The sequence below is a fragment of the Halichoerus grypus genome, chromosome 6, assembly GCF_964656455.1.
Source record: "Halichoerus grypus chromosome 6, mHalGry1.hap1.1, whole genome shotgun sequence".
Lineage (NCBI taxonomy): Eukaryota > Metazoa > Chordata > Mammalia > Carnivora > Phocidae > Halichoerus > Halichoerus grypus.
This window is the reverse complement of record NC_135717.1, coordinates 118,219,394-118,352,898: the sequence shown is the minus strand read 5'-3', so window position 1 is coordinate 118,352,898 and position 133,505 is coordinate 118,219,394. Positions and strand designations below refer to the sequence as shown.

General features: G+C 52.0%; 9 protein-coding genes and 2 long non-coding RNA genes across 16 annotated transcripts; 5 read left to right on the top strand and 6 right to left on the bottom strand.

Moving 5' to 3' along the window:
• Window positions 1–2,308: 2,308 nt before the first annotated feature.
• On the bottom strand, window positions 2,309–25,761 carry LOC118538441 (keratin, type II cuticular Hb5-like). Of its 5 annotated transcripts, none has more exons than XM_036096400.2 (12): window positions 25,648–25,761; window positions 20,544–20,700; window positions 19,586–19,721; window positions 16,673–17,206; window positions 13,564–13,772; window positions 12,097–12,157; window positions 11,401–11,496; window positions 10,562–10,726; window positions 10,197–10,322; window positions 6,743–6,963; window positions 3,952–3,983; window positions 2,309–3,242 (listed from the first exon to the last, which is right to left on the bottom strand). In XM_036096400.2, exons 4-12 carry the CDS (start codon window positions 17,093–17,095, stop codon window positions 3,091–3,093), a joined length of 1,485 nt encoding a protein of 494 aa, XP_035952293.1. In that variant the 5' UTR covers window positions 17,096–17,206; window positions 19,586–19,721; window positions 20,544–20,700; window positions 25,648–25,761; the 3' UTR covers window positions 2,309–3,090. The 5 variants fall into 5 exon arrangements, with proteins under 5 accessions (XP_035952293.1, XP_035952292.1, XP_077932120.1 ...); XM_036096399.2 differs by having other exon boundaries at window positions 20,557–20,700; XM_078075994.1 differs by lacking the exon at window positions 10,197–10,322 and having other exon boundaries at window positions 19,586–20,700.
• A 5,461-nt stretch (window positions 25,762–31,222) lies between these two features.
• On the top strand, window positions 31,223–37,613 carry LOC118538446 (keratin, type II microfibrillar, component 7C). Its single transcript, XM_036096409.2, has 9 exons — window positions 31,223–31,606; window positions 33,229–33,437; window positions 34,148–34,208; window positions 34,339–34,434; window positions 35,031–35,195; window positions 35,459–35,584; window positions 35,824–36,044; window positions 36,735–36,766; window positions 37,235–37,613. Exons 1-9 carry the CDS (start codon window positions 31,223–31,225, stop codon window positions 37,420–37,422), a joined length of 1,482 nt encoding a protein of 493 aa, XP_035952302.1. The 3' UTR covers window positions 37,423–37,613.
• Window positions 37,614–45,837: 8,224 nt separating this feature from the next.
• LOC118538444 (keratin, type II cuticular Hb6) lies at window positions 45,838–53,320 on the bottom strand. The gene is made up of 9 exons (XM_036096406.2): window positions 52,501–53,320; window positions 51,582–51,790; window positions 50,764–50,824; window positions 49,909–50,004; window positions 49,514–49,678; window positions 49,125–49,250; window positions 48,649–48,869; window positions 46,722–46,753; window positions 45,838–46,587 (listed from the first exon to the last, which is right to left on the bottom strand). Exons 1-9 carry the CDS (start codon window positions 52,867–52,869, stop codon window positions 46,424–46,426), a joined length of 1,443 nt encoding a protein of 480 aa, XP_035952299.2. The 5' UTR covers window positions 52,870–53,320; the 3' UTR covers window positions 45,838–46,423.
• An 8,827-nt stretch (window positions 53,321–62,147) lies between these two features.
• LOC118538439 (keratin, type II cuticular Hb1) lies at window positions 62,148–67,276 on the top strand. Its single transcript, XM_036096397.2, has 9 exons — window positions 62,148–62,516; window positions 63,227–63,435; window positions 64,193–64,253; window positions 65,013–65,108; window positions 65,339–65,503; window positions 65,767–65,892; window positions 66,146–66,366; window positions 66,637–66,668; window positions 66,953–67,276. Exons 1-9 carry the CDS (start codon window positions 62,148–62,150, stop codon window positions 67,192–67,194), a joined length of 1,521 nt encoding a protein of 506 aa, XP_035952290.1. The 3' UTR covers window positions 67,195–67,276.
• A 3,795-nt stretch (window positions 67,277–71,071) lies between these two features.
• On the top strand, window positions 71,072–74,390 carry LOC144382133 (uncharacterized). Its single transcript, XR_013448556.1, has 4 exons — window positions 71,072–71,196; window positions 71,666–71,775; window positions 73,358–73,411; window positions 74,148–74,390. It is a non-coding gene; the product is annotated as an uncharacterized LOC144382133 (long non-coding RNA).
• Window positions 72,280–74,637, bottom strand: LOC118538427 (keratin, type II cytoskeletal cochleal-like). The gene is made up of 3 exons (XM_036096370.2): window positions 74,384–74,637; window positions 73,356–73,387; window positions 72,280–72,878 (listed from the first exon to the last, which is right to left on the bottom strand). Exons 1-3 carry the CDS (start codon window positions 74,635–74,637, stop codon window positions 72,703–72,705), a joined length of 462 nt encoding a protein of 153 aa, XP_035952263.2. The 3' UTR covers window positions 72,280–72,702.
• Window positions 74,638–74,891: 254 nt separating this feature from the next.
• LOC118538426 (putative keratin-87 protein) lies at window positions 74,892–91,894 on the bottom strand. Its single transcript, XM_078074175.1, is given in 11 exon segments — window positions 74,892–75,047; window positions 75,141–75,216; window positions 75,290–75,297; window positions 76,168–76,293; window positions 86,512–86,521; window positions 86,709–86,929; window positions 87,184–87,291; window positions 87,294–87,317; window positions 87,604–87,768; window positions 87,981–88,076; window positions 91,775–91,894. Coding segments are annotated over 11 exon segments (1,110 nt in total).
• LOC118538443 (keratin, type II cuticular Hb1-like) lies at window positions 91,458–98,135 on the top strand. The gene is made up of 9 exons (XM_036096405.2): window positions 91,458–92,276; window positions 93,561–93,769; window positions 94,377–94,437; window positions 95,364–95,459; window positions 95,688–95,852; window positions 96,070–96,195; window positions 96,450–96,670; window positions 96,845–96,876; window positions 97,395–98,135. Exons 1-9 carry the CDS (start codon window positions 91,893–91,895, stop codon window positions 97,568–97,570), a joined length of 1,470 nt encoding a protein of 489 aa, XP_035952298.2. The 5' UTR covers window positions 91,458–91,892; the 3' UTR covers window positions 97,571–98,135.
• A 433-nt stretch (window positions 98,136–98,568) lies between these two features.
• On the bottom strand, window positions 98,569–115,512 carry KRT7 (keratin 7). Its single transcript, XM_036096407.2, has 10 exons — window positions 115,224–115,512; window positions 113,239–113,924; window positions 111,522–111,733; window positions 109,345–109,405; window positions 108,082–108,177; window positions 106,453–106,617; window positions 105,340–105,465; window positions 101,924–102,144; window positions 99,268–99,302; window positions 98,569–98,851 (listed from the first exon to the last, which is right to left on the bottom strand). Exons 2-10 carry the CDS (start codon window positions 113,560–113,562, stop codon window positions 98,697–98,699), a joined length of 1,395 nt encoding a protein of 464 aa, XP_035952300.2. The 5' UTR covers window positions 113,563–113,924; window positions 115,224–115,512; the 3' UTR covers window positions 98,569–98,696.
• A 718-nt stretch (window positions 115,513–116,230) lies between these two features.
• Window positions 116,231–118,458, bottom strand: LOC118538447 (uncharacterized). 2 transcript variants are annotated; one of them, XR_004918610.2, is made up of 3 exons: window positions 118,284–118,458; window positions 116,835–116,927; window positions 116,231–116,566 (listed from the first exon to the last, which is right to left on the bottom strand). It is a non-coding gene; the product is annotated as an uncharacterized LOC118538447 (long non-coding RNA). The 2 variants fall into 2 exon arrangements; XR_013449202.1 differs by lacking the exon at window positions 118,284–118,458 and adding an exon at window positions 117,924–118,060.
• Window positions 118,459–119,530: 1,072 nt separating this feature from the next.
• On the top strand, window positions 119,531–120,466 carry LOC118538423 (thiol S-methyltransferase TMT1A-like). The gene is made up of 2 exons (XM_036096367.2): window positions 119,531–119,976; window positions 120,455–120,466. Exons 1-2 carry the CDS (start codon window positions 119,533–119,535, stop codon window positions 120,464–120,466), a joined length of 456 nt encoding a protein of 151 aa, XP_035952260.2. The 5' UTR covers window positions 119,531–119,532.
• Window positions 120,467–133,505: the final 13,039 nt, after the last annotated feature.

Below are 133,505 nucleotides of genomic sequence, written 5' to 3'. Positions count from 1 at the left end.
TCTCAAATACCCTCCCCTTGGACCATCCTCACAAACACCCACTCCCAGGTGGGCTCCTTCAACCAGCCCAGCGTCTCCAATGTCCCTGCTTCAGTCTTTGGGATCTCAAGAAACACAGATCGCTGCCATCACTCACCTGAACCAAGCATAGTGAGAAATGTAAACTAACCACATGAGCAAGGAAATCACAAAGCATATCACTCTTTGGAATGGACATGGACACTGGAAATGGCTATCTGGGATTACCCTCTGTCCACATATGCAAGCCACTGACACTCTCTGGGAATGTGGATATTAAGAAGAGGCTGTATTTATTGAGTGTTTCGTTCATTGAAAAGTAGAGCAGTGAGGACACATGAACAAGATTCTGCTCTTTTTTTGGGGGGGGGGACTTGCACTGGGGAGTGGCTGAGTTCACAGATGCCTCACACCACTCTCCTGCCCCTCCCCCGACCCTTACCAGACCCCCTTTGTGCCCCCTGGAAATCCTGCCCACTTCCACTTTGTTCAAAAACAAAGGGTCCTCCAAAGTGCCCACCCTTATTCTCTTGGTGCTATTGGACAAGAGGTGATGAGAGGTGGGTAGCCAGGGAATGAGTGGGGTGGAGGTAGCGCACAGAGGATGAGCTTTTTTTTGAGAGAGAGAGAAAGAGCAAATGGCAGGAGGCAGGGAGGGGCAGAGGGAGAGAGAGAATCCCAAGCAGGCTCCATGCTCAGCACGGAGCCCAATGCGGGCCTTGATCTCATGACCCTGAGATCATGACCTAAGCCGAAATCAAGAGTTGGATGCTCAACCGACCGAGCGCCCCAAGGATGAGGTTTTGCATTAAAAAAAAACACCAGAGACACAAAAATGTGTATACACACCTTCCACCATCACCACCAGAAAGGAAAGGCAGGCCCTCCTCCATTCCATCCCGTTCTGCTCCAGGGCAGGAGGTGCCCAGTGGGACTCCCTTTCCTCCTCGGAGCAGATCTGGTGGCCCTTGGACCTGATTTTACCTCCACTCAAACTTGGTGGGATCCAGACCGTGGTGTGCCCAGCATGTAGCCCCTGCGGGACCCTCCAAGGCCAGGAGGCAGAGACTAGGGGAGTAATACACTAAGAAAGATCTTGGTCCTCCCAGGGTTGCAGGGGAACAATGTGCCCCCTGAGGACACATTCTGAAAGCATCAGAAGGACTGCATTGCCCAAAGAACTGCTCATAGGTTTTTCTATGTCTTGAGATCAAGTATGAATTCTCATGGCAAAATATCTTCTACCCAGTCAAGTTGTTTTTGAATCTTTTTTTTTAATCCCAAATAAAATAAAGTGGAAGGTGCGGAATTCTTCCTATAAATCAAATGAAAGAAACTTGTCCATCAGAAACCCCTCTCTCCACCTCAGCAGGGGGACACCACTTGCCTCAACAGGGACTCCAAACAGACTTCCCCAGTGGGACTTCTTGGGGACTGTCAGTTCAGGAATAGGCCAGAGGCAGATTTCCCCAATCAATTGCCCCATCCAGGCCGTCGGGGAAAATGTCCTCCAACCAGAAGTCTGGGTTTTACTTCTGGGTTCTCACATAATGGGCCTCTATTAACTGTCCCATAAGAAGATCTGCCCAAGATTCTTGGAGAGCAGAGACTATGGGAGTTGTTTCTACCACAGTTCAAGGAGTTTCCTTTGTGTCATCTTCTGTGTCTTATTTCTGAAGTGTCTGACTAGCAAAGCAGAGTCAGTTAGAAACCCTCGTCCAGAAGCAGTCTGATGAGCCAGGATGTTTAGTCTGAAGGTACAACTGGGGTAAGACAATGGAAAGTATATGAACTTCGGCATTCCCTAAACCTCAGTCTGAACGCTGGCCTAGCTGTGTGACCTCAGGAAAGGTACTTAACTTCCTTGGGCCTGGACTTCCTTATCTATAAAATCAAGATAATAATGCTGCTGCTGTGAGCAATGAATGAAATACACATATGATGTGCCTGACACTTAGCAGGTGCTTGTGGACACAGGCTCCTGTCTCCTCCTTTCTCCCTTCGCCTCCACCCCACCCAGGCGTGGTGGCCCCAGATTGGCTCTGCTTTCAGCAAAGTCAAAGGAGAAATGCAAAGAGATGAAGCTGATCCTGTGAGAGTCAGAGAGGAAGTCAGCTCCACGGTCAGAATCACCTGACCCTCCTATCCCCTCTGCCCACATAAACCAATGGTTGTCTGCTTTAGTTCCTCTAGGAATCACCTGGGAGCTTGTTTAAACTCAGATCCCCGAGCTCATCCATGGAACTTCTGCTTCAGTGGTTCTGGATAGAGTCCAGGATCTGTTAATTGAAGAAGTCCCCTCCACCTCCCATCTCTGGGGACCCTGACTTGGTGGTGGTGGTCCGTGGACCACACTTGCGGAAGCACTGAGATGGGTCGGGGATTGAGGGAGGAGGGGGGGCGCTGGGGAAAACCACAAAGGAGGCAGGCATTCATTTATACTAGGAGAAAATTTTTACCATCAATATTTAATCACACACACTCAAAGAGAGAAGGAGCCATAACAGGAATTGTCCAAATACAAAAAAAAAAAAAAAAAAAAATCCCAACCAATCACCAACCTAAACACCTCAGCCATTAGCTTCAGTCAACCTTTCCATCCTGACACGTGAAGAGTTGGGGGACACCCTGGGAATGCACAGTCTCTCAGATCAGTGAGGGGCCTCCCAGACCCCCAGTCCACTTGCCCCGCCACCCCCTCAGTGCTGAGGTGACACACCCCGCCGCTCCTCTGAGGGCAAAGCAGAGGTGTGCCCCCCATCGCAGTTCCCCGACCTGGCTCCCTTCCCAGAGGGTCTGGCACGCAGTCGGTACTTAGTAAATGTCTGCTAACCTGAAGGTAGTTGGGGAAGAAAGTGGCTGAGCAGCTTCTATCAAAAAGGGAGGGAGGGGAGACTCAATGGAGGTGGCAGTCATGCGCTCGAAGGGTAAGTCCTAACTGCAGTAAGAAGGAAACTGGAGAGTCAGTCTGGGTTCCCAGCCAGGGGAAATTCCTACACTGACCCTAGGGTCTCAGAGAGCAATGATTTTCCCTCCTGCTCCCCACCCCTGCCCCCATCAGACCCACACCCTCTACGCAAACCGCACCGATCTGACACTGGAGCAGGTACCCATTACAGAGGGGGAGCAGAGGATGTCACTGCTGGTGGCCACGCCCCCCGGGCCACGGGGGACAGTGGCACTGAAGTCCCCACAGACCATGCCGCCCTGGGAACGGCTCACACCTGTGGAAGGAGACACTGAGTCAGAATTCTCTTCCATCCCCGACATGACATGACCCAGAATTTTTTGGAACCAATGATTTGCTTTCTTCACATTCGGCACGACCAGCAGCATGAATCTTTACAACTCCAGGCAAATCCAAACCCATTGCCAACTGTTTCTGGAAGGAGTGTGTTTAGCCAACGGGATACCTAACTCTACTTGAACCAGACTAATGTTGAGATGTGTTTATACAATCTTTGAGCAAAAACTGATGGTCACAGTGGAGGAATCATCTAGAAATACGGTTGCTGCAAGGATGAGAAGAACGGATAGACACTTAGCCTAGGGACTGCGTACATGTTGGATTATTAAAGATAAAGATTTAAGAGTTGCCTGCAGTGGCCCAAATGATCAGAATAAACATCTCATGTTTCTTATCAAAACATTGTGCCATTTGAGGAGTATTCTTTGCGTAACTGAAAGACTTGGGCTATTTTTGCAGAACCAATTAGGGGGGCAGAACTTGCCACCATCACTAGCTTAGGTTTCACACATGTTCCAGGTGGACCCGCGTAGGGGCCAAATATTTTGGACCATCCATTTGTGCAGATCCCAGAGACTTCAGCCCCTTTATCCCCCACCCAGTGCCCCATAGACAGAGTCACCCATTAGATGCAACCCAGTATTAACACTCAAAAGAACGATGCCCATGATATACACCCAACTTACAGATATTGACGGAGCACACGCCTTCACACAAGCTGCAGGGGAGAGAGAGAGAGCAAACATTCAGAACAGAGTTCCTCTGCTCCTGCTCGACCGGGCCTATTCTGCTCCATCCTGAGTGAGGGGAGCAGAGCTGAGGGGCTGGCGGCATGCTGCCTACCCACTGCAGAGAACATCAGTGCTGCCCCTGCTCCCAGGGATCCCAAAAGGACAGGGGAATGTTAGATTGCAGGACCCAAAGGGCCACTTTGTGCCTTGTTTGCTTCTCGGCCAGGGAAGGTTGGTGTACTGAAAGGTGGACATGGGTTACAGTGGGGGTTATCCTCCTTGTCCCCTGGCTGGAAATTCCAGCACAGCCCAATAGAGGATGGGATCAGCCACCGCCTAACTGGGCACCTCTAGGTAGGAAAATGCTTGCCTCTCATTCTAATCGATCCATTTTTATCCCATGAGTTTACATGCTACCCCAGATATCCACCTGACTTGATAATGCAGAGGGAGGCAGGAGGGTATGGTGGTTAAGAGTCTGGACTCTGGAGCCAAGCCTCCTAGGCACAAATCTGGCTGAGGCACTTACTAGCTGGGTGACCTTGGACAAGTCACCTAGGCTTTCCGTGCCTCAGTCTCCTCATTTCTGAAACGGGGATGATCATACCCACCTTCCAGGAATGTGGTAAGCTCTACATTGCCAAGTGCCTACAAATAGAGCCCGGCACACAGTAAATGCACTGTGTTTGCTATTAACATTAGAAACATTTTGTTGATGGTGGGATATTTATATCGCTGCAGTGGGCCCCCTCCTCCCTCACACCCACCTGAACTTTCAGTTCTATGTCTCCCTCTTTGTTAACCCCCAGCTTCAAACCTGACCCTCCAGGAAAGCTCTAGTCTGATTCCTTCTGCCCGATGCAGAGCACCTCTATGCACTACAGCTTTTCCGTGAGGATCTATGCTTTGGGCTCACTTTCCTGCCACGTGAATCTGACTCTACCACAGCCTTGGAACTGTGCCCTTCCAGAAGATTCTAGCCATCATCCTGCCTGTGGAGTCACAATGCTAGCAGCAGCTGTCTCCAAGTTGAGTGATGATGGCTGCTTTTATTTTCTTATTTTCTGCAATGAGAATTACTTGCGCAGTCCAATTGAACTTATTAAGTGCCAAGAAGGGAAGATCTGTTAGAAGGTCAATGGCCACAATATGCAAGATGCCATACACTAAACCATCTTTTAAAATCTCATGTGTTGGGGCGCCTGGATGGCTCAGTCGTTAAACGTCTGCCTTCTGCTCAGGTCATGATCCCGGGGTCCTGGGATCGAGCCCCGCATCGGGCTCCCTGCTCCGTGGGAAACCTGCTTCTCCCTCTCCCACTCCCCCTGCTTGTGTTCCCTCTCTCGCTGTGTCTCTGTCAAATAAATAAATTAAATCTTTAAAAAATAAAATAAAATCTCATGTGTTGGAGACAGTGCCTCATTCATCATATGGTGGAGTTATTAATACGCTAATGATGATGATGATTACAATGAAAGTAAGTTCCATGGCGCAAATGCCCAGTGCCTCACTGAATGTAGATGAGCGGGTTGAGGCTAAGTGTACAAAGCAGGAGGTAGACTCTGGTGGCCTGAGGACATGGACAGAAAAGTTTACCTGCTTTGGTCAAGCACAGCACAAATCCAGCAGCATGGCCGGCTGCCTTGGGTGCCACAAATGTCAGATTTCTAAAGCTAACCTGGTTAATAAGGAGCCTCTCCACAGTACAGCCCTGCCTGGCCACCCTGGATAGACAGATTCTTACTCTGAGTGTAACCTGCTCCTACTTGTGCTTACTATGCACATTAACTCACTTAATCCTTGCAATAGCCTAAAGTGGTGGGTTTTATGATTACCTGTTTTACAGATTAGGAGGCTGAGGCATAAGGTTTCAGAGTTGGAAGTGGTAGAGCTGGGATTTGAGCCCAGGTGGTTTGGCTCCCAGCCTGTGATCTTAACCTTTATATTCTACTCCCCCCAGTCTAGCCTGCTCTTCCGTGACGGAACCCAGCTAGGAGGCAGTAATGATGCGGCCACCTCTAGGCTAGGGGCCCTGCCACTACCCTAAGTGTAAATCCACATTGCTCCTTCCCTTGCTGACTTCACTGCCCCGATTCTTGGCTCAAACTGTCAGCACAGCCTGATGTCTCCTGTCCCTTTCCCACCCCCTCAGCTCTTCTACCTCCTCCTCTGAGAAGCCCCCAACAGCCTCCCTGGGACACTAACCCTGGTCACCTGGAGGATGGATTTATGTCCAGCCCTGTCTTTCCCTGCTAAGCAAGGACGCTGAGCTGCTCATCTCCATTTGCTGGTCCTGAACATGGAACTACGGGGCTCCTTGTCTGTGCACTCCAAATCAAATGGCCTTTAACGAATCTTCTGAATGATTCCAGCTTTTGCAACCCATTGAGATGTGATTGCAGAAACATCCTTTCAGCCAACAGGGTAAAGCAGTTGTCTTGGAACAAGCTTGAGGTGCCGCCAGAGGGGCAGTGTAGGAGGGCAAAGATCACTGGAACCCTAACCAGGAGATTGGTGTAATGTAAGCATAGCCACTACCTAGCTGTGACCTTGAACAAGTTCCTTCCCCTCTCTAGGCCTCAGTTTCCCTGTCTGAAAATGGGGAAATGGTTGGACTCCATGATTTCTAGAGTCTTTCTGGAGTCTTTCCTGGTTTGAATGCTCTCTGCCTGGAGGATTATAGTCGAGCGAGGCAGTCTTCAAGCCCTGAGTGGGGATGTGAAGTGACCCTGAGCCCCGTCCTCACCGGCTCTCCTCGCCCTCCAGCAGCTTGCGGTAAGTGGCGATCTCCACGTCCAGGCCCAGCTTGGAGTTCATCACCTCCTGGTACTCCTTGAGCAGGCAGGCCATGTCCTGCTTGGCCTTCTGCAGGGCGGCCTCCAGCCCCGCCAGCTTGCACTTGGCATCACTGAGGGCCGCCTCGCCCTGCTGTTCCGCCTCTGCCACGGCACTCTCCAGCTTGTAGCGCTGTCAGGGAGGAGAGGAAGAAAGGAGTTTGAGGGGGCTGCAGGCTGTGGGAACGCTGGTGGGTCCCCCATGGCCTCGGTCAACCCCATTCAAAATGGTCAACTTGCAAATACACTAAGCAGGGATATAATGGCCCTTTGGAGCTTTCTTCCTCCATTTTTGTACCACTTTATTGTAAATCCCAAGTCCCTGGTGAGCCGTTAGAGGGAGGGAATGTTAGCACTGGGACAGAGCTGGTAATAAGTAGTGATATTATCTTACGTTTGTTTAGTGTTGTTAGTTTACAAGGCACTTTCACAGATGCTACCTTATCCGCCTCCGGTTACTCTGTGAGCTTGTGAGAACAGGCATGGTTATTCCCATTATGCAGATGAAGAAAATGAGACTCAGAGAAGCTGTGACTTGCCCTAAGCTACCAGTAATTAGTGCCAAGCCCAGGTTTTCATAGGCCACTGTAAGGGGTTGCATTCTCTGACCCACTGAGATCAGCATACTGGAAGATTCCCCACGTAAACACCCAACATACTAACTGTAGCTCCTCCCTTCTGCCCCACTTAAAGCAGAAGGAACTCCTACAACTCAATAGCAAAACCAAAACCCTTAATAATCTGATTTTCAAAATGGGCTAAGAACTTAAAGAGACATTTCTCCGAAGAAGACATATAAATGGCCCACAGGTACCTGCGAAGATACTCAGCATCACTCATCTCCAAGGAAATGAAAATCAACACCACAATGAGAATCACCTGACACCTGCCTGGTTGGCTATTATCAAAAAAAACAAGCTAAGTGTTAGCGAGGATGTAGAAAATTGAACCGCTTGCAAACTGTTGGTGGGAATACAAAATGGTGCAGCTGCTATGGAAAACAGTGTGGAGGGTCCTCAAAAAATTAAAAATAGAACTACCCTATGATCTGGCAATCCCACTTCTGAGTATTTACCCAAAAAAATTAAAATCAGGATCTCAAAGAGATATTAACACTCCCATGTTCATTGTAGCACTATTCACCACGGCCAAGACATGGAAACAACCTAAGTGTCTATCTACAGATGAACAGATAAAGAAAACGTGGTATAAACATACAATGGAATGCTATTCAGACTTTAAAAAAAAAAAAAGGAAATTCTGCAATATACCACAACATGGATGAATCTTGAATACATTATGCTAAGTGTAATAAGCCAGATACAGAAAGACAAACTACCTGAGTCCACTTATATGAAATACCTAAAATAGTCAAATTTTAAAAAATTTTAAATTAAAATAAAAGAGTCAAATTTATAGAATTAAACAGTGGGACAGTGGCTGCCAGGGGCGGAAGGAGGGAAAATACGGAGTTACTAATCAATGGTCATAAAGTCTCAGTTAAGTAAGATGAATAAGCTCTAGAGACCCACTGTACCACACTGTCAACAATCATGTATTGTACCCTTAAAAAATGCATTATGAGGGTAGATCTCATATTAACAGTTCTTACCACAATGAAATAAATATTTTTAAAAGCGTATTAGCATGCAAGCGAGGATAACTTCCAATCTTCTCTAATTTCACTTCCAGGACCATTCCCATATTTTATCACCTCAGCTATGAATAGCAATAAATTAATTGTGATACATCTTACACAGTGTTTGAGAACCACGACACAGAAGGGAGAGGATAGAAATTGAGCCACAGGTATGTGAGAACTCAGGATTAGGACAGAGGTCGTATCACAAACCAGTGGGTAAGGAATGGATTACATGATATATTTTCTTACTATCTGTAGAAACAAATTAGCTTAAACCTTACTCTTTGTATATACAAAAAATAAAGTTTAGACAGGTTAAAGACCTAAATGTGAGAGGTAAAACTATAAAACTAGTCGAAGACAAGAATGCAAAAGGATACCTCTATGACCTCAAACCTTCATAAGTATAAACCATTAAGGGAAGAGCTGATGGGTGTGGCCACATCCAGGTTAAAGATTTCTGTTCAGGAAAGCAAACAGACCAGTGACAGCCTGAGAGGAGATGAACTACAACATGCAGAACTGACAAAGGATTACGATCTAGACAGAATGGACAAAGAACTGCTGCAAATAGTCAAGAAAAAAGACAGGAATCACAATACAAAAATGGGCAGATAGGAATAGGCAGTGCTTAGAATGGGAAATGCAAATGAGTAAGTATGCCTATGAGGAGGCATTCGACATCACTAGTTAACCAGAGAAATGAAAATTTTAAAAACAGCTTGTTCTAGTTCACACCTACTAAAGCCACAAGTATCGGAGTCTGATAATAGTGAGTTTAAGCAGAAGCCCCCACCTGCCTATGCTGGGGCTGTGTGCTGGCACAGAGTTCTGAGGGTTCTTACGGGAAGTAATTCAGTGAATATCCTACAACTCAACATTTCCATTTCTTGCTTTATACCTTCAAGACATCTCTCATGTAGATGTACATGGAAACATGTATACATGTATAAAAATATATAAAAAATGTTCATGATACAACTGGTTGTAGTAGCAAAGACTTGGAGGCAAACGGAGTGGCCATCCATAGGGGAATGGACAGGAAACTCTGGTTTATGAATATTAATGCATTTGATAGCACAGAAAAGATGAAACAGATCATTTAGAGCAACATGCATGGATTTCAAAGACTTTGAACTGGCTATGGGAAGAATCAGATGAGACTTATGGCGTAATGTCATTATGTAAATTTAAAACACTAAGAAGTTTATATAAATTTATTTTAAAGGATACATATGTATGTATGTGTGTATGTAAATATATGTATGGAAGAGGGACGTATATTAGCTGCATGAGAATGAGTCTGGGATGGAGGAGAACGGAATAAAGATGAAGGAAAGAACACGCTGAATTGCAGAGATGCGCAGACGGTGGTCGTGTGCACTTTGAATAGAGTGGCATGGGATCAGTTCAGGTCTGTGCACCTCAAGTCCAACCAGAGAGGCGGGGAGAGAGACAGCAGGACATAACCTGCCCTAGACCACGTTATCTAAGGTATGTTAGAAGGAGAGAAGCAGTGAAGGGATAGGAAGGGAAATAACAGCAGAATTCAGAGAAGGTAGACAGACCTATCCTCCCCCTAAAATGTTTTGTGCAAACTTCAGGTGCAGGTGGTTAAAATCTAAGCCTCTCCAAAGATAGCAGCTGCCCGTCCAGGTAGGAGGAGAGCAGAGAGCAGATCAGAAGCAGCAGGTACGCTGGGTGAGGTCTCAGCGCCCCCTGACCTGCTGCTTGGCATTCTCCATTTCCGCTGTCAGCCTCTGGATCAGGCGGTTCAGCTCGTTGAGCTCATCCTTGGTTCTGCGGAGGTTCTCACCCTGCTGGCTCACTGTGGCTTTCGTCTCCTCGCACTGTGGGTTGGGGGACCAACATTGAGAAACAGCCAGTGGTTGTGACATTGTTGGAGGGGGTGCTGGGTTGTCACTGTGGAGAGCCAGCCCACTGTTCTTTGGCCACGGTCCCACTTCCTACACCTGCTCTGCTTGGGCCTATGCTGTAGCCCCTCTCAGTGCATGGGCACCTGTCCCAGGGAAGCTCCGGGTTCCGGCTATCCTCCCTGCCCAATGGGCAGCCCGGCCCTCCAGTTCACCTTGGTTTGGTACCAGGACTCAGCCTCGGCCCGGCTGCGGCTGGCAACATCATCATACTGAGCCTTGATCTCGGCCACAACCGAGTCCATGTTGAGTTCCCGGCTATTGTCCATCTTGACCACCACCGAGGTGTCCGAGATTTGTGACTGGAGAAGGTAGATTTCCTGTAGGAGACAGCAACCAGTGCCCTCAGCTCCAAATCCCTCTCTGATTCCCATCGCTATAGGTAAAGAACAGTCCCCACCTGTAGCTTCAGGAAATAAACTGCAAAATTTCAGAGGGGAATTTTAAGAGAAAAGGGCTGGAATTTGGACCATGGCCTCAAGGCAGTGAGTAAGGTGGAATTCCAGTAAAGCCTGGATCAACAGAGGCAGATTTCTAGGGATAGAGACAAAGGGGATCACTCCACCTGGGGCCCCAACAATCCAGATCCGCTCTAGCTATCTGTATAAATGTAATCAACCAGATAATGGACAGATTCAGATTCCTGGCTTTTCTAATTAAGTTTTCACACTACCGGAATTAATAAGATATTATTATCTCTATATATCCATACCTATATTCTCAAATCTCCACTTCATGTTGTCCTGTGTAGACAGGCAATGAATCCTAGTCTTTCAAATCATTTTAAAGGAAGGACATCACCCATTTCCATTTTGCAAGGAGGCCTGAGCAAGAGAAAATCTCCTCTGGTCACAGAAGGAGAGGTGTTTAGGCCCTAGAAGAGTTAGGGATGGACAACCCTCTCTAGAGCCAAGGGCCCAAGACAAGCCACAACCCAAAAAGCCTCCACCCTCTCCTCCCTCACTTGCTCTTCTGGAGATGGGAAGAAACTCACCTCCTCGTAGAGGGCCTGCAGGAAACCCATCTCCTCCCTCAGCGCCTCCACATTCGCCTCCAAGTCAGCCTTGCGCAGGTAGGCACAGTCTATGTCCTGGTGAACACACACGAGGAAAGGATAACAGGGTCACTCAGTGCCCCTGGACCTCTGCACTCTATAGGGGGCCCCAAGGCCATGTTCTGGCCCACTCTTCTCTATCACAGAAACATCCGTGGGACCACCTAGGAATAGGGAGTGAAGAGAAGTCTGACCCCTTACAGACTTTTTTCTGATTCCTCCAGAATTGGAGATCTTTCTGAAGTGGGTGGCCTAAAATCACAGCCTGAAATGGCAGACTGCTACCCCTGAGCCAGACTGGCCCATGGAGCGTGACCATGTGGTGGCCACAGAGCCATGCGTGCACGCCCCAGCAGGTCGTCCTTGGCACACAGGTCAGGCACCACACAAGTAGCTGACTCTCAGGCGTGAGACCTCATGGTGCTGCTGTCTGGCTCACTGTAGACTCCCTGCTTAACTCCCGTGGCCACTTGTAAATCAATGTCACTCTCATAGGGACATTGCTGACCAACTGGCCCCCATCTGTCAGTGGACTCGAGTGCCTGGCCACCACGACTAGACTGACACATCTTGGCGAGTCTCAGAGGCCCCCAGCATCCAAGATTTCATTCCTCCCATGTGGGAAGAGTCACTCACCTTCTTCAGCACCACAAACTCATTCTCAGCTGTGGTCCTGAGGGCCACCTCCTCTTCATACCTGAGGAGAGACACACAGATGGAGAGGCCCTTGAGAAGGAGGGCTTTGGACCAGCCAGAGAGCCCTAGGTTTTCAAGACTCCTTGGTTCTATCCTTCACTTGCTGCGTGCCTTGGGAGAAGAGGCTTGGCCTCTTTGGACTTCTATTTTTCAGTCCCAAAGAACCCACCAAAAGGACACTGGTCATGGAGCTCAAATCCCTGGTTTCTGATCTAAGCTTGGACTAAAGTTGCTGCAAAACTCAGGCAAGTCATTGAATCTCTCTGCATCTTGGGTTAAATTGCCTGGTGTGCAGGAAGTTTCTCTGGGCATATTTGTGGGATGAATGAAAGACAGACGCTCCGCGGGGCGGGGGGGGGGGGGGGGGGGCGGGTTTCAACCCGAAAATTGTACAAAACATAAAGCTCCATGAAGCCATCCCCGTGACGTTCTCTTCCCCTCCCCCAACATCCAAGGACTTGACATCCTGGAAGCACCCCACTGTGCCCAGACTGCTGGGGAACATTTCCACCCCCTTCCTCAACAACCCTGCACATTCTCTTACTCCCGCGCATGAGGTCATTCCTGCAGCGGCCCTGCCCATCCGGCGGGAGAACCAGAGTTCTCACAGCACACTTTCCACAACTTTTTAATGACAGAGTAATTTGGGCTGCTATAAACCCTGAGCTGTGTAATTACTGGCCCTCACACCTCCTACACTGGGAGACAGACCTTGCCACCTGCAAACAGAATTGTGTCGGCATTTGCATCCCCTCAAGGAAAGCGTAAGCCCATCGCTGGGCCCATCTGGATGGGAAAACCTGATCTTCCAAGATCAGAACTCCAGTTACTTCCAGTTAGTATTACCAGGACTGGTTATGTCAGAATCGCCCTTCTCTCTGTCCATATCTACCAGGTAAAGAGGAGCAAATTAGCAGTGACCTGGTGAGTTTAAACTAGGTAATGGCCAAACCAAACAAGTCAGGTTAAAATCAAAGATTTACATGGGCCTTTGAATTGCAGAGCCTTGCAGAACAAGAGCCTGGCGATTTATCTACAGAGTAAATAAAAGAATTACCCGAACTCATCAGATACCTTGAATGGCATCAGCCGGATCATCTTCGAGATATCTCTCCAGGGACCTTTCCTTTCCGCCCATCCTAGCGCTGACTGCTCCCAAGTTCTTCCCTCCAGCCCAGTGATGTCTACCCTCCTGTTTCATCATTCCTCTCTCTCGATCTCCCCAGGATATGGCGCACAAGAGCTGGGAGCCGAGACCAGATGGAGCAGGCTGAGAAAACAGAACCATCTGAGCAGTAGCCTGGAATGACCCTGACCTTCAGTGATCTCTGCCTCCTGGAGAGTTGGATGGACCCAGCCAAGACCTGCCCCACACCCATAACTACCCCCTGGCCAGGCCACACTCACTTCTTCTTGTAGCCCTCCATCACTTCCTGCATGTGGTTGAGCTCCGAGGCCAGCCTCCCACTGTCGGCCTCCACGCACTTGGCCTCCCGCCTCAGCGTCTCAAGGTAGCCTTGGAATAGGGGCTCCAGGTTGCTCTCACAGCACTTGCGGTTCTGGTAGAACTGCCACTTGGTCTCCAGCAGCTTGTTCTGCTGCTCCAGGAAGCGCACCTGCCACCCAGGGGGGAGGAAAAAGACTCAGGAGGAGCCCAGAGAGGTGCACAGGATCCCAGAGCCTTCTCTGCCCTTGGGGAGGGCCCCTGGCCTGCAGCAGCTTGACCTCCCCCCAAAGGCCAAATCATTTGGCAAAGCCTGAAAGTGCAGGTCACAAATGTTCCCCCAGTCGTGTTCCCTCACCCTATCCCCACCTCCCCGTAGAGCACACTATTTGTGATGTGTTTATTCTGCAAGAATGAAATAACATCTATCCTACAAAAACACCCCAGGCCATGGGGGGGTGCAAAAGTGGCCCCCCAAAGATGGTCACATCCTAATCCTTGGAACCTGGGAATAGGTTACGTTACATGGCAAAAGGGACCCTGCAGGTGGAATTTAGCTCATGGTGCTGAAGACCAGGAGATCTGGAATTATCCAGATGGCCCCAAGGGATCAAATGGGCCCTTTAAAGTGGATGAGGAAGGCAGAAGAGTGGAGAGGGGCACAGAAGGAGGAGGTGGAGGAGAGACTCAGAACCTGACATGGTCTCTACCACGATCACTGGCTTTGGAGGTGGAGGGAGAAAGGGCCTGAGTCTAGGAATGCCAGTGGCCTCTAGAAACTGAGAACAAGCTCCGGCAGCAAGCCAGCAAGGGAAGAGGGACCTCAGTCCTACAATCCCACGGAACTCAATTCTGCCAAAAGCCTGCATGTCCCTGAAAACAGGCCTCCCCTAGGGCGGACACCTTGATGTTGGCCTCATGAGATAATAAATTTGTGTTGTTTTAAGCCACTCAGCTTTGGGCATTTTTATGGCAGTGATTTAAAAATGCACCCACCATACTCTCCCTCCCTCTGATCCTGGGGCGTGAGAGCCCAGCTCGGGGGCCCTGAACCGGGAGTTAGGAGACCTCCCACTGCCTGACCCTGCCACTAACCAGGCCCCAGTGCCTCCTTCTCTCTGAGCCTCACGATAAACTGACGCAGCGGCAGAACCTCAGCAAGTGTACACGGGCAGGCCCCAGGCTCTTTCTACCCAGCGGGCAGGTTTTATTTGGCCAGCAAACTGTTTTACAGAAATCAAATTCATTGCCAACATTTAGTAATTGAGTAATTTCAGGCAAGAATCTGGATCTCCGTGACCTTGACAAACCAGAGGCTCAGGCAATGCCGGGCCTGGGGCTGGTGGTGAATCACAGCAGCTGCCCCTCCAGCAGGCATGCGTCTCAGCTTGGCTTCATTCGGGTCCTGCCAGGCCCCATGCCCTTGTCAGCCCTGCACTAGGTGATCTCCTCCCAAGCCCTAACCTTCTGGGAGCACAAGCCTGGTAGAAAGCAGCCCTCAACTGCCCACCATTGTGGGAAAAGAAACCAAACCCTAATTAACCAAAGGCATCTGCCCTGGGTGGCCCCATGCAGGCCCACTCTCGGGCTTGCCCACTATGCCGGCTTAAACCCATCTGGGCAATACACTTTGCACACCCAGAGTGTGATTCCGAGGAGGTGGGGGTGCTCCCGGCCACCCCAGGGGAGAGAAAGCCAGCCTGGGGCGGCAGTCTGAGTCTCTCTCCTCAGACCGGAACTGACTGCTCACAACAGAGACTGCATAGCTGCGTGCTGCCCAGAAGGCTGCGTGCAAAGGTCCTTGCACGCTCAGGGCCCTCACTGTGCTTTCGAGCAAATTAGACAAAGGGACCACTCCAGGCAGACGCAGGCTCCTGCTGGGGCGCACAGCCGGGTGAACAGAGCATGGGCTGGGTTTCAAACACCTCCCACCCCAACTTGGTGCATGTCCTTGTGAAATTAACAGCTTGCACGATGTGCTGATGGCAGGGAAGAGCCAGCAGCATGTTAAGAATAGATGTATGTAATTCTCACAACAACCAAATAAGGTCGTTACCAAGTGAGGTAGCATTTATTAGGCAGATGAGGATAGAGTAATCACCTAAAAGTGTATGTCCTTCACCCTGAGGAATCTTGAAACTCACTTTGACTTTTAAAACTCTATGGGAAGTTAAAACATTTTATCTTATTTTTTAAAATAAATTATTTACTAAGCACAAAAAAAAAAAAAAAGAATAGATGTATGGCACCGTCGCTTGCAAAGATGCCTATTCCTGATGGTGGCATTTGTCTGAGAGCAAAGCTCCCACACACCGTCACCCTGTGTGCATCCAAAGTCCCTGGGTGTAGATATGCACACCATTCTGCCCTGGAGATGAGCCTTTCCTCCCCTGGACTTCAGAGGCTGTCCTCCCTCAGAGAGGCTCTCAGGGGGCACCACTGAGTCAGAGAAAACCAGAGCTCTGCATCCAACCAGAAGATGGGCTCAGAGACTGCAACATCAGCAAAGTACAATTCAACAGCCCCTCTTGGGCCTTCCCCTGGAGTTTCTTGAGTCACTGTCTTTAATCTGTGTCAGTATTGGGTGGGGAGGGCGCCCCCAGCGGAAGTCCTGGGAACTCACAGTCTGTCCCCAGCGGAAGGAGCAGGAGAGGAGCTTCTGGCCCCTCCTCATCCTGGTTCCCCTCTCCACCCTGGGGATGGTGGCATCTCCTCTAGGAGTGGGGTCAGACACCAGCCTAGCAGACATGCCCATTCCCCTGCCCCTGCCACTGTGTGGTGGCTGAGATCCAGAAGATGGGGCCATGGACATGCTCTCAGCTCTTGCTGGGCAGGGAAGAAGCAGCAATCAATGCCCTGTTCTGTCTGGTGGCTTCACACCCATTACTGATTGCATTTGATTCTGCTGGTAACACCTGAAAACCAAGAGCCCAATTCAGTCATGTTCTCAAGGCCACGTGCTGATGAGTAGCAGGCCTGGGACTCAGAGAACATGAACCCAGCTCGTCACTGGTTTCCAAGTCCCTTGCCCGTTCCTGTGCCACGGCCCCAGGGAGCAGCCCGCAGACCCACCTTGTCGATGAAGGCAGCGAACTTATTGTTCAGGCACTTGATCTGCTCCTTCTCCTTGTGCTTCACGCACTGCGCATTGGGGTCGATCTCCAGGTTGAGGGGCGTGAGGAGGCTCTCGTTGACCGACACACTGGTGATGCAGGGCGGGCTGGGCCCGCAGAGGCCCCCTACCCGGTAGCCGAAGCTGCGGCCGCTGCGCAGGGGCCATCCACAACTCACCGCCGTGCGTGGGGACCCCACGGCATACAGGCTCTGGCTGCCGAAGCCCCCAAGGCACCTGTAGCCAGGCCCCCCAGGAGTGCCCCCACGGGAGCTCAGGGCACCGGCGCAGCTGCGGGCTGAGGGCTTGGGCAGGACCGCAGAGCAGGAGCTGAAGTTCCTGACCCCGACGCCGGAGCCGAAGCGGTAGGAACGGCTCGCCATGTCTTGGCCGTGCAGGGCAGCGCAGGCAAGGTGGAGAGGCCCAAAGCGTGCAGGTCTCAAGCTGGAGACCTGTAAGTGCCCCTGCCTTTTATGGGGCGGATGATAGGCCTCCTAACAACATAAAAGGCAGGAGAAAGTTATTAATGCCATTTATGAGCGTGGGAATCTCCCACTAGGCAGACCGAGAAGCAAAGCTGAAACTTGTCTCCTTTAATAAGCATGTGGAAGAGACCCCGTGTCACAATAAACCTGTCCCCTAGTGCCTTTTTGGTCCCACAGGCCTAGACAAGGCTCTTCAGCCCCTAATTCACCTCCCACCCTGTGAGTCCACCTGCCATCATTATCCCACACGGGCAAGTGGGGGCTTGGGCCGGCCCATCCCTGAGATGCCAAGGGTCCCATGTCCCATAAGGTCGACGGGCCCGTCCTCCCAGGCAGATTACACGTTTCCCTCCGTGAGGCCGCAAGGATGCCTGGCTCATCTTTCCAGGGTGGGCACATGCAGAGTGAACTCTTCCAGCCTCCCCTGTTACTGCGTTTCCTACATTGTCTCAGAGTCGAGTCACTGGGGATGGTAGAGACCCCTTGGTGCAGAAAGCACGCCTTATCTACTTTCGTAGCCTTCACGGCAACCAACACATATTAGGTCTGCAGGAAGCATTGCTGGAATTGAACAGACTGGGCACAGGAAGGAAGGGTCAGTATCTGGAGAGCGTCTTCATCTAGGCCACAAATACTGATTGACCCCTCCACTGTGCACCAGGCCCAGGAGCTGTTCCCCCGAGGAGGTGCCTTCATTCACAGGCAAGTGCTGAGGTCCCACTGGAACAAGGCCCTAATCTAGATGCCGAGGGAAACAGAGCTGGACAGAGCTTGCCCTTGAAGAACCTGGGTCTCCTGGGGACACCAGACAGGGGCAGGAAAGATCCATGGCAAGAGAGAGAAAGACAACTGATCAGGTAAAGGGGATGTTCTTGGCTTTCCCAGGAGGGCCACTCATGGCAGGTGGAATGTCACAAAGGAGGTGAGACCTGAGGCAGGGCCTAGAAGATGACGGGACATGGCAGAGAGAATAGAAGCGGGGGTACCAGGAGAGCCAGTGAGCAGGCCTGGAAGCCAGAGAGATTGCCTGGTTCCTGAGATCCTCTGCCAAACCAAGCTCTCGGCCAGGGCGCCTCACCCTCAGCCTCCCACCCTGATGTCACACCCCGGAAGGGCAGGATGGAGATGGGCCCCGGGGGGGAAAACCACTGCCTGCAGCCCTGACTATAATGATGCCTAAGCCTCCAGCAATCCAGGCTTCTGAGTAGAGCTGTCATTACAGAGAATCTCTGCCTATGAAGACAAGAACCAGGAATGGTCTTCCAGAAGTCCCTCCTGGGGGAACAGGCTTGGGGAGGGGGCATAAGAAAGAGCCACACAGAACAAGAGAGAATGGGGAGGGTCTTTCTGCTCGCTCTCTCTCTCTCTCATGCACGCACGCACACCTCACAGCAGGAGGACACAGAGGACAGAATCACACTCTATGTGGGGAGCGCAAAGATGGATGCAGAGGGAGCAGGACCCGCCCCAGGAGCACCGGTCTGAGAAGAGGCCCCTGTTCCCACACCTGGAGGACAGAGCTCCGAGGCTGAACCAAGTCACAGGATGGGCTGGGGAGACACCCCATCAACTGACTTCCTGCAGAACCAACTTGCCCCAGCCTTTTGCTCCTGTGGCCACAGAAGCACAAATCCCACACTAACCCTAACTGGCAGGAAGGGGAGCTGGGTGAAGCTGAGAGAGCCCCCCCATGGTGGGCAGGCAGAAAAAGAGAAGCAAAACAGAAACCGAAACTCAAAACCGATGCTCTGGAAGGGCCTGCCTCACGCTGGGCTCTATTTTTTTCTTTTTCTTCATTCAACAAGTACTTACTGAGTACTTACTATGTGCAGGGCGCCCTTCCATGAGCTTGGGGTACATCAGGAAATAAAACACACAGAGGTGGAATGGGCTCCCATTCCAGTGGGCGAGATCGACAATAAACTTAGGAAATGAGTCGATTATATATTTGATGGTGATACGTGTGTTAAGAAGAAGAAATAGAACAAGAAAGGGGGACTCAGGAGAAGTGGGAGGAAGATGGGGTCCAATTTTAAACAGGGTGGTCTGCATCGGCTGCCCCAAGAAGGGGACGTGGAGCAAAGGTTTTGAGGAGGTAAGGGAATGAGTCAGTGCACAAGCCTGAGGTGGGGACAGGTCGGGTGTGAGTGAGGAGGCCCGTGTGGTTTGAGCAGAGAGAGTGAGAGGGGGCCCCAAGTATGGTGAGTTCAGGGGGATACAGAGAGGGAGGGGAGAGCACCAGTGGTCCCTGTGGGACCCAGCCTGTTCCTCACTGTGCCCTATTGCTTACCTGTGTGTGCCTGAGCTGCTTCCGGTCCCAAGCATTGCATGGGGAAAATAAAAGCAAACCTACTTCAGTGCCTTTGGAATTGAAATTATGTGACCCACCTTCACACCGGGTCACTCCAGAGCCTGCAGGAACTCATGGCAGAAGGCTTCCCACTGTCCAGGACGGGCAGCATCTCTGGTGACCCAGGCATGGTGTCACCTCTGGAGCGGTTCCTGCTGCCTTCTCTAAGGGGGTCTCACATGGATATTCCCCAAGACGGAGAACTGGGTTAGCCTCGTTCATCAGTACCCCATTCGGAGCACCCCTGTTGGGCAGGTTCTCATCAAGGCTGCCTCGCTCCCCAATATCCGGACTGGCCCTGGGTACCTTTGGCTCAAATATAAATGTCTGGCCTAATCTCGCTAATCTTGTGGCCAGGGTCACAGGGCACAAAGACAAGCACCTGGGACCTCTTACCCCGGAAGGGCCTACGTTCTGGGCAGGCAGAACTTCCAGGCTTACTAACTGCATCCCTGTATTCTGGTATCGTAAAGAACGCTAATGGTGTGAAAAGAAAACAATGTAATGGCTCTAGGCAGATGGGGGGCATCGAGCGGGCTGGGGGAGCTGATGGGGAAGAGGACTTTATCACTGACATTGTTTAGAACTGCTCCTGCTAGGTGATCATAAAAACAAGCTGATTTTTAGTCAGTTTTATTGTTGTTTTTAAATTCTCTACCAAAAAAATGCGCCCCTATGGCCTCCACCCAGGGCGGACCCGTCCCACTGTACCCCCACCCCTTCCCATACATCAATGAATGGCTCAAATACAGCCGAAGGTTATTCCCTGCTCATGGAACACTGCTGAGGGTGCAGATTAGTTATTCAGGGACCAAGGTTCCGATAAATGCTCTGATCCCCTACCCCACTTAGCATACGTAGAGCTAGCCTCTAGGATGCTAGATGAGTCACCAAAGGAAAACTGGGGATCTCTTGTTATGGGTCCTGGAGAGTGGGGGGGTGTACTACATGGTCTTTCTGGTTTGCCTCCAGCTTAAGGACACTCGTTTTTCTTACTGATATCACCAACATTATGAGGGTGTCCAAAAAAAATCCAGAAGGGAGGATCTCAGCTTGAATCTTCTGCTATGCCCAGTTCCTGAAGGAGAGTTGGCAGTTCCTGGTCAGATTCTTCAGCTGGAAAACCACCAGTGCTGGGTGTGTAGGGAGACCCCTGGAAACAGAGAACACAGCTATAGAGGGAACGCTGCTCACAGCCAGCCCAGGCTGCCCTGCCTCCATCCGTCTTTGGCCGCAAGCCTTTCCCGAGCACCTGCATGCATCTGGCAAGGGTATCATAACCACGCTAACTGATGCTCTAGGGACTAGGGGGTGGGGGAGCAAGGTAGCCACTGAATACCCATCTCTCCCTCCCCCACCCCGCCCCATCTGTGAGTCCCTGGCCCAGCACATCTGCTCATCCATTAGTTCAGCAATTGCTTATCAAGCGCCTGAGGGTCATGCATTGCACTAGATGCTGGCGACACCGAGCTGGGCAAAAGCCAGGCCCTGCCCTCCAGTGGCTCACAGCCTACTGGTCACAGTGGGAAACCCAACATCTATGGAAGTGTGGTGACAGACATGTGCAAAGATGCCAAACTCCTTTTAAAGGAAATGGCCCCTGAACCGAGTCTGGAGGTGCCCAAAACCAGGGGACAGTGTGTGCAAAGGTATGGAGGGACACCCAGCTGGCTGAGTATGGCTGGAGGGCAGGGCCTCCCCTGCGGAGTGATGAGGAGGGAGGCAGAAAGGAGCACGGGCAGGGCCCAGGAGTTTCCCCTCGTCCTGTCAGCAGCAGAGAGTTTCATCTGTCTTAGAGGGGCAGGCGGGTAGGGTTACTTGGTGATGGATGGATGGGTGGGTGGATGGGTGGGTGGGAGGAAGTTGACTGGATGTACAATTGGATCGACTAAGAAGCAGGGCGAAGAACAGATTGTGAGAACATGATAAAAGGCAGCAAATCCAGCTGGCAAACTATCACGTGAAACAAGATGAGAAATAACACGGCCTGAGCTAAGACCGTGTTGGAGGGGATGGAGAAGAAATGGAAGGACCACGAGGTGTCAGCAGGGCTTGGCAGTTGGTTGGATGTGGGATAAGCAAAACAAGACGGAATAGCCAAGAGCAAGGCAACTGCCCTTCCTTGAGCCCTACCACCCCCCACTCAGCCCTGTATCAAGACGCCCGATCACAGACCTGCCTGAGCGTGCGGAGAAAATTAACTGAGACAGTCGCACAGAGCACTTAGCACACTGAACACTCAGCCAGTGGTCACTCTTGCTCTTCATCCCCCTTGGGGTCCCAAGCCAGTGTGTACTAGAAAATAGCACAGCCCACGGGGCCCGTCAGCGTGGGGATAGACTGTCCCGCATATCACACTGCGTCCGCTGGGCAGCACAAACTTGGAGTCGTTGTGCAGGTCACATTAAATATGGGTGTGAATCCACATCGCGCTCCGTGAAGCGTTACCTCAAGGGCGCAGTCGCTATCCAGCAGGCGGCTGTGAACCTGAGACAGGGACATATCAAGGACAGAGGGCCAGCCTCACGGCCAGGAGGGGGCTTCCCCTTGAGCTGGCCGTGGGGCACAAGGATAGGAGGGGCTGTTCCTATAACCCTGAGCCCCTGAGTCAGCTTCACATCACGTTTGATGCACTTTTACTGCAGCAGGAATGTCAGTAACAGACTCGAGAAATATTTCCGTACACGCAGAAGTTTGGGGTCAAACTTCAAGTATTTAAAAATTTTTTTAAAGATTTTATTTATTTATTTATTTGAGAGAGAGAGACAGCGAGAGAGGGAACACAAGCAGGGGAAGTGGGAGAGGGAGAAGCAGGCTTCCCGCGGAGCAGGGAGCCCGATGTGGGGCTTGATCCCAGGACCCCAGGATCATGACCTGAGCCAAAGGCAGACGCTTAATGACTGAGCCACCCAGGCGCCCCTCAAGTATTTAAAATTTTACTAAGAGTAACACCTCTTTCCCTCCTGATTCCAGATCAGCAGAAGTTTCCTGCCCCTGGATTAGATCCCTGCTTCTAAGATGCTCTCAGGCTAAGTGAGGGAAGAGGACAGACAGCCCAGCGTAGAATAAGAACCTGGAACAGGACAAGAAGGGCAGGGATGTGGTTATACCCAGGCGGGGGGGAGGCAGGAGCAGGATTTCTGGGGCATGAGGTCATCAGAAGAGCATGTGCATCATCAAAGAAGATGGGAGGGGGATTTGGGGAGAACAGCTTCGGGTCTCCTGCACCTAACAGGGGAGGGAGACACCAGCTCTTCTGATTTCCAGGGTGAAGTAGCCTCTAAAAAGCTATGAGGCAGATGTACAATAAACTAAGATATTCATTGTGGTGAATGGAAATCCAGCGGATTTTTTCCGGTGGTCCCAGAATGGCAGCCAAGTCCCAAAGCTAAGCACAAAAGGGCATCAGTCCTCCAAGTTCGAAGAAGTTACACACTGGACCCGGCCACCACCTCGCATGGTCACCAGCTTTGGTGGGAGGAGCGCTGAGATGGAAGGGTCTACCTTGCCAGCATCCAGCAGCAGGGAAGACAACATGTGGCCAAACGTCACAAGACAGCACCATGTGGGGGGACATTGCGGGAACCAACCCTTGAACAAACGGGCACGCCAAGCCACCACCCCCATGGTGGCCATGGAGCTCCCCGCCCCCACCAGCTGTCACCTAGGCAGAGCCCTGCTTGATGGTGCCCCCTCTGACACAACACATGTTGGAAATCTCCAAAAAGAAGGAGGTGATGAAAAGACCATGCCCCACGAACCAAGCCATGAGAGCCATATACACGCAAGCCAGGGCTGGGGGCAGGTGGTTTAGGGGCGGAGAGAGAGAGAAGAGGTTTGAGCAAACTTTAAAACTGAAATTGTATCATGAATTCAGAATGTCTTCACTTCTGGAATAAGATGATTCTAATAATCAGAAGTGGTTGTAAACTATGAAAAATGTAGCCAAGATGTCCATTCCAGTAACTGCAGCTGGGTCGTAAACCACCCTGAAACTTAGCAGCTTTAAAAATGCAAGAATCTGCAGTCTGGGCAGTGCTCCGCAGGGACGGCTCATTTTTCTGTCCCAAGGAGCTCCTGAACTGTCAGGCGTCACCTATAGACACACGTTGTCCAGAGCAGTGGCCGCTCCAGCCCTCTGCAGCTCAGACCGCCTAAGCGGGAGACGGAGCAGTCTGAGCACCCTCACCGCTTCCAGAGCCCCCTCACAGTGCTGGCCAAGACACACCCGGGGCTGTTAGGGCTGCCGGGGTTCTGAGACCCAGCCCTGTGAGGGGTCTTGAAGGAGAGGAGGTGGTCTGTCTTGGAGTGGTGGGAAGAGCGAAGGGCATGTGTGAAGCAGCTGTACCCACAGGCAACAAGTAAGGCTGCCAGGGGACAGGGCTGATGTCACAGGGTGCCCAAAGACGGCAGTCAGTGGGCTGCAGTGACGGGGGACTCAGCTTTGGGCTCTATTTAAGGGCCATTTCCAGGGCTTCCCAAGGCGGTCCACGGGACAGGGAGGCAGCTACCTGCCTGGAGGGTGCGGTGGGACAGAGTGCCCTCCAGAATCCTCCAACTCAGGCAGCTCAGAAGCCTTGCCAGAGAGGGACTTTCAGGAGACAGACAGGAAGAAAACTTGGCCCACAAACACTTATAATTACCCCTTTCCTGTCTTCTTCCAGGGGATCACCCAGCAGCATCACACCTGCATGATGTGCAACCCGCTTCACAAACCGAAGCCCTGAGCTCTGAGGCTCAGGGAAGCCCGTGGGGCTGTGTGAGTCACCCCTCCGCTGCAGAGGCGCCTCAGAAAAGACACCCCCGGACTGCTAGAACTGCCACGCTGTTCCACTGGAGGGCACCCTAGCCTGGCTGCAGAAAGCACCTCAAGCCACCATGTGGAAAGCCCTTTTCCTCCAGGAAGCCTTCCCAGGTTGATTGACACAAAGTGTGGCTTCGCTGACTCTTCCCTGCCTGGATTTTTCACTCTCCCAGCAGCTTCCCTGCGAGTGCTCAGCTCACCATGCTCTACCCTCCCTGGGCGGCCAGCAGCCACCACCCACCGCGTGTTAGCTTCCTAACAGATCTGGGTACCAGGCTTCCCTCCTGCAATTTATCATATGCCTTGACAGTCTTAGCTCCCTAAATATCTGCTTCCAAGACACATCTACCCGGTCACCAAGCATCTGAAGGCTCCTCAGCCCAGCCCCAGCGGGCCCAGCGAAGCCCCTATAGCTCATCTCCTAGGCCCTTCCCACTTTGTTTATTGTATCTTCCGTTTTTCTTTTCCACCTCTTGGGCAGAGAGGTGAGTCTGTCACATGCTCCAGTTCTTGGCACAGTGTCCTCAGGAGCCCATAGAAGCTACTCTCTGTTTTGCTCCTCTGTTCCCTTCGTTTCGTACCCCTCCCCCAGCACAGGCAATGCGTGTGATGTCCTCACGTATGCGCTCACGCCTGGAAAGGACAGTGTTTGGGGAGTGTGTCTGTTTTATCTCCCGACACGGTATGGTGTCCACAGGTTCTCACTCAACACTATGTCGTCTATAAGTACGACATCGGCTCTGTGACTTCTAACTGCCTTGATTTACGTTCACCCTCTTCTCCCTGTCTCCGTCCAGTCTGTCACCTGGCTTGCCCCAGCTTCCTCCTGCTGCACACAATGCCACCAGGAATTGTCTCCTCCTTGCGGGAGAACGGCTTTCAGGAGGGGGGCTGGGGCTTACAGGGTTTCCACCCGCCTAAATACACTGCATAACGCTGTGCTGCATTCCAGAACACCTTCCCACCCCCCACCCCCCATGAACAGGACCCCACCCTCCCACCCCACCCCCCCTTGCACGGGACCCCACCTTCCCTCCCACCCCCCGTGTACAGGACCCCACCTTTCCTCCCACCCCCCATGCATGGGACCCCACCTTCCCTCCCACCCCCCCGTGCACGGGACCCCACCTTCCCACCCCCCCATGCATGAGACCCAACCTTCCCACCCCCCCATGCACAGGACCCCACCTTCCCACCCCCCATGCATGGGACCCCACCTTCCCTCCCACCCCCTGTGCATGGGACCCCACCTTCCCACCTCCCGTGGAAGGGGTCCCCATCCCCCCAGCTGCTCACCCACAGTCGGTAGCACCCACAGTCTGGTCTTCGCCATTCCGATGATAGAAAGACACCTCACGGTTCTAGTCTGCAGCTTCTACGAACTGGTGGGACTCATCCCCACCTCACGTGCTGGTCGGCCACTTGGTCTTTCCGTTGGCAGAGCTGGCCGTGCAGACTTCAGCTAGCCTTCCACTGGGGCTCCTGCAATCCTCTTGCTGTGCTATAGGAGGTCCTCGCATACGGTAGACGCTGCGCTTTTCCCAGACTGTCGACTGTCTGTTCCTGTTTTCTCTTTCAGTGAACTGGAATTCTTCATTTTGATGTGTTCGTGTCAATCCATCTTCTTTTTTACCTTGTGGTTTTGGCTTGTAGCATTTGCTTGAGAATTCTTTCCCCGGCCCTAAGTTACAAGGAAGTTCTCTCACACGTTCTTCTGTTTGCGTTATAGTTTTATGGTTCCTGTCCAGGCCTTCCGTTCGTCGGGGGATCTCCCATGGGATATGGTACAGACTGGACTCCAGCTCTCCACTTTTCATGCAGTGAGTCTGCTTTTACCAATCTCGCCAACTGAATAAATGGCCCTTTGCTTGTTGTCACGACCTTTATCAAATACCAAATTTACCTTTTATTAAAGGGGCTGTTTTGAGCTCTCTATCCTGTTCCAGGGGCCCATTTACTCGTTCCTGTGTAAGTACTACACTTTTTTATTACTGTGGCTCTCTGATCCTCAGATATTCTCTTCGATTACCTTTCTCACAACGGACTTTATGATAAGTGGATTTTATTTTTTCATATAAATTTTAGACTGACTTTATCAAGTCCCTCAAAAGAAACCCAGCTCAAATTTTTATTGGGTTTGCCTTGTACTTATAAATTAACTTAGAGGGAATTTGTATCTTTGGAAGATCAGGTCAAATTATTTCTGAATATGATATAATTCCACTTAATCAGATGTTCTTGTATGTTTTTCTCATAATAGAGTCTTACATTGCTCTCCACAAGGATCTTGTGAATACTTTGTTGTTATACCGTAAATACTTCATTGTTTTTATCACTCTTGGGAATGGTATCTTCATTTTTCTGTTTCTTTTCTAAGTGATTGTCACCGATCCAGAAAAACACTTGGGATTGCTGTAGGTTGACCTTGTAACCGGCTGCTCATCTCATCTTGTTATTTCGATAGCATATCAGTTGATTTTGTTTGGTCTTCTATGTAGCTGTGCAAACAATAGTTCTTGTCTCATACTTATGCATATTTATCTTCTGAGCCAGGAATTCTAGTATGTTAAGCACGGCATTGACAATAGGCATCCTTGTCCTTCTCCCGGCTTTATGAGAGTGTACCCGAAGCTCATCCTTTAGGTGGGACACCCCCCAAGCTCCCTCGGTGCTCATCCTCTGCCCTTTGAATATTCCTGGGTTCTTCTGCCGTCCTCGGCCTGGCGCTGCCTCCACCTTTCTGACTTCCCCCAAGCCCTTTCCGTCTTTCAAAGCCCAGCTCAAGGCTGGCCTTTCCCACAGTCCCCCAGGTTGCACCGGCTCACAGAGAGCTCCTGCTGAGCCCCCAAGACAAGACACACTCTGTCCATTGACAGTTCTTCATGAACTGCCCTGAAAAACTACTCTACTATCCATTGGACTCGTGCCTATTTACTGATCTACCTGACTAAGCAGTCAGCTCCCTGAGGACAGGGATGTCTATTAAACTCTTCTTTATACCCGGAGGTACAGAGTACTTGTGTAGTAAATGGTTCTGGAGCCCACGAAGCTGCCACATTTCATCAGCTCCAGCTCACAGGCTTGTGTGCTGTGAGTTCAAGGCCAGAAGGCACAGCTAGAGGCAAGAAGGTTGGAGAACAAAGGCAAGCAAAGGCCCAGGGGATGCCCCACCCCGGGGAGGAGGCCGGCGCGCACTCAGCCTCAACCTCCCCTGTGCTTTCACATCCCCCACCTCGCTGCATCTTCATGGGGCCCCAGGAGGCTGATATTTCAATGCTCGCTTTGCAGATGACAAGACAAGTTGAGCAGAAATGAACTAACTTGTCACACAGCTAGTGGATGTCATTTGCGTCCACACTTCCTGACTCCCAAGTCCTACTAGTTCACGGAAGCAGCCTCCCCACAGAAATAATACTTCCACAGCCAGGCAAGCAACAGGCAGGCACAACCCAGGCCAGGATAGTCCCCCTGGACCCACGAATCCCACCTCCAGGAATTTGTTAAAGAAATTAGTGGAGATGTGCGTCAAGATATATCTTACAAACTTTCATCACAGAGTTGTTTATCAAAACTCCATTAAGAAGGGACAGGGGCACCCAAGTGGCTCAGTCCATTGAGCATCCAACTCTTGACTCTGGGTGTCGGCTCAGGTCATGATCTCAGGGTCCTGGGATCAAGCCCCACGTCGGATTCCACGCTCAGTGGGGAGTCTGCCTGAGGATTCTCTCTCTCCATCTCCCTCCTCTCGTGCTCGCTCTCTCTATATATAAAATAAATAAATCTTTTTAAAAATCCATTAAGAAGGGACAAAAATTAAAAGGCCCATCAATATGAAGGCAAAAAGAAATGGCAAGAGCATCAGTGGGTCAGCAGCACGGTGGACAGGCAGGTGCCCACCAGAAAACCACCATTATGAATAAGGCCAAGTGGTGCTTGCAACCCCAGGGAGGTAGGCAGGAAGCTAAGGACCAGAACGATAGGGCAAGCAGTCACTCCAGGCAACAGGGATGAGGCATCCCCCAGACCGACCCAGAGCAGCTGTGTGAAGGGCAGGCTCAGGGCATAGGCCTAGGCGACCGAACCAGCCTGGGGCTCAACCAGAGTCTTTACAGCCCACGGTTGGGGTGGAAACCAATCCAGCTTGGAGCCCGGGTGGAGGGAAGCAGCCTATTGGGCTGCAGTCCCTTTGTCAGCTTCCTGTCTAAGTCAATTTTCAAGGGCTCACCCAGTTTGCCATTCTCTTTGTTCTCAGCCACTTACAAATAGGTGCTCTAATTAAGGCTTTCTGATGTGGCCATGATTGCCTTGTAAAGCTGCTGGGCTGTTTTCTGCTTACCAAGAATGGCACTGCCCAACTCGTGCACACCGTCCCTTTGCAAGGCCCTGAGGACCCAAGACCAGTCACCTTGTTAGTATGGGGTGAAGGTGGGGGTGGCACCTGCCCCTCTAGGCACCCACTGAATCCTCCCAACAGCCCAGCAGGGCATGGATGGCCATGCATATTGTACAGCTAAGGAGACTGAGGAAACAGGACTTGCTCGGGGTGACAAAGCTAGTCAGTGTCAGAGCTGGGCTTCAAGCCACACCTTTCTATCTCTGGAGTCCACACTACCATCATCTCCCAATCAGGATGGGGCCTGGGCATGCTCATGGTGCCCCCAACCCAGGGAAGTGGCTATGTTTACACAGAGACCCTCAGTGAAGCGTGCAACTCGATACTGAGCCCACTGGGTTATGACAGATGAGCAGGGTCAGAGGACAGAGGTGCAATGACCAGCAGGGTAACAGAGAAATGTTTCCTGGAAGATTCACCACCTTGCATCCCTCAGCATTTTACCAAGAAATAAATCCCACATAATCCTTGGACACGCATTGAGAACCTTCCAGGTGCTCAGCAGTCCCAGCTGAGACAAAAGGAGAGAAAGAACTGGTGCTTTCTTGGATGTCTGGCAGATGTGTGACCCAGCAAACACTCAGCCATGCCTCCCGCAGAAGTGCTCCAAAATCCCACCGGCCACTCAGCAGGAATCAGCCCCTCCCTCACCCCCTGGCCTTGCATTCTTGGGTGTCTCCCACCCCGGAAGTCCCTATCCCACAGCCCATACCCACAGAGCTCCCACTCCACACATAAGAATCTGTGAAAATTTATTCATAGGGCCCAAGTGGAGGGGCTGAAAGTATCCCTTGCCCTCGCAGAAAGGACAGACCCTCCCTCACCCTGGGACATAAGTGGCTCACTCACCCTGAGAGGAGTAAAGAGGGCAAAAGGTGAAGCCCAGGGAGGGTGTATGGAGGGCTATTTTTAGCCCAGACTGGGTCAGCATCTGCTTGTGCCTGGTTAGTAAACAGGTCCGTCGAAGGAGTCATCCTTAAGTACAAAGGCAGTCAAGAGACTTGCTCTTGGAAGGGTTTACTGGCTTAGATCCGTGGGTTCGAGACACCTCCTGGGACTAGGTCCCATTGTCCACCCACCAAAGCCATCACTGGTCCTAAACCAAAGGGATGAGGGGGAAAATCATGGGAGCTTGGCTGTCAGGACAACCACACGAGCTCCCCACCTGCTCTTGCAGCATGGATCCTCAGAGGGGAGGAAGCAATGTCATTTCAAACACTGGTGACCTCCTTCCCCTCATCTCCAGCACCTCTCATCCTTCCTGGTGGGTGCGTACACACCAGTATTCTTCATTCAGCTTCTAAGGGACCCACACATCCCCATATCAGATCCCGACTCAACCTAGGCATCTTGAGACCTTCTCTCCACCTGTGGCTTCTCCCCCTTGCCCACTGGCCAAATGTTGGTGCCCCTATGTGCATGCCACCCTCTCCTACCTCCAAACACCTCAGGTCTTGGCTGGATTCCCAGAACCCAGCCGTGCACAGTTGGCACACGGTAAGAATTTTCTGAATGAATGAGAGAATGCATGATTACATAGTCTAGCCTCCAAATCAGAGCCAGACTCCTTTCTCATCTGCTCCCAACCCTATCCCCACCCCACCCCAGTCCTGCTTCAACCCACCTCCAAGTAGTGTTCCCTGATTCATCTCTGTAGCTCTGGGTTATTCCACACTCCCGATCCTGCCCCCCCCCCCCCAGTCTCCCAGCAACGAGGCCCAGAACTCTGGAGAATAGCCCTGGTTCTCTCGTGAACTCTCTGACTCAGTTTCTCCCATGTCCCATCTAGCATCCCATGACTAGTCTTCCTAGGAATACCCAAAGAGACTATGCTCCCTCCCAAATCTCTACCCCCACTGGCATCCCTGACTAGGCTCTGGGTAGGAACAGGCCAGGAGAAGCTGACATTGACAGTGGGGAAAGGGACATGCTTTAGAGAGACAGAGGAAGACAGAGAAGCCTCCTAGAACAACAGGTTTTTGGGGACATAGCCCGCTGGTTGGGACCGGCTAGACATCCACCCTGAGGCCAGGCCACGGGTCTGGGGCCCATAGCTCGGTGATGCCCCTTCCAGAAAAGGATTCCGAGAGCAGGCTCCACCCCAGGTCACTACATCCATTCACAGTAGTCGGAACGTGGAGGCCAACTGATGCTTCCAGGACCCCTTCCCTTTCTCTGCTTCCAGCAGCAATGGGAGGGGGAGAGGCAATGAGGAAGCTTGTTAATAGCTTTGAAGATGAAACAGGCCTGTGGCTGCGGATTGTTGACACAGCTACCCTGAAGAGGCAAGCTGGGTTGGCTCTTAAGAGGCCGGGATGATGCCAAGCCAATAAAATGCATCTGTTGCCACTCTGCTGCGCCTTTTAATGCCGGCCGCCCCTGCTGCATAAAAGGGCCTGCCACAGCCCAGGGAGCACAAGCCTCGGACCCCGTCCTCAGCCAGCTTCGCCACTGTCCAGACACCTTCCTACCTCCAACATGACCTGTGGCTTCAGCTCCGTGGGCTGTGGATTCGGCCCCAGGAACTTCAGCTGCATGTCGGCCTGCGGGCCCCGGCCCGGCCGCTGCTGCATCACGGCCGCCCCCTACCGCGGCGTCTCCTGCTACCGCGGCCTCACCGGGGGCTTCGGCAGCCGCAGCGTCTGCGGCAGCTTCCGCGCCGGCTCCTGCGGCCGCAGCTTCGGCTACCGCTCCGGCGGCGTGTGCGGGCCAAGCCCGCCCTGCATCACCAGCGTGTCGGTCAACGAGAGCCTCCTCACGCCCCTCAACCTGGAGATCGACCCCAATGCGCAGTGCGTGAAGCACGAGGAGAAGGAGCAGATCAAGTGCCTCAACAGCAGGTTCGCTGCCTTCATCGACAAGGTGGGTGTCCTTGATCACACCCTTCCTGAATCCTTCCATGCTTAGGACTCAGGCTGGGCTCGGAGGAGGGAGTCAGAGGCCGGCATTTATTTGCCCATAGAAGCCCCCAGTCCAGTCCAAAGGGAGAAGCATTCATACCTCTAGGACCACAGACAGACAAGAATATGATCAGGACCTGCCAATCTGATGGGGAAGACAAACTGAAAACCCATTAAGCATGAAGTAGAGGCAGAAACTTTGGTGCTGAGAGCTAACATCTGTTCATGAGCACAGGGCTGCCATGTGGGTAGTCAATGCATTTGAAGTCAAATAGCTGTTGCCATGGGAAGGTGGTGCTCTCTGTGTCGAGGACAGGCCTGTGGGTGTAATACTGGAAGACTGCTTGGAATGCCATAGATCACACAAAGCTGTTTCTCTGCCAGATGGTTCCTTGGCTTCTGAGCAGGGGCCAGAGCGCTTGGTCCAAGTCTGAGGCTCGGGATCCAGGGATGAACAATAGCTACAGTCCCCACTCTCTGGGCCTTGCGAGGAGGCAGGCAGCATATGGTCTAGACACAGTGTAAGCCATCTGCCCTTGTCAGGGTCCGGTTCAACTCTGCAGCCATTTCCCCACTGAATTCAGTGGCAGTGGCACGAGGGGACCAGGGAGAAGACTTCAACTAGGAAGCGGTTCGGGGGCTGGCAAGGGCTCTCTCTCTCTCCAGAGCCAACCTTGAAAGAAGTTACACTAGAGAGATACCCATGAGGAAGGACCAAAAAAGTCTGGAACTCTTAACAACATGAAACACCAAGGATGGTCTAGGAAAGGATTTACCAGGGTTGAGGCAAAGTTTCTAGACAAGGGGATCTGAATGAGGACATGGGCCAGCCTTGTGGCAGGGAGATGGACATGCAATTTTCCTGGGACCCACTAGTCTATCATTATTACAGTGAGAGAAGAGCCCCTGTGGAGCAGAAGGTCAGAGTTTGAGTCTTTGCTCTGTCACTGTGAGCTCTCAGGCAGTCAGGTTAACATCCCTGCGCCTTCAGTTCCACACCCATAAAATGAAAGGGCTGGAGCATAAAGCATGCCTGCACTAATATCCCAGGTGACTATTATTCTAATTGCTTTGTTGTTGTAAGGTTTATTAATTGGCACAGACTTCATTTTTCACCTTTTGCAGTCTGCCTTTCTAAAAAGGTCGGCCCACTCATCTGCACGCTGACAATCACACCTGACTTGGTATAGTAGCTGTCCAGCACACAGGCGCCCTTTCATGCCAGGGCTCATTAAACCTTCTTAGTGAGACGAGCATTAACCTCCCACTTCACAAGGGGGTGACACACTGTGCCCAAGGACATGTTACTAACAAGCAGCAGCAGAATCTGGACTCAGCGTAGTTTAGCCCTTTCTGTGGCACCAGATAATTGCCTAGACAAGACTGTAGTGAGCTCTCAGGAAGGACTTCCAGATGACCCGATTAAGCCGTGGTGTGGTTTTGACAGAACACCTGCCAGGGAGGACTCTGGGTCTGAGAGTTGGGGACCTGCAGGTCCTGGTGCAGGGACGCCCCCACCCTCCCCCCACCTCTTGCCCCTGATCCTGTAAGAAGGGATTCTCAGGCTCTGCCTCTGGGCGGCAGGTGCGCTTCCTGGAGCAGCAGAACAAGCTGCTGGAGACCAAGTGGCAGTTCTACCAGAACCGCAAGTGCTGCGAGAGCAACCTGGAGCCCCTGTTTGAGGGCTACATCGAGACGCTGAGGAGGGAGGCCGAGTGCGTGGAGGCCGACAGCGGGAGGCTGGCCTCGGAGCTCAACCACGTGCAGGAAGTGATGGAGGGCTACAAGAAGAAGTGAGTGCTAGAAGGCGCTGGCTCAGGAAAGGGCTTGAAGGAAGCTCCCAGCACAGGAGCATGTCTGGGTCTGTGGCTGGGACTCTGCCTGAGGATGGGGAAGAACCTGCACTCTCTTACCTTCCTCAAGGCCCACAGCCCCCCAGGTGGCCAGCTTCTTTCAATAACACTCTCAGCCATGAACTTCCCAGGCCACCATACTCCCTGCCTCTGGCTCTGAGCTGGCCTGCCCACAGAGCAAGGGGAAGTGGCAGGCTTGACTCCTGTTGGCTGAGCCCAGGAAGGGAATGACAGACAGGGGACCCCACTACCTATAGCAAAGTCAGGGGCAAGGGGCAGGGGTCAGAAGAAAGGAAAATGCAGACCTGGGTGAGAAAAACAGGCACCTCTCCCTCCCCCACCCTCTGCACACGTGCGCGCGCACACACACACACACACACACGCATGCACGCATGCGCACGCTAAACTTCCAGATCCTTCCTTCCCATCCGCACTGAGAAGCTCAGGGGTGATGTGAGAGTGGGTATTTCAGCTCTCCGGGGTATCTCAGTAGGCCTGGACAGGCAGCCTGATTTGGTCCTGCCCCACTTCTTTTGGAGGCAAGGGGACGAGCAGGGAGAGGGTCTAGGGATCAAGCTCATTTGCATGCACGCTTCGTGGCCAAGTTGAGAGCTGCTCAGGCAAGGTCCTGTCCTTCCTGCCCACTTCAGGTATGAAGAAGAAGTCGCACTTCGGGCCACAGCAGAGAACGAGTTTGTGGCTCTAAAGAAGGTGAGTGCCCGAGGCCCAGCCCCACCCTGTGTCCCTGGCCACCCCATCCTCACTGCCCCACCACACTACAGCCAAGCCCTCACAGTGCCCTGAGGACAGCTGGCCTCATAGCCCCTTGAACCCCACACAGGAGGTGGACTGCGCCTACCTCCGAAAGTCAGACCTGGAGGCCAACGCCGAGGCCCTGACCGAGGAGATCGACTTCCTGCGGCGCCTGTATGAGGAGGTGAGGGGGCTCTCAGCCACGGTGGGCATCCCCAACCCCCTGCCCAGGCCCCCGGAGGCCTGCTGACATGGGGCCCCGGGCTCGAGGCTGGAGGGTTACAGGGGAGCAAGGAGAGAGAAGAAGGGAGGCAGAGGAGCAGAGAACCGAAAGGGGCAAGAGAGTGCAATCCCCGGGACAGCTGTGCCTTGGGAAAGCAAAGCAAAGCCCACACAAAGCATCACACAGCCTCAAACCGCTTTCTCTGGCAGCCAATAGACTTCCTTCCTGGGGTTGGGCCAGGAGAATGTGAACCGGGCCTGATGCAGGGTCTGGGCCCCTGGGAAGCACCCACAGCATGCTGGTAGGGGGACGCAGCCTAGGCTCCCCTGGGCCTAAATATCCCAGAAGCAAGCATTTGAAAAGTGGTTGTGTCTCCCTCTAAAAGGAATTAAACTTATCTGTACATAAAGTCATACAATTTCATCAGAGAATTATCTGCTCCACACATGAGACTTCGGCTCCAAATAGGCTAAAGAGATTATAGGCATCAGCATCTGCACGTGAAGAAAAGCCCAGATAATGTGCTGCTTCTTCTTCCCCTACTCCCACCCCCACAGGAGATCCGTGTTCTCCATGCCCACATCTCAGACACCTCGGTCATTGTCAAGATGGACAACAGCCGGGACCTGAACATGGACTGCATTGTGGCCGAGATCAAGGCTCAGTATGACGACATCGCCAGCCGCAGCCGGGCTGAGGCCGAGTCTTGGTACCGCAGCAAGGTGAGGGGCATAGGACACCTGCCTCCTAGACATGGCAGTGGCAGGGAATCCAGGTATATAATAACAATCCCTCTTTTGTCTGGGGATTCTGACCCCTAAGATGGTAACAGAAGGGCAGACAGCTCTCAGGTTATAGTGGCTGGGCAGGGCTGACACGTATGGTTGCACAGGCTGAGCACTGTACAACCTACCAATCATCTGTGGTGTCTGAGTGGGTGGGAAACTGCAATCTGAGCCTCAGGGGCATCTCTGCTTCCCCCCAGTGTGAGGAGATGAAGGCCACGGTGATCCGGCACGGGGAGACCCTGCGCCGCACCAAGGAGGAGATCAATGAGCTCAACCGCATGATCCAGAGGCTGACGGCCGAGGTTGAGAATGCCAAGTGCCAGGTAAGTGTTGCCTGGGGCCTCTCCAGGGTCACACAGGCAGTATGTGTCCCCAGTGGATCTCACCATTCATACTCCAGCCCATTTGCATGACTAAAGTCCTTGGTTGTAGTCCCTTGGGGGTACCTGGCTGATGACGGGGAGAGGCCTGTTCTTGGGGGAGGGGAGAGACTGGACACATCCAGGAAATGGACAGAGAGACCCAGGACCATAACACACCTTGTTCTCCTCTGGGCCCCCAGAACTCCAAGCTGGAGGCCGCAGTGACCCAGTCGGAGCAGCAGGGCGAGGTGGCTCTGAGCGATGCCCGCTGCAAGCTGGCTGAGCTGGAGGCCGCCCTGCAGAAGGCCAAGCAGGACATGGCTTGCCTGGTGAAGGAGTACCAGGAGGTGATGAACTCCAAGCTGGGCCTGGACATCGAGATCGCCACCTACAGGCGGCTGCTGGAGGGCGAAGAACAGAGGTGGGGCCCAACCCAGCTGCCCCAGGAATTATACTTGCATAGATCTGCCCACCTTTGATTCCTCCATATCCTAGTCAGTCCTTAGAACTGACCCCCAGCTAGACTCTGGGGTCTTGAAATCCCAGATCTCAAAAGACTGGAACTTGGACATAGCATACAGAGAAAAAAATGAAGGCCAGTGTCACTGTGAGGTCTAGAGTCACAGAGACCCAGGTCCTTGCTAGGATAGAACCTGGACACCCACTCTCTCAGTTAGAACACCCTCAAGTTATTCCATCCCCAAATCTTGCAAGATAAACTCCCTGCCTGGTTTCTAGGAGGTCACCTTGCCCAAGGGTAGAATTGCTGGCCAAACTGTGACCCTAGCCTCATGTGACTGCCCAAGAGGACTTTCCTCTTCCTAAAGCTGAACCTATCCAAGTATGCCACATATGGTTGTTCAGGCTGTGCACTGCACAAAGACAGCCAGCTGAGGAGCAAATCAGAGCTGAAATCCAGCCCATAGTCTGCTTGCCAAAGAGTGTGGCCTGGCATTGCAGCAACTGCCAGAAAGATACTTTTTACAAGTTATACAAAGGCATAAATATAGGCCAGAAATACACCTGAGATGATCCATTCCAGCACAGAGGAAATTTGAGGATCTCATTCTGACTTCTTTCTCTTCCCCTTTCTTACCTTTTCCCCACTCAGGCTGTGTGAAGGTGTTGGAGCTGTGAATGTCTGTAAGTATCCTGAGCCCTGAAAAGGAAAATTTTATGTTGGGCCACAAGAATTTTCTGGCTATGAGTGTATAGAAACACTGGGGGGAGCGTTTATAATAATTCCCCCAGTAAATGGGAGTAGGTTGGTCACGCAGCAGGAGAGACTGAGTTTAGCTCACAGGAAGAACTGGACAGCATAAAGGGGGTTGGGGAGGGGAAAGAATAACAGGTCACTGCAGGAAGGAACCTAAGCTGTCAAGCTGATGCCCGGAAAGAGGAAGGGACTTGCCCAAGGTCACAAACAGAACTAGTCTCAGAACCCGGGGCTCCTGGCTCTCAGGCTAAGGTTCCTTCCATGCCTTCAGAACTACAGCTGAAGGCCCTTTGTGTCCTTCCCGGGAGGCTTAGGCAGAGCAGGGAGGCCAAAGGAAGGGGCCCGGATGGGGTGGCCACCAGTCGGACCTCCTGACTCTGCCCTTGTTTCTACAGGTGTCAGCAGCTCCCGGGGCGGGGTGGTCTGCGGGGACCTCTGCGTGTCCGGCTCACGGCCGGTGACCGGCAGCGTCTGCAGCGCCCCCTGCAGCGGGAACGTGGCGGTGAGCACGGGCATGTGCGCGCCCTGCGGCCAGCTCAACACCACCTGTGGAGGGGGCTCCTGCAGCCTGGGGCGATGTTAGGCAGCCCCAAGAGAGAGCCAGAGACGCCCCTTCTGCCTGCCAGACGCGCCACCGTCCCCACCTCCAGCTGAGAAGCGCGGTGCCTCGGTAGCTCTTGCCCTCGTGCTTCGAGAGTACACCACGCGCCTCCTTCCCACCAGCCACGCCTCTGCTCACCTTGTCCTACCAGAAGCGGCCCCTGCCTGGGCCTGGACCCTCCCCTTCCGCTGTGTTAGCCTCTGGCCCCTCCCACAGAGAAGGGCTCGCCCTCCCTGGAAGGGGGCCCAGCTGGGTGCCGCCCTGCCTCTCTGGTCTCTTGTCCCCTGTTTTCCCAATAAACTGGGGGACCCACTTTCTGTGCTGTGATGCCTTGTCTTCTTGGAGTGAGCCCCTGTCCACCGACCGCTGAGCACCACGGCCCAGCGAGAAGGCCCGAGGGCTGGGGCGGTGCTGGCCGGTCCCAGCCTGGACACCTGCAGGGCCCGTCCCCAAATAGTGCCATCCTCCCCTGGCCAGGCAGTGCTGACCATGCTGTCAGCACCTTGCACCTGAGCCACGCCTGGCAGTCTGGGGTCGTCTGGGACTTATTCCTCTGACTGGTTCTGAAGGGAACCAAAGGAGGTAGTGGGGTCTTCTGGAAGGCTGTGTGTGTGTGTGTGTGTGTGTGTGTGTGTGTGTGTGTGTGTGTGTGTGTGGTTTTAGCCTCCTTCCCCCACACATACGCCCCATTTTCTCCCTCCCCTTCCCACCACCTTCCCTCCCTCCCCTCCCCACCACCACACACATGCCCTACAGTGGAAACTGCCAAAAGCACCACAGCCACCTCAGGTGACCACCCTGTGTCAATCCGGACTCCACCCCATCCCATGCCCACTGCTGCCCACCAAACCAGGGGAGATGAGACCCTTGACACTCACCTCTTGCCCACTCTTCCCGCCCCCCATCAGCACACCTGGGACAGCCTCCCTGAAAGCCCCGTAGCTGGTAAGAGAATACCATCTACTGACTTTCTCAGCTACCCAACACACTGCTCTCAGCCTCAGACACCTCAGAGCTTCCAGCCCAAAGCTGAAAGGGCTCCTCTGCCCCCTGTATGGCCTGAGCTCTCCTGTGCAGTCGACTCCCTTCTCACTGACCCTCTTCTTTTCTACCTCTGCCCCAGCCCTACCCAGCCCCCATGCTGACCACCATCCTCCAGGCCCTGCTCCTTCCCACCCATCTCCCCAAGCTGTCGTAGGAGGACCTGCTACCTTCCCTCACTCCCTTCTAGAATCTCTAGGGCCTCTCGGCTCCTTCCCCTCACCCAAGCCCCCTCGGCTCCCTGTGGCCCTCTCTCCCTCCCCATTCCTGCGCCCTGAGTCTCTGCTTTCCACTGCCTTGTTCTGTCTAGTTCTGCCTTGTTCCAGGTTCTCGGCAGCTCCCCGGCTGTCCTGCTCCCTGGCTCACATCCCTCACCCAGACAACCTTGCTCTTGAATGTTCGAGTGCCATGGGGCGCTTGTCTCACCTCTCTGCCAGGGCAATGACATCAGTCTCTGGCCTTCGGTTATCACCACAGTTAATGGCCTTCCTGGTTAAAATCCTCCAACCACACTTTTGAGTCCTAATGACTCTCTGCTGCCTCACTTCACTCCCGAGCTTCAGACCCGCTTGCCCCAGTTCCTACAAGTATCTCCACTTGACTGTCCTAGAGATATCATCTAACCCAACAGACCTTCCAGCTGAATTCACCATCCCACACTCTCTCCACCGGAACCTCCTCTTTGTCCCCTGGTAAGATCATCAACGCAGTTGCCCAGATCCATGATCTCCCCATGCCTGCACCCTCACCCTCAACACAAGCTAACCCCCAAGTGCTTTCCTTTCCTACCTTCTAAGTACCCCCCTAATCCGACTCTTCTTCTCTCTCTCCGCGGCCACCACCCACATTCCAGCCACCACCATCTTGGCTGGAGCTCTGCTCTTCTCCCCTTCCAACCCACACAACATGGCAGCCAGAGGTCTTTATAAGACACAAATCTGACCTTTCAGCGGGTCGCTACTGCCCTCAGGATGAAGCCCAGACTCTTGAATGTAGCGTACCAGTCCCATATATCTGGCTCTGACTGGTCTCTGCCTCTCCCCACTCCCCACCACCTCCGCCATCCCCCCCACCTCTGGCTCAAAGTGCCCTGAACTCATATCCAATGAGGGCTGGCCTTGGGGCTCTGCAAGGGCCTTTCCATCCTGACCTTCTTGGGCAGTGACTCTGAACCCTGCTCTGGAATCATCACGCTCCCTGCCAGCCTTGGGAGGTCATCCAGGTGCCACCGGGGGATCCCAGGGAGACCCCATGCCTCTGCACGTGATGTACCTTCCTTCCACCCTACCAGCTTGAGGCACTAGGCAGGACTGATGCTGCATACTCTCCAACTATTAGAGCCTCCTTTTCTGAGTCCCTGAGCCTCTGCCACCATGGCCACCTCTCCATCAAAGAGAGGTGCAGCCACGAAGAGGTCTGGGACTCGGTACTAGGAGTAAAGGAGAAGCATGGTTGGAGGATTCTTAACCAGGGCAAACTGGTTACCTCCTGAATGAAGTAATATTGAAACTGAAGCCTAAAGGAAGAGCAGGAGTTGATTTATTCAATCAACAAATAATTATGGAGCATCTGACATGTACCAAGTACTGGTATACAAGCCTGGGTACATATAAGTGATGGAAATAATCGCAGATGCCTGTCCTCTGGGACGTTTATATTTTATAGCAAAAAAAGTAAGCATAAGTAAGGAGTGAACCAGGAGGAAGAGATGTGCTCCAGACAAGGGGAAGAGTATATGAAGAAGTGGGTTGGAAAAAGAGCATGGAAACATCCAGGAATTCTCTTAAGTCCTAAGGCTGGTGGGGAGGAGGGGGACTGCTCTCTGGTGCCCTCTTAAAGCTTAAGATGAGCCTTTCCTGCCTATACTCTCCTACCTCCAACCCCAACTCCACCCCAGAAAAGCTTTCTTCACCCATGGCCAGGCATCCCTCATTCCTACTTCCTTCCAGGCACTTTTTGCAGCATCTTGCAGAGGTAGATGGTCTGGGCCAATTCCAGGCTCCACGGAGAGCCACGTGCCTCTTCTCTGGGAGGTTCCCATTGACTTCGAGGAATATGAGCTATCTGGATGTCAGATCCCCATGGGCCAACAAGCCTGAGGCACGGCCAGTATGGGTAGTGACCATACCCAGAGTATCAGTCCCTCAGCATCTGCCCAGCCTTGCCCGGTAGCTGATTCAGTTATCACCCCAAAACATGGAGAAATTGAGGTTCCCAAAGCTGAAAAGCTTTTGATGGCCAAACTAGGACAAGAACCCAAAATTCCAGACTTTCAACACCCAGTCTTCTACCCACCCCCCACCCCCGCTATTTAGACGCTTGGAATGCTAGGCTGTTAGGATACCACAGTCATAGTAATAACAATAATAATAGCAGTTTTTGAGTATCAATTATGGGCCACACTATAAACTTTTATCTGTATGGCTTCATTTAATGCTCCTGTGGTAGCTGTCTTCAGAAGCGGCCCCCAGATATCCCTCTCTGTGCATGCCACTCCTCTTCTCAGAGATGGAGCCTCTTTCCCCTGCCCTGGATCTGGGCTGGCCCTGTGACTGCTTTGGCCAATAGAATGTGGTAGAAGTGACATTGTGGGGCTTCTGCGCCCGGCCTTAAGAGGATTGGTAGCACATGGAGGAGAACAGAGGCTCCTGGCCATCAGCCCCAGGTGAGCTCTCAGCCCATGGTCAACACCAAATGTCCACCACGTGAGCGAAGCCATTCTGAACATACAGGAGCCCCAGCCAATAATATGAAGCAGAAGAATCATCCAGTCAAGCTACACGATCGTGAAAAATAGTGTTGTATTAAGCCGCTAAGTTGTGGGTTAATGTTTGTACAGCAACAGGTAAGTGAAGAAATCAGTACCTGGAAGTAGGCGCAACCATAAGCAAACCTAAAACCTGCGACATTGTGAAACCGTGCCCCCCAGATTTCACGAGATGAAACGCACTGGAAATGTAAAGCTTGTTTTTCAGAGAACTGTTTCTCCCTAATCAGCTACTGTGTCTTTGCAGACCTTACTGAAAATCCACTAGCTGTCTCTGCAGAAGCTCCAAGTCAACTGATATGGTTCCAGCCTGGGAACAATGCAGGGCCCTGCCTTCCTTACTGGAGACAAGGAGCCCATCCAGTATGTACCAGCTCTCAGAGCAAGCCCATAGACCCTCCTCCTTGTCCCGAGATAACCACTTAATGCTTAATGGCAGGGGCAGAATTTTGTGTTCTTCAGATATTAAGTGCCTGCCCCAAAGTGAACATGGTATGTTTGTTACATTTATGTTTGCTCAGTGCGCATGTGCCACCTGTTTTCGTGAATACTTGTTAAGTTTCCCAGCTCTTTCCATTAAGTTGTATATAATCTCAACTCCTATGATTGTAAACAAACTTGTTCTCTCCCCCTTCAAAGAGGTGGATTGGAGGCTTGCCATCCTGTCCACTCATTTGGCTGCCTCTCTAATAAACCTTTTCCTTGCTGCATACTCGATGTCTCAATGATCAGCTTTGCTGCAGGGCGGGCAAATGAACTTGGGTTTGGATACAGCTGGTTTGGGGACCAGGCATCAGGCAGTCTGAATGTCCTCAAGGAAGCCATTAGTGGAGGCGGGAAGGACAATGAGGAAGTTATTAGTAGATGCTATAAAAGGTGACCCATATTATGTAGTGGTGACAAGTTTGGCAGGACTATTGCCTGTAGCGAGCAGAAAGACAAAAAAGGACATCTAATGGATTTGTGGACCTGGCTAAGGTTTCCAGGTAGAAGGATGAAAATGCCGCTGGCTTCTCACAGCCACCTACGATAAAATACAAGAGGAGAGAAATGCAATAGGGAAGGAAATGTTCAGCTTTTTAGCACAGTCCAGAAGAGACAAGGACAGTCTTTCCAATCAGCAAAAGGTTCTCCAAGTAAGAAAGGACCTCAGAGCAAAGATCAAACACAAAGCACTGCTAGTAAATCATACCCTCCAGTAAAAGTCAGATGAAGACTGTGACTGTTAGACCCTCTGCTGAAATCTCAGATTTAATTCAGAGTCTCCTAGACTCACTCAGCTGACCAAAAGTTTTTTAAGAATCTTAAAGGCAACTTCATAGATCCTCCCAGCTAAGCAGCAGGGCTTCAAAGAATCTTCGGTGTTGTCCCCAAGCATGATGACTCACAGCTCAAGGGTGGGAGGAGCCTACCTCAAAGATATTTATGGGGATAACTTTTGTCTAACAAAGCCCATTATCATTTGATACACCAGAAACAACATTTTAAAAAGAATCATAGCAGTTCTCACTAAAAGGAATAGTGATGGTTCAGAATGAAAATGGGCCTCTGGGCCCCTAACCTCCAGCAGGCTAAGAAAACATGGGTTATTTATCATGGAAAAGAAAGAACAACCCAGAAAACGGAGCCAAGATCCCAAAGGATAGAGCCAAGAACAGAGAGGAACCACTTCTAGGGAGCAAAAGTAGGCCCTAATGAAACACACTCCCTGCCTCTGCAATGTGAGGGGTGAGCCGTGCCTGCCTGACTGTACTTGGAATGGCTTTGAATCAGTGACTTCTAAATGCCCCCAGTTTTTCCTCCCCCTAATGGGAGTCCCTACTGTGGCTATCCTGTCCCTATCTCGCCATTGCATGACAGGTGTGTGGTGGACATAAAAACACAGGTCTTCAGGTTGAGGTAAACGACAATGGGAACCATGTCCCAAGAGCCTTGTGCATACTTGGATCTGATCCAAATCTTGAGATCTTGAACTTCAAGCTGATGTCATAACGCGATGAAACTCTGAGGGATTTGGGGAGGAGTGAGCACTCATTCTTCAGCAGGGAAGACATGAATTGTTGTGGCCAGCAAGGGCACCGTGGGACCAACAATTCTTTCCTCTCTGTATGTGAAATCATCAAGAGATGGAGCCCGATTCCCCTTCCCCTGAATCAGAGCTGGCCCTGTGACAGGTTTGGTCAATAGAATATGGTGGAAGTGACCTTCTGAGGTCAGGCCTAAAGGGGACTGGCAGCTTCTGCCTCCTCCCTTCATTCTTCCTGGAATGCCCTGAAAAACCAGCCACCGGGCTGTGAGGAAGTCCAAGCAGCCACATAAGAGAGGCTCATATGGAGGAGAACCAAGTCCCTGTATGCCACTTATCAATTTATTGTCTCTCAGCTCCAGCTTTAGATCCATCATCGCCTGCTCTGTGAAAATTTAGAGGGGCCCTTTAAATATTTTTTTGTCTGCTGACCCAATACTGAGTTTTGCCAGTAGAGGGCGCGGGAGAGATCTTGCAGGAGGAAGGGGTTTTCCTTTCCGGTTCCCGCTCCCTCCTCCTGGCAGGTTCCTGTTGCACCACGGTTCCCCAGCACTCGGCTCTTGCGGCGTGGTAGCTTCCCTACCACAGTGCATAGTGATCAGCCCCATCCTGTAGCCAGCAGCCTCCAGTATCCTCCTTGGGTGGCTTTGAAGTGGAGACGTGTCTTCACGAGCAGCTTTCCCTAGCAACATAGAGGACAGAATTCCAGCAAGTTCAAAAGGGTGGATTTCCAGCCAGTTCTGCCAGTATAGCCCCGCTATGTACTATGAGTCTTCAACAGGATCTGGACCTCGGCCACAGGGCGTCCTCTTCCATGGATGTGCTCTCTCAGGCTTAAGGGTAGGGGCTGCCCCTTCTATCTGCAGCTCCTGTATGCTTTAGATTTCTCGCTTTTTCCTAGTCAATCTCTCATTACTCTAATCCCCTGTTATAGTTAATAATTCTTTATATTAAACTTTATCTGTTCACATTATTGTCTCCTGATTAGACCCTGACTGGTACGCCCTGATCAGCCACTCTAGCTGGGTTCCCAGCCATGTGAAACGAGACTGTTTTGGACCTCACAGATATCCTAGCGCCCCAAACAACATCACATAAAGTAGAGGAACTTCCCCTTAGCCCACAGAATCATAAGGAATGGGAAAACAGGTTTCCCTGCTATCTGAACACAGGGCGTTCCTATGAAACATTTCATAAGCTGATATGACATTAAGGAAGAAGTGTTTACCATTAATTTATATGGAAAATTTTTGTGAGCATCCCAGACTCAAAAATATAGCCCCTCTTAGGCTTTTCTGCTACCTTAGGACACATCTTGCTAAGAGCGCACAAAATAAATCAAGATAAAGCACAGATGCTCACAGACACAGTTCAAAAAGCCGTGGCAGCTTGATGTTGAGGTGCTGAGTGTAGTTCCCAGGGAAGAAGCTTGGGGGCGCCACTCTCACTGCTGGGCTGTGCGCTGCCTCTCTAACAGCTGGCTGCAAAACAGATGCTGAATGCTATATTTGCTTTTCACTTCTTTTTGTAAAAGGGAAAATCCTCTTTGGATTTCTTTCAATCAGTGAAAACAGGTAATACGGTCTATGTCTTTTGTAAAAGTGAAGAGTTGGAACGACAGTTTCAAAAAGCAGAGGATACCTGTATTGTTTTAAGCCTCTAAATTTTGGAGTGGTTTGTTACAATCAATAAATATCTCACTACAAACCAGTAGGTGTTGTTATTCCATTTACAGATGAAAAAGCTAAAGCTGAGTGAGGATTAGTGACTTGCCCCATTACAGAGGAAGTAAATGGCTGAACCAGCATTCAAACATAGGTTTGTATTGACAACACCCTTTTAAATACATAATCTCACTTAGGGAGCCAGAAGGGACCTTAGGAATATTATCCAACCTCCTTCACTCTATAGCCGAAGAAACTGAAGCTCAGACCGTGGAAGGAGTTTGCCCTAAGTCACACATCTGGGAAATGGCAGGTCAGGACTCTGAATTAGAAGCCTACTCCCAACTTTAAGCCCAATGCCCTTCCTCTCCCCACAATTGCTTGTCTCACACTCCTTCCTTCCATTCTCATCTTCATACGTTTCCTCATGCTCCTTCCTCTCCAGGAATGCCCTTGGGGGACAAAATCATCCTGGTCCAGAATGCCTACAGCATATTTGGTCTTTTCTAGAGATATGTTTTGTTGTCACAATTGGGGGGGGCAGTGCCCTTGGCATCTGGTGGGCAGAGGCCCGTGATGCAGCTAAGCATCCTGCAACGCACAGGACAGCCCCCAACAAAGAATGCTCCAGCCCAAAATGTCAATACAGTTGAAGCTGAGACACCTTGGTCTAGAGAAATCCATGACCCCACAAGATCCCCTGAGTCCATAGGTTCTTTTTTATTTTCTCAAGGCTGAGGTTGCTCAAGGCCAGAGGGGCAGCACCCACTGAAGTGGTCGTAACTCAGTGCATGGGGAGGTTCCTGAGGAAATCTCTGGCAGGGAGCTCCTGTCACAGGACAACCCCGGCATTTTCAAGACTCTGAGTCACCAGGTTTGATAAGCTACAATTAGTTTATTGGAAACACAGAGTGAAACAAAGGCAAAGAAACAGACTGGCAGTGGAGACATGGGCTTTGTCGAAGCCTCTGCCCGCAGCCCTGGAAAGAGGTGCTCTTCCCTCCCACGGCTCATGGCCCTCACAGAGTTTCAGGAAAGCCACCATCAGCGTTCCCCACCTCCATTCCACAGGTTCAGGCACACTGGCGGGTTCCCAGGAAGTGCAGACAGCGGGATTCTGGGGCCCGCCCTGTCCCTGCAAGCCTGGGTGAAGGGGTCAGGCAGGACGCGTGAATCCAGCGGAAAAAAACAGAAGGCAGAAGAAAGGATGAATCCTGAAGACAGCAAAGCCACTACTAGGAAAGGCTACGGAGAGAGGCCAAGGTGCCGCCCCAACCTCTCCAGGGCTCAGGGCGCCCGGGGGGGATGGCACACGGAGGGAGCGGGTAGGGAGGCCGCGCAGAGTGCGCACATCTGGCCACCGGCTCTCGGGGTGGGGGGGGCCGGCGGCTGGCGGTCGTGGGGCGGCGTTGGCGGGGCGCTCGGGATGCGGGAGGTCCTGGCCGGAGGGTGACGGGGATGCGCGCTGGCAGCGGCGGCGGCCCCCTAGCACTTCTGACAGCTCCCGCTGCTGGCCGGGGCGCACGAGCCGGTGCCCACCACCATGTTGCCGCTACAGGGGGCGCTGCAGACTCTGCTGGTGACAGCAGGGGCAGCACCGGAGGCGCAGAGATCGCCACAGACGACGCCACCGCGGGAGCTGCTGACGCCTGAATGGGGGACAGAACACATCAGGCGCGGCCACAGCGGGCGGCTGGGGGGGCGGGGGCTCAGCGAAACCGGCCCTCCCCCAGGACGTGCCCCCCGCCCCCAGCTGGAGAAGGGGGAGGCTCGCACTACTTACACACATTCACGGCGCCGACGCCCTCACACAGCCTGTTGGGAAAGGAAAAGAGACAGAGGTCGGTGCCGCAGGCCAGCCTCCGGGCCCCCGCGGCCAAGGCGAAAGCGAGGACTGTGCCCTCCTCCTGGACACTCGCTGAGGGGAAGGGGCGGGAAACGGGCCCATCTGGAAGCCGTAGCCCAGCCCCCACGTGGGCTCTGGAGACAAGGCATCATGTGTCTGGTAGCCCTCCGTAGCCCTGGAATCTCAGATTTGCCCTGCCTCCCTGGGCCTCCCTCCTCCTGGGAATATCTTAACTAGATCCCCTGTGAGCGTGGAATCCATGGCCCATGTAGGTGCTTAGTGCCTGCCACATGGCTCACAGTTCACACATGCTGGTTTCGATCTACTTGTAAACACATTTCAGGGGCCGCAGATTTGACTTCCTAAATCTGGCCCGATTGGTGGTCTCTGGAACCTGGGCTTCAGGAAGGCAGACGTTTCCGTCTTGTCTTTTCCCCACTGCGGAGTGGACAGTGCCTACAACAATGTTTGGCTCCATAAATTACTGTTGGCAAAATTGAATGGGATTTTAGAACCCATTTAGAACAGGTTCAGAGACTGTCTACACAAGTTCCCTCATTTGACAAATGGAGACACTGAGGCCCAGAGAGAGGAAATAACCAGTGATAGAGGCAGGGCTACGATTCAGGGCCCCTAACTCCACGCAGCCCTCATCTCCTTCCCACACAACACATTTCCTTAAGGGAAACAAATGGGAGTCCCTCTGATAGCACCGTGGCAAAGGGTTGACAACATCAGCTTCAGACATGAGGAGAATCCACAGCCCACCACGTACTCAGCCCATGCCCAGGGTTCACAGGGAACCCACACCAAAGCTTCTGAGCTCACCCCAGGGGCCCAGTGCGGCAGAGGGATGGGCCGCTCAGTTTCCAGTGCTATCTCCAGGCTTTCTTGAACTTCCAAACTCAGTCTTGAAAGATTCTTCGTTCTGGAAGTCTCCACTAATGAAACTCCCCAGGCCCAGTGAGCCACGGGGCCTCTGAGCTCTCCAAACCAATTACTTGAGATTGTGGCAAGTCTCACCATGGGACCACTTTGATTCCAGCTATCAAACCTGTGTCCCCGTCTCCCCACTGCACAGCATGCTCCCAGGGGCTCCCTCTGCCTCCTCACACTGCACTCGCTTCTGCTTGAGAGCGGGGACCTGGCTATACACAAGAAGAGGGAGGCTCGGGGAGTGAACACCTGACCAACCCAGGGGCAACATTCTGGGAGTGATGTCCTCATAGGAGATGAGCAGCTGCCCTCCAGCCATAGGAAGGCTGAATGGTGAATGGGTCTTCCCTGCCATGTCCAAAACTAGCAATAAGCAAAAATGCTAGAACAGGACACAGCTGCCTCAAGGGACAAGTCCCTGCTATCTGTCCACCCTCGGTCCTACCTGCTGCGATGGAAGACCACTTAGGGGGACCCACTGTAGTTGGAATATATAACAGTGAGTTGATAAAATCCCCTGTGGAGGTGGTCATTATGGGATAAATATAAACTGCCAGGGTGGGGCCCAGGGCCAGGCTTGAGAGGAGAGCTAGAGCCTGGGTTATGTGCAACAAGGGCCAGGAAGGGAAAAGCACTTCCAAGGGAAGGTGGCTACAAGCCCAGGCTAGGGTTCTCAGGAACAACAATCCCTATGGCCTGAGTCCTGGCTCTTGTGGGAGCAGATTAGCAAAAGGTTCCAATCCCATTTTAGCACATAGGTGGGCATGACTGACTCATAGAGGCCCAGAAACATACCAAAAGGACTTACTCATTACCTGTAAATGGAGGATGGGGAGATTTGGAAATGGGAGTCCAGTGATGCCAGGAGGCACATGGCACGCTGGGAACCCAGGCAAGGCTGGGAGAGAAAATAGGCTACAGTACCCACCTCTGCTCCTCGCCCTCCAGCAGCCGCCTGTAGGTGGCGATCTCGATGTCCAGGCCCAGCTTGGAGTTCATCACCTCCTGGTACTCCTTGACCAGGCAAGCCATGTCCTGCTTGGCCTTCTGCAGGGCGGCCTCCAGCTCAGCCAGCTTGCTGCGAGCATCGCTCAGAGCCGCTTCGCCCTGCTGCTCAGCCTGGGTCACTGCGGCCTCCAGCTTGGAGTTCTGGGGGCCCAGAGGAGAACAAGGTATGTTATGGTCCTGGGTCTCTCTGTCCATTTCCTGGATGTGTCCAGTCTCTCCCCTCCCCCAGCTGGGAACACCCCAAGAACAGACCTCTCCCCTTCATCAGCTGAGTCTCCTCCAAGGGACCATAGCTAAGGGCTCTAGTCATGCAGATGGGCTAAAGCATGAATGGTGAGATCCACTGGGGACACACACTGCCTGTGTGACCCTGGAGAGGCCCCAGGCAACACTTACCTGGCACTTGGCATTCTCGACCTCGGCCGTCAGCCTCTGGATCATGCGGTTGAGCTCATTGATCTCCTCCTTGGTGCGGCGCAGGGTCTCCCCGTGCCGGATCACCGTGGCCTTCATCTCCTCACACTGGGGGGAAGCAGACATGCCCCTGAGGCTCAAGAGGCAGTGTCCCACCCACTCAGACACCACAGATGATTGGTAGGTTGTACAGTGCTCAGCCTGTGCAACCATACGTGGCAGCCCTGCCCAGCCACTATAACCTGAGAGCTGTCTGCCCTTCTGTTACCATCCAAGGGATCGGAATCCCCAGACAAAAGAAACCTTGTTATTATATACCTGGATTCCCTGCCACTGCCATGTCTAGGAGGCAGGTGTCCTCCGCCCCTCACCTTGCTGCGGTACCAGGACTCGGCCTCAGCCCGGCTGCGGCTGGCGATGTCGTCGTACTGAGCCTTGATCTCGGCCACAATGCAGTCCATGTTCAGGTCCCGGCTGTTGTCCATCTTGACGATGACCGAGGTGTCTGAGATGTGGGCATTGAGAACACGGATCTCCTGCAGACGGTGGGGGGTGGGAGGATGGAAGGATCTTGTTTACACCCCAGCCTCATCCACCACAGCGTGGACCCAATATTCTCAGCCCTTCCCTGGTCTCCAGGCTCTGCTCACATGACAGCCTCATGGATTGCAGCCCCAGCCCAAATCCCTGGCCAACTCCAGTCCTAGGCCAAAGCCCCCTCTTCCAGGCTGGCTGCCAGTTTTCTGCCTGGACCACGGCCCCTCACCTCCTCATACAGGCGCCGCAGGAAGTCGATCTCCTCAGTCAGGGCCTCCGCGTTGGCCTCCAGGTCTGACTTGCGGAGGTAGGCGCAGTCCACATCCTGGAAAAGTGAGGTGTCTTTGAGCGAAGAGGACCCGTGGTGGTCATCACCCCAAGCTCCTCTCCCTTCTCCCCCATCCTTGGAGGCCAGGGGAAAGGATTCCCAGTGTTCCTATTCCCATCCCATCTCCATCTCTTCTGGCCTGCCCAGGATGGGCTTCACAACCTCCTGCTCTTCTGGGAAAAAACCCCTTTGTGCCTGGAGATGGGCCACCAGCCTCGCACTCCTCTTATGATTCCAGCTCTCCTTTGTAGCCTCCTTAATCCAAGAAGCCCATCAGACAGACTCCCTGCTTGGCCACCTCGACCCCTCCCCGGTCCCCCCGGCAGTCCTCCCAGACTCCACCTGGCCACTCCCGATTCTGCTCCATCCTCCCCACACCCTGTGGCTGCACCCCTCCTTTTTGTCAGACTTCGCACAACGTTAGACAGGATACTGTCCCTCCATAGAGAGCCTGCAGTTGCTCTGCCTCCCTGGGACCCCTGCCGGAGACCACCACTTCCGAAGCAGAGCAGGACATCCAGAGGTCAGCCCAGCCATCCACCTGCCCCAGGGCAGGGTGTTAGTGGACACTGCAAGGTTATCACCCTTCATCAGCGACCTGAATGAGCCTTTCATGACCTGATTTCTGGGATTTCCCATCTCAATGTGGCCAGGTCATGTACCCCACACTGAGGTTGAGACCCTCTGGGTCTCCCCAGGAAGAGTCTGTCATTCCAGGATCCCTGATGTCTGTGCTTCCAATCCCACATTACTCACCTTCTTCAGAGCCACAAATTCATTCTCAGCTGTTGCTCTCAGAGAAACTTCCTCCTCATACCTGAGGCAGAAGAGGGCAGAGAGGGAGGTCAGGGAAGGGCAGGTCTCTCCAGAGGCCGCTGCCACTTCATATCAGTGAAGGGGGCAATATTAGGAACCTCCCAGCAGCCGGGACCCCGGCAGCTCTGCTGGATCCTTTCTTTCTGGCTGGATCTGGAACGTGTCTGGGATTCTCTCCCCACTTTGAATTGAGGGGTCCGGAGAGCCTACGTTCTGGGACCTCACAGCCCCATTCCCAAAGCTGCTGTGAGGTCCCCTCAGGAAGAAAATAAGGACACAGCACGCAGCCCTGGGCTAGGATTGCAGAGCAACCCCCCCTCCCCTGGGTGTCCGTCCTAGCTCAGGCTGGGGGCCTATGCCACCCATCAACAATCAGCACTCAGCACCCTGGGCAGTGGGTCACCCAGAGCCCCAGAACCCATCACCCCAAGGTGCTACGGGTGGGAACTGAGAGGTCAGCGGGAGAAGGCCTGAAGTCAGCAGAAGTCCCCTCTCCCCGCCCACCGGGCCCAGGGGACAGCCTCCGAGAAGAGAAGGCCAAAGTAGGAGAGATATGTGTGCTGGGGGAGTCCCAGGCTTGTGCTCAGGCAGGCCACTGGGCACCAGTGGCACAGATGAGAAGATCCTACTGCACACGGCACCCCCGCCCCGGCCTGCATGGCCTCTTGCCCTTCTGGGAAATTCCTCTCAAGTCTAATCCAATGGGCTCCAAGTCAAGTCCATGTCCTGTGCCCAGCGTCACTCCCGGCCGCACTCACTTCTTCTTGTAGCCCTCCAGCACCTCCTGCACGTGGTTGAGCTCCGAGGCCAGCCTCCCGCTGTCGGCCTCCGCGCACTCGGCCTCCCTCCTCAGGGTCTCGATGTAGCCCTCGAACAGGGGCTCCAGGTTGCTCTCGCAGCACTTGCGGTTCTGGTAGAACTGCCACTTGGTCTCCAGCAGCTTGTTCTGCTGCTCCAGGAAGCGCACCTGCGTTCAGGGTATGAGGAGGGTGTCAGATGGCTCCTGGTGTCCCCAAACCAGTTTGGGGTGGGGCTGATGGCTTTAGGGTAACCTCCCAAGCCTGTAGCTCAGCAGAGATTTGGCAGAGAGGGGCAGTGGGACACAAGGTGACTTCTGGCTTTCCTGACTGTCATCTGTGTCTGGAGTTTCCAATTTAGGGATGGGAGCCAGGGTTGGGAAAGGTCAGTCCCTGCTCTCAGGGACATTGACTTATCCAGACCTGGTGAGTCCAGGCGGCATGTGGTTTGGGGCCAGCTAGAGGTCTCTATTTTGCCTCTGACCTGGTGCCCAGCCTAGGTCCTGAGCGTGGGCGGGGTACAGGAAGGCTGTGGTCTAGGACACCCACCCATAGGATGGCCCTGTGGTCCTCTTCTTATTTCTTATGTGCATCCTTGTGTCTGCGTGCATGGACTGCCCTCTTGCTCTGGCATGCCAGTTCCGAGCCTGTCCTTGTCTCTCTGTGGGGACCTGCCTGCCTGGACGGAGGTTGCCTGTGATAGCGACACTATCAAATCAGGAGCCTCTGCTCTCTATGCTCATGTCTTTGGTCCACGAGTGCCCTGGGTGTGTGTCCACGTCCTGCATCAGACTGGGAGCTCCCCTGGACCACATCTCCTCTCTTCAGTGCCTAGCCCAGGAACCGAAGGCTCAGGAAGTGTGTGATCAAGGACACCCACCTTGTCGATGAAGGCAGCGAACCTGCTGTTGAGGTACTTGATCTGCTCCTTCTCCTCGTGCTTCACGCACTGCGCATTGGGGTCGATCTCCAGGTTGAGGGGCGTGAGGAGGCTCTCGTTGACCGACACGCTGGTGATGCAGGGCGGGCTTGGCCCGCACACGCCGCCGGAGCGGTAGCCGAAGCTGCGGCCGCAGGAGCCGGCGCGGAAGCCGCCGCAGACGCTGTGGCTGCCGAAGCCCCCGGTGAGGCCGCGGTAGCAGGAGACGCCGCGGTAGGGGGCGGCCGTGATGCAGCAGCGGCCGGGCCGGGGCCCGCAGGCCGACATGCAGCTGAAGGAAGGGCCAGCACAGTAAGATCCACAAGTCATGGTCCTTCTTGGGGGCAAGGGAAGCTCTGAGGAGGGAGACGTACTAATGGAGGGCACAGTGGTTGAAGTGTTTGTGTCTTGGACATCTTTGGGCCTTTTATATATGCGGGGAGCCTAATGCGTCCATGGGTTAGGAGCAATTAGATGTCTTTATTGGCTTGGGTTGTTTAGCTGCCTTGGCTCCTCCCTTAATGTGCTTAATTGGGGGCCAGATGTGGCCAAATGTTTATGGCCTTTTACCCCAAACTGCACAATTGTTTATCTTCAGAAGGCCAGCTCACCTCCCCCACACGCTCCCCATACCTCCCCATACACATTTGGTGGAACTCAGGGATTGGAGGATGGGGAGCAATGACTCAAATTAGAATGGAGGGAGGAGAAAGGCGGGGCTACGACTCCCGTACTGCCCCATTTGAAGAAGTCTATGCTGCTGTCCGTGGTGCTGATCGAACCGGCCTTGGGATACTGGGAGAATATGAGATCAACAGAAAATTATTTAAAACGGGGTGCGCTTGGTGGTTTCCCTCACATCATTAGCCCATTTCTCCACCGCCAAAGCCCCAACACCCCCACACCTGCCCAAAACCCTCACCCACACCTATCAACATATTCCGTCTCTATGACTCTCTCTCTCTCCCTCCCCCCCACCCCCCACCCCCGTCTCACACAGACACACACAGTGCATTCACATACTGGCCTTCCCACCCACAATCTCACACACACACACACACTCACCTTCTCATGTGCATTCTCACCTACCTCGATTTGCACACAGACCAGTCTGTAAGCCAACTTACATCATCCTGGCCAGCGTATGCTGAGAAGAGGCATTCCCTTCCTCAGACTCTTCGGGCCTAAGGGGGCACACAGTGGCTCACTGGCTTCAGGAATGCCCAACTATTTCCAACAAGGCCCCAAGAAAAGATAGCATGTCTGGATTTCACCTCAAACTTCCATTTTCCTCCAGGGCCCAGAAAGCCTGGAGTAGACACTACTGCTATGAGTCTGTATAGCATTTGGCTCAGAATATAATAGAATAAATCTATATAGAGCCATGAGGAGGACATCCAGCCCCCTCCCACCACCTCCCCCTGCTTCAGATCTGTGCTGCTTCCTTTGCTATACCAACTCTACAACGCCCTTCCCTTTACAGCAGTTTATCAGTAATGTTGGCAGATGTCAAAACAGATCCATATTGGTGTGTTCCACCTGTAGTGTGTATAGTGTGGACCTTGAACTCAGAAAGGCTGGATGGGAACCAAGGCTCTGCCATGAATAGCTCTGTGTGATCTGAGGGCAAGGCACTTCATTCCTCTGGGAAGTATGTTAAGTCTTTCCTTCCAGTGCTGCCTGGGAAATTTACAGAGATGTCCACATGCTCAGTAAACTCAGTGCAGCACAGTGCAGATGTGCTTTATTAAAATCATTAAGAAGCTGGAGGCTCTGGGGCAGCATTTTTTCAGAGTTCACATTGTAGCCCACTAATAGAGGCAAACAGAATTTTTTAAAGATTTTATTTATTTATTTGAGAGAGAGAGCATGTGAGAGAGAGCACAAGCAAGGGGGAGAGGTAGAGGGAGAAGCAGACTCCCCACTGAGCAGGGAGCCTAAATGCTGGACTTGATCCCAGGACCCTGGGATCATGACCTGAACTGAAGGCAGATGCTTAACCGACTGAGCCACCCAGGTGCCCAGAAGAAAACAGAATTTTAATGAAATAGATTAGAACAAAATCAAGTAGAGTAGAATAGAAAATATCAGAGTGCATTAGATGTAGTAAAAATAACATTTCATCTCCTTTTTGCTTCAATTGTATGTGGTGTGTGTATGTGTGTACTTTGTCACCACACAAAATTATTTCTTAGTATGATTGGAAATAAAAAAATTTTAAATACTTAAAAAAGTTAAGTTTAACTTAAAAAAGTTAAATACACAGCATATCAGTTAAGAACACAGACCCAGATTCCAAACTGCCTAGTTTCAAAGTCCAGCCCTGCCACTTTCTAGCTATGTAATCTCAGATAATTACTTAACCTCTCTGTACCTCATGTCATGATTTATAAAATGAGGATAATAGTATATCCACCTCATAAAGTTGTTGTAAGGATTAAAAGAATTAATCTGCGTAAAGCACTTAGAACAGAGCCTGACACACTCTAATTATGTAATCATATTAGTAGTTGTTATTGCTGCTAATGCTGCTGCTGTAGATATACCAGTAGGTTTGATGGAACATACCTACCCACATTCTTAAACCACCTATGTAAAATTCCCATTAATGGTGTCTATCTTAAAGGACTAGTAAAAGGATTAAATTAAATAATACCATGGATAATGCTTAACACAGCACCTGGCACATAGCAAGTGCTCAGTAAATGTTATGTACTGTTATTCTACCACGGGGTCAGTCCAAGGAACAGGGAGGACCTGAGACCTTTGGCCATGGTTACTTCTTTTATCCTGGAAAAGAACCCAAAATCAAATGCCACTCCTTCAATCCCTACTCTAGCCCAACTGCCCCCAGGAAGCCCCAATGATAATTTCTCCTCTTAGGCAAAGGGAAAATGTCACCAGTCCTTGAGCAACTACACTACTGGATGAAAAGAGAAGCTTGGACAGTCCAAAAAGTCTGTTATCTGTTAATAATTCATAAATTTGGGGTGCCTGGGTGGCTCAGTCGTTAAGCGTCTGCCTTGTGCTCAGGTCATGATCCCAAGGTCCTGGGATCGAGCCCCGCGTCAGGCTCCCTGCTCCTCAGGAAGCCTGCTTCTCCCTCTTCCACTCCCCCTGCTTGTGTTCCCTCTCTCGCTGTGTCTCTCTCTGTCAAATAAATAAATAAAATCTTTAAAAAAATAATTTATAAATTTGTATGTCTTCTTTGGCCTTAACAGACCACCAGAAATCCTCAACTACAAATCAATGACGTACTCACTTTTCTTGCTTTTTGCCTGATCCTAAAACCTCCTGATTCGTCAGTAGCCCAAGGATACCATGAAGTTGAAGGTGGGGGATATGACATCCATCCAGGTACAATGGAACTCCAAAGAGAGCAAGAAAAGTCAGATTTTCACTACAGCTGGACAGATGGAAGTTGGAGTTGAGGAAAACTTCCCAGGAGAGCAGGTAGTCATTGTTTCTTAAAGGAACTTGCATTATGTCTCCCATTTAGGGAAGCTTTATATAAAAGAGAAAAATTATTCTGGAGTGACCACCATGTTTATAGAAACAGGGTGAACAAAAAACCTTCAGATCTGGGGTTACAACCTCTTCTATTAGCCTAAGTAGACCTTGGTTCAAGGGACACCTGGAAAGAAGGGGCAAATCTGGTGGTTTTAACATTTGGAAGCTCTTGTTCAAGCCTCCTTTCAGTTCATCCTTCTCCTGTGAAGAATGTTATAAGGCAGATTTCCCCAAATGGATGGTGGGTTAGATGAAATAACATCTTGTTGGAGAATTCAGTGATTCTGTGATGGCTATGTCCCCGCCATATGCTGAAGCCTGTCTTCATTTTAGAAAAAGGGAGGAAGACACTAAGGGGAGGAAGGAGACATGGATTCTGGAACCTCTAGTCTGACAGGGAAAACAGACCCACATTCATGACAAAGACCAGAAGTCTGAGAGGGCTGCTTTTCAGCTATATCATCAGATGCTCAGGAATGCAGTGCCTACTGACAGTGCCCATTCTGGGGCAATGTAGAATGCAACTAATCTGATGGGAAAGGTAAGAAAGACTCCCTGGAAAGGGTGAGAACAGACATCAGTAAGGAGTTAGGCGGGCAGTATTGGTGAAAAGTGTGCATGGAGGTATTTCATAAAGTGGACAGTAGGGAAACCTGAGCACCCTTACAGGAGAGGCCGGGATTGTGAGACGCTGTGATAGTGGAGAACCATTTGAGGCAGAGACCTCAGAAGCAGGGAGTACCATCTCTGGGATTCTGCTTCAATGCTAAAGGGTGGGAGGCAGCCTGTGGGCTCTACATCTGAGGGTACCCAAACATCTGCACACCGGGCTTGCAGGTATCCAAAGGGCTGTGCCCTTTCTAACCTTGTAGCTCATGCCTTCTGTTCACAGAAAGCAGATGCAGGCCAGGTTTCAGTGAGGGGAATTGAGGGGTGAAGGAGTGGCTATTTACGTAACACTCAGGCTGTTGATGAGGGAGCTGACCCTAGGCCAGCCAACAAGCAGGACGGCTAGATTCATGAGTTGAGAGGCCCAAGTCAGAGTCCTGCCTCCTCAGCCTAGATGGCCTGGGACAGTGGCCAATTATCCATGAGAATTCACCAGAGGAAGGAGGAGCCAAAGGCCTTTGTGGGTAGCCTGGGGGAATGTGATGAAGACTGACTCAGAAGCTCTGCCCTTGGTGAGGTCCATTCCATTAACCAGGCTGAACGCCTGCACCTCCTCCAGCCTGTGAGGGTTCATTGCTCTAAAGCTGAAGCCAAGGTCGCCCACCTCTTCAGATATGTCCATACCTTGCCCTCAGTGCTGCATTCCCTCCCCCATCAACTTCCTCCTCCTCTGCTCTTCCACCCCTGCAGTGTCCCCCCACCATTCTCCCATGGGTCTTCTCGTTTTTCCTCCACTGTCCTCCACTTCCCTCCCATTCCCTCCATCTCCCCCAATCTCCCCTCCCTCCCATTCTCTTTGCCCCTCCCCCAGATGGTCTTTGTCCTTCAAAAAGTAGCTCTAGAGAGTAATAGTCTAAGACCAAGCATCTTCTCCCCTCTTTTCCCTAGAAATCTACCTCCCATCCACTTCTTTTTTTCCTTCCCCAATCCTAGCCTCAGTTTCTGCTTTCCCCATGGCCTTCGAGATTCTTGCCCTTGTTGGCTGGCTTTCCCTACCACTCCCATCATCATTCAGGTCAATGACTACACTTTGGTCAAGGACACATCAACTCACTTCATCCCTTCTTCAGGCCCCAGCCAGGAATGTCTCCCTACCCAGGCCCCACTCCCAGGAATGGCTCCCCTCTGGTCTGCTTCATCTGATCCCCACCCTATCTTACCAGAAAGCTTTGCACAATTAACTACCAACCTTTGATGGCTCCATTACTCAGCACTTAATATATAGTTGGTATTCATTTCATTCATTCAACAAATATTTATTGAGCACCTACTATGTGCCAAGCCCTTGGAATATATCCATGAACCAAACATTTGAACCAAACATTTGTGTTCATTGGTGTGTTGTGAGGTTTGCATTTTTGTTCACGATCTAGGTGTGTGTGTCCAGCTTTTCTCTTAGAACTAGATGCTTACCACAAACAAGGGTGAGCTCTCCTCCATCTTCTGGTCCTGAACCCTGACAGCACTGTAAAGGGCCATGAAGAGGATGGTTGGGGGGCAGGGAGGGGAAGCCAGCTTTGCCACTAACTACACAACCTAGGCAAAACTCTTAACCCTCTAGGTCTCAGTGTCCTCATCTGACACCTGCCTCAGAGGATAATTGTAAAAATTAAATTCATTAATGCATGGTGGGCAATTAGCATAGTGTCTAGTATGAAGTAAGATGAACATCAAGAGATGTTATGTTTTTTAAATTTGGAAGAATACTCATAAAATGGTTTTCTACACTGAGCATATACTACTTGCATAATTTTTTTAAATAACCACACACCCTAGAAAAACTCTTGCACAAATACACCTGAAGACACAGAAAAGAATGTTCATGGCAGCTCTGTTCATAATACAAACTCTAGAAACAACCATGAGACCATCAGGGTGGAGAGATAAATAAATTGTGGCACATTCACACAATGAGTACAATTCACTGTGAAAATGAACATTAATGCAGCTACAGGAAGCAACATTGAACAAAATAGACTAGACACAAAAGAATACACACAATATAATTCCATTTACATGAACTTCAAAAACTGGAAAACTAGGGGCACATGGGTAGCTCAGTCAGTTAAGCATCTGCTTTCCCCTCAGATCATGATTCCGGGGTCCTGGGATGGACTCCTCATTGGGCTCCCTGCTCAGCAGGGAGCCTGCTTCTCTCTCTCTCCCTCTGCTATTCCCCCTGCTTGTGCTCTCTCATTCCTTCTGTCAAATAAGTAAATAAAATCTTTTTTAAAAAACTGGAAAACTAATAATTTATGTTTTAGGGATGCATACATTGGTTCTAAAACTGCAAAGAAAAGCAAGGGAATGAGTCAACACAAAATCCCAGAGAGGGGCTGTCCCTAGGCCAGAAAGGGGGTACAATCAGAATGAGGCTCATAGTAAGCTCCTAAGTTACACTATGTGTTCTTTCTTCTTATAGGTGGTAGGTACACCACCTATAAATTCGTTTGTGTGGGAACATATCTCACAATTTTACCTTCTATAAAATTCGTATTGCCAGAGCAAAGACTACAGTGGGGATATGGCCAGCCTTCTTCCCTCCTCTCTTCCCCCTCCCCCCACCACAAGTCTTTTTACTCCAAGAAAACATACAGATTAAATGTCCTTTTCGGTCTTCAAAAATTATCAGCGATTAATAAGGCCTGACGTTTAACGAAATGGTGTCACATTTGAATTTTTTTATATCTTGTTTCTTTAAATTGCTTCTTGTTTCTTTAAAATTGCTGAGGAAGGGCCAGCCATTAGTAATTAGCTCATGTTTATGCATGTCATTTTTATAAGGAGTTACACTGGTGGAGAAGGTAACCCATGTGTGAGATGTACCTTGACTCACAGCGCTTCTCCTCAGGACACCAGCCAGCTGGCTTGCTGGGAGCACTGGGGCTCAATTGTGGGCAGTGCCCAGAACTGTGATGAGGGTATAAAGGGTCTCGGAAGTGCTGGCCCAGCTCCCCAAACACATAAAGTGACAGCAGGTGCCACACCCCCCTCTGGATAGCCAGATGGCTGACACAGTCCATGAGCCCATGTTTGCCCTGTCACAAGGCCTCACCCCTGAATGTTTTGCACAGACAGGCCTACCCTGAGCCCTGGTCTGCTCTCCTACCTTCTCTTTTCCCATCCACCGCACCCCCTTCCTCCCTCCCTAAGCCACCCTACCTGCCTTTGCCCCTAAGACACAGCAGTCACAGGAGACTGCCAGGAGCATCATTTCACACTTCTCTTTTCTTCTCTTTCATTTAATGCAAATCTCTGTACTTCATGAGCTAATTTTTCTAGACCTGTTCTATTGGAGTGGGGTGCTTCATGGGTAAGAAGAACACAGTACCATCTGTCAAGACACTTACAGTACATCAGAGATGTACAAATAACTAAAATTGCTCTTTTCTGGGGATGCCTGGGTGGCTCAGTTGGTTAAGCATTTGCTTTTGGCTCAGGTCGTGGTCTCGGGGTCCTAGGATTGAGCCCCGCATCAGACTCCTAGCTCATCACGGAGTCTGCTTCTCCCTCTCCCTCTCCCCCTCCCCCAGCTCATTCTTTCTCTCTCTTTCAAATAAATAAATAAATAATCTTTAAAAAAAATTTTTTTAACTGCTTTTTTCTGTCCCTCCCTTCAATTCTCAGCCACAGCATCTTTTACAGATCTCCAGCCCCAGCCTCATACTCCCCCTGGGCTACACTCCCACCCCCATCGGCCCCTCCCAGTTCTAACCATCCCAACTCCCTGTGACTCTGTCCAGCTTCCTTAGACTGATTTCCCCAGCCAGAAATCCACAGCTACCCCTCCTAAACAACTTTCTCTACCCTCTTGAAATTTTCCAGAGATTGGGAAATCCAGGTGTTTTCATAGCTTGCAGGTGAGAAAGCATTGCATCTCCTGGGGTCCATTACTTACTAGCTAGGAGACATTGGGCAAGTTACTTAACCTCACTGAACCTCAGTTTCCTTATCTGTAAAATGGGGATGATGATACATACTTCATATGGTTGATGGAAGAATTACAGATTGTTCATGGCATGTATGATATCATATAGTAGGTGGCAAAAAAAAAGAAAAGAAAATATCTTCTTATCAAAATAGGACCTATGTTTTACTACAGTATTCTTTCTAATTATAAAAGGGAAATGTGTGCAAGTGATCTGATTTAGCATCACAGATGATAGAACAAGCTGATAATTTTGCTTCTTGGGGTGATACAATAAGAGTTATATAGCACTGTTTATGAACTATTCTGTCCAAAAAAGTTTCAGTTGAACCCAGTCAAGCCTCCAGACCAGCCCAATTCAGTAGATGCTGCTGTGATGGTGGAAATGTTCTATATCTGCTCTGTCCACTAAGTTAGTCAGTTGTTGTGTGGCCATGTGGCTCGTGCAACTGGGGAACTCCAGTTTGCATTTATTTAATTTTAACCAATTTAAATTAAATAGCCACACATGTCTATAGGCTACCATATGAACAGCCCAACTCTAGAGTTAACTTCCAGTTTAAAATACAAGGGACAGAGCCACAAGTTAAGTCACATAAAACCGGTTTTTTAAAAAAATCTTAAAACTATTAGGAAAATTGAAAATGGAATGGCTAGTAAATGATTCTTTGGAAATATTAGTTTTCATGAATGTGCAGTGGTATGGTCCCAATTTCTGTACGTGTCATACTTTCTGTAACTGTCAAACAGGCAGGCAGGGATGGCACCGTGTTAACCACTGTTGAATCCAAGTAACTAAGGGGAACATCTCAGGGTGTTTGTTATGCTATGCTTTCAGCTTTTCTATATGTATGGAAATGCTCATAATGAAAGTTGAAAAAGACAAAAAACACAGATATTTAATAATCTGCTGGCTGCTGGCTTGATAGAAGAAACAGGATATATTTCAGCAGCCCACTGGACAGATGGAGATGGGGAAATGCAGATTTGTGTTATATTAACACCTCAGCCACTACTGAGATGGAAACTTCTAGACGTTATTTGTTACCACCTCAGTCTTTCCTGGGTCCCCTCCCAGCTACCCCTGACACACACACAGGTCCCCTGCTTCTCCGGTCTTCCGTCGCCTCTCCTCCCCTGGACCCCTTCCTAACTCCCCTGCCCTGCCCTTCTCTCCCCAATCTCCTCAGATGACTGCATGCCTTGCTAGGAGGGCACTTTGAAGATGAAACATGCTGAGTCCCCCTACAGCCCAGAGGTTGGCATCCTATACACAGAGGAGGGTGCGGGCCACTCCACCATTATTAAAGCACATTCTAAAGAGGTGCTGGACTCAACTAACCGCCCAAGCCCATAAAGCACAAATTGACCCAACTGCACAGCCAAGCCCTTCAGATCTGAGCATAAATAGGACTGGGGCACCTTGCAGAGCACATTGGAGTTTCCACAAGACTCCAGACCTCATCCCTGTACTCCACAACCCGGAACCTCCGGAAGCACCATGACCTGCGGATCAGGATTCTGCGGACGCGCCTTCAGCTGCATGTCGGCCTGCGGGCCCCGGCCCGGCCGCTGCTGCATCACGGCCGCCCCCTACCGCGGCGTCTCCTGCTACCGCGGCCTCACCGGGGGCTTCGGCAGCCACAGCGTCTGCGGCGGCTTCCGCGCCGGCTCCTGCGGCCGCAGCTTCGGCTACCGCTCCGGCGGCGTGTGCGGGCCAAGCCCGCCCTGCATCACCAGCGTGTCGGTCAACGAGAGCCTCCTCACGCCCCTCAACCTGGAGATCGACCCCAATGCGCAGTGCGTGAAGCACGAGGAGAAGGAGCAGATCAAGTGCCTCAACAGCAGGTTCGCTGCCTTCATCGACAAGGTGGGTGTCCTTGATCACACACTTCCTGAGCCTTCGGTTCCTGGGCTAGGCACTGAAGAGAGGAGATGTGGTCCAGGGGAGCTCCCAGTCTGATGCAGGACGTGGACACACACCCAGGGCACTCGTGGACCAAAGACATGAGCATAGAGAGCAGAGGCTCCTGATTTGATAGTGTCGCTATCACAGGCAACCTCCGTCCAGGCAGGCAGGTCCCCACAGAGAGACAAGGACAGGCTCGGAACTGGCATGCCAGAGCAAGAGGGCAGTCCATGCACGCAGACACAAGGATGCACATAAGAAATAGGAAGAGGACCACAGGGCCATCCTATGGGTGGGTGTCCTAGACCACAGCCTTCCTGTACCCCGCCCACGCTCAGGACCTAGGCTGGGCACCAGGTCAGAGGCAAAATAGAGACCTCTAGCTGGCCCCAAACCACATGCCGCCTGGACTCACCAGGTCTGGATAAGTCAATGTCCCTGAGAGCAGGGACTGACCTTTCCCAACCCTGGCTCCCATCCCTAAATTGGAAACTCCAGACACAGATGACAGTCAGGAAAGCCAGAAGTCACCTTGTGTCCCACTGCCCCTCTCTGCCAAATCTCTGCTGAGCTACAGGCTTGGGAGGTTACCCTAAAGCCATCAGCCCCACCCCAAACTGGTTTGGGGACACCAGGAGCCATCTGACACCCTCCTCATACCCTGAACGCAGGTGCGCTTCCTGGAGCAGCAGAACAAGCTGCTGGAGACCAAGTGGCAGTTCTACCAGAACCGCAAGTGCTGCGAGAGCAACCTGGAGCCCCTGTTCGAGGGCTACATCGAGACCCTGAGGCGGGAGGCTGAGTGCGTGGAGGCCGACAGCGGGAGGCTGGCCTCGGAGCTCAACCACGTGCAGGAGGTGCTGGAGGGCTACAAGAAGAAGTGAGTGCGGCCGGGAGTGACGCTGGGCACAGGACATGGACTTGACTTGGAGCCCATTGGATTAGACTTGAGAGGAATTTCCCAGAAGGGCAAGAGGCCATGCAGGCCGGGGCGGGGGTGCCGTGTGCAGTAGGATCTTCTCATCTGTGCCACTGGTGCCCAGTGGCCTGCCTGAGCACAAGCCTGGGACTCCCCCAGCACACATATCTCTCCTACTTTGGCCTTCTCTTCTCGGAGGCTGTCCCCTGGGCCCGGTGGGCGGGGAGAGGGGACTTCTGCTGACTTCAGGCCTTCTCCCGCTGACCTCTCAGTTCCCACCCGTAGCACCTTGGGGTGATGGGTTCTGGGGCTCTGGGTGACCCACTGCCCAGGGTGCTGAGTGCTGATTGTTGATGGGTGGCATAGGCCCCCAGCCTGAGCTAGGACGGACACCCAAGGGAGGGGGGGTTGCTCTGCAATCCTAGCCCGGGGCTGCGTGCTGTGTCCTTATTTTCTTCCTGAGGGGACCTCACAGCAGCTTTGGGAATGGGGCTGTGAGGTCCCAGAACGTAGGCTCTCCGGACCCCTCAATTCAAAGTGGGGAGAGAATCCCAGACACGTTCCAGATCCAGCCAGAAAGAAAGGATCCAGCAGAGCTGCCGGGGTCCCGGCTGCTGGGAGGTTCCTAATATTGCCCCCTTCACTGATATGAAGTGGCAGCGGCCTCTGGAGAGACCTGCCCTTCCCTGACCTCCCTCTCTGCCCTCTTCTGCCTCAGGTATGAGGAGGAAGTTTCTCTGAGAGCAACAGCTGAGAATGAATTTGTGGCTCTGAAGAAGGTGAGTAATGTGGGATTGGAAGCACAGACATCAGGGATCCTGGAATGACAGACTCTTCCTGGGGAGACCCAGAGGGTCTCAACCTCAGTGTGGGGTACATGACCTGGCCACATCGAGATGGGAAATCCCAGAAATCAGGTCATGAAAGGCTCATTCAGGTCGCTGATGAAGGGTGATAACCTTGCAGTGTCCACTAACACCCTGCCCTGGGGCAGGTGGATGGCTGGGCTGACCTCTGGATGTCCTGCTCTGCTTTGGAAGTGGTGGTCTCCAGCGGGGGTCCCAGGGAGGCAGAGCAACTGCAGGCTCTCTATGGAGGGACAGTATCCTGTCTAACGTTGTGCGAAGTCTGACAAAAAGGAGGGGTGCAGCCACAGGGTGTGGGGAGGATGGAGCAGAATCGGGAGTGGCCAGGTGGAGTCTGGGAGGACTGCCGGGGGGACCGGGGAGGGGTCGAGGTGGCCAAGCAGGGAGTCTGTCTGATGGGCTTCTTGGATTAAGGAGGCTACAAAGGAGAGCTGGAATCATAAGAGGAGTGCGAGGCTGGTGGCCCATCTCCAGGCACAAAGGGGTTTTTTCCCAGAAGAGCAGGAGGTTGTGAAGCCCATCCTGGGCAGGCCAGAAGAGATGGAGATGGGATGGGAATAGGAACACTGGGAATCCTTTCCCCTGGCCTCCAAGGATGGGGGAGAAGGGAGAGGAGCTTGGGGTGATGACCACCACGGGTCCTCTTCGCTCAAAGACACCTCACTTTTCCAGGATGTGGACTGCGCCTACCTCCGCAAGTCAGACCTGGAGGCCAACGCGGAGGCCCTGACTGAGGAGATCGACTTCCTGCGGCGCCTGTATGAGGAGGTGAGGGGCCGTGGTCCAGGCAGAAAACTGGCAGCCAGCCTGGAAGAGGGGGCTTTGGCCTAGGACTGGAGTTGGCCAGGGATTTGGGCTGGGGCTGCAATCCATGAGGCTGTCATGTGAGCAGAGCCTGGAGACCAGGGAAGGGCTGAGAAGATTGGGTCCACGCTGTGGTGGATGAGGCTGGGGTGTAAACAAGATCCTTCCATCCTCCCACCCCCCACCGTCTGCAGGAGATCCGTGTTCTCAATGCCCACATCTCAGACACCTCGGTCATCGTCAAGATGGACAACAGCCGGGACCTGAACATGGACTGCATTGTGGCCGAGATCAAGGCTCAGTACGACGACATCGCCAGCCGCAGCCGGGCTGAGGCCGAGTCCTGGTACCGCAGCAAGGTGAGGGGCGGAGGACACCTGCCTCCTAGACATGGCAGTGGCAGGGAATCCAGGTATATAATAACAAGGTTTCTTTTGTCTGGGGATTCCGATCCCTTGGATGGTAACAGAAGGGCAGACAGCTCTCAGGTTATAGTGGCTGGGCAGGGCTGCCACGTATGGTTGCACAGGCTGAGCACTGTACAACCTACCAATCATCTGTGGTGTCTGAGTGGGTGGGACACTGCCTCTTGAGCCTCAGGGGCATGTCTGCTTCCCCCCAGTGTGAGGAGATGAAGGCCACGGTGATCCGGCACGGGGAGACCCTGCGCCGCACCAAGGAGGAGATCAATGAGCTCAACCGCATGATCCAGAGGCTGACGGCCGAGGTCGAGAATGCCAAGTGCCAGGTAAGTGTTGCCTGGGGCCTCTCCAGGGTCACACAGGCAGTGTGTGTCCTCAGTGGATCTCACCATTCATGCTCCAGCCCATTTGCATGACTAAAGTCCTTGGTTGTGGACCCTCGAGGGCACCTGGCTCATGATGGGAGAGGGCTGTTCTTGGGGTGTTCCCAGCTGGGGGAGGGGAGAGACTGGACACATCCAGGGAATGGACAGAGAGACCCAGGACCATAACACACCTTGTTCTCCTCTGGGCCCCCAGAACTCCAAGCTGGAGGCCGCAGTGACCCAGTCGGAGCAGCAGGGCGAGGCGGCTCTGAGCGATGCCCGCTGCAAGCTGGCTGAGCTGGAGGCCGCCCTGCAGAAGGCCAAGCAGGACATGGCTTGCCTGGTCAAGGAGTACCAGGAGGTGATGAACTCCAAGCTGGGCCTGGACATCGAGATCGCCACCTACAGGCGGCTGCTGGAAGGCGAAGAACAGAGGTGGGGCCCAACCCAGCCTGGCTCTGAGCTGCTCATTCCTGCCCCTTGAATAAACGGCACCCTTTCTCCTGGGTCAGGAAGGAGGACCAGGGATCTAGGACAGCCTCTCATTCATCACTTTGGGGGGGGGGGGTAGCTTGGGAGGGCTGTTCTCTCAGACCCTCTGCTCTTACCCTGACCACTTGTGGACCCCACCCCCAGGGATTTGGGGAGCTCTATCTGCAACTCTAGCCGAATCACTCCTGTTGCCTTTTTCTTTTTCCCCCTCAGACTATGTGAAGGCGTTGGTGCAGTGAATGTCTGTGAGTAACACAGCCCCCGTGTGCATTTATTCCCTTCTAGAAGGAATGGCAGAGTTTGGAGGGGGGGCTTCCCCTGAAAGCTAAATGGGGCTGGCATCAGAGCCGGAGGGATTTGGGGTCAGAGAGCAGGAAAGACAGCAGCTTTGGAACTAGATGGACCTAGTGTTTTAAGTAAAGATTCTCTGGACTTTGAATACACAGAGCTCAGGGCCTGGGGAGGGGCGTCCTCGGGGAAGCTGATGATCCACCCCCCAGAATTTTGACTGAGCCTTTGGGGTTCGCAGGTGTCAGCAGCTCCCGGGGCGGGGTCGTCTGCGGGGACCTCTGCGTGTCCGGCTCGCGGCCAGTGACCGGCAGCGTGTGCAGCGCCCCCTGCAGCGGGAACCTGGCGGTGAGCACGGGCATGTGCGCGCCCTGCGCCCCCAGCGCGCCCTCCGCCCCCTGCGCCCCCTGCAACTCCGTCACGTCTTGCGGCCTGGGCACCAGCGGCGTGGGCTCCTGCGCCAGCAGCTGCCGCAGATGCTAGACCCCCGAGCTCAAGCCGCGGGCCTGGTGGCTCTCCCACCCAGCCTCCAGGTGGAGCAAGCTCTCAACTACTTCTCTGGCACTTTGAAAGGTCTGTCCCACTCCCAGCCTCTCACATCTGTGTGTGATCCCTTCCTCCTCAGTTCTGCTGCCCGCACTGGGAAAGGCTACCCCTAAAAAGAAGTCCCCTTGATGCCCATAGGAAGGGGGCTCAGGGGCCGGAGGGCCAGGATAAGGGCCCAACCTGCGCTGCCCTGGGTGATGGCCGTACCCCATCCCCCCAATATTCCCCTTCCATCTCTGCCGTGTTCATCTCTGTCTTGATCTGTGTTTCCAATAAATCAATGTAGCCAACTCTGAGCCTTGTCTGCACCTCTGTAATCCACAAGGGTCCGGATATGGGAAGGTCCCCAGAGTTACATGGAGCAGAAAAAGGTCTAGTCTGGGGTCTCCAGCACAGTCCTCTGTCCCTGGGCTCACAGCAGTTTCAGATTGAGCCAAGGGTTGTGCCAGGCCTCTACACGATGTAATTTTATGCACACAACTGTAATGATCTTATCCACCATGATACATCTTGAAGATGAAGAATCCAGAGATGCTCAGTAACTGGGCCAGTGCCCCACAAGTTTCAGTATCTGGCTGGTGTTTGAACCCTGTATGCACCACTCGTGGTCATTTCACTAACCCACAATTGCCTCCCCGAAAACATCCTGCGCATATCTGTAAACTGATGGATAGCGAAAATTAGATTCACCAGCCACTCAAAGCTTAAGGAAACACCACTCATTGCTTTGCTGTGGAAGACTCATGCCTGAGCAATTTATGAGAATTCCTTAAAGGGTAAATACATGAACACGATTTAAACTTTCAAAAAACCTTTGATGTGGCTACTTTTTTTTCTTTTAATGGAGTCCTTTTGGGGTTTGGAGACCTGCCATAGCTGATAAATTACCTCCAAAATAGGAAACAGCACGTAGCAAGAAGATGATGTGGCACAGAGGTGAGCACATAGACTCTGGAGCCAGATTACCTGGGTCTGAAACTGGGCTCTGTTCCTTCCTGGCTGAGTGACCTTGGGCAATTTACTTGTCCTCTCTGTGCCTCCATTTCCACATCTCTAAAGTGAGAATGATAAAAGAGCCCCTACCTCCTAGGGCAGATAGGAGGACTAGGAATTTCATACACGTAACATGCTTAGACAATTCTACAAAATAACCACGATATGCACTTGCCATTAGCAGTGTACTTTTGCAGAATATAAAGTGGAAATCCCTCTAAGGAGCAAGGCCATGGCCAGCCTCCATGAACATCTGTAAACTGATTACATTTACACATTTATATCATATTATACTTATATCTGTGATCAGAGATAGCAAACAGAGAAATCTCCACATCTTCTAGAGCCATTGAGCTCCTTCATGCAGAGAACTGTTTCCCCCTTGACACTGATGAGGCTCTTATAAGGAGCAAAGAAAGTGGGGAGATGGCCCCTCAGCTTCACTATGGGCAAAGACAAGTCCCTGAATATACATTTGTACAGCAGGGTCAATTTCTAAACTTCCAGGCCCAGACCCAGAAAATGGTAACAGAAATCTAAGTCCCCATCCCTCAGGCCAGTAGAAATAAACAAGAATATCGAGAGACCAGAAGCGAGTGGTCTGAAAAGAACTCACTCTTTTAAGGGAGAAGATCAATCCAAGGCCTCCCATCCACCAATATGGCCCCTCTCCCCTCCTGATGGAATTCTGAGCAGGGCAGAATTCTAGAAGAGTTCCAGAGTGTGCAATTTTTCCAACGAGCCCTCTGTGCTGTGACACCACACAGCTCAGAAGCAGGCCATCAGGAGTCTAGACCTGAGGCCCAAACCCCAGCTCTGTCACTCTATCCCTCAGTTCAGAAGCCACCCGCAACTCCAGTCCCAATGAAATTCTCAACTCTGCCAGCTGACCCCTCCCTTCCTCTCCCACGGGTCTCATCAGCCCAGCTGGGCCCTAATGACCTGCCAAACTTACTCTCAGCCTCCCTCCAGCTCTAACTTTCAGCTTTGTCCTACTCCAAGAGCACAGTCCTCACCTCCCTCTAGTTCCCACTCCTGGACAGGCTCAGGAAGAGAAGCAAGAGTGAATGAATCAAGCACATAATACTCATGATGCCGAATGGTGAAAAAAAATGGAACACCTCACTGTGTGACCTTTAACAAGTCACCTCCCCTCTCTGGGCTTCCACGCATTCACTAGTGAAATAAAATGTTTAGATAAGATGGCTGCTAAGGTCCTTTGCCAATTTAAAGCTCTGTTAGTCTTCAGAAGAGGTAGGACAGGACTAGGAGCTAGAGGAAAGTGGGGCGTCCATGCAGCTGAGCTGGGCGCATGCTGTCTATACCTTGATTCCGCATAGCTCACAGCTGTGAGTAGAACAGTATGATTGCCTCCAGGTACACGCACAACTCTGGGCATCTGTGTGGCAGCACGCGCGCGCGCGTGTGTGTGTGTGTGTGTGTGACTGTGAGCCTTTCTAGATGTGTCTTTGTGTGTGTGAATGTGCGTATGCCTGTATGTATGGGCCGAAGAGGTGAGTTTTATGGGTGCATGTGGATAGGACTGCAGTGGGAGCGCACAGGCGGACTCGTGCTGGTGGGGGAGGAGGGGGTGATCCCAGATGGAGGACTAGACTAAGGCGGAGTGGTAAGGGAGGTGCCGCCAGTTATCACACTGCGGAGGTGCCCCGGAGGTGCCAGATCGAGCCAGTGGGTTCCCCTAGCTCCCCTCCTGCCCTGTAGACACCCTAGTTCCACCTGGGGCAGCAAGAGACCAGCCGGCTTTAGACTTGTACTGCCTTCTGTAAAGGGGCCCAAAGCCCAGTACATGAGATACTAACTACGTTTAAGTAATTCCTACTATGTTTTAAGCACTTTACATATAGCAATATATTTTTCCACACAACCCTGTGACAGGTACATTTGTATTTTACAGGTAGATCATGGTGCAGAGAGGTCAAGTAGGGAGGAAAACTAAAAGGGATAAATGAATCTTCACCAGTTAGATTTGGGGAGGGCAGGACTGAGGTTCAGAAACAGGCAGCGTGTGGCCGGGATAACAGCAAGACTGGGAACAGAATCCAGACCCTTCTTTCCTTCCTCCAGGCTGGCCTGGCTGATACACTGCAGCTGGAATTACATCAGGTAGGATTGCAGTTAGATTCATCAAGAGACTCCTGAGGGGTTTCCGTGAGGTGAGACACGTTAATGGTGGAAGAACGACAAAGTGCATCCAAAGACAGAGTGGACCAAACATAGAGCCTTGCTCAACCTGTTCATAACTACCGCGTGGCAGGCCCTGGCGATGAGTGACCGAGACAGTCACCGGCCTTGAGGGGTTCATATGGAGATGCCCACACAGCTAAGTTACATCTGTCATGCTTCTGGGCTATTAAGTGTGAGGCAGGCACGAGGAGCCAACAGAAGACTGACCCCTAGTGGTCCCCCTTCTCCTGAGATGTGATGACTCAACGGTTGACAATCCGCCTCCCTTGAGAAGTCACCTCCACTAACAAAGCTTCTAAATAGGCTGGTAAACGACTCTATAAATGCACCAGACAGTTCTTTCCCGCCCCAGCATGGAATGTGGCCCATGGCCAAGGGAGCCACTCAGAGAATCGGTCCCCAAACCACAAACATGCAACGCAAGACACGCAAGCCTGACCTGGCAGCCCTTGGGATCCGAAGGGACATCAGGCTTGGGATTTGAGACGGGAAAACGTGAGCAGCCAGTCGTCGGTGATGTAGGCTGCAGAATGCTTACTATAAATCCTGCCAACAGCTGCTGGTGATATTTCCTTCAGCACTTCCCTTGACCTGATCAGCACAGCAGCTGGGAAAACCTGACCTTGAAAAGCATGGACTGTCATTACGTCTTGGCGAAATGCAGGGAACATGGAGCCCAACTGAGAAATCTCGCAGAGGGGTGGATCTGCTTTCAGGCGGTGACTTCGCACCGCGAGTGTGGTAAGAATGTTGACCGTGGGTGTCGGTCCGTGTTGACCAAATGGGACTCGAGTGGGTCCACATCCCCTACCCCTCAGGTTGGGAGGCAGCCTTCCAGCCAAGTTTCGGTCTCATTCCTCTTGCATGAGACTGCTCTGTTTACCCAGGAAGGGGGCCCTTTGGAGACCTGTTTTCTGGGCAAGGACCCAGGAGAACAGAGCAGACACCCTGGCCCTACTGTACCTTAAAAGGTAAAGCCAGGGCCTCTGGCCAGTGACGCACCTTAACCCCACCCAGGGACAGAGAAAGCAGAAACCATTGTTCCCAGATGTGCTGATGATGTAACCCTTTGTGCAACAGAAAAGAATGTGAGCTCACCGAATGGAAGCTTCTCGTGGGCCTATGGGGCAAAGAAAGAGCCCAGAAACCCAGCCCTTCTCTGGTCACCCCACCCCCCAAACTGGCCTATCTTCTGCCCCCCCCCCCCCAGAGTCCAGTTGCCTTGTGAAAACTCAGAGCAAACTACACCTTAGACCTAGAAGTAAGAGGCAGAGCTGGAACCCTCCATCTGATTCCAAAGACACGCCCTCCTTCACCAAGGTAATGTTGTTCCCAGCCCGCCATCAGGTCACTGGTTAGACTAGAACCCGGGCCTGGGCCACCCAATATTCATATCCCCCAGCCCCAATCTGCGAGGGCCATCTTCCCCAGGGCCCGTGCTCAAGTGCCCTTGCCAGGGCAGTAGAGAACGGTTCGCCCTCATCCCCATCTCACACCATTCTCTTTTGGGCTGCTTTCCCGGTTTCTGGCCTGCCTCCCTTCCAGAACCAGGGTGCCTTGCTCACTCGGCACTACACCTGACCCTCAGAGGCCATTCTGTAAGTGTCCATAGAGCCAGTGTGTGGATGAATGAAGGCAGTGCTCCACAGAGGGGCCCTGAGGCTGGGAATAGAATTAACCCCTTCTTTCACTTTCCCCAGGGGCCCACAGTTGCCCACCCCTACCACCACCAACCCTTAGGATCTTGGTTCTGGGATATCACTGCCAACTGAAGTCTCGTGGACCCACACGCCACAAGGGGAGGGTTGCTTCCTGGTAGTGTCCCCTCCTTTTCTCCCCTCCCTGCAAACCCCCTCCAGCTTCGTCTGTGCTCTGGACACAGCTTGAGGAATCCAGGCACAAACAGCCCCAGGGGGCTCAGTCCACTGAAGAACTTTTTATTGCAAAGGAGGAGTCTCAGGGAAAGAGGAGTGGGGGGCAGGTCAGAAGAGCAGGGTACTGTGTCCAGGTAAGCCACCAGGCCTCCCCCAGTGGCACAGCGTCCCGGCTACCTTTACCCAGGGGACAGGGCAGTCACCACCCAGTAAGCGAGATTCCAAACTTTACGCTCCGGGGTGGGGGGGGGGGAGCAAGAAGGAAAGATGAAGTGAGGGCCAGCTCCGTGGGAGGAGGCGTCTGAGGTACAGGGTCAAGTCCTTGGGGCAGGAGCTAGGGGTCTCTGACTTCTCCGGAGCTGGGCGGGAACCTTCAACATCCGCGGGCGCCGCCGCAGCCGAAGCCGCCGAGGCAGCCGGGGGAGCCGCAGAGCGCGCAGCCGCCGCCAGGGGCGCTCGTCTCCAGGGCGCCGGAGCCCGCTCCGGGAGGCGGCAGGCGGGCGGGGCCCGAGGCTGAGCCGAGCCCGCAGGGTGGAGCGCTGCCCAGGGCTGAGAGGACAGTGGCTGTCGGAGAGAGCCGCTCCGCCCCGGAAGGCAGACAGACTCCTCTCCCAGAGGGCAGATGCAAAGACCCTCCTCCCCCGCCAGACAGATGCAAACTCCCCAAAGTAATGATACACAGACCCCTTCCCCCAAGAAACAGACTCAAGAATGCCCCCTCCCTGGAGTCGGACACACAGATTCTCCCCACGCGAGAATGAAACAGTCTCTTCCACAAGGACAGACCCCACAGAACCTCCTCCCACACCCCAGGACAAACCAACAGAACCTCCCCAAAAAGGACATACCACAAGACATCCTCCCCCGACACACCCAAAGAATTACCCCTACGAGAAGAAACAGTCCCCCCAAAAAAGGGAGACACAGTGGAAGCAGAGCCCTTCTCCCTTCCCAAAAGACTACACCCAAAGGAGAGGGGATAAGATTTGACTCCTCTAACCCAACCTAGGTCTATTATTTACTTACAGAAGCTCCCTGTCCCAAATCCCAGACCAAGCCTGCAGGGGAGAAGGAGGAAGCAGGTGAGTGAATATACCTCCTGGGTATAATAATCCCCATTCTCCAAAACAAAACTCTCCTGGCTTTCCCCCACAGGCAGAGATCTGTCTGTCGTTCATGCTCCTGGTTCTCTCAGATCCCCACAGCCCTTTTGCATCAGACTCCTCTGGACCTTAAACTCAATCCTTCTTCCTTAAACTCAAATAGCTCAGTTTTATTGATGACTTCCGGGAGGAGGTTCTCAAGAAGGCTAAAGATCTATGCTTTCTTTGGCCTAAACTTAGCCTTTTAAAGGGGGCATTTTAAAGGACACCACAGAGGAAATAGCTCAACTATCTGAAGAGTACTGGTCAAGCCTCACCCAGGCACTTTCTACCTGTGTGTCCTTGAAGGGCTCCTTTACCCTGAGACTCAGTTTCCCCATCAATAAAATGGGATTGACAGCACCTCCCTCCCAGGGGTGTTGTGGGATTGAAAGGAAAGAATAAATGCAGCCTGCCTGTTGCATGGTGGGCTCCCTTTCCCTCCCCTCGGCCTGGGGTACCCAGCTGGAGCTAACAGCCCTTGGATCTCTACTGTCTAAGGTTAAAAGCCAGGCCCTACTTATTCCCATAAACCCTGCCTTCCCCAGGCCTGGGGGAGAAGGGCAGAACCGAGGAGAAGGCACTCTACATGGGGGACCTTATTCCCCCCTGGCTGGGCCTTGGTCCCTGCAGCTGTCTCGATGGACAGAGTGACCCCAGCTCTCTGCCCCTGCAGGTGAATGACTTCACAAGTTGTCCCATCCCACGTGCCAAAGGTGCTCATCGGCTGGAACGTTTTGTCTAAAGGGCCTCAAGCTGGTGGGGAGAAACTGGGTCCAGGAGAACAAGTCCCTGGATACCCAGGTCATCTCTCCCCGCCCCTCTCCAGCTGGTGAGGACCCAGATAGTGACCTCCCTGCACCCCCTGCACTCCTCACCATGTGCACATCCAAGGCACCGCCCAGCCCTCACCTGCTCTCCTCGCCCTCCAGCAGCTTGCGGTAGGTGGCGATCTCAAAGTCCAGGCCCAGCTTGACGATCATGAGATCCTGGTACTCGCGCAGCTGGCGCACCATGTCGTGCTTGGCTCGCTGCAGGGCGGCCTCCAGCCAGGCCAGCTTGCCCTGGGCACTGTCCGAGGCACCCCCCTCCTGCTGAGCTCGTGGCTCCGTGGCTCTGTCTAGTTCACAGGGCTGGGGGCAAAGGGAAGACCACGGACAGGACATCCTTGGCTCCCACCCTCCCCCGCTTCAAGGATCCAGACCTTTCTCAGAGGGCCAGTGAGGGAGTAGAGATCATTGTAAGGAAAGAGCCTGCCTGTTCCGAAAAATATGGTGTGTGTCTGCTCAGCTCCCAGGATGGAGACTTGGGGCCAGCCCAGGCTGGCTGAGAGAGAGCCTGTCACATCTAGTATGTGACTCTTCTAATAGGAGCTATGATCCAGGGAGCATCAAATGCTCCTGAGCACATCATGCTGGGATTATTGTTCCATCAGGAAAATTAACTGGAAGAATATCCTTTCCTCACAGGAAACCAGCATCTGTAGTCTCTGCGGAAATACGGCGATGATGAGGATGATGATGGTGATGATGATGATAAACGCTTGCCTTGTGAGGTGTGCTTGCTGCTTAGGAAACTGGGGTGAGAGGGGTGGGTATCAACACAGCTGAGGCGGGCAGGAGACTGAACCGTGACAGGGACACCAAATCACTGTGCCACCCCCTGGAACCTGAACAGCTTGCTCCTCCTCATAGCCATCAGTTCCTAAAGAAGGGCGAAGCCCTCCGAGCCTGAGACACTTGTACCTGCAGAAAGCAGGAAAAAACAGGGAGCAGATGCCCTTTCCTCTGCAGGTAGAGCATGAGCCTGGGGGCTCACCAGGGCGGCTGGGAGGAAAGAGAGGAGGTTGAGAGGCAGAGAAGTGGGGAGAAAGAAAGCATTCATGTAGGAACCTCTCCTTTCTAAGGCCTGGAGCCTGAGCTGCAAATCTGAATGCCTACAGAGGCCTGGCTGGAGGCATCAAAAGGTAAAGGCCAAATGTCAACTATATATCAATAGTATGAAGTTCCAGAAAGAAGTATGCACATTCTCATTCTCCTGCAATCACCGGGACCCCTTGCACGTTGTCAGTCTCTCACTTCTCTAACTTAGAGACATGGGTCAGGTGCATTTTGTCTTCCACAAGGATAACAACAGGGCCGGCCAAGATGATGATCAATGGCAAAGAGCCCTCCGCTTCCGTATCAAAGGATGCAACTTGGGGCGGTGGGGTCTGGGGCCCACAAAAGGAGCGCGGCCCTGTGTGAAGGCGACAGAGAAGACAGAGGCCTCTCTTCTCTAGCCAAATGTTGCCAAGTCTGCACATTTTTAAAGAGAACCCAGAAAACTGGATTTCTAGGTAAAATCTTGCAATTTCTAAAGGTGAGCTCAAGTTTAATGCTACGTAGGACAAACCTAACACACAGATAGCAAAAATGCACATACACATAAAAAGTGATTTGCAAACAAGCATACATAGTTATACATATTTACCTACATGTTAATTACTTGCCCACACGAAAGACAGAGAGTCCTAGGCAAATGCAGCATGATGTACACATACAGCCACACTTCTGTTTGCTCAGACACTCACAAGGAGAAACTCTATCCATCTATTCCAGAGGAGGGGGGGTGACCAGTCTAGTTGTCACATGATAATGGACACCCTCCCACCATTCCTCCCTCACTGGTGCGCCCCCCACGCGGCCACCCCTCACCTGACTCTTAGCGCTGTCCACCTCCGCAGTCAGCCGCTGGATGGCCTGGTTAAGCCTGTTCAGCTCCTCCTTACTGTGCCTCAGGCTCTGCGTGGGTTTCTGCGCGGTGTCCTGTACCTCCTCACACTGTGGGGTGGAGGCAGCCCAGAACGGGGGAGGGTCAGGGAGATGAGGAGAGCCAACAGGGCCCTGCATTGGGCTCCCTGCTCCGCGGGAAGCCTGCTTCTCCCTCTCTCACTCCCCTGCTTGTGTTCCCTCTCTCGCTGTGTCTCTCTCTGTCAAACAAATAAATAAAATCTTTAAAAAAAAATACTTTTAAAAATCTAAGAATGGGGGGCACCTGGGTGGCTCAGTCGTGAAGCGTCTGCCTTCGGCTCAGGTCATGATCCCAGGGTCCTGGGATCGAGCCCCGCGTGGGGGTCCCTGCTCAGCAAGAAGCCCGCTTCTCCCTCTCCCACTCCCCCTGCTTGTGTTCCCTCTCTCGCTGTGTCTCTCTCTGTCAAATAAATAAATACAATCTTAAAAAAAAAAAAAAAAACTAAGAATAAGAAGAAACTTCCTTAATTTGATGAATGCTATTAATCAGTGACAGGGATCCCGATTCCAGTTCCTTCCCCAAAGCAAGGCCACTGTGGTGGGAGTGCTGTCTGCAAGGGACAAAACCAGGGGGCCTTTCCCCTTCCTGTGCCTTGTCTCCACACGCCAGTCCGTAACCAGCCTGGGCTTGGGAGGACACACGGTGCCTTATACCGTTCAAGGTCTTTTACCTCCACCATCTCACCGGGGCTCATGACCACCTATGAATTAGGCCGAGTGGTTTTCACTGTCTCCATTATCTTTCCTTGGGCAAGCTGAGGCTCACTACCTCTACCGTGCGAGGAAGTAGGGACCTGGCGGGCCACGAGTGACCCTGCCAGTCAGTAGCTGAGCTGGACTGCATCTGAAGCCCGTGCTCTTTGCTCTACACTCGGAGGAACATAAAGTCACACACACTCTTTAACCCAGAGAACAGACACTGTTCACACCAGCCCAGTGCAAATTGCTTTCCAGGGCAGATGGGGTGTGGGAAATTGATATGAACAATCAGCGAAACATCATCTCCTGCCTATCTCTGCCCTCGTCCCACAGCCCACCCTTTCCTGCTTCCATTCCCAAAAGCTGCAGACACAGCAGACAAGCTTGTGCCTGGCTGGGTCCAACAGATCTGGGCAGAGTCTGAGACCCCCTTATCCCATGCATCCCAGCACGCCACGTGGACAAGTCTCACCATGATGAAGAGAGCTATAGTCTCCTCCAAGCCTCCGGTGAGCACCTAAGCCCAGCTCCAGTCCAAGCAGCTCCCAGAATCCTTGCCTCTGAGGACATAGCCTCTCCTTCCTGGGGGCTTTGTGACCTCACCTTATTATAACTGCGGAGTTCTGTCAGGGGCTGGAAGGGGCAGTTCCGTCAGACTGGGTGGGAGAGTGGAGGTCCCTGGGCTGGAATGGACCTTGAAGGAAGGAGGAGGAGAAGGAAGGAAGGGTCCTTCAGGTGGAGGAAATGTGTGGAGCCAAGGAGTTTGGGCATATGGAGTGAGAAATAGGGAGCCACAGAAGGTGCTCAAGAAGACCACCACCTTGGTGTGCGATGAGGAAGATCTATCTGGTAGCAGTGGGAAGGGAGAGAGATAGACTGGGCCTGGGGTTCCAGTTCCAAGACTAGGTGGAAAATCCTGGGTAGGATGATGCCTCTAAACTGAAGGAGTAACCAGGACCCAGAGAGCACAAGCTGAGCAGCATTGTCTTTTTGTTTTCTTTTCATTCATGAAAAAAAGAGGATATATAACATACATTGAATGATTTAAATAGCAGCAGTAATAAAACAAATCCTTGTGTACCCATCCATACCTTCGAAGCCCCATGTGGGACTCTTCCTAATTACAGCATCCTCTGTCCCTAACCCCATCCAATCTCCAAAGTAGCCACGATCCTGGGGTTTTGTATTAAGCATTCTTCACCTGTTCTTTATTATCGTGTGCATATGAATCCCTAAGCAATTGTTTAGTTCTGCCTAACTTCAAACTTTATAAAAATAGAATTACACTGTTTCTATGACTTGCTTTTCCCTCCCCAACATTCTGTTTGTGAGATTTTGACGCATGTAGCGTTATTTATTTTTCACTGCTGTATAGTATCCCAGCGTGTGATTATGTCTCCATTCTCCTACGGGTATACATATGTATACTTTTGTTTTTGTGCTAATAACGCTGGTAGGAACTTTTAGGTACCTATCTGCTGCTATGCTTTGACAAGAGGTAGTTTAGGGTACTGGCTGTCAAACCATCTTTTAACCACACTCAAAATAAGAAATATATTTTATATCGTGAATCTGTACCTAAATACATATTCATGCACATAAGCGGAAATAAGTTTCATGAAGAACTTCTCACTCCTACTGTGTACGAAGCACTCTGACCCCCTGACCATTCACCTTAACATTGAATTTATGGCCTTATGTTTTAGGTAAGATTTTCTGTTTAGGTTTGTTGGTTTTATCTTTAGGTTTTCAATTGGGCCTTCCATTGAGGTTTCATGTCTTATAAATAGTATATTGATTTTACTATGTATTTAATAATACAATGAAAATGAATACCCATGAGCCCACTTATGAGCACAAGAACCAAATGTTACTAGTAACTTATACGTGCCTGCACACTCCGTCCCCCGCTTGTCCCCCATTCCTTCTTGCTCTAGGGGCGACCACTTCCTTGAATTTGTGTCATCGTGCCCTTGCTTTCTTTTCTTCTAGTTATATCACACACATGCATATATCCAAAAAAAAATTTTTTTTCAGTTTTCCTTGTTTGGTTGGGTTTCATTTTTTGTTTTTTTAAAGGATATCACTTATAGGGCGCCTGGGTGGCTCAGATGGTTAAGCGTCTGCCTTCGGCTCAGGTCATGATCTCAGGGTCCTGGGATCGAGTCCCGCATCGGGCTCCCTGCTCCTTGGGAGCCTGCTTCTCCCTCTGCCTCTCTCTCTCTCTCATGAATAAATAAATAAAATCTTTAAAAAAAAAAATAAAGGATATCACTTATAAAGGGACTTGCTTTTTTTTTTTTTTAATACTATGGAACAAGGAGTCCTCCACTAGGATTCATAGCATCCTATTACGTAAATACACAACACTTTATGTAATTCTATTATTGTTTTGTTTTGTTTTGTTTTCTCTTATAAAGATGGTGCTATGAATATTTTTCTGAATGTCCCCTGATGGACATAGGTGAGGATTTCTCTGTGATGCACATGTAGGACTGCCATTTCTGGATCAAATGTTCAATATTACAAGACAAAAATTATTTTCCAAAGCTGTTGTAATAATGATTTACACTTTGATCAGATTCATATCTTTTCTGACACATCTTAATTTTCAACAATGAAATGATATAAACAGTCTTATTTTTGGTTTTGCTTTGCATTTTCATGATTCTTATCTAAGCTGAATATCCCTTTAAATGTTTATTATCTGTATGGATTTCCTTTTCTTTTGCCCATTTTTTCTTTTGGGTTTTTTTGCCTTATTTTTATTAGACTCTAAGTGCTTTTATATTTCTATATAAGCTTCTATTTCTAGATATTACACTTTGTCACTTATATGTATTATGAATATCACCTTCAAGTTTATGGCTTGTCTTTTCAATTTGTGCGTATTTGATAAACAAAAGTTCTTAATTTTAATGTGTAATTTTCCCACCTTTTCCTTCATATTAAACATTCAGTGTGCCTTGCATAAAAATCCTTCCTTATCCTAGGTGGCTCAGTTGGTTGAGCGTCCGCCTTCCGCTCGGTCATGATCCTGGGGTCCTGGGATTGAGCCCCGCATTGGGCTCCTTGCTCAGCGGGACATCTGCTTCTCCCTCTCCCACTGCCCCTACTTGTGTTCCCTCTCTCGCTGTGTCTCTGTCAAATAAATAAATAAAATCTTTAAAAAAAAAAAAGTCACTCAACTGACTGAGCCACCCAGGCACCCTGTTATATATTATATTTATACATAGTTAGCATATTTAATATATTTATATAATATATACACACAAGAACAGACAAATTGATCAATGGAACAAACTAGAGAGCCCCTAAATTGATATATGTTATGTATTTTGTATATATGAAACATACATGTTTATAATATATGCATAATATGTTTTATATATAATGTATGTTGTATTATATATCATAATAAAACTATTATACATAAAACATATCTAATATGTATATAATATATATGCTATGTTTTTATATATATATTATATGTCAATTAAAGGGCTCTCTAGTTTGTTCCATTGGTCAATTTCTCTATTCTTTCATGGATACTACATTGAATTAATAGCTTTATAATTATCTCTGAAAGGGCAAATATTCATTCTTTATTATCCTATTTATTCTTTTATAGTGCCTTGACCATTCTTGATTGCTATTCTTCACCATAAACTTTAGAAGCAACTTGTTAAGATTTAGGTACATCCTTATTTGGAATTTGATTGTAGTTGCATTGACCTTATAAATCAGTTTAAGGAGAATTAATATCTTTATGATAATGAAGCTTCCCATCTATGAATATGATCTAACTCCTCATTTAGTTAGCACTGCTTTGTTATCTTTCATTTCACATAATGTTTATATTTCTCTAGATATAGGTCTTTCACATATTTTCTAGACTGGGTTTTTAAGTCATTTTATTAATTTTTATTAGTTTTGTTGAGATAAAATATAGATACAATAAAATGCACACATCAGTATACAGTTTGACACGTTTTGACAAACGCATGCCCCACTTAACCACAACTGAATGAAAGTATAGAACATTTCCATCATCTCAGAAAGTTCCCCGATGTCCCTTTGCTGCCCATCTCCCCACCCTATCCCAGACAACCACTGATCTAATTTTCACCACCGTAGGTTAGTATTGCCACTTCTAGAACTTCATAGGAATAGAAACATTCAATATGTGCTCTTTTGTGTCTGACTTGTTCACTCAGCTCATCCATGTCATTTCATGAATCAGTAGGTCATTCTTTTGTATGTCTGGGTCATATTCTGTTGTATAAATATATCTCAGTTTTGTTTGTCCATTCACGTGTTTTTCCAGTTGGGGGCTATTCTAAATGAAGCCCCTATGAAATTCATGTACCAGTCTCTATGTAAACCTATTTTTCATTTCTTTTGAATAAATAACAAAGAGTGGAATTGCTTTGCCATTTGGTAGTATACATTTAACTTGATAAGAAATTGCCAAACTGTTTGCCGAGGTGACTGTACCATTTTACCCTCCATGAAAGCTCCAACTGCTCCACACTTAATGTTAGCCTTCTCCTGGGTGTTGGGTTTTTCTCATAGCAGATTTCCCTGATGACTAGCTCCCCTGTGCTCATTGGCCCTTAACACATCTTCTTTTGTAAAGTGTTGATTGATATCTTTTGCCCCATTACACTGAATTGTTTGTCTTCTGTTATTGAGGGGTTAATTTTTAACATAAACATTTCATGTAGTTATTATATAATTGGATTTGAGTCAGCCATCTTGTTTTTTGTTTCTCACTTGTCTCAGGTGGGTTTTTTGGGTCCTCTATTGTTCTTTTCTGCTTTCTTTTGAGTTCATCAAATACTTTTAAATATTTACTATTATTTATTCTATTGAAATATCTCTTTTGGGGGGCGCCCAGGTGGCTCAGTTGGTTGAGTGTCTGCCTTCAGCTCGGTCATGATCCCAGAGTCCTGGGATGAACCCTTCATCGGGCTCCCTGCTGGACAGGGAGTCTGCTTCTCCCTCTGCCCCTCCCCTTCCCCCTGCTCATGCTCTCTCTCTCTCTCCCACTCTCTCTCTCTCAAATAAATAAAATCTTTTAAAAAAAATAAAACTTTTTAAACGTTTTATTTTTATTTATGATAATAAATATTTGTTTTTAGCGGTTGTTTTAGAACTAAAACTATACATCCTTAATTATCAAAGTCTATTTGGAGTTAATACTGTGCTACTCCACACTTCACAGTAGTGTGTTCATTGACCCGCCTCCCCACCATCTGTGTCATCATTGCCAGATCTTTTACTTCTATGTACATTATAAACAATATCATTATTTTTGCTTCTAACAGCCAGTTGTCTTCTTGGGCACTACAAGGTTCTTGGATCCGTAAATTGCTGTTTTCCACCAAGTATTCCTTCAAATATTTTCCCACATCATTCTCACCCTTTTCATTCTGGAGCCCTGAATATGCATATGCTAGATTATTTGATATTGTCCCACAGGTCTCCAAGGCTCTGTTACTTTTTCTTCGATCTTTTTTTCTCTGTTGTTCGGATTGGAAAATGTCTATTCATCTGTCTTTAGTATACAGACCCTACCCCTGAATTTCAGTCTTTCGTTAAGCCCATCCATTGAACTTTTCATTTCAATGATTGTACTTTGCAATTCTGGAATTTCCATTTTGTTCCTCCTTCTAACTTGCCATACCTTTTTGCTAGCTCAATGATGCATTTAAATATATTTTTAAGTATATTTTTCAGAACCTTAAGTGACTAATGACAAAAGGGTTTTTCAGAGGTCCTAGTCTGACATTTTGCAAGAAAAGAAGTTCCCAGTGGCATTTTTCAAAGGAAAAAATAGGCAGGGTTCTGTGACTCGTTGGGTGGGGAAAATGATATCAAAGGGTTTGAAGCTGGAATATTAGAAAGAACTGGTAGAAAGAGGGAAAGCTGACGAATGGGCATCAGTACAGGGGAAAATGACGAGGTGATTTCAAGGCATTTTGAATTCCAAATATCAGTGCAACATTCAAGTGGAGATGCCCTGTGGGAAATTGGAAACCTTAGAGATGAATTCATTTATTCTCTTAACATCGATCAGTACCCACTACAAGGCAACACTGGGCCAGACACTTCCTGACACTGGAGCATTCCCTCTGGAGTCCTGAGCCATCAGAACACCCCTCCTCAATGTCCCCAGCCTTGACACTCACTTAAATAAATAGCTGTCATGGCCTTAGCAGCCCCCACCACATTGAATGCCCTCCTGGAGATCCCACCCTTTCCAGGACCAAAATAACGGACAGAAAGATCGAAAGCATGACAAGAACCATGTGACTTTATTTTAAGCACCGACAGCAGAGAGGGAAGGAAGATCGGGGAAGGGAAGGGAAGGGAAGAGCAAGAGTTCGGGGAAGGGCAAGGTTGAGGGATGGAGGCTGAGGGACTGTCCTCTTCATGAGTCAAGCGGCCCAGATTCCTCCAACAGAATATATCCATGTGCCTCTCCTCCCAAATATCCTTCCTCGGCCTGAGGAAGACAGGAGACAAGGAGGGAGACTCCCACACAACAAGAAATGAGAAGTGGAAGGCATGGAAGACGGGCCAGGGTGAGACCAAGCGGTTACACCCCACCACCACGGTTGGGTTGGGCAGAGGGCCAGCCGGGATCCTCAGGGAGGGTGAGAGCGCTGGGGGCCTGGTGTTTCATCAAGCCCAGCTAGCTTGACACTTCTTACAGCTGCGGCCACAAGCTCCTATCCCACAGTATCTGATGCCACCAGAACGGATGGATGACTGAGAGGTCCCCACATACAACTCCGCCCGAGAGCTGCTCACACCCCACTGGCACAGGGATAATAACAAGCCCAAACCTTTGGTGGGGGTGGGGACCTGGTTCCAAACAGCCCCCCGCCACCACTTAGAACCCCCTCCCTACCAGCCAAGAGCACCTAGGTGGATGGGATGGCTCCTGCTCATCCACGTCTCCAACGATAAGTAAAGCCAACATGAGCTTCCCTGTGGCCTGTCCCCCAGACTCCCACCCTTTACTGGAAGGGAGTCCATCTTGTGGTTTAATCTCAATCCCTTCTTTTTTTTTTTTTTCACAGATGGAAGAAATTATTAGTAACCATATTTATAGGAAAAACTCCCCTATCAGGTCCAGCCTACCCCCTCTGCATCCCTCTTATTCCCTCTCCCAAGGCCTTGTGGACTTCTGAACGTCTCTGGTAAGGACTCAGGAACTCCTCTGAGTCCCTTGTGATGCACGTTTCAGCTCTTTGACCCCTGGTTTGCATTCATGGGTTTCTACATTGTTCCTTTTTTTTTTTAATTTTTTTATTGTTATGTTAATCCTCATACATTACATCATTAGTTTTAGATATAGTGTTCCATGATTCATTGTTTGTGCATAACACCCAGTGCTCCATGCAGAACGTGCCCTCCTCAATACCCATCACCAGGCTAACCTATCCTCCCACCCCCCCCCAGAACCCTCAGTTTGTTTTTCAGAGTCCATCGTCTCTCATGGTTCTTCTCCCCCTCCGATTTCCCCCCCTTCATTCTTCCCCTCCTGCTACATTCTTCTTCTTCTTTTTTTCTTTCTTAACATATATTGCATTATTTGTTTCAGAGGTACAGACCTGAGATTCAACAGTCTTGCACAATTCACAGCGCTTACCAGAGCACATACCCTCCCCAGTGTCCATCACCCAGTCACCCCATCCCTCCCACCCCACCCCCCACTCCAGCAACCCTCAGTTTGTTTCCTGAGATTAAGAATTCCTCATATCAGTGAGGTCATATGATACATGTCTTTCTCTGTTTGACTTATTTCGCTCAGCATAATACCCTCCAGTTCCATCCACGTCGTTGCAAATGGCAAGATCTCATTCCTTTTGATGGCTGCATAATATTCCATTGTATATATATACCACATCTTCTTTATCCATTCATCTGTTGATGGACATCTTGGCTCTTTCCACAGTTTGGCTATTGTGGACATGGCTGCTATAAACATCGGGGTGCACGTACCCTTTCGGATCCCTACTTTTGTATCTTTGGGGTAAATACCCAGTAGTGCAATTGCTGGATCGTATGGTAGTTCTATTTTCAACTTTTTGAGGAACCTCCATACTGTTTTCCAGAGTGGCTGCACCAGCTTGCATTCCCACCAACAGTGTAGGAGGGTTCCCCTTTCTCCGCATCCCCGCCAACATCTGTCCTTTCCTGACTTGTTAATTTTAGCCATTCTGACTGGTGTGAGGTGGTATCTCATTGAGGTTTTGATTTGGATTTCCCTGATGTCGAGCGATATTGAACACTTTTTCATGTGTCTGTTGGCCATTTGGATGTCTTCTTTGGAAAAATGTCTGTTCATGTCTTCTGCCCATTTCTTGATTGGATTCTTTGTTCTTTTGGTGTTGAGTTTGATGAGTTCTTTATAGATTTTGGATACTAGCCCTTTATCTCATATGTCATTTGCAAATATCTTCTCCCATTCTGTCAGTTGTCTTTTGGTTTTGTTGACTGTTTCCTTTGCTTTGCAAAAGCTTTTTATCTTGATGAAGTGCCAATAGTTCATTTTTGCCCTTGCTTCCCTTGCCTAATCTCAATCCCTTCTTAATCTATTCTTCTATCACTGACTTCAGGAAGACCTCCCTGGGGACAACCAAGCTGATGAAACACCTACTTTAGTCCAGAAAATATTTGACATCTTGAACGTGGACAAGTGTGCTTGGACAGGGAGAGAATGCGAGCTTCCTAACAATGGGAAAGTAAGACTTCCATTCCGACAGGCGTGGTGTGAGGAATTAGTCCACTCACGACCTGTCATCCAGCCCCGTCATCATCACTGTGGGGCAGGAAATGAAGGAAACCCCTTCTCCCTGGGTCTCTCCACCCTCAGAGCTAAAACGTTCTTCCCACTGTCTAACTGCAGTGTCTCCCTCCAGAGCCAGATTCAGAGCATTTGCTGCCCTCACACCACCTGATGTAGGAGAGACAAGGTAAGGGTTAGGTGTGGGCACAGAAGTAATGTAGTCACCAGCTCGGAACCCAGTCACCCAAGGAATCATTCAAGAGTCCCCAGAAGGTCAGAGGAGAAGGCCTGGGGTGCAGCAGCCCCAAAGGCTCAGCATCTCTCCAACCCTGTCCCAAAAGAACATAAGAGGCAGGCTCTCCCAGATCCCTCTGAGAAATGGGACCCGCCAAATGCAGTAGGCCACAGAGACCCCTCTACCTGTCCCCAGGAATCCAGCTCCGGATTGCCGCCCCACCCACACCGATGGGCTAGCTGGTCAGGAGCAATCCAGTCTCCCTGAGCTGTTTCATCTCTCCAATACAGTAAGAGTATCTTGTTTGCCCTCTCTGTTTGAGGCCTCCTTTTCTCCTGCTTTCTAACCAATGGTGTTCTGGAACCAATTCACAGAGCCTGTTTTGCACATTTCTAGCCCACCCTCCATGAAGTCGCAGTCGGCCATGACGGAAGAGTTTACACACTGAAGTTGGCAAGTACTGTAAATAGGGGCGTTTTCTTCCTCCGAGAGCCGGTTCTTAAACATTTACCAGCCAGCCACTGTCCCAAGAGGCATGTTAGAAATCAGGCAGTGGACCTCAGCTAAAATTCTTCTCCTTAGCCTCTCAGGGCTGGGAGGGGCCCTGAAGGTTTCCAAGATGGCAGCACCAGGTGCTCGAGAAGTCCGGGAGCAAATAACGGATCAGGCCTATGCTGCGCTGCCCCCAGCAGCCCTGGCTGCACCCACCTGTGCTCCTCGCCCTCCAGCAGCCGCCTGTAGGTGGCGATCTCGATGTCCAGGCCCAGCTTGGAGTTCATCACCTCCTGGTACTCCTTGACCAGGCAAGCCATGTCCTGCTTGGCCTTCTGCAGGGCGGCCTCCAGCTCAGCCAGCTTGCAGCGGGCATCGCTCAGAGCCGCCTCGCCCTACTGCTCCGACTGGGTCACTGCGGCCTCCAGCTTGGAGTTCTGGGGGCCCAGAGGAGAACAAGGTGTGTTATGGTCCTGGCTCTCTCTGTCCATTTCCTGGATGTGTCCAGTCTCTCCCCTCCCCCAGCTGGGGACACCCCAAGAACAGACCTCTCCCCTTCATCAGCTGAGTCTCCCCCAGGGACCACAACCAGGGACGCTGGTCAGGCAAATGGGCTGGAGCATGAATGGTGAGATCCACGGGGGACACACACTGCCTGTATGACCCTGGAGAGGCCGCAGGTGACCCTTACCTGGCACTTGGCACTCTCAACCTCAGCGGTCAGCCTCTGGATCATGCGGTTGAGCTCACTGATCTCCTCCTTGGTACGGCGCAGGGTCTCCCCGTGCTGGATCATCGTGTCACCGTAGCCTTCATCTCCTCACACTGGCCGGGGGGTGGGGGGGGCGGAGGAGGGGAGCAGAGATGGTTCTGAGGCTCAGGATGCAGTTTCCCACCCACTCAGACACCACAGATGATTGGTAAGTTGTACAGTGCTCAGCCTGTGCGACCATACGTGGCAGCCCTGCCCAGCCACTGTAACCTGAGAGCTGTCTGCCCTTCTGTTACCATCCTAGGGATCAGAATCCCCAGACAAAAGAGGCCTTGTTAATATATGCCTGGCATCCTTCCCACTGTCATATCTAGGAGGCAGGGGTCCTGTGCCTCTCACCTTGCTGAGGTACCAGCTTTTGGCTTCAGCCTGACTGCATCTGGCAATGTCATCATAGTTAGCCTAGATCTCAGTCACAGTGCAGCCCATGTTCAGGTCCTGGCTGATATCCACCTTGATGATGACTAAGGTGTCTGAGATGTGGCCGTGGATGACCCACCTGTCCTGTGGGGCCAACAGCCATTCACGTCACCTATACCATCCAGAGCCAGGTAGAACACTGCTCACATTCCCCCTTCACACACACACACATACCACAGAGCCACCATTTCCAAAGCCCTCATGCCTGCAGACCCCTCTGTCCGTTTCCTCTGTACAAAGGCTGGCCTGGGACAGAGTGAACAGGGATGACTAATGTCCTCCCGGCCAGTGCTCACCTCCTCACACATGGCGTTCAGGAAGCCCATCTCCTCCACCAGCCCATGGACATTGGCCTCCAGGTCTCCCTCGAGCACATAGGCACCGTTACCCTTCTGGAAACAATGTGCAGGCAGTTCCTAGTGATTGCAGAGATTCTCCAGGGGACCCTGCCTCCCCCAGTCCAACCCTAGAAAATCTCCAATCCCATTCCGTGCCTGCAAAGCAGGTCAGAGGCATAGATCCAGAAGCTGAGGGGTGGAGAACTAAGTTCTCCCTTCTGCTCTAGCAAAACACAGTATGAGACTTTGGGGAGTTCTTTTCTCTCTCTGGGCCTCTCTGTAAAGGAAGATCCAGAGAATTCCTGCCTTGGGGATCTCCCTGGGTGTGAGGAGGAAAATGTCCTTCCATGGGTGGAAATAAAATATGAACATGTTAACTAAAGGAGGGAGTACTGGATGCCCCCGAGGGCGGCCACAGGCAGACCCACTCACTTGCTTGATTCTGACAAGCTCATTCTCTGCTGTGGTCCCCAAAGTGACCCCTTCTTCATACCTCCACAGGGAAAGGGCTTTGGAACGAGAGAAATTATCAGAGATTTGGCTAGTAATGCAAGGGAGGAGAGACCACCCAACATGACCTATCACACCCCTCCCCCGGGATGTCTGAAATATCCCTCTCACCCACATCCCTAATAGTACATTTCTCTAACTTAAATAAGCATTACTCATTTTAAAGATCCTGGTTTTTTTATTACTCTAATAAGCTGATTGCCTGAGCTTAGATCTGGGAAGGTGGGTGGAAACAGCAACAGGATCCAGTGAGTGTGAAGAGTGGAGCAGAGGTGGTGTCTTTTCTTTGCAGCCCTAGTCCCCGGCATGATTTTGGAATAGAGTAAGTGCTCAGAACAGGTCCACAGGATGGGTGGATGAGTCGGGAGAGGGCCCCTGTCCTGAGGTCCTAATGCAATGGGGAAAGGCTCTTAGCTGATATTTCAGCTTCTCTTCCCTTCATGTGTCTGCCTGTCACTGTCTCTAATGCTGATAAAAGCACCAAGTAGGTTAATGAAGGAAGAAGTTTCCAGGGCCAGTAGGTTCGGTGGCTCCCAGTTGTCACATCATGTAACCCCTTCTCAGAAAACAGACCTTCCCCACCAACTCACTTCTTGTGCCCTCCAGCCCCTCCTGCACATGGTTAGGGCAGAGGACAGCCGTGACACAGCAAGGCCTCAGGCCGAGGGGCAGCGGTATCTTTGAGTGGTCATATGGGAGCTGGATTTGAGGACTCCATTAGGGGAGCTAACGCAAGATGACCCACAGGTTATGGTGAGCTAGGCTAGAAGAGATTAAGCCAGAGGAAGAAGAGGATTCTGACCCCTCCTTCACTGCCCCTCCCTTTTAGAAACCCACACACCTGGGTCCACCTGCCTCACCGTGTCACCTTTATGGGCTTGGGGGATTTCACAGCCATTTCTCCTCTTTCCTAGGGTAACGTCGTCAAGATGCGGCTACACTCAGGTAACTCTGAAGGCTTGGCAGCATTTCTTCCACAGTTGGGGGCCTGAGGGTGCCCAAAGAATCAAGGTCAACCAAAGTCTGTGGATTCCACACTTTGTGAGACAATTCAGGAGGAGAAGGGAATCTGGGTTGGGATGGTTTCTTCCCTGGAAGCTTTGAGGGGGAAAAGCGTTCCATGGGATCCACAGGCAAGGCCTCAGAGGACAAGTTTTCAAGGCATCTGGATATTTGACCCTTGGCAGGGCCAGAGGGGGACTGTGTCTACCCCCACCAAGACATGGCAAAGTCAACCACCTAACCAAAAAAGTATTTGTTCAGCTACTTCATGCCGCAGGACGCATGAAGTTTGTGGATGTGGTGGGAGGGTTCCAAATATCCGGATGCCCGAAACCCACAGCCTGCCCATTCACCTTCACCCCTTCCCAGGTGCCTTCAAGATTTCTCACCCCCAACCCAACACAGAGTCTCTCCCTCAACTAAACCACAAGCTCAGGGCCACACTCTCCAGACAGTCTCTTTCAAAGGTCTCCCTTTGGGGACACTCTCAGAAGAGTCAACTCCATCCACCCACCAAAACCCAGAAAGAGGTCCCAGCAAGCATCACATAAGGGTCCCCATAAGTCTAATTTAAATCCTCCATGCTTCAGGGTAACTCCATTTCTTCTAGTGAGGGAGCCACCAAGGGAAGACTTCTCCAATACTACTGCTATTCCCTGGAGAAAACTGGAGTAAGACCACCTGGTACTGAAGCCAGCCCCGGCAGCCCTAGCTAAAGCTGGGCGTGCGAGCACAAGACACTGCGCTCTTGGACTCCGCCTTCCACGGAGGACAGCACTACGGTTGGGCTGAAGCCTTTGCAAAGTCAAGGCTAGACCAAAGGGACTCAAGTCCACCAGAGTGTTGGGAAAGAGAGCAGAGGGGGCCGAGGGGCACTCTCTGGAAATGGGTTGCCAGGCGGAGCTGGCCATGATGGCTTCTGGAGTTCCAGGATTTAATTACCTTGGCATAATAACAACTTATATTTAAAAGCAAAGGAAGCTAAGGATGATTTGCATGTTTTTCTTTAATGCTGCCTGCTGAGTTCATATTCTGGTTTCCTCTGTCCGTAATTGGACATATAATTAACTTCCATTATGATGGATTATGGCCTTCTAGAGTTGGTAGCCATGACCAAGCACCAGTGGAGGGGAAGGCTTTGGATCGGGCCTATTCTTCTAAAAGCCCAAAGCCTAACAGTCTGGACCCCTGCCCAAGAGAAGAACTCAACCCTCACTGAGCCCCCAAAGACTCAGACCTTCGGAGGGGCCAGCGTGGGGGAGGGCTGGGAACCTCCTTTCAGATTCTGAATCTGCTCCTCTACAGAGCTTTCTGTGCTTGACCTTAAACAAGTCACTGAACCACTCTGAGCTCACCTTCCCAATCAGGTAAATGGGCACAATAACACTGACCTGCAAAGGATGCCCTGGGGGTAAAGATAAGATAATGCATTATAGAGCCCGCACACCCTGTAGGCACTCCACTGATGCAGCGCCCCTCCCCTCCCCTGGGAGTGTGGAGAGGGGTACAAGAAGCAATTTCAGGGACTGGGGGGGGTGAGGGCGAGACACAGGAGAGGAGCTTTGAGCTGAGTTCTGAGAAAAAGAGAAGAGAAAGTTTCTGCACAAAGGGAGACAGGATGAATGGCAAATTAACAACAGTAGAATAAATAGAACAAACAAATAAACAAACCTTTATGGAGCTCTTAACTAAGTGCTCGGCAGGGCCCTAAATGCTTTCCTGTCCATTATGTCATTAGGTCCTGCCAACAGCTCGCAGATGGGTATTATTTATTATTCCTACTTTGCACATGAGGAAACTGAAGCTCAGAAAGGTTATTTACTCGTCCAAGGTCAAGACAAGAATCTGCAGAACCGACTTCAGAGACCCCTCCCCGTGGACACACACGCGCGCGCACACACACGCACACACACACTCGCCCCCGACGCCAAGCGGGGCTGCGCGGGAGACCGGGGCTGCCCGGCCTGCAAGGCGGCGGCGCCCAGCTGGGACCCAAGCGGCGCCCGCTGTGCCCCGCCGCCCAGCCCGCAGACCGAGCCGCTGATCCAGCGCCGCCCGGGGCCGAGTCCCCGCCGAGGGGCGCAGAGGAGGCGCCGGGAGTCCGGGGCGCACGGCCCGCAAACGTGACCGGGCGTTCCCGGGCCCCATAAAGCGCGGGCGGGATATGAAGCCGTTTTATGAAGGCGGCCGGCCGGCCCGGCCCGCTTTGATTCCCGCCTGGACGAGGCGCGAGGGCCGACCTCCAAGCTCGTAAACGCGTTGGCCGCGCGCTCCCGCCGGGCCGGTGGGCCGCGATATAAGGCGCAGCGCGGGCCTCGGGCTCCAGCCGCCCGCCGCCGCCAGCGCCGCCGCCGCACCATGTCCTGCCTCTCCTCCCGCCTCGGCGGCCCCTGCGGGGTCCGCGCCTTCAGCTGCATGTCGGCCTGCGGGCCCCGGCCCGGCCGCTGCTGCATCACGGCCGCCCCCTACCGCGGCGTCTCCTGCTACCGCGGCCTCACCGGGGGCTTCGGCAGCCGCAGCGTCTGCGGCAGCTTCCGCGCCGGCTCCTGCGGCCGCAGCTTCGGCTACCGCTCCGGCGGCGTGTGCGGGCCCAGCCCGCCCTGCATCACCAGCGTGTCGGTCAACGAGAGCCTCCTCACGCCCCTCAACCTGGAGATCGACCCCAATGCGCAGTGCGTGAAGCACGAGGAGAAGGAGCAGATCAAGTGCCTCAACAGCAGGTTCGCTGCCTTCATCGACAAGGTGAGTGTCCTTGATCACACCCTTCCTGAACGCCACCTATGCTCAGACTCAGGCTGGGGCACTGAGGGTGGAGTCAGAGGCAGTAGGGATGTGGCCCAGCTGAGCTCCTAGTCTGCTGGAGGAGATGGACGCACATCCAGAGCACAGACAGACACAAGGAGATGAGTATAGGGCAGCAGCTCCTGATTTGATAACACTATTATTATACACAGCCTCTGTCCAGACAGGCAGGGTCTCCACAGACAAGGGGGATGTCCTTGCTCACACTCTTGGTGAGCCTAGAAGTCCTGGGAGAACCTTGGAATTCCCAGGCCAGTCTCTAGAAATGGGGGGTAGGGGCTGCTGATATTGTATGTGATCATTTTAGGTGGTACATTAAAGCATTAAATACCATTGAAACACCCGATGGGAAAATTCATCTCTTCTCATGTTTTTTTCAATCCTTAAGGTTAGATCTCATTAGGTGCTAATAGTCTTCAGTATCCCTCTAATACTTGCTGTTCTTCCACTTCCAATAAAGAGATCAAGCCTCAGGTTCAGAGCTGCCTGGGACAACAGTTTCAGCTAGAATTTAATGTTTTATGATTTGCTTTTATGTATGCCTAGTATACTGGTTTTACAACTATGGTGGTAATATAAAGTTAGCCCTTGAACCCCATCTAAGTGTAAATGCTAAGCAAATCCACTTACAGATAATCATGAGTAAAATCGTACAAGGGGATGGCAAATCCTGGAATCAGCCTGCGAGGGTTTCATATTTGAGAATCACTGCCACCAGCCATCCTGCTTGCTGAGAGCCTGCCCTTTCTAACCTCCCCAGTTAGGTAGGCCTCCCACCTTGACCCTCCATGTAAACAAGTGCTCCTCAACCTCAGGCTGAGCACAGAGGACAGAGATAAATGAACCATAGGCCGTGTCCTAGGAGAGCTCATAGTGAAAGGCTTTCATCCTCCTCTATCCCTCCCAACCCTGCTCTACATTGCTTTTCTCCAGGAAGCCTTCCTTGGTTGTCACCAACCCCCAGCCCAACAGTAACCGAGCAAGCCTGTATGCCCCTCAGTTTCTCACTCACCCCATCCAGGCCCACCTGAACAGACCCTCACTTGGGCTTAAACAAGAATTCTCCTGGTGCCTCGTCAGGCCAAGAGAGCCCAACAGGGGCCCTGCTGTCCACCCCTTTCCTCTGCACACCTCCCTGCTAGTTCAGTCTTGACCTACCTGCTCTCTGAGGAGGGCTGGGGATACTGGCTCCTCCCACGGACTTATCTCCCATTTGCACCCCAGGTGCGCTTCCTGGAGCAGCAGAACAAGCTGCTGGAGACCAAGTGGCAGTTCTACCAGAACCGCAAGTGCTGCGAGAGCAACCTGGAGCCCCTGTTCGAGGGCTACATCGAGACCCTGAGGAGGGAGGCCGAGTGCGTGGAGGCCGACAGTGGGAGGCTGGCCTCGGAGCTCAACCACGTGCAGGAAGTGATGGAGGGCTACAAGAAGAAGTGAGTGCGGCCGGGAGGATAGTCTCAGAAAGGAAAGGGGATTAAGCCAAAGCAGGATAGATTCGGGTTAGACCGCAAGAGGAACTTTCCAATAGGAAGAAGACAGTGACAGGAAACCTGTGAGGCCAAATGCTCTGGGAGTTCACACACTGGAGAGAGGGGAGCTGCTCCAGCTACCTCGTCCTTATGTGTTGGTTTCATTAATTCATCAAACGTTTATTGACATCTACTCTGTTCCAGGTGCTATGCTAGGCCCTGAGGTGGGATGGGGAGGGCGGAGGGGGACACCAGAACTCGTATGGGCTTCCTGCCCCCCAGGGAGTTACAATCCAAAAACAGAAGGCCTACAAAAATGTGCACGGCACCCCCCAACCCCAGTCACCACCCACATCAGGAATGAGAACCCCTGAAACTGGAAGAGCACTGGGTGACAGGTTGGATGAGTACCCAGAAGAAAGGGATGGACAACACGCTTTTTGATTCTATGCCTACCTCCCAAAGATCCAGTTCCTGGAATGTGTTTGTCTGGGCCTTCATTCTCTTTTTTCTCTTCAAATCCCAGCCTATTAAAGTTTTAGCCACTGAACCTTGTGCCCTTTATCTCCAGATACGAAGAGGAGGTGGCACTAAGGGCCACCGCTGAGAATGAATTTGTGGCCCTGAAGAAGGTGAGTGACCCCGGAATACTTGTCCCCCAACTCAGAAAGCAGGGCAGAGGCAGGAGGGAGCGATCTGTAATTCAGAGAGGCTGAGCGACTTCCCCAGAATGATATAGAGCAGCCCCCCCACCCCCGCCATGCCCCAGTCCTCCCAGGGTGGCCCCCCACATCGGGGTACACCGCCTGCTTTAAGCAGGGCACTCTCGTCTTCTGTCCGAGGTAACTCCCATCTGGCCGATGGCCTCCCATCTCCTTCTGCCCTGTGCCTGCCAGAGAGTGGGCATTCCGAACTACTGTGAGTGAGAGCGCCCGTGAATGCTAGGGGGTGGCCACATCCTCAGGCCGGCAGCAGCTGTGGAAGGCTGGCTGAACAGTACTGTTGTTCCTCACCCCTTAGACTTGATCCGCCACAAATGCCATCACATGGACCCCCCCCCACGTCCTTCCCACCATCTCCATAGGAGGAAGGCAGGGGTTACTGGAAGGAAACTGAGGCACAGAGGTCAAGGGTCTTGTCCTGAGTTGCCCTGGCTTAGAAGGGGCAGAATTGATCCCTGAGATGTCTTCTTCTGACCACAGATCTAGATTTCTTTCCCTGAGGTGGAAAGGAGGGCTGAGGCATCATTAGAATGGACCCATTTTGCACCAGAGCTTGAGTTTCAGTGATAGTGCAAGGTGTGGATTCTGGAGCAATCATCCGCGTAGGTACCAGAGGAAGTGCCTGGAAACCTCACGGTCCCCCTCCCTTACCCAAACCTGCTCCTGACCCCTCTGACTGTATAAAGGATTCTACCAATGCCATGATACCGGGCATTAGGATGAGCAGCTAAGGAGGGTCTCCACGGAGTTTGCCCAGCCCGGTGGGGGCCCTCCCAGGTGGGGAGAGCTCTGTGTGGCCTTCCCAATGAGACACCGTGCCCCCTTCTCCCCTTCAGGATGTGGACTGTGCCTACCTCCGCAAGTCAGACCTGGAGGCCAACGCAGAGGCCCTGACTGAGGAGATCGACTTCCTGCGGCGCCTGTATGAGGAGGTGAGGGGCCGTGGTCCAGGCAGAAAACTGGCAGCCAGCCTGGAAGAGGGGGCTTTGGCCTAGGACTGGAGTTGGCCAGGGATTTGGGCTGGGGCTGCAATCCATGAGGCTGTCATGTGAGCAGGGGCTGGAGACCAGGGAAGGGCTGAGAAGATTGGGTCCACACTGGTGGGTGAGGCTGGGGTGTAAACAAGATCCTTCCATCCTCCCACCCCCCACCGTCTGCAGGAGATCCGAGTTCTCCACGCCCACATCTCAGACACCTCGGTCATCGTCAAGATGGACAACAGCCGGGACCTGAACATGGACTGCGTTGTGGCCGAGATCAAGGCTCAGTACGATGACATCGCCAGCCGAAGCCGGGCTGAGGCTGAGTCCTGGTACCGCAGCAAGGTGAAGTCCTGGTACTGCAACTCCCCATTCCCAGAACCCCAGCAGGAGGGATGCCAAAAGGGCTTTGGTCTTTGTCTAGGTGGGATGGGTAAGGGAAGGGCAGGCAGCTCTCAGGACGGGGTGGCAGATATGCAAGTTGTGGGGCTCAGTGGGATGACATATCCTGAGCCTCAGGAGCATCTCTGCTCCCCTCCCTCCGCCCCGCTTGCCCACCAAGTGTGAGGAGATGAAGGCCACGGTGATCCGGCACGGGGAGACCCTGCGCCGCACCAAGGAGGAAATCAACGAGCTCAACCGCATGATCCAGAGGCTGACAGCCGAGGTTGAGAATGCCAAGTGCCAGGTAAGGGTCACCTGGGGCCTCCCCAGGGTCACACAGGCAGTGTGTGTCCCCAGTGGATCTCACCATTCATGCTCCAGCCCATTTGCCTGACCAGCGTCCCTGGTTGTGGTCCCTGGGGGAGACTCAGCTGATGAAGGGGAGAGGTCTGTTCTTGGGGTGTCCCCAGCTGGGGGAGGGGAGAGACTGGACACATCCAGGAAATGGACAGAGAGAGCCAGGACCATAACACACCTTGTTCTCCTCTGGGCCCCCAGAACTCCAAGCTGGAGGCCGCAGTGACCCAGTCGGAGCAACAGGGCGAGGCGGCTCTGAGTGATGCCCGCTGCAAGCTGGCTGAGCTGGAGGCCGCCCTGCAGAAGGCCAAGCAGGACATGGCTTGCCTGGTCAAGGAGTACCAGGAGGTGATGAACTCCAAGCTGGGCCTGGACATCGAGATCGCCACCTACAGGCGGCTGCTGGAGGGTGAAGAACAGAGGTGGGGCCCAAATCTGTGGGAAGAGTATCTCTTCAATTTCCGGAAACTGTGCTTTGAGCCAGGCGCATATTTGCATGTCGTTTGCATGTCATTTGCATGTCGCTTGCATGGAGGAGGGAATTTGCAAGGGTTGCTCTCCCCAACTAATTTTTGTCTCTTTGCTCTCCCTACAAGGTTGTGTGAGGGCACTGGTGCTGTAAATGTCTGTAAGTAATCTGTACTGTGGGTTCTGAAATAAGGGCTTGGGGTTCCTGGTGGGAAGGAGGGCCAGATGGCAAATATTTCAGGCTTGTGAGCCACCTAGCCTCTGTCTCAACTACTGGACTCTGTCACTGTAATGTGAAAGCTACAGCCATAAGCAACACCTAAGGAGTACGTATGGCTTGGTTCCAATGCAATTTTATTTACAAATACAGGAGGCCAGCACAGGCTATCTTTGGAAACCCTGAAAGGAAGGGGGTGGGTGGCAGTGAATGATTGTAAGTTAGATAACTATTTATGATTACAAGTTAAATAGCTATTTCTGCCTATAGGGAGGACATGGGCGAAGAGTTTATCAAGGATGCTTGAGGCCAGAGTGCAGGAAGGAGTGCGGGGTGGGGGTGGGGCGGAATGAGGGTGTCTGGAGGGAAGGGAGGAATAGAAATGGAGGGAAGGAGCTCTGAGCAAGAGAAGGGGGTGCTGGCCAGGAGGCAGGGGACTAAGCCCTGTTCTCCTCCTGCAGGTGTCAGCAGCTCCCGGGGCGGGGTGGTCTGCGGGGACCTCTGCGTGTCCGGCTCGCGGCCGGTGACCGGCAGCGTGTGCAGCGCCCCCTGCAGCGGGAACGTGGCGGTGAGCACGGGCATGTGCGCGCCCTGCGGCCAGAGGTGCAGCGGCAGCTCCTCGGTGCGGTTCGCGTAGCACCTCCCGCTCGGTCAGCACACCGCTCTCCCAGTTGAACAGTCCCTGCCTCCGGAGGTGGGGCCCGGAGCAACCAAAGTCCCTGGGCTCGAAGCGGAAGGGCTCGGAGAACCAGCCGGCCCACCTGCACGAACTGCAGCCTTATCGTCCTGCATCTCCTCCGCCTTCCCCCCGCCCTTGCTCTTCGCGGTTTCTTCCGGGGAGGCCCGGGCTCCCCGCCCAGCTGGCAGCCGCGCTCGTCCTTCCCCCGGCCCAGGAGGCTGCCTGCCCGGGTCCCTGCGGCCCTGCGGGGAGATCCCATTCTGACTCAGGCTGCTCGGGGGCCTGGCCTGGCAGAAACCTGTGGCTTCTAAGAGACAGACTGGCCCGGGTCCTCGGCTGTGCACTGCCGTGGGGGGTGTGGCCGTGCTGCTATCCCGCGGGCCCTCCCCTGCCTCCCGAACCCTCGCAACGACTGAGGCTGCAGCTCCACGGGGACATCTTTCGGTGGCTGGCTCGGCTCCCTCTCCCTCGTGCTTAGTGCTTGGTCTCCACGGTTCCAATAAAGCTCATGGATCATATATAATGTGCTCAGAAAATCTCCCATTTGTGCCTCCACGCGTGGACTTCCAGTCCAGTTTTTGCCCCTCGGAGGCTGACAGAGAAGGCGTTCGCAGCCACGCGTCCTCGCAGCAAGGAATGCACTCTGGCAGCCCAGAACCTGGGGGTAGGGGAGTGTGCGAACAGCCCTCCCACTCCCTCAGCAGGAGAGGACTTCAGTGTCCCCTCCGTGGCAGAGCCCCAGCCCTGGGAGGAGGCCAAGGCCTCACACAGGCTACGAGCCATGCCCCTCGAATCACCACCAGCACCAGGGCACCAACGTGCTTTCCCAGGCTCCCGCACAGATGGCTCTTCAGTATTCAGAACACACCCAATCCTAAGGCCCCTTCCTTCCCCAGCCCTCTCCACCCAGCTGATGAAGCCAGGATACCAGGTACCAGGCTGGGCCTCACCCAGGCTTCAGAAAGGCTGCTTTATTGGAAGCTATTCTGACATTTTTCAGACTGCCAGGCAGTCTCGGGAGCAAGGATGGGAGTCCTCCTGTGACTGCGGGGGGGGTGGGGGGGGGTTCTCCGCACACCGGGGCTCATTTTCGTATGCTCCTATGGGTGGCAGCTGAGGTCCTGCTGGAATAGGACCTGAAGGTCCCAGGCCCGCCGCTCGAGAAGCTCAGGGCATTGCTGCCCATGGTTCCTCCAAAGGCCACCCGGCTGCCACCTCCACCACTGGAGCTCACCACAGCTAGGAGAAAAGGGAGGAGGGTTCCATCAGCACAAGGCCCATCACCTGAGGCCCCAGACTTCACTCCACCCCACTCTCCTGCTGTGCCTGCCCCTCTCCCTCCCCGCTGCCTCCCCTCCCCACCACCCTCCTGGGGCCAGCCCACCCCCCACCCCCCACCCCCACCCCCACCAGAAGGAGCCTGGGGCAGCTGTGGGGGCTGCAGCCCAGGTATGCCCTGCCTCACTCTGCCCTCTTGCATGGCTCCCCTGGGCCCTTGAGCCTGACTTGCTGGGAGCTCTGGGGCACCTGCTAAAAGCTGGTGAGGGAAAGAAGCTCCTGGTCCAGACAAGGCCAGGTCCTCAAGCCAGTGTGCCATCCTGCAGACCCAGCCTAGTCTAGACAGCACAGGAGATGGGCCACAGCCAAGGACTTACAGATGTTCACAGCTCCCACTCCATCTCCAGCCAACCTGGGGGGCAGAGGAGAGACCTGTGAGCAGCTCTTTCCTCAGAGCTGGAGGAAGCAGTCCCAGGGCCCCCTCCACCCAGGAGCCAGCAAGACTGGTATTCCTTCCTCTATCCCCACACCTTAGTCCTCCTTCAGCCTTGTTGCAAAATAAGGGGGAGCAAGAGGAGTTCACATAGGCCCTCCTACCTACTGGCCATGTGACCTTGGGCAACATCTCAAAGCCTCCATTTCCTCACCTGACTTAGTCCTAGCCTCACAGAGTTGTTTGTGAGGGCTGAATAATATAATTTATCTAGAGCCCTGGGTGCACAGGATCTGATGAATGGTAGCCGTGATTATTTATGAAGACAGCTGCCTCCCCTAACCAAATCATAAAACCCTCAAAGTGGGCTGTAGCTTATTGATTTTTGGATCTCCGGCCCCTAGCATGAGGTCTGGCATGTAGCAATTATTCCGTATGTACTGAAATAATTAGCAAATTGTTGCTTTCGTGAATGCAGCTAAGGCTGGGACTGAGGAGGGAGCAGAAGGTAGTCGGGGTGGCTTTAAGCAGCCCTACTGGAAATCGAAAAGCCATGGGAGACAGTTGGGCGTATTTGTTTTGTGACTCACAGCTCCATTGTCACTAAGCCCTTGGCCTTGGGGTTGAGTTTACTCTGCAGTGGGGAGGGGAGACCTCACTTTGGTAGAATGAGTGAGGGGAGCCCAGCTGGCCTCATCAGCCCCAAGTTCAGGAAGAGGGCAGAGCAAAGGACAAGGGCAAGAGATAGATATGCTAGGAAGCTTCCAGGCCCCTTGTTCCACGGGCCCCTGGGAGTGCTGGGAGTCACTGGAAGTTGTGGGTGGGGAGGGAAGCCAGGGTGCAGTCAGGTAGCAATTCCATGTAACAATTTCTGGTGCCATGCCTACGAATTCAGGAGGAAGAGACCTGAACGTCTAAAGCTCTGGTGAGGAGTGTGATTTTTCTCTTCTTATCCTAAGTAAATATTTGTTTTTGTGCCTAATTTTATATTCGTAACTCTACTTTGTAACCCCAAATTGCATGAGCTTCTAAGACCACAAATCCTAGACCTGCCCCTGGGACAGGTGGAGGGGTTATGGGATCAAAAACAAGGAGTCCATCTCCATGTCCCCTAAGAGGTGGAGAGAGGACAGTTGCCTCTCAGAGAACCGGGATCTAAGCCCCAATGATGACAATCTACACTGAGATTAGGCTTTCAGACAGAATGTTTCCATTCTCTGTGCGACCTTGGGCATGCCACTCGCCATCCCTGAGCTTCAGCCTGCTCAGCCGCCCATGGGAGGAAGTGGATCCGGCCCCATTCTATGCATCCCCAGCTCTGGTTCTATGAGGAAAAAAAGCCCAGGGTATGTGTTCCCAAGAGAGCGTGGCCCCCGCACCCATGGTGGCAGAGGATGCAGAGAGGCATCGTGGCTGGGACAGTTGGGCTCTGGGGCTGCCCTGTGCCCCAGATCAGCTGCTCTCTCTTCCCAGGGGCCTTTGGTATTCAATTCCTCTTCCCATAAAGACCAGATGCCAACCCGGGCAGGGATGGGTCAACTGCAGTGGCAGAGACCCATCTTCCTCTCCTTCCCCAACTCCTATCCTGTGGCCATGTGTCTTCTCTCCCTCCTCCCTGCATCCAGGCACTCTGCCCTAGCACTCCCTCGTTCCCCAATTCCTTCCTGTCCACGCCATCCTCCAGCCTGTCTCCCCATCCCCTCAGGAAAAATGCTCCCCAAAGAAAAAGTTCTGTAGACATTGAGCATTTTACAAATGCACGTGAGTGGTCTCTAGGTGTTCCCTTTACAAATGTTTGGTGTCCTCAGACCATGCGCGAGCTCCCCGAGGACAGAAGCGCGTCTTCCATATTCTCTGTCTCCGAGCTGGGTCCCAACAAGCCAAGCCCTGATGAGTCCTACCACCAAGCCTTGGCCCACACTTTTCCCTCTCACCCTCTCCAAACCCTAACCTTCGCCCAGGGCACAAGTCTAAAGCGTGGCAAATTGACTGAATGAATCAACCAACCCATCCAGGTGAGAATGAAGGCCCAACTTCACAGACATAGGTTCCATGTCTTTCATGAAGAATTCCTATAACACCAACCCAGCCCAGCCTGCTCTCTGGCCGCAGGCATGCAAATTGTCTGTGGGACCTCCCCACATTCGGTCAATATCATGTGACTTACCACTCAGTGATGTGGGAGAAGCAGCCTGGCATCATGAAAGATCCCTGGACCAGGAATCAGCAGAGCTCGACTGCACACTGGTCCCTCAATTCATAAAACTGAACCACAGTTTCCCCTCTGTAAACTAAGCAACAATACCTGACCTGCTTACCTGAATATATTGTGAGGATCAAATAAGATGACCCTGGCCACACATGAAGGGGCCGTTATTATCTTCAACTTTCCCATTGAGCTTTACACCACATGGTCTTTCCTACTAGAAGGGCATCTCATCAAGAGCAAAGAAGCAAGCATCATTTACCCTCCCTACACTTCCCATCCCTGGTGCCTTGCAGAAGAGAGGCCACAGAAAATGTCTGTAGATGGATGAATGTCAAGCCCCAGGCCCCACCGAGCCCCAGAAGGATCCCCTTCCTGGCTTCTGTGTCCTCACCGGCTCTCCTCGCCCTCCAGCAGCTTGCGGTAGGTGGCGATCTCGATGTCCAGGGCCAACTTGACGTTCATGAGCTCCTGGTACTCGCGCAGCTGCCGGGCCATGTCCTGCTTGGCTCGCTGCAGGGCGGCCTCCAGCTCCTCCTGCTTGGCATGTGCATCCTTCAGGGCCAGCTCCCCACGTTCTTCAGCCTCGGCAATGGCAGCCTCCAACTTGGCACGCTGTGGGCAGTAGTGATGACTGTGAGCTGGGGGGCAGGCCTTACCAGTCACTGCCTTCCTGCTTCCCCATCCTGCAGTGAGCACCCGGGCAACTTGCTCACAGTGGCTTCACTGGCACCAGTCTATTCCCCCAGCACCAGGGAATCCCCAAAGGTTCAAAACATGGGCTCTGATACCCAATGCCTAGGCTCTAATACTGGCTCCACCACGTGGTCTTGGACACATCAACCCTTCCAAAGTCTCCTCTCTTCTAAAACAGCAATAATCACAGTGTCTGCCTCATAGGGATACTGCAGGGATTAGATGAGGTAATACACAAGTCCCTGGCCAGTGTCTAGCACACAGTTAGTGCTCAATAAATGCTATTATAATTGCTATTATTTTTTTTGTCAACCACCAATCTGTTCTCTGTTTCTAGGAGTTCTGTTTTTTTAGGTTCCACCTATAATGGGTGCCTGGGTGGCTCAGGTGGTTAAGCATCTGCCTAAGCGTCTGCCTTCGGCTCAGGTCATGATCCCAGGGTCCTAGGATCGAGCTCCGCATCGGGCTCCTGGCTCAGCGGGGAGCCTGCTTCTCCCTCTCCCTCTGCTTCTCCCCCTCCCTCTGCTTCTCCCCCTGCTCATGCTCTCTCTCTATCTCAAATGAATAAATAAAATCTTTAAAAAAAAAAAGATTCCACCTATAAGCATACAATATTTGTCTTTCTCTGTCTCTGACGTATTTCACTCGGCATAAATGCCCTCAAGGTTTGTGTTGTCACAAATGGCAAGATTTCTTCTTTTTGATGGCTGAGTAATATTCTATTTTATGGCTGAATTATATTATATTATATTATATTATATTATATTATATTATATTATATATATATAATCACATTTTCTTTACTAGTTCATCCACTAATGGATACTTTGTTTCCATGTCGTGGCTATTGTAAACAATGCTGCAATGAACATGGAGATGCAGAGATCTCTTTGAGATGGTAATTTTATTTCCTTCAGGGCACCTGGGTGGTTCAGTTGGTTAAGCAACTGCCTTCGGCTCAGGTCATGATCCTGGAGTCCCGGGATTGAGTCCCGCATTGGGCTCCCTGCTCAGCAGGGAGTCTGCTTCTCCCTCTCCCGCTCCCCCCTCTTGTGCTCTCTCTCTCTCAAATAAATAAATAAAATCTTTAAAAAAAAATAAAAAAATAAATTTTATTTCCTTCAGATATATACACAGAAATTGAATTGTTGGATTCTATGGTGGTTCTATTTTTAATGTTCTGAGGACCCTCCCTACCGTTTTCCACAGTGGCTGCACCAGTTTGCGTTCCCACAGAAAGTACACAGGGCTCCCTTTCTCCACATCCTCGCCAACACTTGTTATGGCTTGTTATAATCACTATAATTAGTAAATGCGATTATGATTTTCTAATGCCCATCCCCCCTCCCAGTCCCCAGCCGGAAGAGATCCAAAGCCATGGGATCTTAGTTGAGTCCCCAAATTTTGGGCAGCTGACATAAACCATCTTCAAAACAGGCCCAGAACAGGGGACTTGGAGCAGAGAGATACTGCTTGGAACCCCCAGCCTCAAAATGTGTGACCAGCAGCCCCCTGGTTTGGGCCGGGTTGGTCGGATTCACGATGGACCTGAGCCGGGGCTGCCACTTCCTGCCCACCAGGAGCATTCCTTCTATCTGTACCCCATCCACACACCGGGAACCTATCTAGCCCTGGGCCTCCTGCTGTTGGGCTCTGAGACCTACCACTCCCACCCCTACCCAGCACTCCCCCTTCCTTCTCACCAGCCGCTCTCCGTCCTCAGACCCTTCCCTGTCCCGGGTGTGCTCTGCCTCTCTACCAGCCCTCCTAATCCTTCAGAAGGCCCCTCGCGTGCCCTCTGCCCCTTGTCCACCTGCCGGTCCCCTTCCCTATCACACTGGTGCCCCCTTGGCACTGCCTCATCCCACTGCCCCGGGGCCCCTCCATGGCGGTGGACACCCCAACTCTGGGGCCTGCTCCGCCCCGTTGTACAAGAGGAGAAGCAGATGTGGCAGAAGCTGCAGGGTCTGGGAAACCACCATTCAGTATTCTGTGCCTCCCCTCCCGGCCTGGAAGCTGCCTCGCCTCACCGGGACTCATAGCCCTGCCTCCGCGCCAGGAGGCAGCTTCCACCCTCATGTAAAGTGGCCTGCGGGGCTCCAAGGGGAGGACATTCTGGGTAAGTCACCCCCACATCCCATCCCCCCAGCTCATCTGGAGCTTAGCCCTCTGAAGCTGCAGCACTGGTTACCTGCCCTCCCTCCCCACTGCAGACACTTGCTCTGGCTGAGCTGCCCCGTCCCTCCCCACACCTCGGCCAGGGCCCGTCCCCCTGCCAGCGACACAGCACATCCTCCCAACAGTCCGTCATCGGAGGCCCGTGCCCCACGACGTGCCGGGTGCCAAGAAGGAGCGGTGAGTCAGACAGATGGGGACCGGCTCCCAAGGCATTATTTGGATTTCAGCAGAGGTGGGGGACGGCCAACCACTTAATAAGCCAGAAAACTTCAGACAGTGATAGATGCTTCCAGAAAGTTCAGACACCCTGCTGACCGAGTGGTTGGAGAAGCCATCTCTGAAAAGGGGACTCGTGTCCAAAATCCCAGGGATGACAAAGGGGCAGCCCTGTGCTGAGCTGGGAGAACCACATTCCAGATGGAGGGAACACCAGGGGCAAAGGCTCTGAAGCATGAACGTGCCTGGCAGATCCAAGATACCAGAAGCAGGCTAGTGAGGCCGGAGCACAGTGAGATGCAGTGGTGGGAGGTGAAGGACGGGGCCTTATGAGCCACCGTAAGGGTTTCTGCTGGCCTCTGTCCCCCCAGTCCCCACAGACTGTGAGCTCCCAGGTACAGCACATTGCACCCAGAGCGAGGTGCAAGGACAGTGCTCAGTACGAGTTTGGTAATGATTGGTGGTTTTTCTCAGGCTGGCCAGGCTGAGGCTCCCTCCCCAGGCTGTCTGCCCAACTACGACTCCTCTCCTCCCTTTGGCCTGAGCCAGGACCTGGCCAAGAACATTCTGTCCTGGAGACCTCACAAGTGGGCTCACGAGATTTGAGCTGCACCAGCCTCAGCCTGGGAGAGCCTCGGGCTCCTCATTCTCAGATGGCTGCCCTTCACGGGCCCCAAGAAACAGGGAGGAGGAAGCGTGGGGGAGGAGGCTTTCTCCCACCTGGTTCTTGATGTTGTCAATCTCAGCCTGCAGCCTCTGGATGGCACGGTTCATCTCTGCGATCTCGTTCCGTGTATTACGGAGGTCGTCCCCATGCTTCCCAGCCTGCGCCTGGAGGGTCTCAAACTAGAGGGGCCACACAGAGAAGTAAGACAGGGGGTGGTCAACCATTACAGGGGACTCATCCCTCACCCCCTCCGAGGAAGGCCCAAGGTTCTGAGTGATGAGCCCTCCTAGCTTATCTTCCCAGGAAGCGACAGTCTGACTCCCAGTAATCTTCACTCCCTGCCGGCAAGCCAGACTATTGGGCAGTGGGGTACAGCCGGGGTTTGCTTTCCTCCCAGTCAGGACAGGGAGGGCCAGGATGGCTCCCTAGGGCCCATCCCCATTGATCCTGGGGCTCTACTCATTCCCATTCTGTCCCAAGTGCTGGAGAATCACTGGAAGTCTGAAATCTTCACCTGTTAAACAACCCCCCTAGTAAAAACACACTTGTTGAAAACATCAGCACCACCCATTTCACAGATGGGAAGAATGAGCTCTGGAGAATGGAAGGCACTGCCCAAGGATCACACGGCAAGTCTGAACCCACGGCTCCTTGCTGGCATATCTGTGTTCTCACCCCGTGTACCATGGATGACTCCTTATCTCTGCAGAGACCTCCCTCTGCTGCTTTAAAGCCCTGCCTCAGGCTCCCTGCCCCAGAACACTAGTTTACCCCAGCTCCTTCAGCACCTGCAGTCAGCCGCCCTGCCTCCACATGGCACGTAATGATTAAACCTCCCTGGTCTGGAGGCCTAGGACCCAGGATCTAGTCCCTACTCTTCCATCTACTAGCTGTGTAGAGTTAGGCACATTACTTAACCTCTCTGTGCTTTGGGCGCCTCCGCCCTGTCAGCCCATCTGGCTGGGATCTCTCCCTGGGGAGGGACCTGGCCTTCACCTCTTCTTCACCTCTTCTGTGGGCCTCGGAGAGCACCACAGACTTAACCACTGGTGCCTGTCAGAACAGCGGGACCCAAGCCCTAAAGGCTTGAGACAGAGTGAGGAGTCAGGGCAGCTACCACCAAGGACCCTGCCAGGAAGAAAAAAGGGCCCTCCGCAGCCTCACACCTTGATCTGGTACATGGTCTCGGCCTCAGCCCGGCTGCGGTTGGCCATCTCCTCGTATTGGGCCTTGACCTCGGCAATGATGCCGTCCAGGTCCAGGGAGCGCCTGTTGTCCATGGACAGGACCACTGACGTGTCCGAGATCTGGGACTGCAGTTCTGCCAACTCCTGCAGGGATGGGACAGAACGTCAGGACTTGGGGCGTGACCCATCCCCGTTCCCACACCCATCCTGGGACCCCCTTCACACTAGGGGAAGAAAAAGGGAGAAGAGGTCAGAGTGGGCGTGAGTCACCAGAAGGCAAGGGGACACAGACCCAGCACCTGCTTAACAGTCCGCCCGCCCCCGGCAGCCCAGGGAGATTAGCAGCTTCATTAGCAACTTCTCAAGAAAAGAGTCTGGTGGGATTACAGCAGATAAAGAAGTGACAGAGTGTGGGGGACTGTGATGGCCCCTTCTGTGAGCTCTGCTGGGGCAGGAGCTCGGCTGTGAAGCGCATCACTAGGGGGTGGGTGGGTCAAATAAAATATCCCACCCCAGGATGGAACTCTCTGCAGCCTTTAAAACTGATGATACAGCTGTATTTATAACCATGGTACACCATTACATAAAAAAAAATGATCCTACTTTTACTAAAATACATATTACTATATCTCTATGTGTATACGCACAGCAAGAGTTTGAAAAGGTGGATACCAAGGTGATAAGAGCACATGTAAGAGACCTGTTTTCAATTTTATGCTGTACTCAATTTTCTGGATTTTTGGCAATGCGTATGTGTTTCTTTCATAATGAGAGGGAAATAATTAAATATACACATACATATGCACACACACATATATATACATAGACCTACGTATACATAACGTGCGACAGACATATAAAGACCCACACAGAGATTAGAATGCCCGAAGTAAACCTCAAGGAACCTGCCCCTAAAATTAACACACATGGAAATTCACTGAGGGGCTCATGGAGGCTGGAGGTTCAGAGGAAAGCTAGACAAAAAGGCACTGAGAACTGGTCTGTAATTAGCCTCATATATAACAGGGTCGCAGACCAGCGCTGCCAGATGACTGGCTGTCCTATCTTCCGCTGAAGGCCAGAGACTAACACTGATAGGAGTGGAGAGGGTTTTAAATCCCCCGGAGAAAAAAGAGGTAAAATCCCCAGCTAAGGCAAGAGGGAGAGATGAGACCGCAGGGGCAGACAGAGTGGCCTTTTGCTGGGCGGCCACATATCTGGTCCCTCTGGCTATAAACTCCCAGACACTCTCTCCTGACTCGGGCCCCCCTGGCCACCCCCCCCAGCCTACCTCTTAACTCTGTAACAGCCCAGGATCCCTAGACATCCTCCTGGTTCCTTTCAACCCCTCCCAACACCGCTCCTAAAAAATGGTCATCCCATGTCTCTGGAAGGCCAAACCTGGCTAACCCCACCCTGCTCTGCTACCCTCAGCTCCTCCTAAACTCCTTGCCCACCACGGATTCCTGAGTCCAGAAAGGATAAAGAACAGGATGAGTGCATGCACACACATTCACCCAGGCTGGCCCAGACGCAGGGGGTTAACCAGATGGCCCCTTTGTTAGGACATGGAAGACATGACATGTCTCCCACACCCAAGGTCCTCACCGTCTCATAGAAGGTCTTGAAGAAGTTGATCTCATCATTCAGGGCATCCACCTTCGCCTCTAACTCCACCTTGTTCATGTAGGCGGCGTCCACATCCTGAGGGGTGGTGGCAAGAAGGGGTAGAGACACCGTGGCCTCAGTACACAGAATATTTAGCAGGGATGGGAGCCAACCAGCACTGTCCAACCCACAGGGTCAAACACCAGGGCCCTACCAAGAGACACGCCATTTCTCCAGGCTGCCTGACCTGACCACGGTAGGAAGTTTCCTCCACTGGGCCCTCCGAAGCTGCGTGATACGCATCATTTCCATGCATCCCCATGAACACAGGTGCCTACCCAGCACTGGTAGCCTAAGCAGCCTGTAGCCCCAAACCTAGCACTTTACTGGTTCCTAAAGGCTTTGGTGGTTTGGACACAACCCTGGCTCAACCACCTACAAGCTATGTGACCCTGAACAAGTCACTTCAACTCCGTGAGCCTCAACTTCTGATGAAGGAGGAGAGCAGAAAATCATCCCGACTATAGGATAAGGCTCTCAGAGATGGGAGATCTCCAGCCTACGTGTTTAACATGCAGCTTGGTGACGGCGATGCACGTGGGCCGTGGGGAACAGCGCAGGCCCACGGGGCATCAGGGCCCTTCTAGCCACACATGCCCGTGCTCAAACTTGTGTGGACAGGGCCTGCTTTTAGGCATCCTCGAAGCACCTAAATCTCTAAGGGCCCAGCACTCTGGGGCAGGTTGCTGTCATGTGGACGGGCCTAGAACCCTGAGCTGCTCAGTGAGGGTACTGAATCAGAATCTTAAATCAAGCCCCATTAAGATACTCCTAAGGCCTTCCAACGTCGGCTTGCACATCTCCAGGGACAGGGAGATCGCTCTGCCTCAGGCCCATCCCATTCATTCAGCACATACTTCAGCCCTGCCGGGTGCCAACCCATGCCTGTCACGAAACGTTCTAACTGTGATAGAGCACTCCCGTATTTGGGTTGAAATCTCCCTTTCTAGCCTCCATCTTTTGGTCTGAATTCTAATGCCCCCAGGCCAAAAGCAAGTCCAGTGACTCACCAGATGCGCACATACACACAGGACAGGTTGTGCTATGAGGTTTCCAGATCTCTCCTTTTCCAAGCCCCTCATTCCCAGACCAGACTTTGGCCACAGGTCCCTACCGGCTGCTCAGGTGCAAGGGCCACGTCCCCCTGTCCTACACATTTTCAGATGATCCCCCCCGCACCTGGCCTAGACACCTGGCCCTCACCTTTTTCAGCACCACGAACTCATTCTCAGCAGCTGTGCGACAGTTAATTTCATCTTCATACCTGCAGTAGAGGGAGGGTGCGTGCTGTGGGTGCGGGTCTGCCTCCATGCCCCCTCCTACCCAGGGGTGAGAATCTGCCCCACATCAGCTTCCCCCCTCCTTACTGACACACCTGGAAAAGCGGGGATCAGCTATGAAACCAAACGTCCCTGACTTTCCCTTGTGGCTATTCCTAAGGCTGGGAGTCTTGGCATGGGATGAAAGGTGGGAGAGCAGGGAATGTATATGAATTAAAGGACAAAAGCTGCATCTACTGGGAGGGAGAAAGCAAATACTAATAACCAAGCTTAGGGACCACTTCAAATAGGGCCTGCACTGTTATGTGCTTTCCACGAATTAGCTCATCTAATCCTCGCGATGATCCTATAACAATGGTAGCATGCTTCGCAGGAAAGGAACAGAGGCACAGAGAAGCAGATAATCTGTCCAGTCACTACGCTGCTAAGTGGCAAAGCCCAGACTTCAAGCCTGGCAGTCTGACCCCAGGCCCACGCCTTAACCACTACTTAATCCCACCTTCTGAGGGTGAAGAAGGAGCCTGAAGCAGAGGAATCAGGAAGAGGGTGCAGCAAGTCCTGGAAGAACCAGGCCCCAGCTGAGTGGTCTGGTCCCATCTCTACTCCCACAGCCCCCACCCCCACCCCAAGTCCCTTTTTCTCCCAAGGAGCCAGTCCCGCTTATAGGAGGACATTGGCGATGCAGGGCACAGAGCAAGGAAACCCTTGGGCCTGACCCAGTATTTATTTGGGAACTTTTTTTAAAAAAGTGTTAGAAACAGGAACTCAGTAGCACCCACAGGCTGGAGGAGGGCAGCAGGGCAACTATGGTGGGGAGCACGAAGCTTCTGCAGGCAGAGCCCCTCCAGGAGGAAGCCAGACTCACAAGGGCCCATGCTCTCAGGTCCTATAGGATAGTTACAGAACCATCCTGAAGGCCACCTCTCCATCCCTGCCCTCGCAGCATGCTGCTGAGCCCAGAGGATGCACAGACAGGAGCTCACTGGGCAGCGGCACCCAGGACCCTTCCAGGTGCCCCTTCCAGGCCTCCCTCAACCCCAGCTCAGAGCTCAGCCTGGCTCTGCAGGGAAGTGCTCTACCTGTGGGGGGGGGGGGCGGGGGAAGTGTGTGAGCACACACAGGCACACGCACATGACAACAGAGGCTCGCTGGTTGCCCAGAGCCTACTCCGTCCTGCACCTGTCTGTTCCCACCTGCTGGGGGATTATCCTGTTGACTGTTGCTCTAGGGAAGTAGGGGAGTGGGTACTCTCCACAGAGGCCTTTTTGTTTGTTCTACCTGCAGTCAGAGTCAGTGTCCCTGCGTGGCTTGAGTCATCCACCTCCAGGGCAGAGCACAGAACTCACTTGCTACTCCCAGGACTACTGGGCAAGCCTGCTGGGCTGGGGCCCGGCCCAAGCCTCAGGCTTCGGTTTCTCTTCAATGGGAAAAGAGACCTCAGTGGGCCCCTCAAAGGCCTGTCCTTCCAACCCCAGTCTTCCAGGCCCCTACACTTCCTGCCCTGGTTCCTGCGCTGGCCAGAGCCGCCCCTCAGCCTTGGCAACCCTCCATGGCCCACCACACACGATCCCTCTCTCTCCTTGCTTCTTTCTGTCCCAGGTCGGCTCTGTATCTCCTCCTGGGAGTCAGGGGTCCAACATTCCAGTCCCAGCTCTCCCAGCGACCTGCCGTGTGATATCCCTCAGGACCTCGAATCTCTCTGGTCTCTAACTCCTCACCTGAACAGAGGGGCTGTTTTAGAATAATCTGTGAGGGCTGTGCAAGTTCTGAAGCGCATCTGTCATAGGACACCTTCTGCCCTACCCTCTCCTGGGGCCTTGGTGAGGCACCCAAAGGGAACAGTGCAGGTGAGGGCTAGGTGGGGATATTTTCCTGGCAAAGTCAGGTGACAAGACTTGGAAACAGCTCCCAGGGACAAAGAAGGGAGAGAAGAGACAGGGAATGTGTGGATCAAGGCCTTCCGTTTGCGGGTTACTGTACCGAGCAGCTGCACCCTCTGACCCCTAGCCCCAGAGGGGGCCTGCCAAGGATCAGCTGATGGGGGGCGCAGGCGCCCGGGGTGCCAGCGCCACCCCCCCCAGGTCTCACGAGGGTCAGTACTTGTTCTTGAAGTCTTCCACCACGTCCTGCATGTTCTGCAGCTCCGCCTCCAGGCGGCCTCCATCCAGCTGCAGTCCCTCAAGCTGCCTCCGCAGGCCAGCAATGTAGGCCTCGAAGATGCTGGGGACACAGCTGCTCTTGGCCGACTTCTGCTCCTGCAGCAGGGCCCACTTGGTCTCCAGCAGTTTGTTCTGCTGCTCCAGGAACCGCACCTAAGAGGGGAACAGAGGAGGAAACTCCTGAGGGGCAGCCCGTGCCACCCACACTGGGGTTGGGAGCGTCTCCAGCTCCCCCCCACCCAGCATAGCCCATGCTCCCACTGGCTGTTCCCCCAACCCGGACCCCGGCCCTTGATCCCCTCCTCCAGGAAGCCCACACTGAACCAGCCTCTCCTCCAGGACTCTCTGTCTTGAGTGCCTTACACTGTGACCCAGGAGTCAGATCTGCCCGGTCGACAAGGTGTCTCCTGCCTCCTATGTTCCCCATCACATTACAGATGATCTTCTCCACCTCCCTCTCCGCAGGGCTGCCCCCTCCCTGTCTGTCCTGGGCCTCCCCTCTCTGTATCCTCTCTCTGCTTCCCCTTTCTTCCAAGGTCTCAGGACAGGGTGCTAAAATAAGCAACTATTATCTGCTCAGTCTGGGGCCCAAAAGGCTCCTTGGATGCATCCAATATGACTGGGAGTAGGAAATAGCCCTCTTCAGAACTAGCAACTCGGAGCAGCAGGGCCTGGGGGCTGCAGACTGTAAGACAGAGCAGCTCAGCACCAGGGGTGGACCCTGGGCCTGGGGCGGACCCTGGGCCTGGGGAGGCTTCGGCAGAATCTTAAGGATTTGTAAGGTCTGAATGATGAAGGAGAGGGCATGGGGGGCTGGAGAAGCAGAGAGCTACACCAAGGCAGGAGAGGGAAGGTCTGGTCTAACAGTCTAACACCCCCAAGGGAGGAGGTCCTGGCCAGAGGGGCCCAGCTGGACTAGCCCCTAGTTCCTGGTCCAGCCCTACTTTGCTCCCCTCCTAGACCCACCAGTCAAGTCGGCCCCTCTCCCTCCAACCCCTTTCACTCCCCCACTCCCTCCCTGACCCCTGTGGGACCCAAACAACCAAGAAAAACCTCCTCCCAAGTGACCCTTTCCCAGAGCCCCTTAGGGCTCCTTCCCTGGGCGCAAATGGGCTATCTCCAAGGGCAGGTAGAACCTCACCTCCCACCACCAAAGGGAGGCTAGAGGACCAGGTCGGTGGGCAGGTGTGGCAGGGAGCCTCCCTCCCTCCCTCCAGCCCTTTATTTTCAGCATCTGCCATAGCATAAGCAGTGGGAGGAGGGAGGGAGGAGATCCTCAGCTGGGAACAGTGTGTCACCCCTACTCCGTCTCTCACCCCACACAGCCCCCTCTCAGAGAAACTCCTGGCCCTGGCCTCTGGAGCTCCCAACCTGAATGCGCTCAAGAAACGCAGCCCACTCCCAGACACAACCTGCGGGGTCAGCCGGACAGACTCAAGCACACCTCCTGGGAGGAAAAAGCAGGGCGATCTGGGCAGCTCGCTGGAAGAGGGCATTTGGAGCCCGAAGGGGAACAATAGTCACAGGGTTCATGAGGAGGAAGGTTCCCGATCCTGGCGATAGAAGGCACCAGACCTCCCAGCGCCTGGCGCGCGTGCAGTCAGGGCAGGTGGCTGCTGTCGCCCGCAGCGTGGCGTGGGGCAGGCTGCGGGGCTCACCTTGTCGATGAAGGAGGCGAACTTGTTGTTGAGGGTCTTGATCTGCTCGCGCTCCTCCTGGCGCACCTGCTGGATGGACGGGTCGATGTCCACCCGCAGCGGGGCCAGCAGGCTCGGATTGATGGTGACCTCGCGGATGCCGGCGCCCACGGGGCCCCCGTAGGCGGAGCGCACGGCCACGCGCGGCCGCGAGGCGCCCAGCCCGTACAGGCTGCGGCTGCTGAAGCCGCCGGGGCGCACGGAGCTCAGGCGCACCTGCGAGCCGCGCCCGGGGAGGGCGGAGGAGCGCGACCCGAAGACCTGGGAGCTTAAGTGGATGGACATGCTGACTGGACCGGGTTGGACCTAGCGGCGGGCGCGACAGGGCCGAACTCGCTGACCCCCGCCGGCCGCCGCCGCTTTTATCCGCTAGGCGCGGGCCGATCCCCTTACACAGGTAGGGGCGGGGCTGGCCGCCGGCCACCCTTCTCTGCTCGCTGGGGCCCCTCCCCCGGCCAGGCTTCCGCTCTCCGCTCCCAGGACGGGCTTTGCGGCCCAAGCAGGAAGGTCCCGAGTGGGGAGGAGGGCCGTAGTCACCCAGCGGCCGGGATAGGGGCTGACAGCGAGCGGTGGGAGACGGCCATCCGAGCAGATGTGAAACAGGTTCAGTCTGGGAAGGCTTCCGGGTGGAGGCTTCAGAAAGAGTCCTGCAGCCAGAGCAGAGAGATCGAGTGATGAAAGACTGGGGGAGAGGGGGAACAAAAAAGTTCTAGTCCAGGAGTCAGCACCCAGCCCCCGTCCCCAAGCATTCCAGAAAGGCATTCCCAGACAGCCTCCTTCCCCCACGTCCAGTTCCTCCTTGAGAGATCAGCTCAGTTCTTGAGTAATCTGACCGCACGTGGCCTGGCCTAGCTGGTTTCCCTGGCCACTACACCTCATTCCCATATAGAAACTCGGCCAAGTGGGGCATGACCCCTCTTCTGGCCCCTCTCCTCACTCCAGGGGGCATCTGAAGCCCAGAAGCCATGTGTGAATCGTTGCTTTGGGTTCGCGCTTCCCCTCCCCCTAACACACTTTCCTATCCACTTATTTTATTTGTCCCTGTAGAGGCAGGGGACACCTGCGTGTCCTTGGGACACTTTGCGGATGTCTGCACACTTCTGTGTGGACACACCTGCAGGCCACTGGGCTTCGCTGTGTGCTCACCCGAGACACGTGTGTGCATGTCTGTGAACCTTCTTGCACAGGTGGGGGTCTGTGCTCAGTGTGTGGCGGGGTGTCCGGGGATACACAGCTGCACACTTTTGGATGCAGGTCTGTGAGCCTGCTTGTATTTACACTCAAACACTCCTCCCCATCTTTCACTGCTGCCATTTTCCTGCAGAAAGGTCCCCAGCTCTCATCGTGTCGCCCACCAAACAAGTCCCAGCAGTCTCAAACCCAGCCCAAGTTGGGGAGAAACCGCGCTGGAACAGGGAGCACCAGACAGAGACAGCTCACCACCCAGCTTCACTTCCCAGGAGCCTCCAGCCACGCTTGCCACGCCCTCGGCCTCTGCCAGGCCCTGCCCCCCATTCTCCCCAGACCCCGTTTGGTTAGAGGAGCCACCTAGAGAGCCTTTGGAAAAGACAGTTGACAGGCCTGCTGCCACCTTTAGCCTACCTCCAGCCCCACATGAGCTGGCCGGCTTGTCACCTCAGACCAAGCCCTCGGGGACATCCTGGGTGGTGGAGGGTGGGGATGGAATGTCCTTCCTGGTTTTCATTTCAGTTAGATAAGAAGGCCTTCCCCTGAGACTAAGGGAGCCACAGCCCCTGTTCAGTGACCTCCGTGCAGGCCCTATCCCTGGCCCTCCCTCTCCTCTGTACTGGTGTTGGGACAGCTCAGGCCAGAGGCAGAGGGGTGCCTGAGGAGACCTTCAGTGGTCTCTGCTGTAGGCTGTGTGTGGGTGGGTGTGGGTGGGTGTGTGGGTGGGAGAGAGAGGGGGAGAGAGATTGAGATTTTACCTGGAATTCTCAGTTGTAGTTTGAAGAGCACACAGAGTTCCTGGCCTTGTGATATTTGCAGGCATGGGGATCCCACTCCTCCCCAGCCCCCACCCCAAGCAGGCTGAAGAGACCAACTGTTTAATTTCCACACATACATACATGCACACTCACACGCCTACATACCACATCACTCACATATATTCACACACACATGCACCCACATACACACAGGCACACATACCCCATGGCTCGCACAAACACACACACACACACACTCCAACTTCCTTACCCCTCAGGGCTCATCCTCAACTCTCTCCTACCACCTGCCATACCAGCCCCCTACCTCTCAACCCCCACAGCCCCACCCGTGTTCTGCGGCTGGACCCTCCTTCCCCCTCCCACCTGCAGCCCCCACAGGATCTGTGACACCCCCCCCCCCCCCGCCAACCGTTCCACTTCTCCCCTAGAGCCTGGCCTGAGAGATCTTGGGCAGAACACTGCTGGTGACCTGCCTTGTGACCGTGGACAAGTCACTGCCCCTCCCTTGGCATGGTTTCTTCACCAGAGATGAAATCCCTGGGTTCCATGGGGAGAGGGAGCTGGGAGGACATTGCAAAGAAGAAAAGGTCTTCAGGCTTGCCAGGCCTCAGCCCCCTCTCCAGTGGCATTTCCCCGTTCCAGGGCCTGCCCAGTATCCACCCCTCAGCTTCCCCAACCCCTCCCTGAAACATTCCTGGCAGCTCCAGCCCCGCCCACCCCTCTCCTCCTGTCTCTGCATCTACCGCCAACAGCACGGGCCCACTCGGTGCCAGGCCGCGCGCACACACACACCCTCTGGAGGGCTTCACGAGGAGCTGTCGACACCGAGAGAGGCCTCGGATCACATTCCTACCTGCAGGGTGCTCGGCACAGTGGGTCATCTCAACTCCATCTGCCACCCCAGCCCGTGCCTCTGCTGGCCTCACAGAGACCCCCTTAAGGCATTCTGGGCAGAATCTTCTGATAAGATAATCCTCAGCGCCTTTCCTAGTTGTCCCCTTCCTGCCCAGAGGCTCACCCCTATCTCTGTAGTGTTCTGTGACACATACACCCACCCACCCACACACACACACACCGCAAGCACACATTCGGTGACCCTCCGGCTCCCAGCCTGGCTTCCCACCGCGCCCTCTGGACCCCAGCGAGAAACCAGCAAGCAGCCTGGCCTCATGAAGCCTGTGAAGACACAGTGGTCCTGCAGCCCCTGCAGGGGGAACGGGCTGCTCTCCTCCGGAGAGTGGGGGAAGATAGTCTTTGGCTTCCCCACTGCACTTTAGAGCCATGACTCGTTGTCCATCCCGTGAAAACACAGCCTCTGATTCCTAAAAAAGAAAAAAAAAGCATGATCTGTTTTCAGTATCTTAGAATTCAAATGTTTGTTATTATAACAAAAAGCATTTCACATTTCTGCATGGAATGTAATACTTTTTTTTTTATGTCAAATAATGAAAGACAAGAAAGCAACATAAATGACAGCCAGCAGGCTGCTCTCCTGAATACACGAACCCCTAAGCAAAAGACAAACAATGCAGCAGGAAAGTGGGCAACAGACAGAGATAATAAGAGCCAGCATGCTTCCCGAGTACTTACTCTGCAGGTGCCTGGCCCTGTCCTAAGCACATGGCCTCCGTGAGCCCGGGCAGCTCCCACCACAGCTCCTCGGCACAGTGTGATCATCCGCATCTTAAGGAAGGAGACAGAGGCACAACAAATTTAAGTAAATGGCCCAAGGTCACACAACTAAGATGTCGAAAATCCAGGATTTGAACTTTGGCAGTTTGAGCCACTAGATTGCCTACAAAAAAAGAAAGAAAGAAAATCAAATAGCAAATATGAAAAAAAATGTTCAACCTAACCCAAAGAAATACAACAAGGGGCACCTGGGTGGCTTAGTCAGTTAAGCGTCTGACTCTTGGTTTGAGCTCAGGTCATGATCTCAGAGTCGTAGGATCGAGCCCCGCGTCGCGTCGAGCTCTAAGCTCAGCAGAGAGTGTACTTAAGGATTCTCTCTCTCTCCCTCTCCCTCTGCCCCTCCCTTGATTGCATGTTCTCTCCCTTTTTCTCTCCCAAATAAATAAATAAATAAATTTTTAAAAAATATTACATACATTCAAGGGGTGCTATCTATTGAAAAAAAATGAAAATAAAATCCTTTCTATGCTGATTGAGTTTTTGCCTTTATATATTGATTGCACAAATCACTGCTATTTTTTAAAACCCAAGAGGCTCATGCCATCCAACTACACCACATTTACCCCCTCCCCTGTGGCTGGTCCCTGCCAGCCCCAGAGTCACCTCCTGACCTCCTAGTCACTCCCTCACACTCGCCAGGGACTCTGACACCTGGTTGTGGGGGCTCCTCTCCAGCCTGGCACCCCGACTCTCCAGGCAGATAACCTGCCCAGCATCTTAGCCTGACCGTTCCTTAACTCCTCAATTCCAGTGACCCTCACATCCATCCCTTTCCTCTTGTCTCTGCCCATGGCCATGCTCTAGAACCTAATCTGCTCCATCTCTGGAGTGTCAAACTCTGGTCTCACACTATGGGGCCGGTCATAACTGTCCCACTCACCAGCATCCCCAGGCCTGAACCCCATTATTCTGTTTTCTCCCTGCCTGCTATGCTCCTTCTTTCTTTCCAGCTTGGACCCCTCGGACCACTCATCTTTGAGCTCTTACCTTTCAGTATCCTCCACCTAGACAAACTCCCAGCCTGGCTTAACCTAAATGCCGAACTCCGCTTGAGTTCCGAACTGCAGACCTCGGTGAAGACCATACCCTCAAGATGTGGTGTCACACCCGTTCACAATCCCCAGGCTCAGCTGCATCCTCTCTGACTGGGCTCCTCTCTCTACCTTTGGTTACCAGGCTTTTCCAATCCTCCTACTTGCAATGGCAAAGCTTCTCAGCTCTCTCCCTGTGCTCCACCCTACCCCCTCCACCCTCACCTTCCACAAAGGTACATAGCATTCTTCTTCACTGAGAAAATCAGGCCATCTGGTAAAAACTCCTTACCGTCCCTCCTCCACCCAGACTTACCTCCGTACCCACCTTTCTCATCCTCCCTCCAGGCTCTGAGGACAGACTGTCTCTCCCCCAGGACACCAGCCTCCCTCAACACCTCAGATAGAGCATTCCATTCACTGGTCCCTACTTCTTCATACTGTCACCTTCTCTTTCTCCTCCCCCTCTGACTGCCTTCCCATTTGTCTGCATGCACTTCACTGGAGCTGTGGGGGCACCAGCCACATGTTAGCGGGCAGAGGTTCGAATGGGGCGAGGAAGTAGAAACAGTGAGTGCCAACTACAATTTCTCATGAAGTTTGGCAGTAAGAGAAAGCAAGGTGGGAAGTTAGCTTGCCTGGAAAGCAAGCTAAAGGAGAGGATGTTTATAGGTTGGAGAGACTTGAGCGTGCGAGTTGGTGGAGGAAAAGAAGATAGACCATAAGGAGAGAGGTTAAATATGAGGGTGTGGGAGGAGCTAATTAATGGGGCGGGGGGTGCTGGCTTTAAAAGTCCAGGTGAGACCAGCCTTGGTGCAGAGGAGAAACACCTCTGTGTGGCAGGAAGGAGCTAAGGATGGATAAGGATATAGATACTTAAAGGTGGGCGGAGGAGGCTAGTCCAGAGAAGTTTCTATAGACTTTGAGAATGGCTATTTCTGTTAAACGTCTTGTAGGGTTGTTCTGTCTAAATTCTCTACACCTGATCACCCTATGCATGTACTTTCTCTGGTCTCCGTCTGAATGACAATTACTCCCCCTAAAAGAGATCAGAGGTCTCAGGGGAAACCATGCAACACCAGGGCGGTGATCTGGTTTCACTTGGACTGTCACTTCTTCCTAGCTGCACGACCTTGTTGCTAACCTCTGTGGGACTCTGCTTCTTCTTCTGTAAAGTGGGAAATTAAGAATGTCTATCTCATGGGTTCTTTTAAGTAGCAAAGAAGATCATGTTATAAAATGTACTTAAGGACTCAGTAAACGGGAGTTGTTGCTGATGTTGAAGTTACTGTGACCGACGAGCTTTGGGACATCTGCCACCTCTTGGCGATTCCTATCCTCTCTTTTCTGGTAAGAGCCTAAGGAGACTAGGACTTGAGACACTGCCTCTCTTGATTTGTCCTTCATTTGATGACTCTGTGAAAATGGGGGTGTCTGCGGGGTCTTACATTACCCATCGTGGTGCCACCACCCTGCACCCTGCTCCCATCCTCCATCCCCAGGGTTCTGCGCTCTCCTCCCTGCACACCGGCAATCTTCACCCACCTCTGGTACATCCATTTCCCATGTTCCTGCTGAACTTTCTGGGCTTGTGGAACCAGATATGCAAAAAATGGTTCCCCTACTTCATGCTGAGGTGCTCCGTGAGGTACAACCAGCAGATGGCAAGCAAGAAGCGGGAGCTCTTCAGCAACCTGCAGGACTTCGTGGGCCCCTCCGGGAAACTCTCCCTGCTGGAGATAGGCTGCGGCACCGGGGCCAACTTCAAGTTCTACCCACCCGGATGCAGCGTGACTTGCAGTGACCCCAACCCCAACTTTGAGAAGTTCTTGATCAAGAGCGTGGCGGAAAACCGACACCTGCAGTTCGAGCGCTTCGTGGTGGCTGCGGGGGAGAACATGCCTCAGGTGGCCGATGGCTCCATGGACGTGGTGGTCTGCACCCTGGTGCTGTGCTCCGTGGAGAGCCAGGAGCGCATCCTCCAGGAGGTGCGCAGAGTGCTGAGGCCGGTGAGTGAGGGGTTGTGAGGAGAGACCCATCTTCACCGCGTGCTCAGCTGGACACCTGTGGGCTTCAGGCACAGCTCCCACGAGGGGTGACCTTAGGCAGGTCCATTCACTTGTTCCTTTAACCACTTATGTATTCAATAAACATTTGGATGGGGCGCCTGGGTGGCTCAGTCAGTTAAGCATCTGCTTTCTGCTCCAGTCATGATCTCGAGGCCCTGGGATAGAGCCCCACATCGGGCTCCCTGCTCAGCAGGGAGTCTGCTTCTCCCTCTCCCAGTCCCCCTGTTTGTGCTCTCTCTCTCTGTCAAATAAATAAAATCTTAAAAAAAAAAAGATTTGGAGAATGTTGACTATGTGCAACAACCCAGTATGTCTGGGGTGATCCTTCATCTCAGGGAGGTCAAATGACTTGCACAAAAGTGCATAGCTCACAGAAATGTCAGAGACACAACTAAACTTTAGGCACCTTAACCTCTAGGTCAAGAACTAGGCCAGAGATGTCACCGCGCCACTGCTCTGGTGACTTCCAACCCGGTGTCTTCTAAGTCCCATCACAGAGTTCAGTCTCCTAAAGATGAAAACAGTGAACCCCCCACAGGGCATGCCAGAACATTGCCCTTCTCCAACAAATGAGGACCTGTAAGTACACAGATAGCCATCTGTATTTATGGCGCATGCTCAGTTTCTACTGTGGGGCCTCAGGAATTATCTGCATGCCATTCTCTGGGCTTTTTTTCTAGTTAGTCATTATTCATTTGTGGAAGAATGAAAAATTACCCTGGAAAAGAAAGGAGGAATTGGGGAAAGTATCTCCAGTGACATGGCATGACCTTGCACCTAAGAACACTATTAATTTTTCACTGCTTCTTACTCCGTTGTCTTTAATTTTAAAGGCAATTGATCAATGCATCCCCCACTGTTCAAAAGAATTGAATAATCAAAGAACATAGGGGGGAAAAATGCAAATTCTCCCTTAGTTTCCTAAATCCCTCTCCCCCAACCTATCCCTTAGGTTGCTACTATTAATGGGTATCCTTCCAAACTTTTTTTTAGATTTTCTTTTTTAAATACTTTCCTAGTATTTGGAAGTTTGTCTATCTCAAGTTTACTAACAGTTACTGTTATATTTCCAGTTATATTTCAACCTGTATTTCACTATCTACACACCAAAATTATATAGTTCAATGACCTCCCTCAACTTAGAGCAGACCTTTAACACTTTCCTTCCCAATCCTCATCCCCTCTTTCCTCCCCTCCGCATCAATCTCTCCATCCCATAGCCTAGGTTTGGTCAATCTGTAATTTTAGTTTCAACCTATTACTGAGGATTTTCCCCCTTGGGTTCTGTTTCAAAGATCTTTTCTAATTCATAACATAGCTTAGAATCTATTTATCATCATCCATCTATTTGCTACAGATTTTACTAGATTTCTTGCTCTCTACTATTTCACATTCTCTGTGTCTACTCATATCTTGAGGTGTTTTTGTGTTTTTTAAAATTTAATTTTCACTTGTCTTAACCACCTTCTTGAATCATTTCTTAAGAAATGGTTCATGGAGACTTCCTTGAAGATCTGAAAATGTCTGTCTCCTCCCTCACACCAGAATATTTTGGCCAAGATTCATAGATACGAGTCCTTTCCCCAGAAGCGGTGGGCACCGTTCCACATTCCTGGGGCTTTTCAAATTGTAAGTGGTAGTCTAATTCTCTTTCTCTGTCCTTTTCAGGTCACCTGTTTTTGTGGTTTATTGTTTTTATGCCTGGATTTTTTTTTTTTTAGGATTTTCACTTTGTTTTTCTTTTTCTTTCTTTTTTTTTTAAGTTCTGAAACTTCACCAGCATATGATGAGGTATATAGCTTGTTTTTATTAATCTTGGTAGGCATTCAAAGAACTGTTTTTATGTTAATACCCAAGTCTTTAGCTCAGAGAAGTTTTCTTGTCCTGTTTCTTTCTTGACTAGTCCTTCTCTTTTCTCTTCTCTTCTTCTGGAACAACTGTTATCCAGATGTAAGATCTCCTAGCTTTGGCATCCTTGCATTCATCTTTTCACTCATAATTTCCATGTCTTTATACTTTTGTCCTGTGTTGCAAGGTAGTTCCTCCATTTGATCTCCTGGAAGACTTCCTCTGTTATTCAGCAGTGTTTGTTCTACTTTTTCTTTTTTTTTAAGATTTTATTTATTTATTTGAGAGAGAGAGTATGTGTGTGCTTGCATGTGCGCCTGAGCGGGAGAGGGGCAGAGGCAGAGGGAGAAGCAGGCTTCCCGCTGAGCAGGGAGCCCCACTCAGGACTTGATCCCAGGACCCCAACCCTGGGATCATGACCTGAGCTGAAGGCAGACGCTTAACCCACTGAGCCACCCAGGAGGCCCTGTTCTACTTTTCATTTTCCCTATTGAATTTTAAATTCAGGATTCTTTTTTAATCGCCAAAACCTCCTTCATATTCCCAGATCATTCATGGCAATATGTGGTTGAATCCTCATAGAAGTCCTTCTGTTGGGGCACATTGGTTTTCAGTTCTACCTTACTTGTTCCCATATATTTTCCCCAGTAGGAGGCACTGTTTCCGATTGTTCACATTGATGTCCTCCCTTCAGGCTGCTGTGAGGGTGGGTAGACAGGACTCCCTTGCCTGAAAAATGGAGAGAGCTTCTAGGCTCTTTGGGGGCTCCGGGTATGAACAGTTCTGTCCCAGCTCAGGCAAACAGAGTGGGTTCTCTCTAGGGCGACCATTGTCAGTAGGTTTAAGAGGCTTCCCTCCAGACGTTGCAAAGTGGCCAGGGCTGAGTCCTTTCCTTGCCCTGAGGGAGTGGATCTACCCACTCAGGTGCGGGGGCGGGGGGGGGGGGGGCGGCGCGTCTCTTGGCCCTGCTAAACAAACAAGCTTCCCTGGGCCTTTGGTTCCAGGGTTGAAAGCTCTCTCTGTGTAGCACTCTTCTTTCTCACAGCTGGCTCGACATTCAATTTATTTGGGTTAATTAGTGTGTTAAAAAAAACAACCAATTCTCCTCCAGTGCGTCTCCTTTACCACTCACACAGAACCCTTCCCTTATGACACTTCCAGTCACCGGTGTGGGGGGTTTTCCCCATACCAAGCAATTCTGTGACACCAGCTGGGTGTCCTACACAACTTAACTCAATTCTGACACTAGACTGGAGATGGTGTCAGATCCCACAGGTTTAAGGGCTCAGTCCTACAAGTCTGTCCCACTTCAGAAATCCAAGTTTCCCACGACCCCCTCCTTGGATTCAGTTAATTTGCTAGAGTGGCTCACAGAACTCAGAGAAACACTTATGTTTACCAGTTTATTAAAGGATATGGTAAACAATACGTATGAACAGCAAGATAAGACAAAGGGCAAAGTCTGGGAAGGTCCTGAGTCCAGGAGCTTCTGTCCCCATAGAGTTGGGGTATGTTACCCTCTCAGTACATGGATATGTTCATTAACCTGGGAGTTCCCCAAAACCCCTACTATTGGGATTTTATGGAGGCTTCCTCACGTAGGCACGATCAATTATTAACTCCATTTCCAGCCCCTCTCCCCTCTCTGGAGGATGGAGGTGGGGCTGAAAATTCCAAGTTTCTAATCATGGCTTAGTCTGTGACCGGCCCCCATCCAGGAGCCATCGAGGAGCCCATCCAAAATCGCCTCAATAGAATAAAAGATGCTGCTAGTGCTCTTATCACTTAGGAATTTACAAGGGTTTTAGGAGCCCTGTGTCAGGGACAGGGTCAAAGACCAAATATTAGAAGAAGAGATGCTCTTAATGTTCTTGTCACTTAGGAATTTACAAGGGTTTTAGGAGTTCTGTGCTGGAAACTGGGGGCAGAGACCAATGTACACTTTTTTTTATTATTATCTCACAGTTAGTTACAAGTTGTTCTACTTTCTAGCTTCCAGAAGTGTTCTACGATCATCTCCGTTGCTGTTTTCTTTGTCTTATGGATAATCAGTTCTGCTATACCATAACATACGCATTCCTAAAAATCACCACACTATGCAAAAGCATGCAATACAACCACAGCGCTTATGGAGGAAAAAATCGGGTTGGGGCACAATACTTAAGAACTTCATCAGTGACACATTAAAAAAAAATAGAAACCTAATGAAAAAGGTAGCACAGTTTTACGCATATTAAACAGTTAAGAAGTTCATAATGACTACCATAAATTAGGCATTTTATCTGGCAAGAGACTAAGTTTGCTTGTGGACATGGGCATCGGATGGGTCACAGCTTGTCAGTTACCGTAAAGTTACTGTGAGTTACCGGCGGGAGGAGGGTGATCTGAAGTCCAGGGAAGGGTATGGAGGTATGGAGGGGTGGCAGCGGCAGGTGTTAAGGTGTTAGAGTTGTGTGCATTTTGTGTATGCCTCCATGACTCGGTGAGACTGGGTGCAGTTTTCTACATTCACCCATGTTCTTGACAGACAAAACTGTGCATAAGGAAATGCGAAATTCACACTATGCACAGATTGATCCATAATATATCAATTGTGTGGAAACCAACTCTCATTTTCAAAACAACCGACTGTATTTGTATCTAAATAAATTATTAAAATAAACAAACCTCACTGCAGTTTTATAGATTTCAGAAGGGAGCAGAGTTAAATATGTGTGTCCCATCCGCCAGATTTCACTGGAAGCTGTCATTTTTTCTTTTTTTTTTTTTTTACCTGAGTGTCGCCCACAAGTAGACAGTGGGATCTTCGGGGCTAAGGACTGTGACTCTCTCTGCATCTCCCTGCTGGCCGGCACCGCATCTGACCTTCATTTGGTGCTCACTAATGTTTATTAAAGAGTTGAAATGAAAGTTGTTGTGGAACCGGATCATGCATCAAACACAAAATATTTGTGGACATTTATGAAGACAGAGTATTTTAAATAGATTCCCATCTCCAGGAGATGCCGGTGACTTCAAGGAACATACAGCCGCCAGCCGGCCCAGCTGGAATTTCTCCCGTCCACAGTGGCCCAGCCCAGCTAGACACGGCCTATTTGAAACCCGACAAGAGAGCCCCAGAATGCCCCTGAAGAGGCTGCCTTCCCTCAGCCAACATGGCAGCCCCCGCGGGCGCACTGGCCCGGCAGCGCTCTCTTCCCCGTATCTGCATGCACCCTGACATAGGGAGAGAGCGTGGAGGCACCCCACCAGCCTCTGCGTGCCAGGGCTCAAGGCCTGCCCTCTGGCAGCCAGGCTCCAATAAGGAGACAACAGTCAGGCCAGCTATCTGAGCGGAGAACTGTTAACTAGGCATGGAGTGTTAACTGGGCCCTTGAAAGGGTAAAAAGAGAACCCTCTTATGTGCCAGGCCTGGCACGGGCGGAGGTAGCTGCCATCACCAGGTCTGAGGGAGCAAAGAAAAGAGATTAGAACTATTAACACTTAGGAACTCAGGGGAGGGGCCCTGGGGACCACAGGCAGGCCTCTGAGGTGGAGGCTCTGAGTGACCCCCAGCTTCTAGCCGGGCCCTGGGAGCCTGGGGCCCAGACCTCCGAGCAGGGGGCGCTGGCTGGTTCGCTGGCCATGGTATCCCCGGTGGGAGGGCACGATGAAGCCAAGTCTCCAAGTGTTGGGGAGACTGCCAGCTGGATTCAGCTGCTGCCACGGGAAGGCACTGTGGAGGCCAGGGTGAAGGCTGTTGTAGGGCCAAGCTCCCACGAAAAGCCAGTCGGTGGGGAGGGGGAGCCCACAGAAAGCAAACACCTTGCGGGCCCCTTCTGGTGCCCCCCATTGGCAGAAGCTAACAGAGCCTGCTGGCAAAGCCCGTCCCAACCCCACAGCACAGAGTATGTAAGTGAGGGTCTGGCGCTCAGACCCAGTAACAGGGCTATCACACCGACAGCTGGGAATCCCATCCGCCCCACATCATTTCTCCTGAGCTGGCGAAACCAGCCCATGACTTTGGTATCTGAGCCCCACCTCACCTGTCAGCCTCTCGGTGAGAGCCTCACTGGCACAGCCCCTGGAACAATCAGCTGTAGTCTTGGGTTGAATTAATTAAGACACCTTGGTGTTGGATTTCTAGCTGAGTTGTATAATAAAAATTTCTTGGTATCTTCCATTCTTGCCATCATTCCTGATATATAGCTGGTACCCCTGAGATGTTTCTTAAATAAAACCAAAGGTATTCACATGTATGCTAATTAAATCAAGATGCTTTTTTGCCTATTAAAGTATTGACTATCTTTTGAAATAATAATATGTCAATGTTGTTTGAGTGTGGCATTCAAATTAGGTCAACCCTTTAGAAAACAATTAGCGGGGGCGCCTGGGTGGCTCAGTTGGTTAAGCAACTGCCTTGGTTTCGGCTCAGGTCATGATCTGGGGTTCCTAGGACCGAGCCCCCATCTGACTCCACGCTCAGCCGGGAGTCTACTTCTCTCCCTCTCCTTCTGCCCCTCCCCCTGCTCGTGTGCCCTCTCTCTAAAATAAATAAACCTTTAAAAAAAATAGAAAACGATTAGTGAAAAACCGTATCTATGAAGATGTTCATCATTGTTTATATATTGTTTCTATAGCCTGAGAGAGGGAGAGAGGGAGGGAGGAAGCAGCCCACAGATTCTACAATAGGGGAGTAGTTGAGTAGGTTATGAAACAGTCCCTCATGAGTATAAAATGCCTGCATTTAAAATCAGTTATGCAAATAGTGTTGTGCTATGGACAAAAATACTTAACTTTCAGAGAGAGTGGATAGAGAGACACCTGGGTTCCAGTCCTAGAAGGGTCACTTTGCACTGTCTCCCTGAGCCTCGATTTCTTTATCTCTAATATCAGAAAAATAGCTACTTCGCAAGATTACATTAAGGATTAAATGAGACAGAGAAAACAACCCGTGCAGAGCCTAGCACACACTAGGGTATTGCATACGTAGTGAATGTTTTTCTTATTGCTTTCAGTAAACATGCAGGATGGGAAGGTATAGCGTTTCAGTTCTAATTATATTTAAAAGAAAACTGAAAACTGAAAGGAAATACGCTAAAGTCCTAAACAATGGTTGTATTCAAGTGGTAAAATTATAGATAACTTTTCTCTTTCTGTTTCCCAACTATTAACCACGCAGTTTGGCACTTTAAAAACGGCAAAATATATATCATTTTTAAGGACAGGTGTTGAACAAAACCTTCCAAAGATCAGAACAAGTCATAATTTATTAGCCAGTAAAAAAGTTCAACGTGTTGCCTGCCTACCTGCCTGCCTTTCTTCCTGCACAATTCAGTCCCACGCTATTAGACGGGGGAAGCAGGCATCCAGGCCAGGGTGCGGTAGGGGGTTTCCTCTCCCAACACAGAAGATGGCATCTCTGCTGGGGACAGTGGCTGCAAGGGGAGATTGGTTATACACACAGGGATGATGGAAGGGGAAAACTAGAATGAACTGTGTGGTACTGAAATTGAGATTGAAGGTGTAAGTGTGGACTCGTGGCCTTCAAGATTGACAGGTAGATGAAAATACATAGATTTAAACCATGTCTGTGTATATACATACACACATAGACCTATATGTACATATATTCCTTAACTCTCTCCACTGATGATGTTTTAGATTCTATAAAATATTACATTTACTTGATATATCATGTATTTCCACTAAAAGTCTCTTTATTTCTACATTGTCCACTACCTGAACAGATTTTCGAATCACTGGTCTGGAACGTTGGTCTAGAGTATTGGAGCCTGAAGGCAACACTCTTTCCTGTCTTAAGCGTCCAAAAATCACTGGCAAGATTTCAAAAGCTATCAGCCCAGATCGTGGTTTCTAAATACCATTCCTCCCAAAAGGAACCAAAGTTCCTTGGAGAAATGGCTAATTCCGGTGCTGGCGCAAAGATACCACAAGATGAGTCAGGATCATCTTGTTCCAGAAAGTTAGGAAGCGTTTCAAGAATGGAGGAGGTACGTCAAAAGAACACCAAAGCCAGCTTAAAGAAGCACCCACGGACCAAAGCTGGGACTATCTGAGCATCAAAATAAATGAATAAAATAGGAATCCCTGAATCTATACTAATATAAATAAATAAATGAATAAATAAGCATGAAGAGAAACAATTTTTTTTCCATACAGAAGATGCTAAACTAACAGATGTAGAAGTAATCATGGATTCGGCAGACATCATAGTAATAATTAAGCCAGAAACATCAGCGATTTTAGAACCAGCAGGAGGTTTAATGAGGTTCGAGACATGTACACAGTCTCAAAGTATCTCTCCACAACATCATTTTAATTACAAAGAGGGAAAAAAGTAATTTATAGTGGTGGAAGCTGGAAGATACCATCTGAATCGAGTCATCAAGTGAAGATCACCAGAAATGGGACAAATTGAAATCTCACACTGCGTGATAAGATGCAGTCACTTCTGTGATATTCCTGACGAAAATGCATAACCCAAGTCTAATCACGATGAGACATCGGACAAGCCGAAACTGAGGGACATTCTACAAAATCACTGGCTTATCATCCTCAGAAGTACCAAGGTCATAAAAATCAAGACTGAGGAACTGCTCCAGACTGAAGGGGACCAAGAAGATTGACAACCAAATGCACTGGCGCATGATTCTGAATGGAGTCCTTTTGCTATAAAGGACATTATTGGGCAACTGGTAAAACTTGAATGGGGTCTCAGTGTTAGATGGCAGTGATGTATCCATGTTAATCTCCTGATTTTAATGGCCATCATGTGACTAAGTGAGAGAGAGAATGTCCTTGTTTGTAGAAGATACACACTAAAGTATTTGGAGGTAAGGGGGCATCAGGTCAGCAACTAACTCTCAAATGGTCAGAAAAAAAAAAGTTCTTGGTACTATTCTTACCACTTTTCCATACATTAGAGATGATTCAAAAGAAAGCAAATCCAAAAAGTTTATTTCAGCTGTGGCCAAAAGCTCTGACTCTGTCTTTATCTCACTAAAAACAAAGGCTGTAGCCAGTTTGGTCAGCCAAACCTGTTCATCCTGATGGTCTGGGACAGGCTGCCAGGTGTGGGCTGGGCAAACAGCTCTGTCCAGAGGATCAGACTGGAGGCTGGGAGGGGGAGGGCTGGAATGGCAGCTTGGGCCGTGGCTTACGCAAGAACCTCAGCACTGAGCATTCAGGAGGACATTAGAAGCTATGGCCTCTAGGGCATGGGATAGGAGGAGAAGCAAGCCAGTGTTCCTTCCACACCCCACTAGGACCAAGGTCATCCTATCGGGCCCCAAAGGCTCAGAGAAGGGGGAGCCCAGGGAAGAGAAGGGGAGAGGGTGAGGGAGAGTGAAGAGAGAATATAACCTTTGATTTCTGGTATTGTCACACTGTTGACACATCAGTATGTATTTAATCCACAGAGTCATCAAATGCTGTTGTCCTTGGACCTCCACGCCATTTCCCTGGGCTGTGTCCCCAGCAGGAACAGGCAGGGGCCCTGCTGGTGCAGTAGCCAGAGAAGCCAGAAGAGGGCTGCTGGAAGCAGGGATTCTAGCCACTAGTCACTGAGGGTTTACGAGGTTTGTTTCCACCCAGCAAAACTGCTGCTTCATTTTTTTGCATATTTTAACAGTTTTGCAAATTTCATAAATGGGAACGCTCAGTGAATGATTTTTTTCTGCCTGTGTGTGTTTCAGTTGACTTTCTTCATGTCAGGGTGGCAGGGACAAGTCGAATCACTATACCGCTTCCCTCCATTTTTCCACCAGCAAAGGCTGTCTGAGGCACCTCATCCTAAATCCCATCATGTATGTGAATGCCTAGAATGGTGTGTTTAGTTACTGAGAGATGGATAAGCCATAGTTAGCTGTCCTAAGAAACCAGTAAGTTCTGGCTCCGGAGATAAGAAGCCAGGCATTAGTGGATACAAATAGCGTGGCTAAAATATTGACTACTGCAAGGAACGGAGACCCTCCCCACGGGGTGCTGTCCGTTGTGCTGAATGGTCAGTTTGCAGCCACAAGGAAAGATTGACCCCCTGCTTAGAGTCAAGAGTATAGGAGAGTGAGCTGAAAGTAGGGTTTTCCCATCTTAGATACCCACTAAAGCCTGGAGAAAGCTCATCTGGGCCCTGATTGGAAACTGCTAGAATCTAGATAAAGAAGAGAGGCTCTCAGGGAACTAAGATGGGGCTCCAGATCCGGCGAGCTGGATTTGGGAGCTCTGAGGGAGGTAAGGGAGTCCTCAGGGTTTGCTCTGCCCCAGGGCTAGAGGTCCTGTAGCAACAGCCACAGCCATGAGCACAACGCCTTCTAGGGCATGGCCAGGCCCTTTTCAGACTGTTCTATCTGAAAAGCATCTACATATCACAGAGCCCGAGTCAACAACACCTTCAGCCCACAGAGCTGGGGGGTGCTCCGTTCCGCCCCAGGGCCTTGCCTACCCAGCCCTTGAGATCCAGTTACTGGCAACGGACATCACATCCGATCGTGATAAGGTTGCAGCCAGGCGCGTGTCTCTTCCTGCCTGGGTCCAGCATCTGTCCCCAGTGTGAACTTTCTCCTCCCCAACCTGGTCCTGACTCATGCTTCCAGAATGGGAACCCAGGGATTCCTGCTGCCCAGCAGGAGCTGACTCATTGCTGGTCCAAGGGTAGCTGTGGAAGGGGCTCAGGGCAGCCAACAGCGATCAGGGAGGAGACACCTCTCATTTCCTGAGCACATACCATAGGTCACATAGCCACATTTCATTAGTATAACGATGGGGGGGGGGGGATTCTGCCCCTTTTTGGACAAGAAGAAAGTGAGTTTCTGGGGCGCCTGGGTGGCTCAGTAGTTAAGCATCTGCCTTCATCTCGGGTCGTGATCCCAGGGTCCTGGGACCGAGCCCCACATCGGGCTCCCTGCTCGTCGGCAGGAAGCCTGCTTCTCCCTCTCCCACTCCCCCTGCTTGTATTCCCTCTCTTGTTGTCTCTCTCTCTGTCAAATAAATAAATAAAATCTTTTTTAAAAAAGGAGGAGGGTTCCTGGGTGGCTCAGTTGTTGGGCATCTGCCTTCGGCTCAGGTCATGGTCCCAGGGTCCTGGGATCGAGCCCCACATCGGGCTCTCTGCTCGGCAGGAAGCCTGCTTCTCCCGCTCTCACTCCCCCTGCTTGTGTTCCCTCTCTCGCTGTGTCTCTCTGTCAAATAAATAAATAAAATCTTTAAAAAAAAAAAAAAAAAGAAGAAAGTAAGTTTCAGAAAGGATCATGCAGAAGTGAATTCAAAGGCCAATCTCTCAGCACTAAGCAACACAGCCACCCACTTAGCCTTAGGGGATGGGACTCCCTGGGGCAACACCCCTGGGAGCTGCCATTTGCTCTTCGTTCCTTAGCCAGCATCTGTGTGGGGCTTCCTGCCCTCTGCTGCATGGCTACTCAGTCCCTGAGGGCAGCCTGCACAAGGCCCACCTAGCTCTCCTGGAGGAGCCACGCTTGGCTGGTGAAGGGGGCACCAAGACAGAGATAGGTATACCCCTCCTTGCTGGCCCGCTGCTCCGGTGGTCAGGGAGGGGGTCTCCGGTTGGGACTGGAGCGTCAGTTGGGCAGTGCGGCCCTACACCCAGCAGGTGCTTCGAGGCAGGAGATGTGCTTGCTCTCCCCTGGCCTTGGCCTCAGCCTGCAGAGGGTGGGCAGGTGGGGGAGGCAGCCTCCTCTCGTTCCTATGGCTTCAGGTGCCTGAGTGATGTCAGGCGTGGGACTCACTGAGTCTGGGGACCAGTTGGAGGCTGAGGCATTTCTTTAAAAGCTTATAAATCACTACTTCCCCTTTCAGCCCAGCCCTACCCCTGGCCTGGGAGGACTCATCTCCTCATACACAAAGACAGCTTCCCCCAGGCCCCCCAGGCTGCTCACACGTTGCTCACGGAACCAAATGGCCACCCTCCTGGCCCCCACACCACAGTGAAAACACATGTACCCATCAGCCTAAGTCCCACAGGCAGGCCCGTGTGACACGCAGGTGTTGGCGGTGAGCAGCCCTCTCCCTCCTTCACACATACACTCCTGTGTCTTCATGCTGTTCCTTGCTCACCGGTGTCCCCAGGCAGAGATGAGATCCCACTGGGCAGTGCCCTCAAGCTCCTGCAGGCACCCACAGAAACATGTGCCTTTCCACTACTGAACGTGCTCTCGAGTGTACACACTCATAAGTAGACAAGGGGCTTACAGGCAAAGCTCCGCAGAGCCCCCATTCCACTCCCACCTGCAGTGTGCGCTCCAGACTCGCACACAGATAGCAGGCGGGATGTACACACCCGAATCCCACTACCCCACCGGACACACACATGCATGCGTGAATGACTGCGCACCGTTCCCACACTCACGTGCATCCTAGACATACAGGTGTGGCCTTGGGGGTGCCTGGGGTGAGAACGGGAGCAGGGAGGGACCCGAAGCTGGCAGGAAGCCACCATCCCCAGCCTGGCCCCCAGGGGCTCCGGAGAGTGAGACCTGGTCTCAGCCGAGCCCTCCCTCTGGCAGGCCTAAGGCAGCAGGCGGCTGGCTGGGCTTCAGGAGGAGACAGACATTCTGGAGAGAAGACAGCCAGACTCCCTGTCTTATGTTGGCTGACCTCCTGCCAAGATGGGCTCCAAGAGGGGAGAATAGGCAGCTTGAACTTGGGAAGGGGAGAGTCAGAGTCGGGGCAAATGAGTAGAAGAGAACCTGAGGGAACAGGGAGGAAATGAGAAAGGGAAGATGAGGAGGTACTCGGGGGGACAGAGAAGCCAGGGGAGGGACGAGGGGAAGAAGGAGAAGAGAGAAATTAAGAGAGCTAGAAAGGAAACCATAGAAAGAGAAGTAAAGGAGGGGACTGGGAGAGAAGAGGAGGGAGAAGAAAAAAAAGTGGAACGAGGATTCACAGAGATGGCGCAAGGAGCCTGAGAGAGTGCCTTTTCCAGAACCAGGAGCCCCTCGTGGGGGTCCTCCCTTTCCCCTCTCCTGGGCTAGACAGACTAGACCACCCTCCACCTTGCCCCACTGGCCTCTATGCCCCGGGGGCTGCATGCTCCCTCAGCACCTTGGCCGGCCCACAGGAGGACAACTGCCAAGGGCCCCAGGAGGGGGGCCGGGGTGCTGGGCCAGAGCATCTTTTGACCCCACTCACTCAGCTGCTCCCCCGGGGTACGGAGAAAGCTGGGACCCCTAAGATGGAGCTGGAAGTTCTTATTGCCTGAACCCACCCCTGCCCCGCTGCAGGTGGGCCTTTTTTCCTCCTATTCCCGGTTCTGTAGAGTCAGAAGACAAGCAGTAAAATGCAAAGATTTGGAGACTTTCAGAGCTAGGTGAGTCCAGGTTCCTCACTTTTTCATGCCTAAACCATCACCCCATCTTCCCTGCCCTCCCAGCCCTGGGGGCCTGGGTAATGAGAGAGCAGCTCAGGTCCCAGAGGGGAGAAGGAGGCCTTGGCCGGGACCGTGTTCACTGTTCTTCACCCTAAACGCTCCGCCAGAACCCCTGTCCTCCAGCCCCTCCCAGAGCACTCCAAGAGCTCGGTCATCATGCCCAGAGCCCACCTCGAGCCATTTTATGGCTAATGGGGAACTGTATGGCCATGGGCTCTGCCCCTCCCCCTTTCTGTAC

What these genes read in the sequence shown, in the direction of transcription:
- LOC118538441 (XM_036096400.2), bottom strand. Translation starts at nt 17,095, where the DNA reads ATGGCGAGCCGTTCCTACCGCTTCGGCTCCGGCGTCGGGGTCAGGAAC. An exon ending in AGTTTGTGGTGCTGAAGAAG is followed by an intron (nt 11,497 to 12,096) that starts GTGAGTGACTCT and finishes TGTGTTCACCAG; the next exon opens with GACATAGACTGTGCCTACCT. An exon ending in AGTCCTGGTACCAAACCAAG is followed by an intron (nt 10,323 to 10,561) that starts GTGAACTGGAGG and finishes CCCAACCCACAG; the next exon opens with TGCGAGGAGACGAAAGCCAC.
- LOC118538446 (XM_036096409.2), top strand. Translation starts at nt 31,223, where the DNA reads ATGACCTGTGGCTTCAGCTCCGTGGGCTGTGGATTCGGCCCCAGGAAC. An exon ending in TTGAGAATGCCAAGTGCCAG is followed by an intron (nt 35,585 to 35,823) that starts GTAAGTGTTGCC and finishes CTGGGCCCCCAG; the next exon opens with AACTCCAAGCTGGAGGCCGC. An exon ending in CTGGAGGGCGAAGAACAGAG is followed by an intron (nt 36,045 to 36,734) that starts GTGGGGCCCAAC and finishes TTCCCCACTCAG; the next exon opens with GCTGTGTGAAGGTGTTGGAG.
- LOC118538444 (XM_036096406.2), bottom strand. Translation starts at nt 52,869, where the DNA reads ATGACTTGTGGATCTTACTGTGCTGGCCCTTCCTTCAGCTGCATGTCG. An exon ending in TCGCTGCCTTCATCGACAAG is followed by an intron (nt 51,791 to 52,500) that starts GTGGGTGTCCTT and finishes CCCTGAACGCAG; the next exon opens with GTGCGCTTCCTGGAGCAGCA. An exon ending in TCGAGAATGCCAAGTGCCAG is followed by an intron (nt 48,870 to 49,124) that starts GTAAGTGTTGCC and finishes CTGGGCCCCCAG; the next exon opens with AACTCCAAGCTGGAGGCCGC.
- LOC118538439 (XM_036096397.2), top strand. Translation starts at nt 62,148, where the DNA reads ATGACCTGCGGATCAGGATTCTGCGGACGCGCCTTCAGCTGCATGTCG. An exon ending in CTGGAAGGCGAAGAACAGAG is followed by an intron (nt 66,367 to 66,636) that starts GTGGGGCCCAAC and finishes TTTCCCCCTCAG; the next exon opens with ACTATGTGAAGGCGTTGGTG. An exon ending in CGTTGGTGCAGTGAATGTCT is followed by an intron (nt 66,669 to 66,952) that starts GTGAGTAACACA and finishes TGGGGTTCGCAG; the next exon opens with GTGTCAGCAGCTCCCGGGGC.
- LOC118538427 (XM_036096370.2), bottom strand. Translation starts at nt 74,637, where the DNA reads ATGTCCTGTCCGTGGTCTTCCCTTTGCCCCCAGCCCTGTGAACTAGAC. An exon ending in CTGGAGGGCGAGGAGAGCAG is followed by an intron (nt 73,388 to 74,383) that starts GTGAGGGCTGGG and finishes TCTCCCCTGCAG; the next exon opens with GCTTGGTCTGGGATTTGGGA. An exon ending in ATTTGGGACAGGGAGCTTCT is followed by an intron (nt 72,879 to 73,355) that starts GTAAGTAAATAA and finishes CTGTCCTCTCAG; the next exon opens with CCCTGGGCAGCGCTCCACCC.
- LOC118538443 (XM_036096405.2), top strand. Translation starts at nt 91,893, where the DNA reads ATGTCCTGCCTCTCCTCCCGCCTCGGCGGCCCCTGCGGGGTCCGCGCC. An exon ending in AGTCCTGGTACCGCAGCAAG is followed by an intron (nt 95,853 to 96,069) that starts GTGAAGTCCTGG and finishes TTGCCCACCAAG; the next exon opens with TGTGAGGAGATGAAGGCCAC. An exon ending in TTGAGAATGCCAAGTGCCAG is followed by an intron (nt 96,196 to 96,449) that starts GTAAGGGTCACC and finishes CTGGGCCCCCAG; the next exon opens with AACTCCAAGCTGGAGGCCGC.
- KRT7 (XM_036096407.2), bottom strand. Translation starts at nt 113,562, where the DNA reads ATGTCCATCCACTTAAGCTCCCAGGTCTTCGGGTCGCGCTCCTCCGCC. An exon ending in TCGCCTCCTTCATCGACAAG is followed by an intron (nt 111,734 to 113,238) that starts GTGAGCCCCGCA and finishes TTCCCCTCTTAG; the next exon opens with GTGCGGTTCCTGGAGCAGCA. An exon ending in AGTTCGTGGTGCTGAAAAAG is followed by an intron (nt 108,178 to 109,344) that starts GTGAGGGCCAGG and finishes ACCACCCCTCAG; the next exon opens with GATGTGGACGCCGCCTACAT.
- LOC118538423 (XM_036096367.2), top strand. Translation starts at nt 119,533, where the DNA reads ATGTTCCTGCTGAACTTTCTGGGCTTGTGGAACCAGATATGCAAAAAA.